Source organism: Gadus chalcogrammus, chromosome 11, assembly GCF_026213295.1.
Source record: "Gadus chalcogrammus isolate NIFS_2021 chromosome 11, NIFS_Gcha_1.0, whole genome shotgun sequence".
In the NCBI taxonomy this organism is placed as follows: domain Eukaryota; kingdom Metazoa; phylum Chordata; class Actinopteri; order Gadiformes; family Gadidae; genus Gadus; species Gadus chalcogrammus.
The window spans coordinates 7,364,419-7,489,633 of NC_079422.1; the positions used below are offsets into that span (position 1 = coordinate 7,364,419).

At 44.9% G+C, this 125,215-nt stretch overlaps 12 protein-coding genes across 20 annotated transcripts; 8 read left to right on the top strand and 4 right to left on the bottom strand.

Annotated features, from left to right (window-relative positions):
* Nucleotides 1-8,331: 8,331 nt before the first annotated feature.
* Nucleotides 8,332-11,437, top strand: LOC130391679 (carcinoembryonic antigen-related cell adhesion molecule 5-like). Its single transcript, XM_056601911.1, has 6 exons — nt 8,332-8,435; nt 8,857-9,186; nt 9,530-9,814; nt 10,340-10,594; nt 10,832-10,931; nt 11,365-11,437. The coding sequence occupies exons 1-6, from the start codon at nt 8,384-8,386 to the stop codon at nt 11,369-11,371; spliced, it is 1,029 nt and encodes a 342-aa protein (XP_056457886.1). The 5' UTR covers nt 8,332-8,383; the 3' UTR covers nt 11,372-11,437.
* An 8,813-nt stretch (nt 11,438-20,250) lies between these two features.
* Nucleotides 20,251-25,027, top strand: LOC130391672 (carcinoembryonic antigen-related cell adhesion molecule 5-like). Its single transcript, XM_056601901.1, has 4 exons — nt 20,251-20,596; nt 23,815-24,093; nt 24,469-24,732; nt 24,927-25,027. Exons 1-4 carry the CDS (start codon nt 20,251-20,253, stop codon nt 25,025-25,027), a joined length of 990 nt encoding a protein of 329 aa, XP_056457876.1.
* Nucleotides 25,028-26,701: 1,674 nt separating this feature from the next.
* Nucleotides 26,702-35,137, top strand: ceacam1 (CEA cell adhesion molecule 1). Of its 3 annotated transcripts, XM_056601904.1 has the most exons (15): nt 26,702-26,954; nt 27,187-27,489; nt 27,848-28,132; nt 28,239-28,502; nt 28,620-28,889; nt 29,128-29,379; nt 29,733-29,993; nt 30,545-30,796; nt 30,909-31,193; nt 31,514-31,765; nt 31,877-32,161; nt 32,482-32,733; nt 32,846-33,130; nt 33,477-33,731; nt 33,951-35,137. In XM_056601904.1, the coding sequence occupies exons 1-15, from the start codon at nt 26,900-26,902 to the stop codon at nt 34,037-34,039; spliced, it is 3,645 nt and encodes a 1,214-aa protein (XP_056457879.1). In that variant the 5' UTR covers nt 26,702-26,899; the 3' UTR covers nt 34,040-35,137. The 3 variants fall into 3 exon arrangements, with proteins under 3 accessions (XP_056457879.1, XP_056457881.1, XP_056457880.1); XM_056601906.1 differs by lacking the exons at nt 32,482-32,733; nt 32,846-33,130; XM_056601905.1 differs by lacking the exons at nt 30,545-30,796; nt 30,909-31,193.
* Nucleotides 35,138-35,145: 8 nt separating this feature from the next.
* pafah1b3 (platelet-activating factor acetylhydrolase, isoform Ib, gamma subunit) lies at nt 35,146-37,548 on the bottom strand. 2 transcript variants are annotated; one of them, XM_056601913.1, is made up of 6 exons: nt 37,415-37,483; nt 37,108-37,199; nt 36,799-36,888; nt 36,565-36,681; nt 36,302-36,424; nt 35,146-36,185 (listed from the first exon to the last, which is right to left on the bottom strand). In XM_056601913.1, exons 2-6 carry the CDS (start codon nt 37,186-37,188, stop codon nt 35,925-35,927), a joined length of 672 nt encoding a protein of 223 aa, XP_056457888.1. In that variant the 5' UTR covers nt 37,189-37,199; nt 37,415-37,483; the 3' UTR covers nt 35,146-35,924. The 2 variants fall into 2 exon arrangements, with proteins under 2 accessions (XP_056457888.1, XP_056457887.1); XM_056601912.1 differs by having other exon boundaries at nt 35,147-36,185; nt 37,481-37,548.
* A 52-nt stretch (nt 37,549-37,600) lies between these two features.
* si:dkey-250k15.4 (uncharacterized) lies at nt 37,601-41,748 on the top strand. Its single transcript, XM_056601907.1, has 4 exons — nt 37,601-37,983; nt 38,205-39,376; nt 39,634-39,764; nt 40,353-41,748. Exons 2-4 carry the CDS (start codon nt 38,206-38,208, stop codon nt 41,004-41,006), a joined length of 1,956 nt encoding a protein of 651 aa, XP_056457882.1. The 5' UTR covers nt 37,601-37,983; nt 38,205; the 3' UTR covers nt 41,007-41,748.
* tlr21 (toll-like receptor 21) lies at nt 41,535-46,561 on the bottom strand (the record flags this gene model as incomplete). The annotated part of the gene is made up of 2 exons (XM_056601902.1): nt 41,535-42,068; nt 46,551-46,561. Coding segments are annotated over 2 exons (450 nt in total), but the record flags the coding sequence as incomplete, so codon positions are not given.
* Nucleotides 46,413-54,257, top strand: cxcr3.2 (chemokine (C-X-C motif) receptor 3, tandem duplicate 2). Of its 2 annotated transcripts, XM_056601910.1 has the most exons (3): nt 46,413-46,429; nt 52,569-52,694; nt 53,064-54,257. In XM_056601910.1, the coding sequence occupies exons 2-3, from the start codon at nt 52,680-52,682 to the stop codon at nt 54,135-54,137; spliced, it is 1,089 nt and encodes a 362-aa protein (XP_056457885.1). In that variant the 5' UTR covers nt 46,413-46,429; nt 52,569-52,679; the 3' UTR covers nt 54,138-54,257. The 2 variants fall into 2 exon arrangements, with proteins under 2 accessions (XP_056457885.1, XP_056457883.1); XM_056601908.1 differs by lacking the exon at nt 46,413-46,429 and having other exon boundaries at nt 52,550-52,715.
* On the bottom strand, nt 47,397-49,592 carry cnfn (cornifelin). Its single transcript, XM_056601914.1, has 4 exons — nt 49,485-49,592; nt 49,252-49,377; nt 48,699-48,835; nt 47,397-48,145 (listed from the first exon to the last, which is right to left on the bottom strand). Exons 2-4 carry the CDS (start codon nt 49,373-49,375, stop codon nt 48,056-48,058), a joined length of 351 nt encoding a protein of 116 aa, XP_056457889.1. The 5' UTR covers nt 49,376-49,377; nt 49,485-49,592; the 3' UTR covers nt 47,397-48,055.
* Nucleotides 54,258-55,992: 1,735 nt separating the features above from the next.
* LOC130391882 (C-X-C chemokine receptor type 3-like) lies at nt 55,993-62,203 on the top strand. Of its 2 annotated transcripts, none has more exons than XM_056602207.1 (3): nt 55,993-56,324; nt 56,971-57,315; nt 58,068-62,200. In XM_056602207.1, exons 2-3 carry the CDS (start codon nt 56,977-56,979, stop codon nt 59,001-59,003), a joined length of 1,275 nt encoding a protein of 424 aa, XP_056458182.1. In that variant the 5' UTR covers nt 55,993-56,324; nt 56,971-56,976; the 3' UTR covers nt 59,004-62,200. The 2 variants fall into 2 exon arrangements, with proteins under 2 accessions (XP_056458182.1, XP_056458183.1); XM_056602208.1 differs by lacking the exon at nt 55,993-56,324 and adding an exon at nt 56,335-56,721 and having other exon boundaries at nt 58,068-62,203.
* Nucleotides 61,579-66,646, bottom strand: cxcr3.1 (chemokine (C-X-C motif) receptor 3, tandem duplicate 1). 2 transcript variants are annotated; one of them, XM_056602210.1, is made up of 3 exons: nt 66,593-66,646; nt 63,173-63,433; nt 61,579-63,015 (listed from the first exon to the last, which is right to left on the bottom strand). In XM_056602210.1, the coding sequence occupies exons 1-3, from the start codon at nt 66,638-66,640 to the stop codon at nt 62,275-62,277; spliced, it is 1,050 nt and encodes a 349-aa protein (XP_056458185.1). In that variant the 5' UTR covers nt 66,641-66,646; the 3' UTR covers nt 61,579-62,274. The 2 variants fall into 2 exon arrangements, with proteins under 2 accessions (XP_056458185.1, XP_056458184.1); XM_056602209.1 differs by lacking the exon at nt 66,593-66,646 and adding an exon at nt 64,224-64,302 and having other exon boundaries at nt 63,173-63,560.
* Nucleotides 66,647-80,924: 14,278 nt separating this feature from the next.
* megf8 (multiple EGF-like-domains 8) lies at nt 80,925-111,974 on the top strand. Of its 2 annotated transcripts, XM_056601364.1 has the most exons (45): nt 80,925-82,086; nt 82,184-82,276; nt 82,712-82,901; nt 83,053-83,216; nt 83,376-83,585; nt 83,750-83,930; nt 84,470-84,558; nt 84,753-84,966; nt 87,227-87,410; nt 87,681-87,826; nt 88,234-88,344; nt 88,448-88,602; nt 89,159-89,260; nt 91,085-91,232; nt 91,410-91,573; nt 92,093-92,296; nt 92,571-92,771; nt 93,139-93,378; nt 93,500-93,618; nt 95,961-96,092; nt 96,263-96,376; nt 96,632-96,715; nt 96,940-97,182; nt 100,706-100,890; nt 101,281-101,494; nt 101,632-101,872; nt 102,187-102,319; nt 102,456-102,709; nt 102,925-103,035; nt 103,152-103,270; nt 103,446-103,683; nt 103,782-103,953; nt 104,291-104,454; nt 104,763-104,898; nt 105,175-105,406; nt 105,527-105,653; nt 106,027-106,237; nt 106,484-106,698; nt 107,100-107,295; nt 107,817-107,982; nt 108,435-108,627; nt 108,868-109,038; nt 109,472-109,602; nt 110,022-110,154; nt 110,377-111,974. In XM_056601364.1, the coding sequence occupies exons 2-45, from the start codon at nt 82,250-82,252 to the stop codon at nt 111,961-111,963; spliced, it is 8,751 nt and encodes a 2,916-aa protein (XP_056457339.1). In that variant the 5' UTR covers nt 80,925-82,086; nt 82,184-82,249; the 3' UTR covers nt 111,964-111,974. The 2 variants fall into 2 exon arrangements, with proteins under 2 accessions (XP_056457339.1, XP_056457338.1); XM_056601363.1 differs by lacking the exon at nt 82,184-82,276.
* Nucleotides 111,975-114,236: 2,262 nt separating this feature from the next.
* LOC130391304 (zinc finger protein 436) lies at nt 114,237-118,781 on the top strand. 2 transcript variants are annotated; one of them, XM_056601366.1, is made up of 3 exons: nt 114,237-114,327; nt 114,592-115,075; nt 115,287-118,781. In XM_056601366.1, the coding sequence occupies exons 2-3, from the start codon at nt 114,622-114,624 to the stop codon at nt 116,666-116,668; spliced, it is 1,836 nt and encodes a 611-aa protein (XP_056457341.1). In that variant the 5' UTR covers nt 114,237-114,327; nt 114,592-114,621; the 3' UTR covers nt 116,669-118,781. The 2 variants fall into 2 exon arrangements, with proteins under 2 accessions (XP_056457341.1, XP_056457342.1); XM_056601367.1 differs by lacking the exon at nt 114,237-114,327 and adding an exon at nt 114,387-114,472.
* Nucleotides 118,782-125,215: the final 6,434 nt, after the last annotated feature.

Here is a 125,215-nt window from a genome sequence, read left to right on the forward strand (position 1 = left end):
GTGTGGTTTAGGCGTAACGTCCAACAAACCAATGAGAGTGCCAGCTCCCATCCCCTTTAAGAGCCATGAGCGCATTTGAATCGGACGAGTTGATATTTTGACAGCGCGTCTGCAGTCTCCGATGAGACAGATGCACATGAATTTCAAACTGCAAATGGCTCAGTTTATTGCCAAATAATATGGCCTAATTCACACATGGAATAAGGGGTTTTCTTCCACAACTTCAGAAATACTGAGTCCTCAAATAAATTTCTGCAAAGAAAACGTATATGATATAACATATGATATGCGGTAACTGTGGTTCTATTTAATGATATACGCAATACATTATAAACATTGTTTCTTATCAGTATTGTATGCTATCCTAATATGCATGTGTCCCCGCGGTAATAGACATTGCCATTGATTGTATTATGCGTTACGTGTTTAGTTTGCGTGTGTTTAAACAGAGCACACACACGCGCCCGCATTCATTCATTCTTTTTAACACTCACTCGCGGTAAAACAATGTTTTTCACAATCAAATACTCATCAATCCTAAAAGTTATGGGCATGTAGGCCTACACGATGTCTCTGTCAAGAAAATATGTGTTTGCTGTACGGTGTTTGCAGATGCATTGATTTAAAAGTACAACTTATTACCGCTGCATCAGCTGTTCTTTCCCAAATAATTTACCAAGAATGTGCGGCTAGGTAGATGGGAGAAGCAAAGTGTATGCGCGAGGTGCACAAGCAATCCGTATGCATCGCATGCGCATGTATGCGCCCTTAAAATAGCATCTGAACAACGCGCCACTGACTTTAAACCAGGTATTTCCTGGTCAGTAGCGCAATGGTATTCAGAAACGGCAAAATACCGTTTGCGCCAGAACACGCCTCCTCCTTCCGCCGAACCGCCCCTTGGGGCGCATGATCAATCCCTAATTTACCGGCGAGTGGCGGTGGTGGGAAAAGAACGCTCTGCGCCAGTTGTAAACTAGCAACGACACATGCGCCAGTGACTAAGTCACTTGCACCGGATGCAAGATAGGGCCCCTAGTGTCCCTGGGTTTCACAATAAACGTGCAAAAGAGTGTTTTGGTCCCTACTCAAAGCATAACGTTCATAGGCTTGTGCCTCGATTCAGTGACGTCTGGCACTTTTTCGCATTTTGAAGTTCAGAACGTGCCTCAGACTACTGGGTCTGATGGCGTCGGCGCTGGTGGTAGTCCCACTTGGCCGCCTCCATATGAGGCCGGTTCAGCGATGGGTTGCTTCACTCAGAACCCGACATGCCATGGCCATCGCGGGGTTTTGATCTCCATGGCGTGCGTCTCGGCGCTGCGCCCTTCGGGACGCGCGTCCTTTCTGACTACAGGCGTTACCATGGGAACTGTCCTGGCGAGGAAGGTCCTTTCAACGGATGCCTCGCGGGCGGGCTGGGGAGCCGTATACGCGGGCAGAACAGTAAATGGCACGTGGAGCTCACATATTCAGTTTGTTCACATAAACTGCCTGGAACTTCAGGCGGTGTCACTGGCGCTGAAACATTTTCTTCCCTTTCTGAGAGAGCAACATGTTCTAGTCAGGACGGACACGCCACGTAGGTGGCGTATATACACGTGGTTCATGTAAGCTTGTATAGAGTGGTGAAGTCATGCCCCTTCCGGTAGAGCTCATGGGACCTAGGAGATCGAAAAATATGAATGGGTTTCAATGGAGAGAAAGTAATTATTTTCTGGTCCCAGTCTTTATATGCCCCAGATTACACATATGTTGTTTCTGGATTTAAATTATAATTTTTGATGTCAAGAGTTTGACCGTTTATTGTTCAGTTAAAGACTGTAGAGAAAATGCAATGAGAAAGACATGTCTCGTATGTGACGTCACGCTCCCTGCGTCTGGCGTAGACAAGACCGACAATCACCCAATCGGCATAACTGAAACTCTCCACATGCCCCGACTTATAATGGTTTTCACCTCTTTCGATGCTTTGATCTTCCCCTTGGAAAAAAGCAGTGAAGTGGAGCAGAGAGATCGCCATGTCTGTACCGAAGTTCCAAGTGTGGGTGTTGACGTATTTCATTCGCGTCAAGAGCAGCGAAGAGTTGTAGTTCACAAAGCGGCCTCACACAAAAACATTATCAAATTTCTTTAGTAATTTCAAAAATTCTTTAGAATTTTTTTCGTTTTCTTTGCATGAAAAATTATCATTTAAATCCACAAACAGCATATGTGTAATCCAGGGCATATAAAGGCTGGGACCAGAAAATAATTACTTTCTATTGAAGCCCATTCATATTTTTCAATCTAATAGGTCCCATTGGCACTACCGGAAGGGGCGTGACTTTGCTGCTCTATGGCAGATCCAGAGCGGCACTGGGCAGATCCAAGTTCACTTCAACAGACACCAGCCTTCAAGTGAGCTAAAGTTTCTCTATAGACCTCTGAAGAATAAGTCCCGCCTCCGAGGCACTTGGTTCCATGTTTAAAGGGTTTCCATGTCTATGGAAAATAACCTGGGGGTTTTGAATGATCGTACGTGACAAACTCTGTAGGTGGCGAAGAAGTAAAAGCTGCTCAGGTTTTGAACTACACACTTTCCATCTAGATTCCACTTGGGTTTTGGATTGTCGGGCCGTTAAAGAAGTTAACTATTATTAATGCTAACCGGGGGCTAGTTCTGAACTAGTTTGCGAACTTTGCAGAGTTTACCTCCGGCCACTAGGGGATAGTGTTGTATTGCAGACCGCTGACTGGCTGAGTTGGCGGTCTACCTTGTTGTGTTCGCTAGCATTGCAGACGTTCCCGTTGCATAGCATGTTGAGCTGCTGGCATGATTCATGTGAGTCTTTCCTGATTAATACAATTGTTATTGTTAGATACTTGAGATGCTTATGTGTGTATGCATTTATGTGCATGTAGGGATTACTGTTGTTATTACGTTTGTAGCTTACATTGTTATTGTGTGTGATTGCTGCAGGACTTCTTCATCTTTGACATTAAATCCAAACTCTGACATCGAGGAGTGTATTTCTTCATGAAGAAGTCATGGTTGTCATTGAATGTACTGTTCCTGGCTGCGCTTTCGAGACCGGAGATGTGTCTGTAGCACTCGCCATTGCGCTGTTGACGAATCACGGACTTGTCCATCGGAACCCGCCGGCCCAGATCCCGACTACGCATGGTCCGAAACTTGATCGGCCTAAGGTTGATGTTGGCGTAACGATAGAAGAATGGAACGTTTTCATCCGTCGCTGGGACGTCTTTTACACCGGTTCAGGCGTCGGGGCTGCCCACGCCCCTTTCCAGTTATTTCAGTGTGCTGGGCCTGAACTTGGAGATAGCATGTTGAAGGCCAATCCCAACATCACCTCCGGACCCCTGGTGGATCTGATCGCCTCCATGCGTTCACTAGCCGTCATTCCGGTTGCCACATGTGTCCTGCGCACGAGCTGATTCAGTTGCACCAGGAGCGTGATGAAGCATTCCGTGCCTTCACCGCCAGGGTGCGAGGGAAGGCGGAGAAATGCGCTTACGTTGCGGTATGCGAGTGTGGCAAGGATGTGGACTATACCGACCACATCATCCGTGATGTTCTGCTCAACAGGATTTACGACTCAGACATACGCCGCGAGACACTGGGCATACCTGACATTCTGACAAAACCAGTGAACGATGTAATTGCAGTCGTTGAAAACAAGGAAATGGCCCGCAATGCTCTCCCGTCGTCCACTCTATCAGCCATGTCGTCATTCCAGCGCCTACGGAGAGATCAACAGACGGGCCCCGTCCCGACCCCAGCCCCAACAGACAGGGCTTGGCAAGCCTCGTGCCTGGGCTGTAAAAGCACCTTTAAGGTCTTCACGGAGGGACCTCGCGGTTGGAATACCAAGCCTCACCAGATTTGTGTCGGTTGCTATAAGGCCCGCCGACAGAAGAGGCGTCAACAGCCATCAAACGACGGTCAGCAGGCTGCCATGGAATCGGTGACGATCTCCCAGATTTCATCGGTTCAACTCAAGGCACGCCCTGGCCGACGCTGCGGGGGCCGTCGCCGCACTTGGATGACACACAGCACTATCGGTGGTCCCACACCCATCAGGCTCGGGCACCACATCTTCTCCAGGGGGGAATGGAGGCGGACCAAGCTAAGAGACCACCCCTGAGTCTTAATCACCATCTCGGTCGACAGGTCAGTCGGGCCGCGGGGCAGCATCAACCACCGAGGCTCGGACAATGAGGTGGCGCACAATCTGATCTGTGGTCTCTTGAGGAGTTCCTCGCCTGCGGATTCTCGCGTGATGACCTGCGTCCTGTCAATCTTAGCCTGTCAGCTGCCAACCGCTCCCCCATAGCCATTGAGGGAGCATTCTTCGCTAGGCTCTCAACAGCCCCCAGCGACAGTGGTGTTACGTCCTGCCGCTCGATGGTGTACGTGAGCAGCTCAGTTCGAGCGATGTACCTCTCCTACGAGTCACTGCTTAACCTCGGCCTCTTCCCTGCGGACTTCCCATCAGGTAACACTGTGGAGGACCCAGAGACGAGCATGGCTCCGGCGCACGTGACATACCAATCAAGCCCTTGTTTGAGAATGCTACGAGGTCTGCCGACAGTGGCTGCACAGACCAGGGTAATCCCCAGTACGCTCAGTTCTCATGCCCCAAGCGTACAGCCCCTCCACCACGGCCTCAGGCGTTACCGTTCCCCTGCTCACCGGAGAACAATGGTCGGATGAAAGATTGGCTACTAGAGAGATACGCCTCATCCACATTCAACACTTGCCCTCATCAGGCTTTGCCTTGCATGGAGGGGCCCCCTATCGAAATGCACGTGGACCCAGCAGCCACGGCGAAGGCATGCCACACCGCGGCTAATGTGCCTTTGCACTGGCAGAAGAAAGTCTATGACGACCTCCTTCGGGACGAAGCCCTTGGAGTCATTGAACGTGTGCCATACGGTGAGCCAGTGACATGGTGCCATCGTATGGTAGTCACAAGGAAGCACGACGGCTCCCCCCGCAGGACCTTGGACCTTTCACCTCTTAACAAGTCCTGCCAACGTGAAACCTTCGCCACTGAATCCCCATTCCACCTTGCACGTCGCATCCCGGGGGACACCTGGAAAACCGTCACGGATGCCTGGAACGGCTACCATAGTGTGCCCCTGCCTGTGTCAGACTGTCGTCTGACCACCTTTGTCACGCCCTTCGGCTGCTGGCGCTACATCAGGGCGCCGCAAGGTTTCCTGTCATCTGGGGACGGCTACAACCGTCGTTTTGATGCCATCCTCTCGGACTTCGAGCGCAAGGAACGTTGTGTGGATGACACTATCCACTATGACACTGACCTGGAGCATCACTGGTGGAGGACCATCGACTTCCTGACACGTGTCGGCCGGTCGGGCATTGTGTTGAACCCAGATAAGTTTCAATTTGCGGAGAGGTGCGTAGACTTTGCTGGGTTCAGGGTGTCAGAAGCCACCATAGAGCCGCTTCCGAAGTACTTGGACGCCATCTGGGACTTCCCCACCCCGGACTCCACGACGGATATCAGAAGCTGGTTTGGCCTGGTCAACCAGGTGGCGACATACGCCCAGTTGCGCGACACTATGGCACTATTCAAGCCGTTCCTCAGCCCACGCTGCAAATTCTCATGGTCCCCTGAATTGGAGGGAGCCTTCCAAACATCCAAACAGGCAATAATTAGGGCCATCCGTGAGGGTGTAGAGATCTACGACATGCGGCGACGCACCTGCCTCCGCCCTGACTGGTCCAGGCGTGGCATTGGCTACTTCCTGCTCCAACAACATTGTAGCTGCACTTCGGGCATACCTGACTGTTGCCCAGGAGGATGGAGGATCACCCTCGTCGGTTTGCGGTTCCTATCCTCGGCGGAGCAACGCTATGCGGCCATCGAAGGAAAGGCCCTGGCCGTGGCCTGGGGCCTGGAGCAGACGCGATACTTCACGCAAGGATGTGACAACCTCGTCGTGGTCACCGACCACAAGCCCCATGTGAAGATCTTCGGCGACCGCACACTAGATGAGATAACAAACTCACGCCTGTTCAGACTCAAGCAGCGTAACCTCCCATGGCGCTTTGACATTGTGTACCTACCTGGCAAGAGCAACCATGCTGCTGATGCGACTTCGAGGCATCCTTCCCTCTCGGGCTCTGCGAAAGGCCTCTCATTGGGATCGCCTAGCGTACCTGACACTTTAGAATCCGCACTTATGGCTTCCATCCGCGACGATGCACAAGAACTAGGAGCCATCTCACGGTCCCTTCTCGCACGAGAGACAGCAGCTGATGCGTGCCTCGGCCACCTTCTGTCCCTGATCGAGCATGAGGGTAGGGTTGATGTTAATGACCCTGCCCTAGCGAGTCTGTCACCAGTCTGTGGATCAATCTACGAGCCGGATGGCGTCCTCCTATATCACGACCGTGTAGTGGTTCCACCGTCCCTCCGTGAAGGAGTCCTTCGGCACCTCCATGCCGCCCACCAAGGAGCTTCTGCGATGGAGCAGCACGCCCGTGCCATAGTCTTCTGGCCCGGGATGCCGAGGGACATCCGAGCCACCAGGTATGGATGTACAGACTGTAACCGCAATGCTCCGTCACAGGCATCCACGCCCCCCCTACCATCCTCACCGCCATCCACCCCGTTTGAGGCGGTGTTTGCTGACTTTGTGCAACCGGCGATTCCTTCGCAGCTACACTCCAGCCACCCCCTACGCCCGGCAGCAGCCAGCTGCCCTGTTGACGCCGCCCGCGACCTTGGACCGCCAGCCCCTGCCTGTCCACCCTGGGCTACTGATGCCCCGGGGTGTCGTTCCTCAGGCAGCAGATGGACCCCTTGACGCGGCTTTGGACACCTCCCCGCCGGTGCCCCCTGGTGAGGCATCCTCTGGTCTCTGGGCCCGGAATGTCCCCGTTCCTACGGGCGTCGACCCAGATGCGTCGCTTCCGGCGTCGCAGTCGCCCCATCTTGGACAGCCGTGCCGCGTGAGGAGGCCACCCAGACGCTACGAGCCCGAGACGGGCCGTTGGATACAGGACTGAGTCCGTTAACCTATTCCCATTCATAGCTTTCCGGACTGGGGGGGATGCAGAGTTTACCTCCGGCCACTAGGGGATAGTGTTGTATTGCAGACCGCTGACCGGCTGAGTTGGCGGTCTACCTTGTTGTGTTCGCTAGCATTGCAGACGTTCCCGTTGCATAGCATGTTGAGCTGCTGGCATGATTCATGTGAGTCTTTCCTGATTAATACAATTGTTATTGTTAGATACTTGAGATGCTTATGTGTGTATGCATTTATGTGCATGTAGGGATTACTGTTGTTATTACGTTTGTAGCTTACATTGTTATTGTGTGTGATTGCTGCAGGACTTCTTCATCTTTGTCATTAAATCCAAACTCTGACATCGAGGAGTGTATTTCTTCAAACTTCATACGTCATACTTGTTAGGGAGGCGGGAGTTGCTCGCAACCATTCACAACCTGATTTTCATTTCACGCGTGAATGGACCAAGCCCCCAGGAACAGTGCATACTTCCGGAATCCACCAGTGCTCAACGGCCAAGCCTGGTATTGCACCTGTTTTAGCGGGCTGTGGACGGGTCCCTCGATTCATGGAGTCCCAGGAGTAGATATCCCCGTTCACTCCAATACAAGAGGGGAACAAGAATGAGTCTCCGTAAAAAAAATCTGTATATCAATCAAAGGCTCATAATTGTCATCATACCATGTACTAATAAAATGCACGTTTTTTTCTATTCAAAACGCCACCTCAAGCGTTTTATTTTATCTATGTATTTTTTCTAGGAGAAGGAGGAGTGGGCAGCTGAAAGGAGTCGTAGTGAAACAAATGTTGTTTCGGCCCGGTCGAAACAACATCAGGGACGCAGTGGTCTTTAGCTAGAAAATTCAACTCGCTTTTAGCTGATAGGTGTTAGACATGTATTTAAAGATGAGCCATGTTTGAATATAACTCATTGTTCACCTTTATTCAGTCTATACTGAATTATATATGAAGGATTGGCTTCTTGTTAATGGTTGTTTAGTACGCCTACTTTTCCAGGGACATTGGTGCGCAACAAACGCTCTCCATTCTCTCAATAATAACTGCAATGTGGCCTGACGGCCACTAGATATCGCAGGAGTTCCGTTATCAACTCCAGCGTGGTGTTTACAGTGGCAATGGTCAGTGGCCTCAAATGGTGATTTAAGCCTTTGGAGATACGCCCTACTGGGTGTATCTCTGCCTCAACACACTCATTGTGAGACTTAATTTGGTATGATAACAATTTTCAGACCACAGTCATTTGGAGACCAACCCGATTAGTCCATAACGGTAGCCTACTTACTAAAGTAGTGAACGTTCCTTGATTGGAATAAAAAATATGGATTTATCACATGGTTACTGCATGGTTGCTGTATGTTTGGCTTTAACAGGTAACAATGGACGTTGAAGAGCATTAGGTGTATGCATGTATATATATGTATGCGTGCATGTATGTATGTATGTATGTATGTATGTATGTATGTATGTATGTATGTATGTATGTATGTATGTATGTATGTATGTATGTATGTATGTATGTATGTATGTATGTATGTATGTATGTATGTATGTGTGTGTGTGTGTGTGTTTTATATACCATATTACTTTAACAAAAAGTGTTTGACTCAATTTGAATAGATTTTTTTTTTTAAAGATTGTGCAACTATTAAAAACATTGAGATATAGCTCAAGTCATATTTACTACGTAAAGCAAACTGCAACAGTGAATGAACAGATTTACTCAACCTGTCTTCGCTATAGGCCTTGACATTGAATACTTAACCTGTCCACATTGGTATCTCTCATTTGCAGGTCGGAGCGATGGAGTAGGTGTGCTGCCAGATCGTCTCAGTGGAGCTGTGGGAGAAAGTGTCATGTTGAAAGTAGATCAGAGCACTCCACTCGTAATGGCTTCAGTGGCATGGCAATTTCATTTAGCTAATGGTACTGTGATACCTATCCTAGTATCAGTCGTTGTAACCACTACTGCCCCAGAATATATTAATAGGACCAAATTTGACAATATAACCGGATCTTTGGAGCTCTCAAGCTTGACTATAAATGACACTGGATTATACAAGGTGATGTTCATTCCTCTATCGGGACATCCAATAAATGGAGCATGCAACCTGCAGGTGCATGGTGAGTAGAAGAGTAGGATGACAATAGTGCTCAGTTCATATAGCTTACCTTTCTATACACGAGTATGTTACAGTATAGCAACATGTCTTTCACGGTCGACCTCAACTCTAACCCATGCTGAAGAAATGCTGTTTTTCCGTAATCATATTTACAAGATAAAAGATCCTTCCTTATTCTCTAATGGTCTGGCTCTCATTTGTTTGTGAACATAACACAGTTTGGCAAACTGCCAGTAAAGGCCAATCAGGGTTAGGCTTATCTAAGATGTTACAGTTACTAAGCTGGTATCATTTGAAGGCCATTATTGTTATATAACAGTGTATTCCGTATATTTGTCCCACAGAGCGAGTCTCCGGTGTAACAGTCACCCCCAACACCACAGAGCTGCTGGAGTTCAGCAGCTCTGTGAGGATCTCCTGCCACGTCTCCACCGGCACCTCCCTGTCCTACCTGTGGATGAATGGCAGCTCTGAGATCACTGTACCAAGTGACAGGGTGCAGGTCGGCGACGGAGGCACCACCCTCACCATACTCAACGTGACACGCTACGACCGGGGGCCGTACACCTGTAATGTCTCCAATCTGATCAGTACTCAAAAAAGTGCCCCGTTAACACTGCACCCCATCTGTAAGTATCTCACCCTCCTGCCTGACCTTTTACATTCTTGGACACAAAGAATGCTCCAATGGCCAGAGCTTCATCTGCAAAGCATTAGTTTGAGCAAGACATTATTTTTAGCCATAACCGTTATAAATAAATAATTAATTATTATTATTTGTGTTATGCTCATCATTATATATCAGAACTTGCAGGCCAGGAAAGTGAAACTCCTCCCTGTTCATACCCTGTATTATCTCTCTTATTTCAGTTTGTTTGCTTACTATAACAACCACGAGGACTAGCTCTGGCTGCAGCTTAATCACGGCAGGACTGCTCTGCTTTCTGTAACTGGAAGTGATTGTCTCTGTGTCATAATGTGTCTCTGTTTATTACATAGTCGATCCATTCTAAAGATATGCATTATATGAAGCTAATGCTGGCCTATGATGTGGGAGTAATAATTCATTTTTTGTGTAAATAATTTTACAATATTAGTTGTTGTGGTTGATCACATGTTTAGATTCTGAATCTGTGGTAATATCTGGGTTTCAGATGGACCAGAGAGCATTCAGATTTATGCTCAAGTGGACCAAGTTGAGATCGGCCAGGTGCTGTATTTATCCTGCAGGGCTGAGTCCACCCCTCCTGCACTTTTCACCTGGATGAACGGGATGAATGAGGAAATCGGCTATGGCGCTGAGTTTCTCAAAACGGCAACGCTTTTGGACAGTGGAGAATACACATGTTTAGCAGTGAACAACATCACTAAGTTGGAGCTTCGTGCAGTGCAAAGTATATCAGTAACAGGTACATTATTACCATTCATCTTATATGGACAGACCTACACACACACACACACAAACACACACACACACACACACACACACACACACACACACACACACACACACACACACACACACACACACACACACACACACACACACACACACACACACACACACACACACACACACCAATCTGTTCCCCTCTCTGATTTTTTCTCATACAACCTATAAACCCTTCATCTTTTCTCTTTTCCAGACAACAGTTTGTCATCTGGTGCCATTGCTGGTATAGCCATTGCAGTGATACTAGCTGTAGTGCTAGTAGGTGCACTGATTTATCGTTTCCACACAAGCAGGTATGCAGTATGGAATGGAACCCCATGCGTCAATCATGAAAACAACAACCTCATGATGGTGCACTTAAGAAGTCTATTCACATAATAATCACCGCAATAAATAATACACTAAGAGTTAAAGATTTTGTTAGATCTGAGTTCTCCCATTCATTTGAGTTTACAAGTCAAGTTCGTAATTTAATTAGTAAACACAGTGAAGTTATACAAAACAAGTACACAAGCTAAATATAAAGGCAACAATCAGATGTGGAACTTGTATGCATCAATGAAAGTTTACTTTATATGATACCTAGACTTAAAATAAAATTGTTAGGATTAATGTTAGGATTAGCATTAGCACTCATAATTTTTTGTAGTATTTTGAAATGTTATGGAGTGTCCATTGATGGATGCGGAATTGAATCGTAACAGGTCATGTTTTTTTCCTTCACAGAACCTAACACTTCATCTCCATCTATATTCAATATCCCCCTCTTTCCTCTCTCGTTCTCCAAGAATATGAACTATGCCGACATACTCTGAGACCAAAATGCCTGCTACCTAGCATTCTCCTAGCGTGGTTTAGCTTCTCACTTGATGAGAAGCACCATGCTTGTTTGATTAGTAATGATTCGGTCATGACTTGATAACGTAATTGAAAAAGAATCACAATCCCTTCATTCCTTGTTCCTTCCGCTCTATGAAAATGTTATGCCCTTTCAGCAAAACTGTTGTTTCTCTTGATACCATATTCTTGCCCTAAATTGCTTAGGAGTATCTCGAAATAATGTTTTCATTGTGAATGTGAATGTATAAAATGTAATAAAAAGCAATAAAGGCATACAATAAAGAATTCAAAATGATAACTCATTACACTAGCACTACAAAGTCATAGGCATAAAGTCACGATAAGAGACTTCTGGTTGGCAATGTCTGAAATCCATCACATGAAACCCATATTAGTGCACAAGGTTACTGTGAAATTAATACGTTTTGTTAGGTTTGAAGACAATTAAGTATTACAGGCAATCTCATTAAATTTGTGAGTGAAGAGTCGGACAGTTGATGGAGAATATTGATGGCTATCTGTCTGGAGATGGTTCCACTGCTGCTAGCACTCAAAGGGCAGAAGTTATTTGAGTCTGATGAGTAAAGGATCAACATTTAGAGTGAACACTAGGAGTAACAAATTTGTATCCATGTTGTGTGCTCTGACATTGAGTTTTATTTGTAAGCAAGTGACACTGTTTTTTTTATACATGTAAACAAATCATATATTTAAGATTCAGAAAAATGCCATTGGCTCTTTAAATTGACCTTTGGCCTTTGTTTATAATGATTACCTTATATCCTTGATATGTACTTTATATCACCTTATGTGATTTATATTACATAAGGTGATAATGCGTGGGTACAATGACTGGTAAAACAAAGAACCCAATTTGCCTGAAGCATTTAGATTTATAAAGAGAAAGATTATCATGTTATAAATTGTCTGACCTCGGGTCATCAGATTCTATCCAGGGTTTTGGCAGCCAGTGAGGACCAAGTACTGCAATTGCTGCTGAGAAATATGTTCTTCATGTTATGTTGGGGTGTATAAGACCTGACGCACCATAGTAAATAATAAAGAAAAAGACCAGCGGGTCTCTGTATCCATATAACTACGGATTACATAATTTTATTTAGTTTTCTCAAGGAGCTCCCAATGGTCTCTTGCACACAGCCCCAGTGAGAGCCGGGTTTAAGACAGCGTACATCTGTTCCTCTTCCTGCATCCCACAGGGCTGCACTTTCTCCTGATCTGTGAAAGGCCTGGTTGGGAATTGGAGCTCGCTTTCTTGGATGCCAGGAGGACTGGATTGTACATTGGAGCTGACATGCATGTGAGTTCAACCAGTGAAAGGCCGCCATGCCCTCCCTGGCCATGGGTACTGCCCTCAGCCTGGGGTATCTGGTCAACTATGAGGAACTGTAGATAAGATGGGGGAACATAGGTCAGCTGATACCAATCGTTTTTATTATATACTGTTTATTGCTTCATTGGCTTACATGTTTTGCATGTCTTTTCTTAGTTAGTGTTGTTTATTTAAAATGTCCATGGTCATCAGGGCACACCTTTAAATGACAATGTCCGTTGTTAGTGTTGTTCCCCGTACACGGACAGATTAGACAGGACCATTTTCTATATGATTCTATATGATTTTCTATACAACCATTGATCATTTGCAGGGTTTTTGTTTCCCCGTTGGCCGGTGGCCCCCTGGAGCATGGCGTCAGCGGCCTGGACGTGGTGGTCCCGGGGGGCAGAGCACCTCCTCCTGCCTGGCCAGCAAAACTCTCAACGTAGAGTGGCCCCAGATGTGTAGCCTCAGATGGGAGTTCAGGGGCAATATAGGGACGCACTTCTCCACATACCAGAACGTCCTCAAGTGGACCCCCCCCCCCCCCTCCCCCCTCCCACCTGGGTCCTTCCAAGAGTTAATCTGCGTGGTTGAAAAGACAGCGCTCGGCCCAGACCAACAAGGGGGTGGAGGTCAAAGGTAACGATGAATGGTTATTGATCAAGTGCGCCGTCATGTGTTGTTAGTGGGAGAAAAACTCAAGGTGAACCCTCCTCCTGTATGTTCTTGTCTTTTGATTAGGAGAACCCCAGTGCGGCCGAGCAGACTGCTTTGGCTGATATGATCCTGGGACTGATGCTGATGCTGCAAGTTGAATTCCACTGCATTCTTAAATTATAGTATATAATAAATAATCAATTATCTCCTTTGTGTCCTTTGCATCTGCAGACTCTATTAGAACATAATGAACATGCAAACACTAAGAGGGGCAGGGAAAAGTCTGGATATCTTTTTATGATGCACACATTCTTTACTACATAATATTGCAATAAATAAAAACGAAAGCTGACCCAACACAGACGCTTTCTTTGTGACTCATTGACGCACCCCAGCGGTGGATTGTTTGCAACAACCGACTTCTTGACAACAAATTTGTTACCAATGGTTATGGAATTGTAACAAATTGATTAATATTAAATCATATATATATAATATAATTTTAGTAATATTAATATATGAATCTCTACTGTAGAAAGAGCCAATTAAGTAGTGCTACTCGTTTAAACACTATTGTGTTATCTTATCTTGCTTGTTCTAATGTTGACACCCAAGTGGCTGTGTTCCAGCTGTCTCTCAGGTCAGGGACTATAGCTACAGCAATAATTCTTAGGGCAGATTTATATTCGTCCTTTTATTTGAATTGTTATCCATTAACAGATCATCATTTATACGAAGAAGTTATCTTCCCTCTCTGCCTCTACATGCATGCACCAGCTGGCGATACACCTACAACACGTAGGCCTATCGAATTGGCACTAAATGAACCACACTCCAATGTGAAGGAAATACCAAGTAGCCTACCCCACGTTTGATCCAACAGTGAACCAATTGTTTCATATTGTGGCGAGTAGCACGGGAAGGCCGAGAAGGGACCCCAGGTTTAGCAGTTTGCAACTCTCGTGTCCCATACACCCCACGAGTCAAGACCCCGAGAGTTGCCTTATTCGCACACAAAACGACAAACACCTAACCTAACCCACTACGATGAGCGTCTCACTGACATTGTCACTCCAACTCCACCGTCACGCATAGTGTCAATGCCGCTAAGTAGTCTATTTTCTTGTACCCAGAAATGTTGAGTAACCTTTAGTTTAATGGCAGAAATGTCTTCTATAGGCCTAATGGATGGAATTTAACTTGGTTGCTAAAATTTGCACTTTGGGCAATTTGCATAATTAGCGTTAAGACGTTACGTTAAGATGAGAAAAAATGTATTGCATGTTTTGGTATTTCAATGTTTAAATATGCAAATTAGGCCATATCTCATAAAATCTGCGCTCATTTGCATACAAACAAAATCAGATCGTTTGATAAAGCCGGGCTCAAAAATAAATTCCAAGGGTACGTAGATTTGGGGGCTGAGTTGCTGAAAACCCTTAAGGAACCTGGTCAGGAGTCAATGTTGACCTATGGACGGGCGGATTGAGGAATTATGTGCCCCATGCAAAATAACTATACACAGAATGCACACAGACAACAAACCCACAAGAACTATATATATGAAATATATACAGCATGCAAAATAACTAAATACAGCATGCACACGTACACAAACGCACAATAACTACAAGATCTAAAACATGCAAAATAACTATATGCAGCATGCACACACAAACCAAAAATAATTATATTCAGCAAAAGACAGAACTTTATACAGGATGCACACAGACACAGACACAAAAACACACGATAACTATAGACAATACCTATATACAGCAAAAGAAAGAACTATTTACAGCAAAATAAAGAACTATATACAGCATGCACACAGACACACGCAAGCTGTAAAATAACTATATGTAGTATGCACACGCACGCACACACACAAACACACATATTTACAACAACAACCACACAATCACACTCAATAGCATTCACCATCTTCATCATTTGTTTCTTCATTTCTTCATTCCCTTCAGTCTCATCACCTTCTTGGTCTTTTGTACATGTATGGTGAATGGGTTACAGCAGCGGACCTCACCCCTTCACACATTGCAGTAGTCAGTTCAACTGATACTTGCAGCATGGCAGCTTCAGTTTCCTTTGCTGCATGCCTTCAATGTGCTGCAGCTACAGCTGGTGACATCAAGCAGATTTACTGGAGCCACTGCCTGGATGGCAAGAGCGGGCATGACAGCCCCTTCTTTAGCAACCTCCCACCCAAACTTACTGACGTCTCTGGCCTCTGCAAGAGACTCTCTCTGACCTGCAGCCTTCCACAACATGACCTGAAGATGAGCATGCAGTATGTGCAGCATCAGGTTGGCATCAGTTGGAGGAAGCTTTTTAAGTTTGGGAGGCTTTTTGCCTTGACTGTGGATCTGGTAGCGATTGTTACTCATCGTCTTGGTCTTCTTCTGCCCATACAGTGCGACATAAAGAACTCAGTCCCAGTATGGCAGGTCCCAGGAATGGTATTTCCTAGGAATACTTTCAGCGCAGATGTCTTGCCGTTCCCACAGGGATATGGGACAGTGTCACATCCCGACAGCGCATGCATCCCAAGGAGAACTTGACATCTGTCACCCAATTCTCTGACTGTGGCATTTATATCCAGAATGGTGCCATTCCACTTCTCCATCTGCACTGTTGATTGAACATTGGCCTTCCAGGCCCAGTACAGCAACAGAACAAATATGTCAGTGTCATCACTTAGGATACGTATTGTCGGAGCCCCTGCTCCAGCTGCTTGAAGCATGTAGTTAATGAGGGTGATGTCATCCTCCTCAGGCTTCACAATGCAGTCTGTGTGGTTCACAAATACGATTTTATTAGTGGTGAGGTCAAATGTGCACAGAAGGCGCGATAACTGGGTCTTAGTTGATATGCCCTTCATCACAGTTTCTCGACAAGGAAGGGGTGTGTTGACTTGACTGTCAGCTTATAATCAATTGTAACGATTCCTCCTCGCCTTCTCCTCTCATGACCCTTAGCAGTGGGTTCATCATTGTACCGCTGCAGTATAGGCATTGGAGAGGCGTGTATTGATGCTTGAGGCAATGTCCTTAATCGTACCTGCCACCGGCCAGACAATGTGATAGAGCAACTGACTTCCATCAACTAGAGCAATCTTGGAAAGTGGGGCATTTTCATCAGGTACTCCCAATTTTTTGACAAAGGTTCTCACCAAAATAATTTGGAGCCTGGCTTTAAATTATTTAACACACGATCGGATTTTGTGTATATGCAAATTAGAGCTTATTTAACGACATTGCATATGTAAACATTCAAATACAAAAAACATGCAATAATTTTTTTCTTTAACATAAGTAATCAACTGAAAAAGTTCCATGGTGATATCTATGTATTTATTTATTTACCCTATTCCCCTGTAGCGTCTCGCCTTAATTGCCTATTTATGCTAATTATGCAAATTGCCCAAAGTGCAACTTTTAGCAACAAAGTTGAATTCCATCCACTAGGTCTATAGATGACATTTCTGCAATCAAACTCTAGGGTACTCAACATTTCTAGGTTTAATATTGGGCCTATGGGGATTGCGACTAGACTAAGGCCCAATCCCATTTCTACCCCTTACCCCTTCCCCTTACCCCTTCCCCTTCAAAACAAGGGGAAGGGGTAACGGGAAGGGGTAAGGGGTAGAAATGGGATTGGGCCTAAAGGTCCCAGGAGGAACCGATTAGCAACAGGCCAAACCCTCTGGAAACTTTGAGGCACACAGACCACGGCGACCACGCCAACGGTCACCACGATACCACATCATATAGGCCTATATGAAACGTGAGTCATATTTAGTGCGGCATTACTGAGTTTGAGAATCAGAGGTAACTTGCGATGGCAGATTTAACTTGCTGATTGTGTATGGTAAACTCTGATTCTAATGCCGCGTTTCCACTGCAGGGTGCGGTACGGTTCGGTTCTCCTCAGTCCGGTAGGGAGGGGGCGGTATAGCCCAGCCCAATAATACCTCGAGGCTATTGTTTGTTTGTTTTTATCCCCACGTCGCCCGGAAGTGACGATTCTGTCGACCAAACAACGGAGGGGGTGTGTAGCTCGAATTTTCCGGCACCCTTTCAGGCGTCAGAGTACCCCAACGAAGGAGTACTGAAGACGAGGGCAAAACGAGTACGGCTCAGTCCGGGTCACGCCGACTTTTGGAGGTGGAAACGCAATCCGTACCGCACCTTTGCGAACCGAACCGTACCCCAACCTGCAGTGGAAACGCGGCATAAGCTATCATTTATAATCGTTGTGAATGTTGTGACGGACCGGAGCCGGGGCCTTCGGTATGGCAACGGGGCCTGTGTTGTGGCAGGGCTGATTGCTTTCTGTTTGATTATCTTGCTTTATGGTTTCGGTTGTTCCGGTGTTACAGAATTATGCGACCAATCGAAAAGTGTGATCCGGTTTTTCTTTTCTTGATACAATGGCTAATTCTAAACAGCATTTTACACAGTATAGCCAATATAGGAAATACTCAAGGTATAGCAACTAATTAAACACTTAGCTTTTCATGGGGAAAGGTGATGGACCGTACTAAACGCCCTATCCATTGTATGGTTCTGTTAAATGCTAATCAAATAAAATCTATTTATTAAGTACATTTAATAACAAGGGGGGTGGGGGGAGATCTTATGTTTTATTTATGTTTTTGTTATAATGCATGCCGTTTTTTTGACTTCATGCCTGTCTACTTCAAACTCGTGCTGTGTGCATTTTGCAGAAAACAACAGCGCTCCCTGGGGTCACCACTTTTCGATGGGTCGCAGAATTCGGCCTAATAGCGGATTGGGGTTTTGCATAGACCTATACTTGGTTTGGCTTGCGTTTACACTAAACAACATCCAACAGAACACATTCCACTCATCCATCCGCATCCGCTACACTCACCACTGATTATACAGATACAACATTATTATTATTATTATTATTATTATTATTATTATTATTATGATTATTATGATTATTATTATTATTATTATTATTATTATCATTATTATTATTATTATTATTATCTTATTTCACAATTCTATTAGTGACACATATAGTTGGCCGGAAGGAGCCAACGATTTATCAAAACACATTATCCATAGGCTGCTCAGCTCAGCCCCCGAGGCACTGCCACCGATCAGGGAGCTTCCTTACGAAGGCCACTAGGTGGTGCTATGCTTGTATTGTATTTTCATGACGAAGACACGATATTTAAAAAGTTTGGAGACTTTAAGCTCAACACAATCAGTAGATATTATTGTACTTTTCACAAGAAATTACTTGTAAGTTATGCTCCCTTCACAGTCCAGCTAGGCAAGATTCAGGCAGCATAAAAAAAAGTTCTCTTTGACCTCCATTTTATGTTTATAGCTACTCGAGTTTCAGAAAAGAAACAAGTAATGGTGTCCATTTGTCAACAGGTCCCCCGTGGCCAAATCCTGTTTATTATCCAGTTCCTCTTTTAATTCTAACCGAGGTACCGGGTGACGTATTGCAATATGTCTTGTTTCAAGGTCACTCATTGAAAAGGACAACCTGAAAGGCTTGAAACCAGGCAATATAATGCCATATAAATGTTTCTACATCCTCAATAACATGCTCAGGGTTTGACCATCCATTGAACCTTTTCTATATATATTGGCTTGGTTATTTGTCCATATAAAGCGTCAGTACTAGTCATAATTCCTCAATAATATATTGTATCTATGATATGTCCACACAGGAGAGATTTATGTGGCTCATGTCAATGGTTGCAGGGGCATCAAAGCATTTCCCCTTCAATATTTTTCCACAGTGAACTTCTGTTGTCTCCTATAGGGCCTACATTCTCCTTTACATTAGCTCGACCCTTGAGGTGATAACAGCCCTTACTCATTCTCTGTCCACAAATCACTAACCCTGGTCATTAATCTCTTTCTCCCAATGTGTCAGGGCCCTGGAGTGTGCTGCTACTAGATAACCACCCGGACAATGCTACGGGTGTTTACGTGAGGGGCCTGCCGAATGTGTATGTTTAACGAGGTGGTGGTATTGACTGACAGAAAAGGCTACACATTTCTCCATAACTGAGACTGCAGATAGGAGTTGAACATGAGCTTTGTTTACATGCCACACACGGCCAGTGGACATGCAGCTTCACATTGAGGGTGTATGTCAAGGAGTTGTGAAATGATTGCTGCTGAATGCAATTCAGTTTTCCATTGGAAACTATTATAAAATAAGGTTTTTTATACCAAGAACATTGTTTGGGTCCAAACAGCTACTTTTTATAATTGTATAGGCCTTAATCATGCCTATAATACAGTGAAATAAAGTGAAAAACTTTGTTATAAACACATATAATAAGGGGCTCTGCCACTCCTTAAACGTCGAGCATACCTTGTGTCACAATTTATCGACTTATTGACGGTTTGCTATTTGTATAGTATTTAAGGAAGGCTTAGAAGATTGAACCTCAAATAAGGGTTTAGGAGGTAACAAAATTGCTGCTGTTTTACCAGAATGAGTAGGGGGCTGGACATGGTCAACACAAGTATATTAGTGGGGGGATCTCAGGGACATTTCCAGACTGCCAATACAAAATGGAGACTACAGGTGGAAGAACGTCCATTTTCCTGCTGCTTCTGATGCAAGGTAGGCACCTCCACATTTAATCGATGTTCCCCTTTGGAACCTCAATCTCTGCTTGATGGAAAATAACCTGTAGATTTCAAATAGGAGTGTGTTTTATTTATTTATTTACTGCAGTACAACAAGCGGTACTAATGTTGTCTTCCCTCCCCTTCACCCCTCACCCCAAAGCGACCCTGTCCTCCGGGGCGGCGGAGGTTAAGCCGTCCTCCAACCCTGTCCTCGTGGGCCAGACGCTGGTGCTTGCGGTGTCCCCGGCCACCGTGGTCACCAGCGGGAGCTGGTCCCTGGGCACCGCGGTCATCCTCAACTGGCTGGGCTCTCAGGCCGCTGTGTTCCCCAGCTACACCGGCAGAGCCTCGGTGGACACGGCCACCAACACCCTGACACTCCGCTCCGTCACGCTGGCCGACGCGGGTGTCTACACCGTGAAGAGCACCGACTCGGCGCTGACCGCTAGCATCACCATCACTGTACTGGGTGAGACTGACACGGTTGTTTGTTGTCTGTGTTTGGTCAAGGCGAGTCTTATTGAAACATAGAACCACACAGAGGCAGACCGGGAACTGAGATTCTTAGGAACGGCAACTACATACTGAGGGCATAATATTCCAAAAAGATAAAAAGTGCTAGGCAAAAATACTAATCAAAATAAATGTTAAGATAAATATGGCCAGCCGAGGGGAATAGGCAAGTTACATGGACGACGTTCCCTCCCTACTCAGATTCCAACAAATGAAGCCATCCCAAAAGGGTTTGAACGGAGAAGACAAGTCATTTATTTAACATTTAACTAAACGAAACTTAGGGGTAGGAAACTCACATGATCACACTACACTTGTGTCTGAGCAGGAGAAGGCCACCAAGGTGTGGTCCACTATTGATTTGTAAACCTAACTGCCACCATCAGTAGGGATCACACCCTCATTCAACATGCGCACCAATTAACTCATCATCCCATCAACTCAAACAAACACAACAGTCTAGCATGCAAAGAAACATGAAAACAGGGAGGGACATTAACACATACGCATAACTTTCCTCCAGACTCAAAATCAAACACCCCAAGATGTTTTGTGGGCAAAAGTCTTTGAGTTGTCCTTTAATGCTGTTCTCTCAGCTCTCACCAGAAACGAGGAGTTGATCTCAAAGGGACCAGTAGGCTACACAGGCCTTGTATGGGTGAATGGGCCCCAAAGGCCCCACAGGGAAGGGTTAGGGCGAAACAAGTGTAGGCCTAATCAGGGCTTTGCCCCTCTGGCATTAGATATTAAGATATTTGCCGGCCTAGGGGAACCAGTCAGTAGCATGGATGCTGTCCAACCCCCCCCCCCCCCCCCCCCCCCCCCCTCCCCTACACAGATTCCCTAAAAAAAAAGCCATCTAAACAGGGTTTGAATGCAGAAGACAAGTCATTCATTTTTCATTTAACTTCACAAAACTTAAGAAGACAACGACTCACATGAACACACATGTGAGTCGGAGCAGGAACAGGAGTGGTCCACTATTGATTTGTAAACCTAGCTGCGACCTGGTAAGCTCATCTGTTGGGATCACACCCTCACATTAAACACAAAGGAACTAATCATACAATCAACTGAAACAAACATATCAACAGTCTAGCATGCAAGTAAGGTCACTTTAAGTCAACTTTATTTATATAGCACATTCCATAGACAAGGCAGACTTTTTTGCAAAATAATTATAAATTAAATTTAACAATTGTATTTAAAAGAAGAGACATCAAAACATGATTTAAAAGAATTCATGAGGTCAAGAGACAATTGAAAAAAACGATAAGTTATAATCATAATAAGTTATAATTTCATTATAAACATAAAAGTTTTAAGCCTTGCCTTAAATGTAGACAGGGTTGGAGCTTATCTCAGATCTTCAGATAGTTTATTCCAGCTATCTGTGGTCATTTCCCAGTAGTAGTTGAAACCTGCTCTTCCAAGTTTTGTTATGACTGGGAACAATAAGCTGACTGGTACCCGTTGATCTTTAAGGTCTAGAGGGTTCATATAGCAAAAGCATTTCAGTGATATTCTTTGGCCGTTTATTGATTCATAGGTGGGCAGCAGTATTTTGAATTAAATTCTCTGATTTACCGGGAGCCAATGCAAGGATTGGAGGATTGGTGTATTGTGATCAAATTTTTGGTTTTTGTTATAAGTCGTTATAAGCAGTTGCATTCTGAACAAGCTATAGCTGCCTGAGAGCTTTTTGGAAGGCCTGCAAATATACCATTACAATAATCAGACCTATTAGTAAGCAATGCATGGACGCTCTTCAATGTCTTGTGTTGACATGATTCCCCTGTCTTGTTATGTTTTTCAGGTGATAGTAGGCCGACCCTGTCACTGACTTGACGTGGCTCTTGAATTTAGATCTGAATCCATAATAACACCAAGATGTCTGGCTTGGTTTTTGTTTTCAAGGAGAGGGCGTCAAGGTGTAGGCTAACATTCAGTCTTTAATCTTTGCAAACAAAAACAATTATCTCAGTTTTGTCCTTATTTAGTTGGAGAAAATGTTGGCACATCCAGTCCTTGAACTGCTCAATGCACTGGCACAGCAGATCTACTGGACGATACTCAGTTGGTGATCCGGTCATAAGAACAAGAAAGCAATCAGTATATGGTATACAGGGTAAATGGTTACAGGGTAAAAAAATAAGAAAATAAATCCAATGATAAAAATTCCAAAATCCAATTGCATGCAAATCTTTTTATGTCACAAGTCAAAGTTATATTAAATTATGAGGTAGAATATAAAGTCAGGAAGGGACATGTGCATTTAAGAAATCACAGACTGTTAAGACGCCTGATGGAAACTCTGGGATACAAACAGATCTTCAGTCTGCAGGTGGTACCAGTACCGGTACCAGTTTGGCCTGCAAGAAGGCAGCAGACTGAAAAGTTGATGTGCTGGGTGGTAGGAGTCCTTAATAATCCTGCAAGTTTTTATGAGGAAGCGTGTGTGGTAGATGTCCTTTTGGGCTGGGCTCTCTGCCGTTGGAAGAGCCGTTGCCGAGCTGGTTTGACCATCTTACCTGTGTGGCCAGACCATGTAGGGTCATCGTCGATGTGCAAACAGAGCACCTAAAGCAGCTACCACAGCTCCATTGATGGGGTCCTGCTAGTGGCTTAGGTTAAATGTATTCTGACTAAACATAAATTTAATGTCATCCTCAGGGCATGTTTTTTGTGTAAATGTGCACTCATGTGAGACAGATAGGTTGGTCAATAGATTGATCAATGGATAGATAGTCATCACAATGACTTATTATGAATGGTGATGAAATCTATTCAGACCGTTTCTTCTACTCTTTCTGAGTCATTCACAAACCCCCTCTTAACCTTTCTACTCCCTCTCTTTCGCTCTCCCACTCCTTCTTTATCTCCTTCTCTCTCCTCTGCCCTTATGAATGAAGGGTAAGGGGTGGCTCAAAGCAATCTCTGTACCTTATCAGTACTACGGCACCCAATTATGCTGTGTCAATATCACCCATACGTCCAAACACCTTCATTAACCCTATAACGTTCACTCCCTCTCTCCGTCTCTCTGTCTCTCTGTCTCTCTGTCTCTCTCTCTCTCTGTCTCTCTCTCTCTCTCTCTCTCTCTCTCTCTCTCTCTCTCTCTCTCTCTCTCTCTCTCTCTCTCTCTCTCTCTCTCTCTCTCTCCCCCCCCCACAGAGGCCATCTCCAATGTTGAACTGAAGACCAATGATACTGTTTTCGTGGAGTTCCGAGACTCTGCAGTTTTCACCTGCTCGGCCAAGGGCTCCTCCCCCTCCTTCCTCTGGATGAACGGCAGCTCGGTGGTCACCGTGGGCAACTGGGTACAGATCGGCGCCGGAGGCTCCACCCTGACCATCCTCAACATGACCCGCTACGATCAGGGGCCGCTCATGTGCAATGTGTCCAACGCCGTCAGCAGTGAAATCAGCCAATCGCTGAACCTCACTATCTACTGTGAGTAGATAGCTAACTTCACCCTCTCCTGTTTCATTTGAAATAGCAATATAATAATAAACAAAAAATTATTAAATTATGAATATAAGGTAAAGAGATAGATGGATAGGTTGATTGTGTGGATGAATGAAAAAATAAATAGTTGGATGGATGAATGGGTGAATTAATACAGAAATTGTCGGATAAATAGGTGGATGGATAGATGGATTCATAAATAGATGGATGGGTGGATGGTTAGATACAAATATTGATGGATAGAAAGTTAGATAGATCGTATAGATAGATAGATGGATAGATGGATAGATTCATAGATTTCATTCTCCCCAGTCCAGCCTACTTCCCTAATCCTCTGTACCCTTCTCCTCCTTGCCTCAGATGGTCCGGACCACATGGAGCTCAGATGCAATGGGCAGAACATCAGCGACTTTCTCTTGGGAAGTGACCTGAACGTGTCCTGCTCAGCACAGTCTAACCCCCGCGCCCAGCTCCAGTGGGCCTTCCAGGGAGACCGCCTTACTACCACCGGCCCAGACTTGAAGCTCTACAGCGTCAGTGAGAAGGACAGCGGGCTGTACTCCTGTCTGGCCTACAACAACGTCACCCAATTGTACAGCAACATCACCAAGTCCATCAACATAGGTAGGAATCTCTGCAATCTATGCATATGCATTGCTATTTAGTTGTCATAGTTTCCTCAAATATCTATCCATCTAACACATCCATCTATCCACTGTCCTTAGATATATTCAGCCATTCATTCATTCATCTATATAGCACCCAGCTATAAATTCATCCATCTTCAGTTGTGTTCGTTGCTTTTCTTCTCTCCTTAGCATCAGGATCAGAGCAGCGTGGAGTGACTGTGTGGCTCCTGCCCTTCCTGTCTATGTCTGCCTTCCTATCAACGTTTTCAGGCAAGTCCTATGCAAACTAACCGGCATTACTGGCACTACAGTATAGAGTCGGGATCTGTTATAACAGGTTATTACTTTCCTGTATTATGATTCAGCTCACTAATGTGTCAATGGAACATGAAAGCTGTTTTGAAGCCGAACTTGAAGGCCTTTCATCGTGAGGAAGGTTTGAATAATAAGGGTCATGCTGTTGGCATGGTGGGCAACTTGTGTTGTAAACACTCAATTGTGAAGCCCTAGTTAAACATTAACAGTGCGTTAATGCGTAAACTGGAAAAATATGTTTGAGCCCTATTGTAGTTGATTAAACATACTAGACACACACTGCGTTATCACCAGTACGGCTTTACATGACTACTAACTTTATTTTCATCTCTTTGTTTCACAGATAACCTTTAGATAATCCCTTACCCTGCTGTTATGTTATAAAACTGTTGGTACTATCCAAAGCTAAATGGTAAAAAATATATATTCTGTTTAATCTTTAACTTTATTCGGCCTACACACAGCTTTTTTGTTTGAATTTGGTTTTTCAGATATTTAAATTGACTTCACTTGTATAGATGAAAAGATATAGACAGGAATGTATTATTATTAATTTTCATAAAAACATTAGTTATTATAATCAGGTAGCATTAGGCCAACCATTATTTTGGGTGCATTAAAAACAAGTAAAATAACTTGGGGATAAAACAATTTGTATTAATATTACTTAATTACTTAGATTCCACTATGTGTGTATTATTTTGTAAATAAATGTAATAAAAAATTCTGAATCATCAAATAGTTGTATTCCTGGATAGTTTTATATATTATTCCTGATCATTGCATTTACAATGTGCTTCTAAATAATATTTCAGCAAATAAAGCTAAAGTATGTTGTTTTCCTATTTTGAAAAATGGACAGATATTTATGTTCAAATAGGATCATTTGTACACTTCATACGTAGCACATAGGTAAAACTTCATCAGTATTATGAATTTAAATTATCTTACTTATTTTGTAAGGCACAATTAACTTTTGCATTTCCTCTACATTTCATCTACTATGAGAATGGGTAAAAACATGTGCAAATATGGAAAGGCATAAACACTATTAGAAATAATATATATTTTTGTCGTACGTGTGTGTGTATATGTGAAGATTAGAGAGAGAAATAGCAAGAAAAAAAGTAAAGGAGAGAGAAAGGAGAGAAAAGAGAGGGAGAGGGAAAGACAAATGTGTCAAGGGGGAAGGACTTCTTTCCAATATCATTCTTTGGAAAAGCAAATAGACTCAGGGTTTGATAAATGGTCATTACATTTGTCATCAGCAGACACTCCCATGAATATGAATGTAATCACTCATATATATGAAACAGTTTTGCTAAAATACATTCCTCAAATATTAATTTTGAATAAGCAACTTCATTTATTTTATTTAATACCTGTCTAAACAGGTATTATTGACATTCATGTTAAGTTAATATTTCTCAAAATTACAAGGCAAAGTTTTCGATGGGCCCCTTATTTACTTTTGTATTGTTCTGGAACAATCACCAAGGTGTGTGCGCCACATGACAAGTATGATAAAAAAATGTATCCTCACGCACCTGTCCCTATTAAATGACCAACGGTTTACAGTAAATGTCCATGGACCCGCCTTGTTGCATCTACTAATAACATTATGTCACCTCCGACCATGGCAAAACAAGGCATTGGCTTTATGTGGGTGTGAGCAGTTAGAGACCATGAGACCACAAAACTGGGATGTTGAGCAAATATTTGATCATAAGGTTACTGCAGAGACACAATAGCTAACTATAGGGCCAAATCAAGTCGGACTTAGAGTCATTTTGCTGGAAGAGAAGGAGATCTTATGTCAGAAGCGTTACAACTTTAGCAGGACTAACATGGAGTATCCAATGGCAACGTTCCTGACTATCATACTGCTCACAATTGCAGCAGGTGAGGTTACATAGGATTTGAGATATGAATAGTGCAATAAGAGGAAATGTTTAATTTGGCACTAATCTCTAATGGATGATGTATGATGTATAAGACTGGATAAACGGTAAAAAAAGAACTTGTGTTGGAATATTTCCGAATTGTTAACCGCTTTCAATCATTGTTCCTGATCTCTGGGATTTTGAGACAAAACAAGATACAACAGAATATGAATACTGTTCTCCTTCCCTAGATCCAGCCTGTGGCAAGTCGATCATTGCTTCTCGGAACCCTTTACCTGTTGGTAGCGATGTGACATTGAGCCTATCCAACCAAACCACAATCATTGTTGGGACCTGGCTATTTGAATCAATTCCCATTTTGATCATGTATGATGGTGGAAGTTTCATATTTCCTCCTTGGCAAGAAAGGATAACATTCAACCGGACCTCAGCAGAGCTGTCCATCAAGTCTCTACAAATGTCCGACTCGGGAATATATAAACTAACAGGAGGGGAGCCATCTTTTGAAGTAGAGATCGCATTGTCTGTCCAAGGTAGGTCACTTCACGTACATGTACATATACAGGTATTTAATCTACACTATCCATGCGTATACATATAAATGTACATGTACACATCGATATAATTATCAATATAATACGGTGCAACAATAACCTTCTGACAACATTGAAGTTGATTCTGAGCAAATAGTAGTTTGCTCAGTTGTGAAAATAATTTTAGTCGTTGTGAAAATAATTTCCCAAAGGGAAGAAAGAAAAGGGGCTTGCCTCCAAATACAGCAGTCAAAGTCTGTCAAGTCAAAACACTATCCCTCTATCCAGCTCCTGCAACATATGATGACAAAGTCAAATTAAAGTTGATTTCTCACGCTTTCCTTCTCTGCTTCCACAGAGCTCATTTCAAACGTTACCCTGAGCGCCAACGCAGCCCATTTGGTCGAGTTCAATGACTCGGCAGTCTTCAACTGCTCCGTCTCCAACGGCTCCTCCCTGTCTTATGTCTGGACCAACAACGGCTCTGTGGTCCCGCAGGATGCTGACGGGGTTCTGTTTAGTGGCGGAGGCGCTGTTCTCACCATCGCCAATGTGACCCGATACGACCGGGGACCCTTCATGTGCACGGTGTTCAATGGCGTGAGCCGTGAATCGAGTGCCCTCATCCTGTTGCACATCAGCTGTACGTTCCAATGTTGAGCAACAAAAAGTCCTGGATCAAATAAAAGATGTTGTGTATTGTTGATGACAACTGTATCAAAGTAACAGTGCTTTGTGTTCCTGGCCAGACGGTCCGAGTAACCCAAAGATGGTCCCCAGGCCAATGATGGTCGCTTACAAGACGGGCTCCAACCTCACGCTGTCCTGTCACGCTGAGTCCAGCCCCCCGGCGACTGTCCACTGGTTCTTTAATGACATGGACCTTAGCTTGTCTGGCCCAGAGATTCACCTTATTCACACCAAGGAAAACCAAACAGGATATTACATGTGTCTTCTTTACAACCCTGTGACATGCAGGTACAACAGCGTCAAGACAATGGTCCGAATTTTGGGTAAGAGCTGAATGCATTTTTAAACAATGCTGTATTTCGATGCTCGAATCACGTACTTAGCATCACCATGAAGGCATACAGTGTTCATTCACAGAAGTTGTACCTTTCCCTCCCTAGACCCTATTTACCATGTTTCCGTTAGTCGTACGGGGGGGCCCGTGATCCTGGGCCAGTCGGTCACTTTGAGCTGTGACGTGAACGGGAGTGTAGATTCCATATCATGGTGGAAGAACGGCACCGCCATGATGACGCATAACATGACATCGCTGAGAAACCGAAGTCTGACCCTTGACTCAGTCACTAAACAAGATGCTGTGGACTATAATTGTCAGGCATTCAATTTCGTGAGCAACATGACAAGTAGTCCTTACAGGCTCATTGTTAACTGTAAGTACAAATCTATCAGGTCTTTCTACGGGTGTGTGTGTGTTTGTGCGTGTGTTAGTGTCGGATGGACGGATGCATGCAATGTATTTCTACTCACCTCATGCTGTATACGGGTACATAACAATCCTTATGAGCCGTGGACGTATGAATGGGAGCAGACTCACTTGAGGAATTCAATGAATGAATTGTTGGACATGATTGGACACTTCCTGTCCAACCATGGTCTTTGCCCTCGCAGATGGCCCTGAGGCGGTTGCTATCCGGGGGCCGTCCGTAGGTCTGGCAGGAGATCAGGTGACCTTCGACTGCTCATCGTCTTCCGAGCCCCCGAGCCAATACAGCTGGTACTTCAATGGCTCTCTGGTGGCCAACGCCTCCCAGTACATCACCAAGAATCTGACCACAGCAATGAGCGGGAAATACATCTGCATGGCCTTCAACAATATCACCGGCTGCAACTCAACGGCCTATACCATGCTCACCGTTTACGGTAACTATTCATGCTCGTTGTTTTTACTCTAAGCGACTACTGTAATTACAAACTTTATTGATCCCAGATGGGAATCTGGTTCTATTTATTTTCTCCACTATTAAGCCATTTCCCAGACACTGCAATGTGACATTGATGAGCAGATCAGGGAAAGGCGTCCTGCTCATGGACATCGGTGTTCAGACCCAAAGCCTATAGGCTGGGGTCGAACATCCGAACCACTAGACACCACTTTTTTTGGTTATTTTTTGTTATTCATTGACGTACAATGAATAACAACTTGATCATGAGGTCTTTGTAGACATGGAAAAACGCTTGACGTTGCTCCCTATCTTGGTTTGCTTGTCTTGCAGATCCTATAACAGACGTCAAAATCAAGGGAAACTCAACCTCCGCTATGGAAGGGCTCGCGTTCACGCTGACGTGTGACGCCACGGGGGTGGTGGAAGATGTTCACTGGATGAAGGACGGAGAGGCCTTGAACACCACCACCATGTACAATCACATGCTCAACTTCAAACCCGTCCAAAAACGGGACAACGGGAACTACCAATGTTCAGCAATCAACGCTGTGAGCAACATGACCAGCCCCGAATACAGACTCCATGTCATTTGTGAGTAGCACACTAAGAAGAAAAAGAGGCAAAGTTTAGCGCTTATCAGCTTAATATTTTAGACGGCCCATTGCAAGCTGTAGTGAACTAGTTTAGTACCATAGCCTACCTTGGAGGTAGGGCTGTATTGTAGTGAAAATATGGTTAAGATAGATGTCTTGTTGAGGGAACACAGCTTCACTAGTCACCAAGGTAATCTGACAGTCTCGTGGTTAGGACTCCAAGCGGGTTAGGTTATATCTTATGTCTTTGTGGTTACTCTCCACACCCATCTTGGTACGCAAGGACCACAATGTGAGTATTTGCATACCTGAGTTGGCCCACAAGTTTCGCCACACCCGGGGTCCTTGCATAAAAGTTTGGACTGCTGACTGTTGCGATACAGATTACATAAGAAAGCATTGACAACTTCAATGGTATGCCATCATTGTATACAAAACATGACCTTAGAAATATGTTAAAGTTTAATTTGGTGTATCAATAAACCAATTGTGTGTGTTTGTAGCCCCCAACTGTCATGTTTACTTGCCCATGATGTTCTGCCTTTCCAGTTGGACCAAATACTCCCATCATTACGGGGCCTGGTGTAGCTGAGACAGGAGATAATGTGGTCTTCAAGTGCATGGCCTCCTCCTACCCTCCAAGCTACTACCACTGGTACTACAGAGGAGACCTTGTAGGGAATGATTCCATTCTTGAAACTGGTCCTCTAAGTTTAAACATGAGTGGAGCATACACCTGCCTGGCCCTGAACAATGTCACTGGGAAAAACAGCACAAGTTTCACGAAGCTTAGGGTCCTCGGTAAGAGACCCCTAGCGACCCTCAATGTCATGTTTGTCCCATATCTGTTGGAGTTGTTCGACATCAATGTACAATGATCCCACTCTAAGGGGGATGCGCTTTGTTTCCTCAGAGCGTATTGAGCATGTGGCGATCAAGGAGGACTCGCTTCCCGTTCAGTCACACAACTTCACTCTGAGCTGCGCAGTGGCCGGGTTCTATGATTCCATATCTTGGACCAAGGATGGAGTTCCACTCGACGGCACTAACTCATCGAACAGAAAATCGCACATGTCGATGATGAACAACTCCCTCCATTTCAGTCCCGTGACGACCTATGACAACGGTTTCTACCGGTGTGTCGCCGAAAACGTTGTTCGCAAACATAGCAGCCCTGAACACCAGCTGCTGGTGAACTGTGAGTATAGCCGCCACAGTGATGTGTCCATGATTTGTACTATGTATGTTAGCAAAGATTCTCTGGTTCGACTTACATTTGGACATTTGGAAATTTGTTTGAAATTATTTGAAATTGCATAAAAGTTTGGACTGCTGACTGTTGCGATACAGATTACATAAGAAAGTATTGACAACTTCAATGGTATGCCATCATTGTATACAAAACATGACCTTAGAAATATGTTAAAGTTGAATTTGGTGTATCAATAAACCAATTGTGTGTGTGTTTGTAGCCCCCAACTGTCATGTTTACTTGCCCATGATGTTCTGCCTTTCCAGTTGGACCATATAATCCCAACATTACGGGGCCTGGTGTAGCTGAGACAGGAGATAATGTGGTCTTCAAGTGCATGGCCTCCTCCTACCCTCCAAGCTACTACCACTGGTACTACAGAGGAGACCTTGTAGGGAATGATTCCATTCTTGAAACTGGTCCTCTAAGTTTAAACATGAGTGGAGCATACACCTGCCTGGCCCTGAACAATGTCACTGGGAAAAACAGCACAAGTTTCACAAAGCTTAGGGTCATCGGTAAGAGACCCCTAGCGACCCTCAATGTCATGTTTGTCCCATATCTGTTGGAGTTGTTCGACATCAATGTACAATGATCCCACTCTAAGGGGGATGCGCTTGTTTCCTCAGAGCGTATTGAGCATGTGGCGATCAAGGAGGACTCGCTTCCCGTTCAGTCACACAACTTCACTCTGAGCTGCGCAGTGGCCGGGTTCTATGATTCCATATCTTGGACCAAGGATGGAGTTCCACTCGACGGCACTAACTCATCGAACAGAAAATCGCACATGTCGATGATGAACAACTCCCTCCATTTCAGTCCCGTGACGACCTATGACAACGGTTTCTACCGGTGTGTCGCCGAAAACGTTGTTCGCAAACATAGCAGCCCTGAACACCAGCTGCTGGTGAACTGTGAGTATAGCCGCCACAGTGATGTGTCCATGATTTGTACTATGTATGTTAGCAAAGATTCTCTGGTTCGACTTACATTTGGACATTTGGAAATTTGTTTGAAATTATTTGAAATTGCATAAAAGTTTGGACTGCTGACTGTTGCGATACAGATTACATAAGAAAGTATTGACAACTTCAATGGTATGCCATCATTGTATACAAAACATGACCTTAGAAATATGTTAAAGTTGAATTTGGTGTATCAATAAACCAATTGTGTGTGTGTTTGTAGCCCCCAACTGTCATGTTTACTTGCCCATGATGTTCTGCCTTTCCAGTTGGACCATATAATCCCAACATTACGGGGCCTGGTGTAGCTGAGACAGGAGATAATGTGGTCTTCAAGTGCATGGCCTCCTCCTACCCTCCAAGCTACTACCACTGGTACTACAGAGGAGACCTTGTAGGGAATGATTCCATTCTTGAAACTGGTCCTCTAAGTTTAAACATGAGTGGAGCATACACCTGCCTGGCCCTGAACAATGTCACTGGGAAAAACAGCACAAGTTTCACGAAGCTTTGGGTCCTCGGTAAGAGACCCCTGGCGACCCTCAATGTCATGTTTGTCCCATATCTGTTGGAGTTGTTCAACATCAATGTACAATGATCCCACTCTAAGGGGGATGCGCTTTGTTTCCTCAGAGCGTATTGAGCATGTGGCGATCAAGGAGGACTCGCTTCCCGTTCAGTCACACAACTTCACTCTGAGCTGCGCAGTGGCCGGGTTCTATGATTCCATATCTTGGACCAAGGATGGAGTTCCACTCGACGGCACTAACTCATCGAACAGAAAATCGCACATGTCGATGATGAACAACTCCCTCCATTTCAGTCCCGTGACGACCTATGACAACGGTTTCTACCGGTGTGTCGCCGAAAACGTTTTTCGCAAACATAGCAGCCCTGAACACCAGCTGCTGGTGAACTGTGAGTATAGCCGCCACAGTGATGTGTCCATGATTTGTACTATGTATGTTAGCAAAGATTCTCTGGTTCGACTTACATTTGGACATTTGGAAATTTGTTTGAAATTATTATCATTATTTGAGATTTGTTGGTGGATTAAAAATGCTATAAAAAATATATTAAAATACACTATACAAAGCGCTGAACTGCCGGCAAATAGCCCTATATTATGTAATGCTGAAACAATTGGATCCTATCAAACCTCAACAAACTGAGCCTTCAAGATTATTCAGTTAATGTGTCCAAAATGTTTGCACAGGGTTTTTAATGTTTGCCTCAAAACTATGTGCCTGAATGTGTTCCTCAGATGGACCGTGGAACGTGAGCATCAGTGGCCCGGATGTCATGAACCTAGGCTCCGATATAAAGGTTTTAACATGCTCTGCGGACTCCAGACCAACTAGTCAATACCAGTGGTTCATCGACTCTGTTCCAGCGGCCGAAGGGAGTGGCCCAGTACTTCCTGTATCGGTCATAACACCAAAAGTTATCAACTACAAGTGCAAAGCTTATAACAATGTGACTGAGATCTCCATGTTCCAGAATAAAACACTTACCATCAGTGAGTAGCAGGCTGGGAATTCTATGTGTTATGTTTCTAGTTACAATTCTCATTTTGATATGGCTTAAAACAACGTTTTACCTTTTTCTCTTCACAATGACACAATAATGTTTGTAATTATAAGAGAGCTCATTAGAGGGTCTCTGTGAACAGTAGCTGAAACTACGATATTAGAGACCTGGACATAAAACAAAACTTTGGCTTTCTCTCCCATCTTAGATGACGCTCCTGGCCATTCATTGGCCTCTCCTGGCGTGTTGCTGTTTATGATCCTTGCAGCACTGTCTGTTCCCGTGCTTGGCAACTGAGGGGCCTTCACCATGAGCAGGTATACGAGTCCTCTTGCTCCCTCTACTGCCATCCCAAATGTACAAAAGAATGGCTTGGGTTGGAAAACAGTAATTTCTCTCTTTCTTTCCCCTCTACTTACTGTTCCTAAGAGAGTAGGTGTTAATAGTAAAACAAGTCAGTTATTGCAGTTTAGAAATCAAATGATGCGTTCGTTGTTTCTCAGGGACTGTAATCTTTGCCAATAATTGAAGGTGATCATGAGCTCTATTTTTTCAATATAAAGTCCTATAAAAAATATCTGTGAAATTAAAAGTTGCTACATTCTTGGGTTATAAGATATGTCATTATTTAAATTATTTTCAATATGTTTGATTATTTTTTAATAATTTGATTAAGGGCAGAACATCTATTCTGCCATATATTGACATAGTATTTGTATCTTATTTGTAAAAGTATTAATCGGAAATATATTACGGGTATTGTGTGATCTATGTATTGAGTGTTTATTATAGTTTAATTAATCCAATTAAACAAACGTGTCTCAACTTTGATCTCCCTTTGTTGTATATCGGGTATCGGGGTGATTTGTTTTTCTTGTTATGTTGGTGCAACATTGTATTCCAATCTCCAATAAATTGTTATAAATATTGCTAGTGAGGCATTACCCTTAATTTATGGTTTTCAATTTGTGTTAAGGTTATTGGAATTATGGTTACTAAGATCATATATTATCACTTATTTTTGTAATTATTCATAGAATAGAACTGCGCCGGCAAAACCATAGCTCATACTATTGAATAATTTCTGGCAGGCATGGGAGATGCCTGCCAGGGGAACCCACATGATACTGACCTACAAGCATTGCTGTGGAATCACAACAAAGGCCTTCAATGTGCCAGGGTTTTGGTCCTTTTGTAGGTGTCAGCACACAAGTTTTGCATGAATGCAAACCTTTAGTGGTTATGATTTTCCTTGCACACAAAAGTTGTAGTTTAACGCAATATGCCGCATAGTGAGATTTAAAAGATATGTTGTTTGCATTATTCTGTTCAGGCTCAAAAATCACATCCAGAAATGCCCATGAAAATGTGTGTTTGAATGGTAAAAACAGAAAGATATAAAAATATCATGTAAATAATATTTCTTAACAAGCAATATTTTTTTCCCACTTTTAATGCACTGTGACATTACAGAAACAGCAGTCCCCTGAAACATTTGCAGAGTTCAGTAAAGCAATCCTTATCCGAGTTTGAAAGCAATTTACACAGTAATGTGAAGCCTTTTACAGAGCACACTTGGTTTTAAGGGAGTCGAAGGAACTTGTAGCACAATCAACAACTAATACACACATCCAACATCCTAGTCAAACACACATTTTGTCTTGGCAGCAAACAATCCTCATTCAAATCAAAACTGTAAATCCAATTTTTCATAAACATAAAATAACAAAATGTAAAACAATGAAAAAAGGGTGAGATTAATGGTGCAAGTATAGTCATGTGAAAACAGATTATTTGGTCAACTTAAAGCAAACAATAACACATCAGAGAAAATAAAATAAAAAACAGGCAAAAGTTATTGGGAACGGGGAGGTAAGTAGGGATGGATACTATGTTCTATTCTTCTATACAGACACATTCTGGGATTAAGTGCAGCACATTTAACTCCAAGTTGTAGCATGTTGTAACACCAAAAGGTTTATGGTCCCATTATAACCAGCAGTGGCCACCAAACCTGACCATGGAGAGAGGGCTATGTGAATATCAGCCATTATTCAAGGCCCTTAACAGCAACATCATTGTGAGACGCTCTCCACAATCAGGACCAGGAACCACTGCAGTAAGTAGTGTTAGTTTGCGAGCGGGGGGGGGGCGGGCATTCTATGGCTGGGGCGATTGTCCCTCAGATCTCAGCTGGCTTGTCCAGCATGGATTTGAGATGGGCGTGTAAGGGCTGGCAAACAGCCTGGTATGCCTGAGGGGTGAGGTGGAGGTAATCGTACATGTCCTGGTGGGAGATGCTACCGTTGCAGTGGACGAAGCCTGGGTCCACGCTGAAGAATGAGGCATGGGGAAGGGATGATACAGCCTCCGCGACAAGATGGTTCACCTGGGTGTTGCGTTCACGGAGAGGGTTGGGCAGCTTTCCTCTGGGGAGGATCCCCTAGATAAACAGATAAATGCAATCCCCTTATAATACACTTATGTATACATATGCACACACAAACATTAAAACGCACACCCACACACACACACACTTTCTTAAACAGTTAAACCTACGAGCACGAGTATGCGGGCGTTGGGCAGCTTGTTCTTGATGACTTGCACAATGGCCAGGAGGCCTCCGCATATCTGTTCGGCGGAGTGGCCATGATTATTGGTACCTACCCATAGTACCACAACCTGGAAACAGTAGAGGAATAAAAACAAATCAAAAATATTATTTATATTTCCATAAAATGATCTGAAATGGATATCATGAAATCCCCATTGTGGTGACGATACATTAAGCATATTATTATATTTATTTAACATAGGTTTACCTTTGGGCTGATGTTGTCCAATTCCCCATTGCTCAGTCTCCACAAAACGTGCTGTGTGGCATCACCTCCGATCCCAAAGTTAAGAGCATGGAGAGGAGAGAAGAGTTCTCGCCATACCTACACATATATATAAGGTCCAATAAGTGTGGTCATACACGGTTGCTGAATACGCTTGAAGTTGAGCTGGAAATAAATCACCTGCCATGAAACATAAAGCATCTTTAGTATTCTTACCCCAAACTGGTGCATGAGCTGAACAAGAGAGTCCCCCACAAAGAGCACATCAGGCTCTTTGTCTTTACTGTCGGATACAAAACGGTTGTGCTGCAGAAAAACAGATACAACAAACAACTTATGGCAATGATTTCCATAAACAAAAAAACAATTTCATATGTGAATGATCCATGATAAATGTCGATCTTGATAGCTTGTTGCTTCTGAAGATGACACCAACGTCTTAGACTTGACACTATAACAGTAGTAGCCAATACATTTATTGATTATTTCGATCATATAAATGCCGAGATAATAATTGACACACACCAAAGACATCCATCGTCCATCTCCCTGAATGTCCTCACAAGGAGTGGGTGTGGCGGCCGGATTTGAGTCTCCTGCACTCATCACCTTGATATCTGTGTTGGCAAAAACAGGCAGGTTTTGTTGGCGTATCTCCTTTCGTTCAAATGGAATCACGCAAATTCCAATAAGCTTTTAATTGTGATCAAATAAGGACGGAGAGAAATGGCTGCTGAATCACTAGATCACAACAGCGAGAGAGCTGTCACGAATAACTACAAAATATCACGTAATCTGCTCATAAACAATATTTGTCTGCGTACAACATTACCAAAGCATAATATTGCATTTGAATTGATTGACGAATACTGTTAAATATGCCCAAACAAAAAAATACCTTGTGCAGCCTTTTAATTCAGTTCCTGGAAGTAAAATTTCGCTACAGCCGGAATCTACCATCAATTACTGTGGATGAATCAAATATAGGTTTTAATTCTTATAATGAAATTAATTTATATTTTATTAAACGCAAAACCAGGTAAAATTACTTAGAGTACAAAAAAACGGTAAATTAATTATAAATACAGAAGATATTTTGTAAATTCAAAACCTAAAATCCCTCCTCAACAAGCAAAGTGGACTCACCCTATCAGTCGTGTTCGCGAGGGTGCATACTGCGCAAAAAGACACATAGGACTGCGTGTTGCCCAGCAACTAAATTATTAAATATCTATAGCCAGAAACAACTGTTTTGTATTTCAGTAAATAGCTTTGTAATGTTAAAGGTTGAATGATACCAATACGTTTCCACTGATGAACATTTTGTAGCACACGTTTCTGCTTCGAACAACACTAGAGATTAAATAGCATTTGTTCTTTCATCACGTGTGCTGAATTGAGGTAAGAATTTACTTTTTTATTTTAAATTGTAGCGTGGCTTGGACGTACTTAAGGTTAAAAATACAAACGATAATACAAATTATGTAGCTAGCCTACATAACAGTAGCCAAAGCTAGATATGCACAAATACCATATTGAAATTAGAGCTAGATTAGAGCTACTTCATTTATTCAGATGACGGCACGATGCTAATTAGCTAATATGAATTATGTTTGATCCAGAATGAGTCATCCATCTAAAAGAGGCAGACAAAGTGTCACGTCTGCTTCCAGTAAAAAAATTGCAGACAAAAACTGTATCGCAGTGAACTCCTGTAACTGCTCACGTTCAGTCCCTGATGTTATCGATTGGGATGAGAGTCATAAGTACAAGATGAAACGACTAAGGACTCGCAAAGAAAGAAACCAAGTCAGGGGCAGCGGGGCAGAAGCGTCAAATAGAAAATCACACCATCATCACCAGCACCACCGAAATCACATATCCAGCAAAGATAAGCAACAATCCAATAGCTGCGGCAAGACTATCGCTCATTGTCCTCAGAGAAAAGAGGCAAGATTTGTACGCCTCTTTCCTTCTGCACAAGAGCCCAGTGTTATCACGACCAACCGACTTATAGGCCATCAGGGCCTGTTCAACCATGAGGTGAAGTCTATTGACATCGAGCGCTTGTTGAGTGAGCAAAGGAAGCAGGGAAGGCAAAGGCAGCCAGGGCTACAAGAAAATAACCTGGATGCTATTTGTCCGGTGCCAAATTCCCCCCCATCATCTCCTTGCTCTAGCAGTGAAGCTCAATTGGCCAACTCGAGTGAAGGTGTGTTAATTGCAAGGGATTCAGTTGTGGCTCTTCATCAGGAGAAAACCAGTGTGGACTGTCATTCCAATACATATGGGTCAGATATCACACCAGGACAGAGATCACAAATACCTGGTATTTCAGCTGAAAAAGAAAACCAACCACCCACAAGCAGCCAAAGTTATTCATTAAAACATAAAAGTAAGACGAACAAAGCTGTCATGTCCATTATGGAGAGGGAGACTTCCCCTACACGGGTCAAAGGAAATGTGAGGCCTGAACTTGAGAAGGTAAACACACAAGTGAAGGCCCCCACTGCAAAGAACCAAACGCTAGCGTGGAAACGTAGTCCCGACTCCCCACACCAGCTCTGGCACAACGCCATCAGTGTGGTAGCTGGCCGTTTGTGTCATTCACTAAAGCTACAACTGCCAAGAAGAAGAGACGTGCTAGCAGAAAGCAGAGAAGTGCTGTTGCTCGCCATTCAGGAGAGGCATGGCCCCCTGTTCCAAGAGCATCTGCTTGGGGTGCAGCGAAGGCTCAGTTTTGGTAACCATACTGTCCAGGGTCCGGAGGCGATACCACCCACCACAAAATCAGGTAGGATTTGTCATGCACCTAATGCCAAACATGCAAATATTGTGTAGACTCATTCCAATAACAAAATGATATGTTATGTTATGAATGAGTACCTATGGTGTTGATTGTCCTGTTTACCCAGTCAATTCATGAGATGTGGCAATGTAGTGCAATATCTTAATTATATATTATTTTTACTAAATAGCCATACATTTGGGCCATTCTGCATATTTATGTAGTAACTTTTAACTCTACAACAGACAACCTTTTTCTTTCAGATGAATCCTTTACTGCCATCCAAGGAAAGACATTTGATCAGTCATGTTTTGAGACCCATAAAAAGGCCTTTGGCAAAAGCAGCAGTAAGCAGAACCATTCCAACTGGAAATCACCACCACAGACACACCAGGTAAGGCTCGGTTCCTTACTGGATCCAATCACCACAGTGTTAGTCTACTGTTGTGATTCCAGTTAAATAATACCGCAGGTGTCATTTTTTGTGTCTATTATTGCTGCCATCCCGATTGAAATTAGTGCGATGTTTTGTAAAACTGCAGGTCAGATGCTTGCATTATCTTCAGTGCCATGGTTTTTCATGAATGTCCCACGTTAAAAACAGTGAAAGATAATTCCTACCTGCAGCTCCTGTACTCTTGAACCTATTATATGCTGTAAGTGACTTTACCGAAGGATTGTGAGGATTGGCCTAGTACACCCTAGGGGTTGGTTTGAGGTGAGCTGGTTGCAGCAACATGAGGGCCCTGGGACTTGTTTTTTGTTTGTTTTGCTTGTTTAAAGCACCTGTTATCATGAGAAATAATAATAATTTTAAATGATTGAATTTGTTGCTTTATCAAGCAATTAGCAAAAATATACAGAATTGCTCGACCTTTAACCATTTTTTTCTGATTTTCCCACATGGATTCCCATGCCTAAGAAAAATCAACGATATATTTGCTGATTTGATTTTTTTTTTTTTCTTGTGTTGCATGTGAAGGATGTGGAATGGATGAGCAGTCCTAGCGTGGATAGAGTGGAAGTCAGAAATGATTTGGATGAGTTTCTGAAACCTGGTACCTGCTCTTGGTCTGGCTTGGGTTTGGGACCTTCTGCATCATCACCAACCCGCCACTACTTGTCTTTTTCTCCCGTGTCACAATGGGCGAGGGTGGACCCATCCATGCCTCAGGCCTGGGACAAGATATTGAATAGGGCAAGAATGAGAGACTCCTCTGTTATGGGCCGTGATGAAGGCTACTCGATGAACCGGGCTACAGCGGTGCGTCATGAAAGCAGTGGACCTCCAGAGGCCAACAGAGATCCTGGCAGGCACCCCTTCCTTCGTTACCTGCCAGGGCAGCCGTGTGGACATTCTGCCGACCCCTGGCTCCACCCTGGGGAGAGAGCCGCAGCCGAAATTGGCCTGAGCTCTCTTGCCACTTCAACGTCTGCACAGTATTCCCGGAAGGAGGATTATGGGCACCCTTTCTACCATTTAAATCATCGTCCGACCAACCCTTTTCCCAAGCCCTACCATGCTGACATGGTGCATTACCTCCCATCTGCACTGCTGGACAGAGGACCGTCCCCCCCCCCGGCTTCTTTCAACAGCCCTGAGCGATGGTGCTTCCCCCCAATGAGGTTGTATTGATAATATTAGAATTGAAGACTGTTGAAGATTGTTTTGCACACTTAAAGGAGTATGTGAGTTATATTTGAGCAATAAGCATTGGAATGTGATCACTGCCACATATGTGCTGTTACTTTGTGTACATGAAAAGTATTAAATGTGGCGGTTGAATGTTTATTTAAAAACTACTGTTGAACCTCTTCTGTAACATTCCCAAAGGAAAAAGAAAAACAGGATTATGTATAATTTTCATTATTATTCATTATAAAACACATCTGGATACAATGTGGATAACTAATTTTAGAATAGTAAATGTTAACGCCTTGAAGAACACACAGGATTGTTGTTCACATTCCTATAATGGCCTGTACAGATGATTAACCGTTTAACAACATTGCTTTCGAAAGATTCAATCAAACAAGTAATAGGTAAGACAGTGGAGTATATTTCTGTTAATTTCTTGCCAAGCCTGTTTTTCTGTTATTACCTTTTTCACTTATCTCTTTCATTTCTAACATTATTTAAGCAAAAGAAAAACGATAACGTGACTCAAATTTGTTTACAAACCCTATTGGAAATAAATGCAAATAAAAATGTAACAATGTAATCTGAAATATAATTGATCAATTGCAGATAATTAAAAATTATGGCAAGTTATAGATTTCAGCGGTATAATTGACAGAAGAGGCTGTTCGATCGCCTTCTTCCGTCTCAGAGCTTTGGTTTTCACCTGCTTCCTCCTCATCCTCCATTCTACTTCCTGTCCTCAGCGCTCTCCTGAGCTGGGTCCAGAAAAGTAGTTGGGCCTGGGCCGGGTCGGTACAATCTGAGCGGGGCCATTGCAAAAATGTTTTGGTCAACGTGACCTTCCTCATGCGGTGGTATGAGGACAGCTTGCTCTCGGGGATATGCTCCAGGAACACCAGCAGCAGAATGTCTCGGTGCTCGTCTAAGAGTCGGTAGCTGGCCAGCTGGATCTCCATTGAACACCATTCGCTCTGCAGGAAGTTCCGGCTCACGACGCAAACAGTCTTGCGGCTGCCATACACAGCGTCCACGATGTTGTGTCCCGGTTCAAAGTCCCTGTGATGAAGGCAGAGTTTGAACGAAGAGCCTTTTCCCTCCCAAGTTTGGGAGGAACTGCTCAAGGACCCAGTGTTTGTCATAAAAGTTATTGGAGATGAATGCTTCGTATTCACAGTTTTCCTCATCTTCCCTCAGTTTGCGCCTCTGTTCGCTGAACCAAGCACGGAACACATAATAGCCATACTTTATTTTCCAATATACCTTCACATAAAGTATAGGGACTACACTAAACACAAACAACACAGCAGCAGTCGTGAGAAATAGGTACTTTTCAATGTCAATGTAACAAACTTTTGTATCAAAATGTATGAACAGGTCATTTTGTCTATCCTGGCATGGCTGACTCTGCAAGTATATCATTTGAACGTTGTCCTGATTCAGTGTCCAATTTTGCAGTCGCTTGTTTTGGCATGAACAGCTGAGGGGAATATATGTTATGTCAAGGTATAGGAGCCTAGGGAGGGTGTCTAAAACATCAACATCAATGCTCTGCATCACATTCTTATTGATTTGTAGGATTTGTAGCTGGGTAAGATTTCCAAAAACATCCTTTGACAGATTTGGAATCCCCATGTTTACCACACTCTTGTCTCGTTGTCAAATTCCTCAAAATTTTAAAGAGCCCTGGCCTAAGTTTTACCACGCCATTGCCCGAGTTATCTAGTGTGAGGAAATATAGGGCTGTCAAATCGCCAAGACATCAGAAGCGAGGTGAGCTATGCGGTTGTTGGAAAGGTACAGAAGTCTCAGAGAGTGTTTAGACCATGGAAAAGGCCACAAGGCAGCAAGCTAATTCCGTAGGGCCGCTGTCCATCTAAATTTAGAGAAGTCAGGGTGCTGAGATTCACAAAAGGAGAATTGGTGGTTTCAGGTTGGAAACTAATCTTGTTTTTCTGTAGATCCAACACCTGCAAAGTTTTTTGGAATACAGTGATCTGGCCAATCTCTATTTTCTTAAGGTTGTTTCCATTCAAGTAGAAATGTGTTAAACTTTTCAATCCATCAAGGCCCCCTTCTTCAAAATTAGTAATTTTTTCCAACGTAGGTCCAACGTAGTCAGCTCAACGAGTTGAGGAAAGTTCTCTTAAAAATCACTGCGATACGGTTGTTGCGTAAATTTAGGATTCTCAGGCTAGATAGATCCTGAAAAGTCCCCTTATACAAATCAGTTAAGATGTTGTTGTCCAGACGGAGGGTCTGAAGTTGGGTAAGCCCTCTGAGAGCATCATGCTCTAAAACAGCAATGATGTTTATGTTAAGGTTTAGAGTGGTGACATTCGGTGTGTGAGCGAAGGCGTACTTTTCGACCTTAAGCATGTGATTGTTACGAAAATTAAGCTTTGTTATGGGAAGATTATTTGTATTGTTGCAGGACAAGAGCGGTTGTGCTCTACGTTTAACGTTTTTATGTATTTCTGTCCTTTAAGAAAGTCGAGGCATTGTACCGTTCTCTACCTTTGTATGTTTACTACCCTTTCACTTAAGAACTTGCATAGGTTGTCGATCAGACTTGTGTTGGTTAAGCCCAAGCCAGAGAAGTCCACATACTTAGCATTAACATTGTTCTTATTCAAAAACTCTACATCCGTAAATAGCGTATCTGTGTTAGGTTTACTCCTTTGAAAGCATTAGTCGAGAGTTCAAAGTTGTGTGATAAATCTATGCGCTTGATGTGTATGAGAAATGAACCAGTACAAGCTAAGACTGACAACTTATTTCCACATACATACAATGAAGTGAGGCTTTCAGGCAATACAATGTTTAAATTACTGAGTGATATCAATTTGTTAACGCAAAGATCTAGGTTTGTCAGATTGTTTAGGGCTGAAATGGATTGCGCAATGACAGAGAAATTGTTCAGATGGTTTTCTCTTAGGTTCAAGGTATTCAGGCGAGGGGTGCTGAGGAAGAGACTCTCTGGGAGATCAGTCAACGAGTTACTTTCCAGTGACAGAGAAGTGAGGTTGTCAAGGTCATGGAAAACTGAGCTGTTGAGTTTTGATATGAGACAAATTGAGGGACTTAAGGTGATGCAGGTTCCGGAAAACCAGCCCGTCAATCAACTTTAATTGGTTGTGGCCCAAGTTAAGATTTTCCAGTTTTAAAAAAATGTTGAAAGCTCCCTGTGGGAATTTAGGAGACTTGATTAAAGGGGATGGTGATGTTGAAGGCAGACGCTGGCAGGTCACCCACAATTCTAGATATGTTCATGTTGTGGCGATTGTAGCAAACAAATGTTTGATTATTTGAGTTTTTAGCTCCATTGCAATTTTGAAAGCTGTACTGATAAGAGAAGTTTACTAAATGTCCCAATGTTAATATCAACAGTTTGCTTGTTGAAATAGCCATTTTGATCAATAATGATTTCAGGAGAAGCTGCTAGGCTATTTCCTGGGTATGATTTTCAATCTGGATAGCTTTTGGTTCAACGGCATACACTTCTCATTGTTGCATTGGATGAGATCAATTTTGGTCCAGGAACCTAATAAAGAAAAAAATATATATATATTTATATGTGTAGAATGATGATTCGGTATTCATATTGTAATGCTTTGCACAATGGGTCTACGTGTAAGAATAAAAAAAATCAATTTCTGCCCCCTTTGGCCGGTAAATTAACTGCAGCCTGCTCCAGTGCACACGTTACAGCTCGTAGTGCACTGCAAACCCATGGGTTGAGACAACAATAACAACCAAAAGCATAATGTTAGCTATAGTCATGAATAAAAGTTTGTTATAAACAGAAAACAAAAGGGTAACACTTTATAATAAGGTGCCATAATAAATAGCAAACTAGTCATTACCTAATCCTTTGTTAATATTTGTTAATTGTTAATAAAATATCTATTTGGCACAAGTTAATAAAAAAAAATCACTGACCACAGAGTGTTGCTGGTTAGGGTTAGGGTCGAGTGTAAGGGTTAGGGCCGTGTGTTAGGGTTGGAGTTAGGGTTAGGGTCATGTGTTAGGGTTGGGTTAGGGTTATGCAAACAACTAATATTTAATTAATGATGAAAAACTATTAACTTGTGCCAAATAGATATTTTAGTAACAAGTAACAAATATTAACAAGGGGTTAGGTAATGACTAGTTTGATATTTATTATGGCAACTTATTATAAAGTGTTACCAACAAAAGTCCTGAAAGAAGAGAGATCATGCCTTCATGTTACTTACTACGAGAACCGGCCCAGTTCCAATATAATACAAATCAGCCCACAGGCAGTTTCTTTAAGTCAAACTACAACATGGTATTGGCCATTAAAAGTCAAAATACAAGTAGTTCATTTCAGGATATTTTTGCTCCAACAACTGTTTTATACTATGCTCAAACATATCAACATTGATTTTAAGCAATGCAATTGTGCATCAGAGTAATTAGAGTTTTTCTCAACCTCTAGTTGTATTTTTAAACCCATAGTAATAATGTGGAAACCCCAGTTGATAATGTAACAAATTTCTGAGCGCATAATATCATAACATTTTGCCTATAATGTTACAACGTATAACATACGTTCACCACAAATGACTCTTAAAAGCAGTGCCAACCATTAAATATTTTTAAACCATTCGGCGAACAAAAGGCAACAGGCTGATTATCATTTAGGGGGCCACTCAATGACATGCAGAAGCGTCATCAACACGCCCACTGAAGTGGTGTGAGAAATACAAACTTTCTACTCCTCATTCACATATAAGGTACATTTCCTACGGAGAAAATACTACCTCACATACGGCTCATCAGGAAAACATCAGGACTTACACCTGTGTCTGAAAGCAGCTAGTGTGTGAGCATTTTATTACAATATAAAATTAGTCAATTTATGGTAACAGGGGTAATTGTTCAATGGAAAGTGTAGTATACTATGCATGCAAATCAATTATGAAATAGCTTTTACTGTTATTCAGGGATGAAAAGTGAATTGACATTTTAAATTTCAAGGCAAATACGATTGATTAGTTGAAAATAATAATCATCATTGTGATTAAACATCTAATCCAATGTCCTGGCCAAGACAGGCAGCAGTAGCCTACAGTCACACATAGCATACACACTAAACATAAGAAAAATAGAACAACAAAAACAGTCCGCAGGGGGGAGGGGGGATATCAATATCGCAAGACATTTGGGGAGACTCAAGGAGGAGGGTAATATTAAGTTTCAGCAACAAAGTGTAGTCTTGTGGTGGACTCTATAGACATAATTCACCATACTGTGTTATTGACATGTTTTCTTTGTTATAGGGACACTGTTTCTTTAAGATCACGTGACTTATGTGTTGATATGCCGGTCGGTGTGATGTTTGAATTGAACGGTTTTTGTATGACAAAATGAACGACCCGCCGTTGCTTGTCGAGGTGAGAAATTGTCTCTTCCCTTCTTTTATCGCAATTTCTACAGTCTATATTCAGAACGTGTTACCTGGGAAAGTTTGTCGACGGCAGAGCCGTTATGTTTAAAAAAAACATAAAGTCTTACCTGAGCGGGTGTGTGCGTGTGTGTTCATACCTGGGCGAGTGTGTCGCAGCCTTTGTCTTGACGTACAGTGTGTGCGCTTCCGTGTATGTGTCGCTGCCTTTGTCTTGACGTGCAGTGTGTGCGCGTGCGTGTGTGTTTGTGTGTGTGTGTGTTTGCGTGCGTTTCCATGTGTGTTTGTGCGCATGTAAGTGTGTGTGCGTTGTGTGTATGCGGTGTGTATGTGCATGCTTGCGGCGTATGTATGCGTTCACACGTGCTGTGTGTGTGTCTGTGTATGTGTGAGCTGCACCATGCTTGGCATATTTGCACATGAGTAACTTGAGTAACTGGTGCGACAGTCCTGCTATTATAGTAGTAAGATATATGATAACTATAACTCTTGCATGTGGATGTCTTCAATAGACATGTGAGTGTTCCACAAAGTGTTTTCCCCCTGGCCTCATTAGTCATTCACTTCCTTGCTGGGTTAACCTCACTCCAACTGTCTGAGATAGCGCCCTGCCACTCCTCAAGTCAGTCAGAAACCCCTGGGTAGGACTGTGTATGAAGGCATATCGGAGATAGAAGCACAGGGACTTTTTTCACATGCTATCTTGCTCATCATGAGACAAGGCTGTATTGCAAGGCATGAACATGTGAAATAGGAATTTAATAATGTGGAATGTAACAAACCATCAGGATTCTCTGATCAATCATGTCATGTGCGAAGCTGGACGATTTTCGTAATCAAGGTTCTATTATTTACCAATCATTTATTTTTGAATGAAGAATGTGAGAATGTGCTTAATGCACTAGAAGCATTAAAACACATAGTGTTAACTGAATTTATGTTCCCACAATGCCCTAAACATTCATCTGCATAACAATTTTCAATACGTTCAAATAAAAGGCACGTAAAAGGATAATCTCTACAATACAAGGGCCTTATATCACAAGTAATGTTGAATCAATAAAATACATGAGCACAGTAACAAGGTTAGCATGGTCCTCTTACCTGCGCAAGTTCTCCAATATGGTGTGCACCTTGCATTGCTGGACTCTCACTGGGGTGCAGAGCATTAGGAGAGGAGTGACGAGTCTTCCTGCATGCCGTATTAGACCAGCAGTAATGGCACAATATGACACGCTTATCACACAGCTCCTTTATTCACAGAATACGATGTGTAGTTTCCATTTTTCTGTTCTGCAAACAAAGCTTTTCATCTGAAGAAATTATCCAAAGGTCCAAAATAAATAAACATTTTTTTTTTTATATCAAATGACATTAAAGATATTATAACATAATTATCATTCTCTATAGATGTTTTATTTATTTACTCAAAAAGAATGAATCACAAAAAAAACTCATTAATTAATAACATTACATGAATCGATTTGTTTAATTAAAGACTGAGTCTTTAGAGAAAACAGAAAGGCTGTCGGGACCAAGAGAACATGCCTTATGAACTCTTTCTGCTCTGTTACTAACAAGAATAGCACAGTGACTTTTAATCCCTTGAGTTGAATCATCCTCTCATCTTCTGCTCCCGTGCCATCTGGCACAGTCCACAGAGGGGCAGGCAGGCCATCACCACCCAGTCATCACACACTGAGCCCTGCGGAGAGACAGAGGGCAAAGAACGTCCGTCACTCTCAGACACTATTGAGAGAGCAAAGGGGCTCCCAAAAAAGGGTAATCCGGAGGAAAAGCGCTAATAAAGTGTTTTGGTGTGGGCTGCTCCCAGCCAAAAGGTACCAAGGTTAATCGCCAATGTCTGCAGCCTACCTGTAGACCTCCTTTAGCCAGGGGCCTAACCCTGGCCCTTAGTGACATGTATCTGAATTCACTGGAGGTATCAAAAAGCATCTCATCCCAGATGGGAAATGAGAGTGTCACAGGCAAAAGTACAGGACCATAATAACAATTACATATAGATATAAAAAAAATGTATATCACCATGGATGACCACATACACAAACTAAAGCCAAACCACCAAGGTGTTTCCACTATGCTCTTGGGATCACCAGAGCTTGTCGTGTGCGCGTGTGTGTGTGTGTGTGTGTGTGTGTGTGTGTGTGTGTGTGTGTGTGTGTGTGTGTGTGTGTGTGTGTGTGTGTGTGTGTGTGTGTGTGTGTGTGTGTGTGTGTGTGTTGGGCCCGGGTGCTTACGCTAATGCGGTAGCGGCCACGCATGCTGGTCCTCAGGGCGATCATGGCCCCGGGGAGGAAGGGCACGCAGCAGCTGTCCCCGTTGTCCTGCGCCACTTGAATGGCCAGGATACAAGGTATGAAGGTGGCACAAAGACCTGGTGGGGGAGAGAGGGGCCTCACACACACACACACACACACACACACACACACACACACACACACACACACACACACACACACACACACACACACACACACACACACACACACACACACACACACACACACACACACACACACACAGACACACACACACACAGCCAGGACTTCAGTGGGATATGTTTCAAATGCTTAAATTCACAGACAAACATGGCATACACTCAAAATAACACATTCTATATGGGTTATTATTAATGTCTGTGATTTCTTCCCAGAAGTCCGAGATTTTAGCTTCAACATGCACACACACTCACACGTATCATTAGCTGTGATCAGCGAGGATCTCCTTCCACAGGACTTTGGGTTCCCACACGCATACGGACACACACAGGTTGTAGTTTTTTAAACATACATATTCCACAGTCTTCAAAGCAGTCACAGGAATTGGAGCTCCAGTCGGTGGAGCCTGAAGTCACAGAGTAGCTGGTGACGGAGACCTGGGGCTGGGAGCTGATCACATTGGACTGGAAGGCCATAGCTGGGGACAGCAGAGGACCCGACAACGGAGACCATCAGACACACAAACAACCACGCGTTGGTCAACGTTGGTAAACTGGAAAGCAAAGCTTGACTTTTTTGCCTTACCTGCTGGCTTGGAATGTATCCTGGAGCGGAAAACGACACGATGCGTACCTCTTCGAACTTAAAGTGTGACATCACAGCTTCACGTGAACCCGGGGTTTTATAGGGAGTTTGCACCGGGAAAAATCTCCCTGCCCATTATAGGTCTGTGTGTCCTAAAATGGCGTTGTTGGCTTTGTTGAGAGGAAAAAAAGAAAACAAAGAATGTTTGGCTTTGGGGCGTAGAGAACTTCAGGGCTTCTAAAATGGTATACACCTATCTATGACATAGTCTGTTATCAGTGGAATTGCTTGACTGAGTGGCTTGTCCATTGTGTGTTCCTGCTGGTTATAATGTAGCACACACCTGCTTTACAGGCAGGTGTGCGTGTGTATCTGTGTGCCTGTCTGTGTGTGTGTGTAGGTGTGTGTGTTTGTGTTTGTGTGTGTGTGTGTGTGTATTTGTGTGTGCGTGTGTGTACACACTTAGAATGGATTGAATAATAATAATGAGAGATGCACAGGCACTTTCAGTCACAGCTGTGTTGTGTGCAGCTCCATGTATGTGTACTTTATATTCGTATCGTGTACTCAGGCCTGTCTTTGTCGGCTCATTCAAACCGTAATGTGGTTTGCGGGAACGGGGCTTGGTCAGTTTTACTAGAATAGGAAACATGGGTATCGAGATTTCTGTGTTTTACCATCCTAAAAGGCTAATGTGCATGGCTTTTATGGAAATGAAATGATCATAAAGCCACTTCTCACCACCGTAACAAATGATTTTAACCAGCAGTTTCACATCAGTGAAATTAGTCAGAAAAAAGAATAGGTCAATCCTTCTCAACAAAAGACAGTGCCTGCTTTTTATTTTTACTGGTAGTATGTACTTTATACCCTTAAAAAGTACATAATGTTTCACAAAGTATGCCTACAGTCGGCACAGTGTATACACTGATTAGATTAGGATCATATTAGATATGTTTCTTGCCTACTCAATAGTATGGTAGTATGGGTATTAGAACGCAGGGCTAGAAAAGCAGAAACGTGCCCCTGTGTGCAGTTGGGAAATTGTGTGACGGTAGAAAAGGGGTGGTGCTTGTCATCGGATAAGTAATGGTTTGTGCTATTCATTTCTCATTGGTTCAAGCCGTATATTGGAATTGCAAAAAACCTCACTCTGAGGCTGGGTGAGAATGCACACCTCTTGTGCATCAAGTATCAGTATCAGTGTCAACAGGTTTGACCAGCCATCACCACACCCTCTCAGGGGAGATCTCCTGAGAGGTGGAGCACCCTTGTGCTCATGGTCATTTGCGGCAACTTTGACCATAAACCGGATTTCTAATACCAACCTGCGTCCTTGTCTGGAGGAGCCAGGCAAGGACTTACAAAGGTCACCTAGGACCTTGTTATAACATGATAAATGGTATATATATATGTCACATTATTATTTCTGAGGTTAGAAATTATAATTCTGATTTTATTAGGATTAGCAAATGGGCTATAGATAAGGGATGTTGAAAATGCGAAAAACTTTATTCCATATTATATGAATTGTAAACTTTTTATTGATATACTGTATAAGGACTTATGGAAATTGATTGTTTTATTAGCCAAAATATATAATAGCATACAATTGCATATTTCCATTATGGACTGCTTCTGTTATATCCAAATCGAAGGCTCTTGCAAAGCATGCATTTATCATCCTGCAAGTGAAAACAAACTGTGACTATTCAACATTGTTGACAGTTTAAAAAATGTGTTGGAATGGAAACGGGGGGGGGGGGGGGGGGCGTCCGACCCACTACTCACTTACTTACTTAATTTAAAGTGCCCATATTGTACCAACAGGTTTATAGGCTTACCAGAATAATAATGGCTTAGTCATTACAAGCCTTTTCCTATCTACCCTCTACCCTGGACTGGGACAAAGATTCCTCACATTTTAGAATAGACCGGCCGCCCGAATCTTTCACACGCATGCTCATGTGTTTTGCGTACTCACAAAGCGCGCCCTGCTTAGAGGATCTACACCACAGGCACCAGAGGGGTCCTGTAAAGTTCTCCAGCCCCCTTGGCCCACTTCGCTGAAGGTCCTGCATATATCTGGCAGTTTGGCAATTCTGGCAGCATATGTCTGAAGGGCGTGTCTTTTTTGGCCAACAGTTATCTTTGTTGGATCTTATCCAGGGCTGCCTGAAATCCTTTGAGTGCGATTAGAGAGAAGTTGGGGCGCACGCGGCACATACTTTGGGGCAGTTTGGGGTTGTCAACACACGCTGACCCCCCCCCCCCCACCCCACAAAAAGAAAGAAAAAAAAGACATGGCTTTTCATGGTGTTAAGGGCTATCAGACAACAAACAGATACTTGTGTTGTCGGCCCAAAAGCACGTCGGCCTACCAGGAAAGTTCCTGGTATGCCTGAGGGCCAGTCCAGGCCTGAACGTGGCAGTGTCCAGCCAGATGTATGATGGTTAGATCAGCCATGCAGTTGGTACACTCCATTGCATAGAATGCTAGCTTGATCTATCCATCATACATTTGGGTGGGCACTCGCACTCCCATGTGTGACATCACTAGAGGGTAGATTGTGAAATGGCTTGTACTGGCCTATCACCCAAGGTGGTAAAATAGGGGAACATTAAGCCATCGTATTTGTGATTTTGTGACATATCTTAAGTACCAAGTAAGTATTTCAAGTCCCCTAATCGGGTCATTCTCACAAAAACAGAGCAGTCATTAAAAACCCTTAATGCTCTGTAATTTCACATTTCATGAAGAACTGGAATATTCTTCTTCTACTCTAACATCATTTTTCCAATTAGCACCTCTGTGCATCGATTATGGCTGGAAGAACCTTTGGGTTATGTGTAAAGGCTGGTGAGCCTGCATACACAATCAACGTAAAATGTTTTTTTAAGTGGACATATGCTAGGTGTAAGATATTCCATATCACTGTCTGCAGACAGTTTCTATGTCACTACTTCTTTCCGTCAGTCACCATCGCTGCCTATCTATAAAAAACAATACATATCTGTTTGGAAAACAAGCAGTTTCATTTCCTGAAATTTAACTTCTGTTTTCTGATCCACCCATCTGCTAAGGGTTGGAAAAGAGAGAGAACCGAGAGCAGGGAGTCCACTGGGAGTAAGGTGCTGAATCCTGCTGCTTGTTTGGTGTTTTAAGGTGTTCTGCACCACATTGATTACGTCAGCATGAACGACTCACAGGTAATCACAGACAATTATTGGGTGAGTACGTTTTTTTCATTTACTGTCCGACATCAGTTATTTTTTTTTAGCACAGAAAAATGTATGTGCATGTACATTTTTACTTGGACATCTTCAGAAGACCTTTCTTATATTGAATGGACAAAGGAAGGACAAACTTGCTAGCCCAAATAATAAAATACGATTTTAACAAACATCACCAGTCCTTGCTAAGGGCAAATACTCAAAGCCAGGTTTCCTTTACAAGTAAAGATCACATTAATGTTTTGAAAAAGCATTTTTGCACACAGACTTTGCACTCTTATCAGTTGCTGTGCGTCAAACCCATCAAAGACAATTGAACGGTTTCCTATCCTCCCCCTCTCTTAGGACTACGATTACTACAACACCCATTATCCGGACGAACCACAAGCTCCCCCTTGCAAGCAGAATGATGTTTACAGCTTCGGACGAAGCTATTACCCCGCGGTGTACAGCCTGGTGTTCTTCCTGGCAATAGTGGGCAACGTTCTGGTGCTGTGCGTGGTCGCCCGCTATCGGAGCTCTGTGAGGGGCGGAGGCTGCGCCCTCTCCATCACCGACATCTTCCTCCTCCACCTGGCCGTGGCTGACCTTCTGCTGGCGCTCACGCTGCCGCTGTCCGCCGTCCAGTGGGCCGACAAGTGGGTCTTCGGGCTAGTGGTCTGCAAGATCTCGGCGGGCCTGTTCTCCCTGAACCGCTACAGCAGCATCCTGTTCCTGGCCTGCATCAGCTTCGACCGCTACCTGGCCATCGTGCACGCCGTTCGTAGCGGTTGGAAGCGCACGTCCTGGCACGCTCATGTGGTGTGCTCGCTCATCTGGGGGATCTGCCTGGGCCTAAGCGGGGTGGACGTGACCTTCAAGCAGCTGTCAAAAGTGGAGGGCCAGCTCATGTGTCGTACCTGGTACGTCGACAACACCAAACAGTGGCAGGTGGGGCTGCAGTTGATCAGCATGGTGCTGGGCTTCGGCCTGCCGCTGCTCGTCATGCTCTACTGCTACGTGCGCATCTTCCGCTCGCTGTGCAACGCCCCGCGCCGGCAGAAGCGCAAGTCCCTGCGGCTCATCGTGTCCCTGGTGGCGGTGTTCATGCTGTGCTGGGCCCCCTACAACTTCTTCCAGCTGGCGGACAGCCTGGAGAAGCTGGGCGCGATCAGGGGCGGCTGCCAGTTTGGCTGGGCGGTGGACCTGGGCATCATGGTCACGGAGAGCGTGGGGCTCTCTCACTGTGCCCTCAACCCCTTGCTTTACGGCTTTGTGGGGGTGAAGTTCAGACGGGAGCTGGCCAAGATGGTGAAGGAGCTGCTGGGCCCCAGAGGCTGGAGGGGCAGGCAGGAGTGGGGCGTGAGGAAGACCAGAAGGACCACCGGGTCCTTCAGTTCTGCTGAGAGCGAGAACACCTCGCACTCTGTCATGGTGTGAACTCTCTCCGGTACGCCAGGAGCTGGTGGGTGTGTGTGTGTGTGTGTGTGTGTGTGTGTGTGTGTGTGTGTGTGTGTGTGTGTGTGTGTGTGTGTGTGTGTGTGTGTGTGTGTGTGTGTGTGTGTGTGTGTGTGTGTGTGTGTGTGTGTGTGTGTGTGTGTGTGTGTGTGTGTGTGTGTGTGTGTGTGTGTGCATACTGTGTATTCACATTCAAATGTGATAACTTACTAGCCTCTTTTTTACAAAATATTGCCTACATTTGTGCAAAATAAAATATATTTGGTTGTAATATTCCTGTGTTTGACAATCGGTTCATTTAAATTAATTTCTACACTTCCCACTTCACTTGGTCGGTAGTAGAATTTCCTCATCTCAGTAGTTGTTTTTCCCATCTAACATTGCAACACACCTTGTGAAACAGCTTGCTCAGTGATTCAAGGTGAAACTGTGATTGGAGAAGTCTGAACCATGGTTTCCTCAACTTCCCCTATGGACCCCCAGAGTGTAACTCTACTAGAGCCAATCCTTCCACAAAATAACATGTCCCTAACAAACGACACTGCCTTTGTTAATGCAAACAATTCTGTTATTATATCCAAAACTAAATGGCATAAAGTTAATAGGTAAACACAAACTTTTCTCTTATATTATTAATTAGGTAATACAATTCCTATCCTTTGTCAATACCAAGTTGCAACCAACCCCCTGTGCCCATTTGATAGAACCATAACAAATAAATATCCTTATGATTGAGAAACCGGTGTAGGGTTCCCGTTTCAAACAGTCTGTGCACACTACTCATTTTAAACAGACAGATTGAAGTTTTGCAGACTTCAGCAAAAGTTTTCTTCTATTCCACAGACGAAAAAGGATTTGTTGTTTGTTGTTTTTATTAGTCTGCGACTTTTCTCAATTTCATTATTGTTATTATTACTTACACATACATATGTGGCATATGGCTGTGTAAGGTCAACCACAGTAATAACACTGTTGTATGAATTTGCTATATACCTTTAAAACAACACATTACAAATAAAAGTAGTTGATAATAATAATAATAATAATTTTAATTAGCATTATTATTGTTATTAGTAGTATTACTGTTATTCTTGAACGTGTGTGTGTGTGTGTGTGTGTGTGTGTGTGTGTGTGTGTGTGTGTGTGTGTGTGTGTGTGTGTGTGTGTGTGTGTGTGTGTGTGTGGTGTGTGTGTGTGTGTGTGTGTGTGTGTGTGTGTGTGTGTGTGTGTGTGTGTGTGTGTGTGTGTGTGTCTGTGTATGTGTCTGTGTGCGTGCAACTTTTTTTTGATCTTTTAAGATCAAAATCTTAAATAAAATATATTTTATATTATAACATATATTTCCATGAATCCATTGGCTAGTTATAGTAGCAATAGTAGTAGGCTTTAAGGAGTGGTAGTTGGCTAGTAACAGTAGCTGTAGTAGTAGTATTAGTAGCAGGCAACTACTAGTAGTAGTAGTAGCTTTAGTAGTAGTACCTGTGGCAAGGTAGTAGTATTTTAGGCTAGTAATAATAGCTGTAGTAGTAGGAGGAGGCTAGTAATAGTAGCTGTAGTAGTAGTAGTAGTAGGCTAGTAGTAGTAGCAGCTGTAGTAGTAGTAGTAGGCTAGTAACAGTAGCAGTAGGCTAGTAGCAGTAGCAGCTGTAGTAGTAGTAGTAATAGTAGGATAGTATTAGTAGCTGTGTAGAGTACGCCTGGTATTATTTCAAACATTGTTTTTTTTCCACAGTTATAGAGCTTTATATGGATATATAGATATAGATATGATCATGTGTGTACAAGAAGGACGGATAATCAGACACATTATTTACCCATAATCTGATGTGGAAAGTGCCACAGTGCCCTCTAGTGGCCACGGCGGATGGGTGTCCGCGACAGGCTTCTGGCTTTGTTGTTCTGAGGTTGACCGACGTTCTAGTTCGTGTCATAAACGGGTTTTCGTGTGAGTGTGAGGTGATCCGATAGGTCATGGTTTGCTATCGTGTTGTTTAATCATGAATCGGCTAATGTTGTGCATACCAAGGCGTTTGGTTTGCGTGTAGTATTTATGCGCTCGACAGTCGTTTGTCTCGTACAAGTAGTTGGTCTGTAACCCCTCGAATGTAACATGCTTTGTAGACCTCCCGCGGAATTCTCGGTTCAATCTGTCTGATCCCGGCGCCACCAGGTAGGTTTGTACCTGGGATCTTTCAGTTTCTCTTTTTGATCTGTAATGCCCTCAACCCTAAGATCTGTATTCTGTGTGGGAAATGGGCCATTTATTAACAAGTTAGTGTTTCTGATGTAGGCTACACCCAGACCGTCACTACTGCTGTTTGAAAACTAACACTAGTTATTTCTTTATTTAGATCGGCGAGGTCCTGTCATAAATATCCGCCCCTAAAGATACAACGTATGTCCTTGTAGTCAGACGTACATCCGCGTAGTTAGTTGTGTATTTCTTTGTAGAACCCTCTTTTACATCAGGCCTACCTCATGAGAGAATCATGGCGTTTAGCCTATGTTACATTCCTCCTATTCATAGTCATCTACATATCGTGTTCATGTCTGTTTAGGGCAGGCAGGTATGGTTGTTCCTTGTTACGATACGTGTTACCACACTACCACACACTGTGCTTCCAAGCAGCGTTTGACAATACCCACATGATGATGACATCAAGGCCATGTGAGGGTTTATAGTGAGTGGGATTCTGACTCGCAGTTCTGCCTCAGCGCAGGCGACACTTCACGTGAAGAAGCGAATGGTTGTGGATCTGTTGCTCGATCGTCTTATCAACATCAGGGTACACTGAACTTTTCTGTTTCATTTACAGACCAACATGGAGGTGGATCTCGACGGATTATTTTTAAGTAACACGTCACTCGATTATGGAGACTACACGCACAAAGAGGAAGGCGACCCAGACTCCGCAACCGTTTTCCTGCCGTTCCTGTGCTCCCTAGCCCTGATAATCGGTCTCCCGGGGCTTGCTCTACTTCTGACTCTTCTTGTCCGCAAGAGACGTCATTGGAGTGTTATGGATATCTTTGCCCTCCACCTGGCTGTGGCGGATGGTCTGATGTTGGGGACCCTGCCCTTCTGGGCTGCGCAGGCTGTTCGCCCCAGCGGATGGACCTTCGGTACCCCCTTCTGCAAGATTAGCGGAGCTGTCTTTCATGTAGGTATACCTGGAATTGAAATTGTATTCTTTGCTTTATTGCTGTTCTTTGTTTCCTGTAAATATAGCCTACACTGTGTGTATTTCAAACATAGTTTTAAACAAAGCAGTTGCATCTATGGGATCTGGACATCATCTTTGTGTTTTGTTACTTTGTGCAATTTTGTGCATTAAGACTTAAACAATCAATTTAACTTGATCAACTTAATAATCTTTAATCATATTGGAATGTATGTACTGATTAATATAATGGTTTGGGGAGGGCTGCAGTGTATCTTGAAACTGAAAAGTCAGATCTGTGCGACCAGTAACCAATATCACTTTAACTGTAATGTGGGAGAGATTTTAGGAATTTGGCCATTGGCCAATATATCCTTGGAGATACAAACAGAACGAGGTCACTGGACTCTATTCTGTTGATCAACCCAAGTCACCCTGAGTGAAGTACTTTTGCTTTCCCAGTAGAGAACGAGATGGATTGTTATGAGAATAGAAAGGGTCTGCATCCTGTTTTCCTCTAAGGGAATTTGTTTTACTGTGTTGAACAGTATGTTATTCAGTTTTATAACTCTGTTTCCCTTCTTCTTCCCTTTCCCTTTCTGTTTCAATCTACCCTCCTCTCCTCCTCGCTCTCTTTTGCTCGCTCCCTCCCTCTAACTGTCTCTTTCTCTTTCTCTTTCTCTATCTCTGTCTTTTTCTCTCTTGGTTTCTGTTCCTCTGTAATTCCCCCTCTCTACCTTTTATGCTCACAGATCAACTTCTTCTGTGGGATCTTCCTGTTGGTCTGCATGAGCCTTGACCGCTACCTCTCCATCTTCCGCTCCACTCACTTCTTCTCCCGCAGGAAGCCCTGGATGGTGCAGGCCAGCTGCCTGTCAGTATGGCTCCTCTCCCTGCTCCTCTCCATCCCTGACTGGGTCTTCTTGGAGGTGGGACGCAGACCAGAGTGTGTTCACCTCTACCCCCCGCCTGCTCCTCGGTCCGGTGTCGACTGGCGCCTGGCCTCTCGCCTGCTCCACCACATCGTGGGCTTCATCCTGCCCTCTGCCGTCTTGATCTTCTGCTGCTCCTGCTTCCTTCTGCGGCTTGGGCGAGGACCCCGCCTGGACCTCCAGAATCAGAGAGCCCTTAGGCTCCTCCTGGGCTTGGTGGGGTTGTTCCTTCTCTGCTGGACGCCCTACAACCTGTCCCTGTTGGCGCACACCGTCCGTGGCACTGAGCAGCGTCCGGAGCCGGAGGGCGGCGACAGTGGCGGTGCTTATGGGTCACCCACCAGCGCCCTGGGGAAAGGCCTGCTCCTCATGTTTGCTCTTGGCTGTTTCCACGCCTGCCTCCAGCCCCTGCTCTACTTTGGCCTGTGCAACAACGTCAGGAGAGCGGTGCTGGAGACGCTTTATTGCGTACCGCCAGTGGAGAAGGCCGACTCCAGCCGCACTCTGTGGGAGCTTGGTCTCGAAGAGGAACCGCTGCCGCAGCAGAACCGAGAGGAGGTGGTACCGCTGAACAAGAACCGGGAGGAGGAGGCAGCTCAGGCCGAGACCAGGGCCACAGAGCAGCAGATCTCTGCGGAGGAGGTCGCGCTAAACCAAAACCAAGAGGAGGAGTCAGCCCTGACCCAGGCCAGGGTCGCAGAGCAGCAGGATCACCAAGCCAATGCTGACCATGATGAAGTGGATGGGAGAGCATGACTTTTTCGCCCACACAGGAAATATTTATTTGTTTCCCTTTCATGAACAGGAAGGTACTTTAAGGGTCAAAGGGTTCACGGGCGGGGGACAGTCCTACATGTTGAAATCAATCATGAATAAATGCACTTTAAGCTGCATGTGGTCATGGAACTTTTACATGGGGTAAGAACTGTAAGGCTACACATGTGGCTGTAATAATGCATTATCAGGGAATATTGTTTTATGATATCGTAAAGGGTTTATATATATATCTATATTAGGAAGTGAGTGGCCAGAGTTGTTTTTCTTGGACAATCAACTTAAAATCCACTTTTAAGAGGTGAAAACATATTCAGTGTCACATTTTATTGAGCAAAATTTGCGGTACAAATTTCAGACCATGTATCAGTATTGCCGATCCATATTCTAACGAATCGCGATTAGGCTCAAAACATCTGAATTGAGATTAAGACCGGCAGTCAAAATACGACTCTGCTGTTAAATGGTACAGCTTTAATGGGATCCTTTTTGGCCAGTGTAGCGCAAAATCGATGGGATGTTTTTTATTGCTTTTGATATTTTGTTTTCTTATTTATTTTGCTATGAATGTTTGTGTTTATAGTAATTACGATAATTGATATGGTGTTATATTGTCATTATATGGTAATCATTGATTGAAAAGACTGGAGTATTTTTCAGAATGGACAATTAACTTTGTTTTTACTTTCCATTTGAGTTATTAGTTTAAATCCCTGTGTAAATGGGGTCAGCTCTGGGCCGGTTCGTTTAACCCCTTCTTTCTTCCCTTCGGCTTTAAGGGGTTTTCTTTGTTGCAACATGCGTCGGCAGACAAGACAACACAAGCAGGCGGCTGATGTCATCAGTCAGGTGACGGGACGGAGGGAAGGGTGAGGGAGACAGAGGGAGGCAATGAGAAGAGCATTGTGTGTCGCTACCGTGTTGTCGCCATCAACATGATAGCCATCACTCGTGTTTGTTTGGTGGTGTGAGCTCCGAGACGGGTGTGGCTTGCTCTGTTCCCTAAAAAAACAACAACATATAGGGAGAGTATAGGAGGACGGATCTGCGTAGAAAAAATTAAATTAATTGTTTTTGAAAAAATATTAACAGTCTACAACAGGGGTCAGCAACCTTTTCAACATGCAATGCCAGTTTGACATTTACTCGTTAATGAGTGTGCCTTAAGCAACAATATATAAAAAATGACGCTGAATTATGACAAAGTGACCAAAAACATTTCCAGAAGACCTGATATTGTACTATTTCCATATAGTCCGCAATCATGCATCAACATTTTAAATGATTTTTTGGTTTGGTAATTGCATTTCAGAAACATTCAGAAACTCATTCAAAACATATTTGCACTGTGAGAAATGTAAAAAACAAGAATATATGAGAATGCTGGAACCATTCACATTAATATCTTTAAGACATGTACAGCTTTGCAAAACCATGTGAAGGCAATGCATACAGGCCACTTGCAACAATATTTTAAATATTTTCTTCTCTATTACTCACAAAATAGGTTTAAAAACTATTAATTGATCCCTTGGAGAACACTGCTTTCTGTAACTAATTTAAACATATTTGCACTGGAAGGAAATGCCCAAAACAGAATAAAGTTGTTGTTTTTTAAGTTTGCCAATGATTATGCTGCCCCGTGCCAGTGGTGGCACGCGTGCCTATTGCCAACCCCTGGTCTACAATAATACTTTTTTGTCATCCCTTTCTGCATAAAATGTCGTACGTTAGGCAGACCTGCTTCCATAGAGTGTTTATTGAAAAGAAGTATATATGAAACGGGTATCAACCAGAAACACGAAGGGAAGTTGAATGAAAGGTGTAGAATCTTTCTTTTGAACTTATCGTAGCACAATCAGTCGAGGAGGAGTAGAAGACATGCATCTTTTTGTTGAGCCACGTCAGTGCGGGGGCCCACCCAACCACAGGCAGTGGCGTGTTTCCTTCTCTTTTCTCTTGAAACTGTACTCGACCCCTTGAGAAACAGCCCTCAGGGAGAGCTTCGAGCTGTGCCGAAGTAGGAAGTATGCCTGTGACCGCTGCTTGGTGATACATCCATCTCCCTCATTTGTGGTCTTGTGTTTCATCGGTCTATGTCCTCACCACTTGGTCTTTGTCGTGTTAAGTATCACTTCTGGATGAATGGTCACATCCGTTTTCAAGAGATATGCAGAGTTTAGAAATACAGCTGCCATTCACTATTTAGACAATTAACAGACGCTTTCAGCCCAAGGAATGAAGCACTGCAGCAACTAAGCATTGTTAAACAATGTCATCATGGTATGAGTGAGGACTAGGTTCCTCTGTCTATACCAGAGGAACTACAGTATGGCCAATCAAATGAGAGACTGGTATCGAAAGGAACAATCAATCATATCCGATGGCTGCTAAAACTGAGGCTTCCGTGCTTGTAATTTACTGTCTCATAAAAGCCTCAGTTAGAATCACATGTTTAGGTGGATTGTTTTGCGGTTTCACATTCACTTGCAGATGGTGGGGCTTTACTAGACCTTGACTTTTAAAGTAGAGGTTTACCCATGTGTTACATTGGCAGAAGATATTTGGTATATGACTGAACATTGTTCTGCCAGCTTTGAACTTTATTTCAATGTACCTTAGGTACTCAAGAATACATTTAACACATTTGTTTATTAAAATACACATGACTGCTTCTTGAAGGCTTGTTTTATTATTTTACTGTATCCATTACATTTTTACACTAGACAAATATGTGATGGTTAAACTGCCTTTATATGTTGACAGTGCATGTGTGCCAACTTTTCAGTTCATTATGCATAACAAATAGTTGTATGTTATTTCAGCACATATTATTAACATTTACCAAATTGACTATATTGATACAAAATGTGACAATGATTTCTGACGATAAAAATCATTGACCACCTCATTGAAAACACAGACCAACAGAAACTGAAAATAAAGTTTAAAACCTTGGACCTCCATTCCACAACCCGTAATTATTATCTTCTGCTCATTTGATGTTGGATCCTCCTGGGTCTGAAATAAAGAATTATATATACACGTTTGTCGAACAGTCTGTACCTATAAAAATAAGGCATGGCATTTTATTACTCAATAATAGGATAGCAAAAATATGAGCAAAGAAAGCAAGACACTTTGGAGCTTTATGCTTGGTTAAAATAATACTGTTGTTCTCCACTCTGAATTACCGCTTCCGGTCCCCAAACTGTTACCAGCGCTCTCTGCTGAACCTTAGTCTCAGACTCGCTCAGATAGCCATGGAGTTGGAGGTGTGGCCGGACTCGGACCAGCTGGAACTCCTTCTGGAGCTGGCAGCGGACTGTAACCAGGCCCTGGTCTTCACCCTGCAGCCCAGAGACCTGAGCATCTTTAGGAGCTGGTGGCGGAACTTGACGCCCATGAAGGCATACAGCACAGGGTTCAGGCTGCAGTGGAAGTAGGCCAGGCAGGCCGTGACGATGATGGCCTTGTTCAAGGAATTTCTGCTAGTGCAGGAGTGTTCCATGGTGTGGTTCATGTGCAGCGTGTCAATCATCAAGGTGACATTGTAGGGCGTCCAGCAGACAAAGAAGACCACCACCAGCGCCAGGATGACTAAGACAGCCCTCTGCTTCTGGAAGCCGTGGGGGCCCTGTCGAAGCCGCAGAAGGATGCAGGAGTAGCAGAAGATCAAGATGGCGGAGGGCAGGACGAAGCCCAAGATGTGGTAGAACAGACGAGACACCAGGCGCCAGTCGATGTCCGACTGAGAGCGGAGAGGATAGTCATGAATGCACTCTACTTTGCTCCCAATGCGCTTGTCGTTTATGGCCTTCAGGAAGACCCAGTCAGGGATGGAGAGGAGCAGGGAGAGGAGCCATACTGACAGGCAGCTGGCCTGCACCATCCAGGGCTTCCTGCGGGAGTACATGTGTGTAGCGTGGACGATGGACAGGTAGCGGTCCAGGCTGATGCAGGCCAACAGGAAGATCCCGCAGTAGAAGTTGATCTGGGAGAACAAGCACAGAGGTGTGAATGCATTTAGCACTTAGAGGAACTGCTCTGCTATTATGTTCGAAAAACTTCTCAAGGTGTCTAAATAGATCATCTAAGCTTGTTGAAAGTGAAAACAAGCCTTTATGTGTTCTGTTTAAACCAAAGCCTACCGTGAACAGAGCTCCAGCGACCTTGCAGAAAGGGGTCCCAAACACCCACCCTACAGGGGTGGCCTGCGTGGCCCAGAAGGGCAGGGTCACCAGCAGCAGGCTGTCGGCTACTCCCAGGTGCACGATGAAGTTGTCGGTCACACTCCAGGTGTTGCTCCTCCGACCCAGAACCCAGAGAAGCAGGCTGTTCCCCAGGAGCCCGACCAGGAGCGCCAGAGAGTAGACGACTGGGATGAACACTGCCTCGAAGTTAATGTCTTCCTGAAAGTCACATACCATACCCGCGCAACAGTCTTCATTGTCGAAATACTCGTCGTCCGAATAGTTGTTATTTGACAGATATAAATGGTCTTCCTCGTTCAGCTCCATTTGTTCAATCTTTTAAACACTGGAAGGATTGAAAATAGAAAAAAGTTATGTAACAGAAATAATATATCTAAATTATGTACTATTATCTTTTAACCACACGGTGGCAGCATGTTCAAGTGCCTTACAAGATATCCGATGATACGTGTTCTCAAAAAAAACATTTAAATTTCCCCTCTGGGATTAATACAGTACCATCTTATGTTATGTCATATGATTGTATAGGCCTATTATAGCAATTCATTATGATATCAATCGGGGAAAGATCAACGGGCACCAAGTATACAATAAAATAAGAAATTACTTAATTCAAGAAATACTGAACGAGATATAGGCCTATTAGTTCTTGAGTTAATAGTAGATTGTAAAAGTTCAATATAATTGCAGATAGAATAATATTTTTATGTTATAAGATAATAAACTATTGTACAGTACTAGTAGTAGATAGGGTAACTATTATTAATATTATCATTATCAACAATTAGTAGACTGCTTCACATCTTAGCCCATGTATATGTATACATATATATAGATATTTTTTTTAGACACAGTCATTCATAAGAGCATATATAAGAGTAATTCAACATTCAATTTAGAAGATAAACATTATACAGATTAATTTGCTCATTCCACTAATAAATAGCAGACGTCTCAGAGTAGTAGTAGTAGTAAAGTAAAGCCTCACCAAATGTGACAACTGGCGTTCACTCGATGCACTTATGCTTGAGGCTGCAAACCACACAATAGCTCGAGCATACGACAGTGAGCAGTTATAGATGAAGGCAGTCGCAAATAGGAAGTAGTGACTATAGACATATGTAGATCGTTTTTTGACAAATCCTAGAACACACTTCTTACATTTCAGAGAGGAGAATCCATTAACATGAAAAAAATAAAGCGTATAATTGTTTATACATTACACATACACATAAAAATACAAATAGAATGAAATATTTATGATGAAAGTAATTAAATAACATGTTCCAGTCGCCAGAAGAAAACATTGCTATTTGTATGTTTCTGCAAACCACAAATGCATTGCACCTCAATGTTTATAAACACAAAAATATATCTTCATAAAATATATATATATATTATAAATACATTTTACATCAACGTTACTCGATAAGTGTATGTATACAACTTAGTGTGTTTTAACTGTTTTGCATTTTCTATGCACTTTTGGTGTCCTGAGGGTATGGGGTAGGCTATTTTCTGGTTATGAGCCACCAACATTTTTACATTTTATTAGGCCTACTCAACACAGCAATCCTCCAGCCCCCCAGGCCTGGTATGCATGCACATGCACTGGTTGTTGCATCAACATCTTTGTTGGTGGTCACCAGAGACTGTTCTTTTTAAGACATCTTAAAAAATGTAAAGTGTCCAAGGCTGGGATGCTTCAATTCTATAGGGTTGTGATAGAGAATATCCTAACTTTCTCTATATCACTGTGTGTGTGTGAAAGTCTTCAACGGATGATAAGTCTGGTCTGGAGACGGTAGGTCAGCATCCAGAATCATTGGGCTAGACCTTCCCAACATCAGTGACATCTACAACACCTGATATTCTTTGATTCATCACACCCTGCTAATTCCCTTTTCCTCTACCATCAGGCAAAATACTAAGAAGCATCAGGTCCAGATCCATCCGCTTGTCCAATAGCACCTATCTGAAGGCTGTGCAGGCTTAATTCCAACAAACACTCCTTATCTGCTCTGCTTACAAAGCTATGTCCTCCTCCTAAGGGTACTTAAATGCATTAGCACTTTGTCTTAGCTACCTTTATTTATTGTATTTTCACTCTGGTAACAATGCATGTATCTAGTTTTAATGTGATGTATTTTGTGTATGTCCAGTCAGACTTGTTGTCTCCCTTGTTCTGTGTGGTATTGTACTGTCCTGTGTGAGCCAAATCACCAAAATGAATTCCACACGACTGCGTTGCTTGGCAATAATAAAGACTTGACTTTAGACTTGACTTGACTGAAAGGTTGGGTATGGGATTTGCGAAACGCCAGCAGATTTTGAAAATACACAACTCAAATGGTCCTACCCCCTCTCCTTCAACGCTGACTCTGACTCCACCCATTACAAGTACCTGGACGCGCAATCATGCACGAGCGCGAACACAGATGCGCGAGATCGAGCCAGGCTAGCGTAGGTTTTCGTTAAACAACATGGCAACATTAAAAAAAAAACATGGGGAAGGTGGCGTCTTGTCTGCCATGGAAATTGTCTTCTACTGCTAGGTCCAAATGTGGATTAACTAGTTCCAGTAGCTACCGCAGGATAACGACAAGCAGGAGCTTGCTCTGGGTCACGAGTACTGCACAAAGGGGTCGCGCGCGGGGGAGGGGGAGTGCAGTACGACCGTTTGATTGACGTACTTACTGTCCAATGCAACTCGGTGGCTATGGAAATCATTGGCTGGAGTTTTTCGAGCCCTGCCCGTTCCATAGATGATTGACTTGTTTAATTTTCATGTCAGTACTTTTAGCTCAGTGGCTGTAAGTGGGTTATGATAAGGATTTCAAGTAATTCTGCAAAAAAGGCCAAAAAAGCGAATTCCATAGCCAACCTTTAACATGATTGTATTATTAGAACACAATACAACCCCAGAAATGATTGTTTATTGGTCCCTGTGATTGGAACGGGACTCAGTGATAAGATACATTAATGTTTCATCTGTAAGCACAGTTCACGTTGCTTACGAGTTCATCAGTTCTAAGTAAAGTGTAATTTACACAAGCCATCATTTGGTATCATCAGCCTTCTTGGTGGACTTTAATCATTAATCTGCAAATTGGTAAATTACCGAAGAGCACGATTAAGATGATGAATCTTCATCTGGGTTTGTGTAAATGACAGAATACGTAGAACTCATAAACTCGTAAACAACGTGAACAGTACTTACATTCTAAACATTAATGTACCTTATCACAGCGTCCTGTTCCAATCACAGGAAACATGCAAGAACCAATCAATTCAGGCGGTTGTTTAGAATATTGTTTTCATATAACAGGTTCATGTACAGGGCAAGTTTTCAAATACCTTTTTTAGGGCCGTTCGGGGTTGCCAGGCACCACATGCTGAAGACATTATTGATTCATTGTGATTGTTGAAGTAAAGAAACACGACTATTTATAGCCATTCCCAAGCCATAACCCAAACGCCCACCAGGTCTCACAACGGGCACACGGGTTTAGAGAAGTACAAAAGAACAACACGGAAGGCTCTCTACTAGCCAAACAGGAATTCTTATGTTTCTCTGATGTAATGAGGAACTGTTGGGGACAGTTTGATATTGTTTTGCCTCATGCTGTTTCCCCCCTGCCTGTCAGAGCCCTGACTCTGCCCCCCCGCCATGTCCCGTCATGGGCTATAGGAGCCATCTTTCTGAAAATGGTCACACCCAGGTCATACAATTTTACGACAGAGAATGGTGATGTATTTTGCAGAAACAGCAAGCATGGATTAAAACCCACAGAGTCATTGCAACCATAGGTAAACAGAGAGGATGCCCCGATAATGGAGTGCACACCGAGTGTTATGGATACATCTAAGGTGGTTCAGAATCACAGGTCAAAGTAGACTAGGGAGCATGCTGCTCATCACTACCTGTAGTCATGGATTGAAAAGACTAAACAGTACATAGCTTACCAGCCAATGTTTTGAAAGGTGTAGTTGACTGTACTTGTTTTTCAATTTCCATTTCATACAGCACTGGGAATGCCCTTGCCAGTAAACACAAATAAGTTTTAAAATTTAAATTCCGAATCAAGGTTCCTGCACCTGATTTTCTTTTTGTATTGCCGAAAGGAACGGTCCATTCGGCAGATAGTCATATTCCAGAATTCCAGAATGTAATCCCGTAGGACTGTTTCTGATTGAATCATGACATGGCAGAAGATATGGAGAAATATCTGAAACAGTTTCACTCACTGGCCATAGATGAGACAGCCGTCATAACTTACACAAGCCATCTGGCAGACACAGACGATTTTGAGACACGAGAGGAACTGCTTTGCTTGATCGGCATGCTTGACTATTAGAGGGGATGCCATTTTTAAGGAAGTTTGTACAGCAATGCAGGACTATGGTTTATTGCTCGAAAAACTGGGTTGCATGACAACTGTGGTGCACCAGTGATGGTTGTATTGCAAAGGGGTTTGGTGGCACAAGTTGAAAGGGAAATTATGCATTTCCACCTTGATTTAATGATTAAATTACTTGTGAGTGGATAATCTAACAGGCTAATGTGTGTGCACAGTTGCTGCAGTTGAATCTGAAAGCTGACCACGGAGACCTGGTTTACTACTAGGAAGTGCGCTGGTTGAGCAAAATGCAAATTTATGAACTTATGGAGACAAAGGGGAAATCAGTGTCCCTTCTGAGTGTCAATGTGTTTTGGCGTTCGTGGTTGACATTTGAAACTGCATAGGTCCACCAGCTTATGCATTCACTTCTATTGCGATAATTTAAAACTAATGTTACCTGTAGCATTCTCTGTAGCAGAGTATGAGCAGTCTGTGCATTGTTCCTGGATATATTAAACAAGCACTTTCAAGATGTCAAAACAAAAGAGCAGGATTTGCACATATTTGCCCACTGGGTGTCTGACTGTTAATGACGTGCACGATTATCAACTTGGAGGTTCAATCCCTACAGGAAGTGATGCAATCCTTCACTGAGAGGTTGTCAGAAGATACAAAAACACACAATTAGATGTATCTAGAATTACTTTTGAGTAGGATAGAGACATCTGGTCTCTTTTATATGAAAGGGGGCTTAAGGACCTTCTCATCAAGTGATGAAAATGATCGTTGGGAAGATCCTGTGTCTCTTTTATACAAAAGAGGGCCTCAGGTAGATAAAGTATAGGATAATTAAATTGGGGGCTCTATCCCTACAGGAAGTGACTAAAAAAGCATCATCAAATGCTTAATTGAAATGCATTGGAAATGAAAGGCTATAAATCTATCTAAGTTCATAGGAAAAAGGTAGGAACTTGGCCATTAAACCTAACAACCAGGGGACACCTTGGGACCGCTCTGTGGAAATCTCAGGTGTCATGGTGAAATAAGGTCTGGGTGCAGCACTGTAATAACGCTGCTCATTGAGATCAAAATAAAAGGAGGCTTTGGTGGTGAAATGCACCCCCTGGGTTCGAAATGGCAAAAGTTTGGTATGTGATTCCCAGTCAGGCCCTGGAACAAGGTTGTCAGGGTGGTAGGGCCGTCCTTTCTACAAAAAACATCTCCTATCTTACACCACCTTCTGGTCGACTAGTTCTCATGGCCCATGATTCCGAGAGGGTCGCCAAAATAACGGCCCGTTTGAGCTATCCTTTTTCAGCAAGAGCTAAAAGTCAAAATCTCGGTTATTAAACTCATTCCCCTTATACGTGTGACCGCCAGCCATTTCGTTTGAGGTCAAGAGAGACGCAGCGCCAGTGCAGAACCTATCTCTTTGTAGGTGTAAAGTCATCTGTTAAATAGCAGTTGCCAGGTTGTCATGCCGCATAGTTTGGAGAGGCGGGATAAATTGGAGGAGGATGAGGAGAGGATAATTATACCAGCTGTTTTGTGTCGTCAAAGCATTCTCTGTGACAGATTAGAGAATGCTCATGCTGAGGGGAAATACCCAAGAAACTTGTGTATTTAGGCTTGTATCGTTTTTCCGGTTTGGGATCAAAACTGTCTGCTGCCACATCCCTTACTAGCTTTTTACAGTACAATTTGATCATTATTGCTGGTGAAGGTCTGGGAAGAATATCGGCTCCCATGATGGATTTTATTATTGATTTTATTACCATATTTCCAACAAAAATGTATTAACATGCTTGGCTCTTCGAAAAGTTAATGGTTTAGAAATTTATGTCGTTTTGTACTTGAAATTTATTAGCTAATAATTTCTGAGACAAAATTATTAACATTTATTATTGGTTACACTAATACCTCACTCTCGAGTCCTTTGTTAAGACCTAAATAGGAGTTTACATAGAACTATAAGTGTGTGTGCCTAATAGGGAACTATTGTTACAGATGTAAAAAAAAATAAGAAAAAAAGAAAAGCATTCCAATAAACACCTTGATCCATGTTATGGTCTTATAATTGCATTGTCACTTCATATTTATTATGATGAATATGCACATGAAATATAACATAACATGTTACATATCTATGGAGGTAGATTTGTGTCTTTATTATGCAATCATAAATAATAGGTTTGAGAGCAAAACTTTCCACACTGCAATCAAAAAATAGGTTTAAGAGCAAAACTTTCCACACTGCAATCAAAAAATAGATTTGAGGGCAAAACTATCGACACTGCAATCAAAACATGTTTTATTGCAAGATAAATGAATGTGATAAAAAAAATATTAATGGGAATCCAAAAGCTTTGTTTGCAAACCCAAAAGTTTTGTTTGCAAATCCAAAAGTTTTGTTTGCGAATCCAAAAGTTTTGTTTGCGAATCAAAAAGCTTTGTTTGCGAATCCGAAAGTTTTGCTTGCGAATCCAAAAGCTTTGCTTGCTGTTGAGCTGTCAGCCGACAAGGAGACCATGGCAGAGGAGAGCAGGGCGATGTTGTTGACCGCCGCCGCGGATTGAGAGGCACAAACAAACACCCTGTCCGTCAGGCCGACAATCTGCTTCTGGAGGCGGTCGGGGGGCAGCGGCTTTTCGGATGTTGCCAAGCTGTCACTGCGATCGAGACTGGCCAATAGAGACGTGTCTTACATCTTTCGGCGTAGGTCCCGCCCACGAGATTCAGCTCAACAGCAAGCAAAGCTTTTGGATTCGCAAGCAAAACTTTCGGATTCGCAAACAAAGCTTTTTGATTCGCAAACAAAACTTTTGGATTCGCAAACAAAACTTTTGGATTTGCAAACAAAACTTTTGGGTTTGCAAACAAAACTTTTGGATTCCCATTAATATTTTTTTTATCACATTAATTTATCTTGCAATAAAACATTTTTTGATTGCAGTGTCGATAGTTTTGCTCTCAAATCAATTTTTTGATTGCAGTGTGGAAAGTTTTGCTCTTAAACCTATTTTTTGATTGCAGTGTGGAAAGTTTTGCTCTCAAACCTATTATTTTTGATTGCATAATAAAGACACAAATCTACCTCCATACATATCAATGTTCCATGTTCCTCCATATCAATTATATCAAAGCAAGTGGGAGAATAAGTATACTATGTAATTACTTCTGTTGAAATTATATTGCACTAATTACATGTATAAATACTCTAGCAAGGCCACTGTAATGTAAAGTGTTACCAAACAGGTTTTAAATTTTAACATATTAGAGGGTGTTTGTTTTATGTATTAGTCCTGATTTGACAATTAATCAGTTTAACAATGTGACCGTGACGTAAGAGTTGGACCCCTTGAAAGACAGCAAAACCTATTGTCTTTGCAAGATGAGACACTACAAATTGTAGCACACAATGTAACCATAATCCATTCGTAGTTAACACTTTCATTATGCATGACCATTTCCCTATTCCTGTTGTACACCACAGTACCACTTTAGGCTATTTGTTCAGGCCACCCCTCTTGTATTAACCGGAGCAAATATTGGAGCTTCTCGTTGCCGCTGCCTCTGCTCGGAGGCTGTAAATCCTCTTTGATGCTGACAGCATGCTGCTCATCACAGCTGCGACAAAACACTCAATTTCCATGTGATTGTCTTGGCTGTGTTTGGTGTCTCTCTGTGGTCTTCTGGACTGTGGGTATTCCATGGCTGTGGTCTTTTCCCAATGTGTACCTGCAGGGCCGTTGCTACAATTCCTGGGCCCCTAGACAAGATTTACTGATGGGCCCCCCTGCGCTGAATTGTTGACGGGGGGGGGGGGGGGGGGGAAGGAGCAATTGTTGACCGGGGAGAACAATTGTTGACGGGGGGGGGGGGGGGGGGGGGTACTATGGTAGTACTATGGGCTGTGATATAATAATAATTTAGAATAATTTTTTTTTTATTTTTTTTTATTTTTTGTGGGCCCCCCCTGGGCTGTGGGCCCCCTGAATCGTCATCACCTTTCACCCCTTATCGACGGCCCTGTGTACCTGACTACATCCTGGTTGAACCTTGTCAAACACACGAGAAGTCTCTGGAAGCGGATCAACACATTGTCGAGATCTTTGGAGATCATCAGTGGCATGAGGGTTTTGTGATCTTGGTCAGTTTGAAGGCAGGTAGGCCGTACTCCTCCAACCTCTACGACGCCCCAACTCTTCTTTTGTTTTACCTCTCTGAGCACACCTCGCGTTGGAATGGAGCTCCAACAGGTCACCGCTTATCCCGTGTTCAGGATTCTTTGAATAGTTTGAAGGCTGCCTACTGTGCTGGAGCTCCTCTACAGAACAGGCTCTCTCTGCTTCCTAGGTCCTAAACCTGCTGCTCCTCCAGCACGTCATATCAATAGTGAAGTTCAGGATTAGCTCGATTTGGGCGTAGCCTCTGTGGTATGTCCTTGTCAAGAATTCCCAACATGAGTTGGTCCCTGATTTCCTCCAGAATCCAATTATGATATATAATGATAATTATCTCATAAATCCGATACATTATACTTTTTTTGTTGCAGTAGTCATGCACTTCCACATCATCCACAACATCCTTGACATCCCTGACAGCACTACCGCTTTTCTTCCGATATCTTCTGCACAACGATACAGCTGGCCTTGACAACAACTATACAACTGATTTGAAGAAGTGGAAGAAGAAGTGGTTATTCATAACAGAAAAGTGCGGTAGTATCTGTAACTTACACATAATTATCTAAGCTTATTCATTGATATACACACCCACTTGGATTTCTGTTCGCATTATTAAGCTGCGATAAGTAGCTAATATAAATTCTCTTTTGCAAAGACCACAATCGATACAAAGATCACACCAAACAGTTTCCCATGTATTAAGATATGTTGTATATGTTAAAACTAAATAGTTTGATACTACAGCTGTGTTGATGTTTTGTTTCACCATGGGGATCTTAACTTCGCTGTGTATAGTCAACACTTACTGAAACATTGTCACAGAAAAGTTGGATTTCCCTTCCTGTGGTCAATCAGTGAAAAGCCCTATTTCAGTATTGTCTCTCTTGTCCATGGATGTATAATCAGCTTGTGTCTTTAAACATTTTAAGCAACAGCGAAGAGGTTAAAGGTGCTTGGTGTTCCGCTGTATCTCAACTCATGGAAAACGAAAGCGAGAGTGCAAGTCAAAAACATCATACATTACCAATGGCTATAATCTGTCACAGAAAATGCTTTGACGACACAAAACAGCTGGTATAATTATCCTCTCCTCATCCTCCTCCAATTTATCCCGCCTCTCCAAACTATGTGGCATGACAACCTGGCAACTGCTATTTAACAGATGACTTTACACCTACCAAGAGATAGGTTCTGCACTGGCGCTGCGTCTCTCTTGACCTCAAACGAAACGGGTGGCGGTCACATGTATAATGTATTTTACTGTGGGTTTTTGCCCATTAGTCAGGCTATTAGTAAGTATAGCCTTCCGACAGTATGTGGTTAGTACAGAGACCTAAATCTGCAAAGAAAACTAGGGTGTTATATTTTACTGATTCATCAAGGTGTTAAAATTGGGGTTTTATGCAACACATTTACACATACTTACTCAAAAACACCCCTGCATCTTTTTGTGTAGAAAGGTGCAAACATTTATTGTCATTACATGTTGACATGTAATGTAAATGTTATGGAAAACCTGATCATCATTGTTTTCATTTTAAATCGTGCCATTTCATGATTGGCGACCACTTTAAGACGTGCTCCTAATGTCAGATACATCATTTATATAGAAATCTCTATTCCTCTCTTATTATGTCTGACAGACACTTCCTCCTCTCTCTTCCTTCAAAACACAGACGCACACGCATACAAACATGCAAACATGTACAGAACACATACACACACACACACACGCAATGTTATTTTCACAAATTCACACCTGTGAAACCGTTTTTTTTTTCTAAGGCTCTTTTTTCGGTCACATTGTGAATCCTCCCCATCTTGTTGCTTTCTTTTATTTCACACCTTTTTTCATGTTCCTGTTGCATGCTGTGCACCTGCTGTATTTGTGGTAAAGAGCACCTTATGTGCAGCACTTGGACATTAAGCTCTGCTTGACTAAGCACAGACTCATCACAGCACCTAAACCGTGGATGTAACCTTCAAACCTGTGTTGTTTTCTCTCTTTATTGTACTGTTTCTCAGAATGAATGGCCTCATACATGTAGAACCGTATATGCACACACAAACACATACACACACTGTCTACCAGCGACTACTAAATAATAATTTAAGGACCTATACTCTTTCTCTCTCCGTCTCTCCTGTATTTATTGTATTAAATATGATTTTTGTATTATTATGATTAATTATTGTACTTATTGAAAATGTGTTGAACATGAGCACGTCTTGTTATTTATCTATTCTGAAATAACAAAATGAAGGCGGGGGGGGATGCATAATTGATAAATGGGAAGACCCCTATCTCCCACTTCTAATTGTCACCAATGGCTGTCCATGTTTTCATTGCTAGGCTGCTGTCTTTGAGAACGTTTATGAGAGCCAAGTGGGATGTAGAAACATGCTGTTACCTGATTTCATTCGCTATTATGCATAGCCGGGTACTTACCGGTGCGACTCATATTTATTTTTCAGTCCAAAGGTTAACAGATGGCTTCGGCTTTGGTGGAAACATTAAGGTACAACAATTGGTCACCTTTACGAAATGTTTTGGATGCTTCTGAGCCTGACCTGGACACATAGTGAACCCAGGTATTTTATTAACTAATAAGTAATGGTTCATTCATAACTATCTTGGCCTACACAGCATTGCATTCTATATGTTTTTGACACCACCCAATTATTAACTTTGCCAATAAAGTCTGCCATATGTAATCGGGGACGCTGACTCTGCTGAATAATTCAAATGCTAACTTTAAACCTACACCTTTGCTCTCTCATTTGGCTCCTATAGGAGTGTCCCTCAGCTCTCGTTACAGATAAACAACCTGTTAGCCAGCAGTAGCAAACCCCTGCTGCCGCTGGGTGTTGGATTGGTGCCCTACATGTTCCTTGCCCACCCTGCCACTGCTCTTACCATGTCTTTAGTGTGTTGCCTGTATCGTGAGTGGACACCTGGCCCCCAATCCCTACAAGCTTGTCCACCAGCCAGTGCCCCATCAACATGGAAATTACTAATAAAAAATAAATGAATCGTACTTTAAATGATTGCTTCTAAAATGTATGTAAATTATGGCACCTATTGCCCTCCTAACCATGCCATGAAGGAGGGACCCCCACACTGTGTTCCTTCTCAAAGTTTCTTCCCGATAATGAATGTACTTTTGTCTTACCCTTTGGGGGCTAGAGTTAGGGGATGTCATAAACATATGTCCTGAGATTAAGCGTAATTTTGCTGCCTCCAGTATTGTGGTTTGAGGGCTAGATAAGACTCGAGAAGTGGTAAAGGTTCAACAGGATAGTGTTTGCAGAAACACAAGGTGAAACACGCGCACTCTGGATGTGGTTCATGAAGCAACTATCGGATGGGGGGGAGGGGGGATGGTATAGAAAGCCCTTCGGGTTGCTGGCTGGCATATGCAAAGGTTTCAGATCCTAAAGACAGAGAAGGATAACTTTACAAATCTCGTCTTTGGTTATTGTTGAGCTTCCTTCCGTTTTTCTACCTGCAGACCCCCACTGTTTTAATTTGGTTATATAGCTTAGATATCCAACATACAATTCTTTCTAAATCCTTCTCCTATCTTGGTTAACTCAGTCTTCAATTGCATAAAAAACATGTCATTAGATATTCAATCTTACAACCTCTCCCACACTTTTATTGAGCAACTGTCTCCCCGCCTATTTTGCTTGTCTGTCTGGTTTGCTTTCTTTATGACCATCTTTCGGTCCGTTTTTCTCTCTGCATGTCTGTAGAAATCGCCATGTCAAAAGGAAACCTTTTTGCATGTTTATGGTACATGACTGACTAAATAACCAAGTAGGTAACAAACCAACTATATTTAGTTTGAGTTTCTTGTTAGCAAGTAGCAGTTTTATGATCAATATATAAGATATTATAACATAAGATAAGTTCAACATTTTATGATACCATACAATACCATGCATACATCTATATGATAGGTTAAATGTGGGAAAATGACTAATATAATGACTTTAGTGTGTTCCCCACCACCTCCGATAACCCTGGTCAGCCACAGATTGACAAGAAAAAAATATTTTTTTGCTGTTGCTTTGGAGGATGTTATTATGAAGCCATTTGATCTCAAGTGATCTTCCTGTGTTTGCCAATCCTATATGATGTGGTGATCAGCTGTCATGCATTTCTTATCAATGGATAAAACTCATGTCTTTCATCTTCTTTCTCAGATTAAATGTGTTAAATTTGCATTTTTTAGGTGGTTTTTACTATTTATTTCATTGTGTTTTGCTGCAGGCATATGCTGCTGTGATATTTTGGTCAAGTCTCAATCATAAAAGGGACTGTAAAAGGTTCCAGACATAAAAATATGTATGCAGACATGCGGATAATTTTTTGGTGAAGAGGACTCTCCCTCTTGGTCGGAGATTGTATTACATCTCGAACGACCTCGCTCTCGTTTGTGTCTGCACGGACATTTACTGTCAATCTTTAGTCTATGTTATATACATGATAAGATGTGTTCCCAAGAATTTAATCCAATACCAATTTAAGATTAATTTACGATTCCTATAAAGTTGTACAATCCTGTGCAAATGTGTACTCATACGGAGGTGCAATGCATTCACTTGAGAAAAAAATAAATAATTAACTAGGTCATTATCTAAGAACTCAGATATTTTAACCATGGACCTATTAAAGGATTTTAACCCTAAACGTTTTCATTGTTTGCTGTTTTGGGCTGGGAGTTTTAGGAAGGAGGGGGCGTGTTATCCACATGGTGTCATGGACGTCAGACTACTACCTCTTCCGATGAACATAACGCCTGCGTTCAGCAGTGCTGAACGTGCATATGGGGAGACACAAGACTTTTAGGCTGATTAGCAGCAGCAACCGTACTCCAAGCAGGTGGAGCATCTCTTGGGATTTGAGGTATCTCGTAGATTCAGAGAAACTGAGCAGAATATATTTTTGCCATGAAAACTTATCGCAGAATTCTGACACATTCGCATGTGGAATACAAAACAAAATATGACTAGGGGAGTAGCCTTTTTGTGGTAGAGGAACGAGAATCTCGCGAGAGATAATATTGCTACACAGCGTGGTTTTGCTTTGGCAACGCGAGATCAAGCTGAGCGTGTAGGCTACTGCTACAACAGATACTACTGGCGTAGTTCTAGAGTAAACTCAACTATCACTCTGGTAAATAACTTATTTTCTCACTCATACGAATTACCACTATTTTGTCAAACAAATAAGACCCGTCATACAGTAGGCCTACTGTACGTTGAATATATCGCTGAAACAAGCAAACTTACAACCGAATAATTATCGTTCCTTGCATTTTAAAGTGAAAGTAAACCCGTATAAGGCCTTGGATCGATGGAAGAACCTATGGACCAAGATACGTCTAAAGGGCGCTCGCCTCTGGAACAGGACTTGACTTGTTCCGTCTGCCTCGACCTCTATCGGGACCCTGTGCTTTTAACTTGCAGTCATAGCTTCTGCAGCGAGTGTCTGAAGAATGCCTGGAAGTCCAATCTGAAGAAGTGTCCCTTATGCAAGGCTGCATTCGAGGGAGAGCAGCCGACCCCCAACCGTGCGCTCAATGACACCTGCGAGTCTTTCCGTAGGGAGAAAAAATGGCAGAATAGACACAATCCTGCTCAGCAGAGTATTTGCCGCATGCACGGAGATGTATTTCAGATCTACTGTATGAAAGACCAAGAACTGCTGTGTCCTAAATGTGTGACACAGCACCCGTATCACGAGATTGTCCCCCTACAAGACGGATTGACCTACTGCAAGGTAAATATGCGTTACTATGTAATGCAAGAATTATCATATCGACTTATGTATTTATTTATCCAACGTCTATGTGACTATCTGATTACAGGAACAACTTGACTTCAAAATAAAGATTTTGGAGAAAAAATGGAGATTGTACAAGAACAACACAAAAAGTTTCACCAATACAAAGGAGTTTATCGAGGTAAAACCCCTCGCACACCATCTTAAATTCTCCTTACTATTATTTAGCTTCCAATTCATGCCAAACATTGCAAGGTTCAACAGCCATATAAACACCCATTCATCCATCTGGGTAGAGTGGACACTCAAGACATTCAAAATATGGAAATGGCTGATCAACATCACACATGCTGGTCAACTAGTGTCCCTGTAAGAGCCATTAGTCATCCGAAATGATGTACCTATAGACATCCTGTGTGCATCCTTCCCCCAGCACCAGGCCGGGCAGGCTGCAGAGAGCATCAAGGCTGAGTTTCAGAGGCTCCACAAAGCACTGGATGCAGAGCAGGAGGCCCGCCTGCAGGCCCTTGCAGCTGAGGAGCGGGAGAAGACCGGCACCATGGTGGCCATGGTGGCGCAGGCCAATGAGGGCATCGCCTCTCTGACCCCAATCATACAGAATCTGAAGAGGGAGATGGGGGACGAAGACGTCACCTTCATGCAGGTGACTCGGTTGTTGTCGATGATGAGGATTGGTTTTGTGGAATTGTGGCATTCTTCAGACATGCTGTTGGTTTTTGGAAAAGTAAGTTTACTAACTGTGTTTTATATATTTCAGAAATTTCCACTCTTGAAGGACAGGTAAACAGGTTATCCTGACGCGTGCACACACACACACACACACACACACACACACACACACACACACACACACACACACACACACACACACACACACACACACACACACACACACACACACACACACACACACACACACACACACACACACACACACACACACACCGTTGTACAAGAAGAGGTCAATCTGACCAACCAATACAGGCCTGCTGCGTCACACTTTTTTTTACATCATATTCAGACAGATACATTATGTTATGCATTCATATTTATTCTTTTATTCTAATTCTTGTTTTGAAAAACTTGATTAATGCTTGACCCCAACCCGTTGGCCAGTTGACTAGACCTACCTGTTAACCAATATAGATTTGATATAACATAGATATGTTAATATCTATGTTTTTGATCCCAAGGGGGTTGATATATGTTAAATAGAAGTTGTACATTGTGTTGTGTGTTGTGTTTCTTAGTGCCCAGTGGCCTCATGAAGACCTCCAGCATCCTCCAGGAGCTCTGCTGGACATGGGAAAGCATGTGGGCTCCCTAGGCTTCAACATCTGGAAAAATATGCAGGCCCATGTCCAATACAGTGAGTGCATGACATTCTTTTAGCAGGGCTTTGGATGATCTAACAGTGCTACCATACTAAGGCCCTGTCCACACGGAGCCGAAATGGGCGAAAACGATCCGGTTTCGATTTATTTGGTTCGGGAATATCTCTGTAAAGACGGATTCATTGCGAAACCACATCGAGCTATAGAAACGCTGTAGTAAATATTCAAGGCGCTGGGACTCAACAGAAAAAAGTGGAGCGCATCAAGCCTGCGCGCATACAGCCTGCACGCTGTATACAAACACTCAGTGGTGAGGAGATTATTTTTTATTGTACAGTTAGTAATTACATTTATCAAGGGGCTGTATTTAAAGCTATAAAAAGAATACAAATAAAGAAATCGAATCAAAATATAATTCAACGCAACTCTGACGTCGCCCAGCTGGTGGGGGGGCAATGACGTAATCGTTTCATTTCAGGCGTCTACACGAATCCTAACATGAAACCGCCTAAGTCCGGATATATTTATAGGTCGGCCGAAACGCACAAGACTTATGCGGTTTCACCAAAAAATCGGCTCTGTGTGGACCGGGCCTAAGTAGCTTACAAGACCTTTTTTCAGAAAGACTTTTTGAAGTCAGTTTTATTTTACACAGCACAAGCCTTTGGGGCAAATTCTCAATTGAATGTTCATTGAACTTATATGAGTCATTTTGTGAACTTGCATTATTCTAATAGTTTTAAACAATGTTCCAACCCAGAGGAATCTGAAGTTTTATTCAACGGCAAAGTTCAGTTACATTTGGTCACATGTCAATGGCATCATGTATATGGTGGAACAATAAAAAGTAAAACAGTATCCGGTAGAGACCTAATTACTTGATATGATATTTAAATGTCGACCTAGCTTACTACAATGTGCTAGTAGTGGCTCATGTCAGCCACCAAGCTAATGCAGTTACTTGCAGTTACTTGGGAAAAATGTATCCATGAAAAAATGTATCCAACAACAAAATGACAACAGACCGTGTGTACTCTCTGTATCAAATCATGGTCATTCAATTGAGGAAGGATTATTGTTGGGTGATAATCTGGAGCTCAAGAATATTGATATTATAGATGCCAGAAATACCAAAAATCGTCTAGAATTCAAATCCCAACGAGGACCAATGACCGTGCTTTGTATTAAGAGTTTTTTTTCAATGCCATGTGTAAATTTGTTTCAATGTACACATGGCAAGTCAGTTTAATCTGTATGATATCCAGTCTTTGTGCGTTACACCCACACTAACGTTATATCTGTTGAAGGTCAAATGTCTTTAAACTAAATAAAAACACTTTCAACCCCCATGTTGTAATTTCAGCAGAATGAAATGACATAACCTGAATTAACGTGACTAAACGTAGCGGTTCTACCAAATGCAATTCATGCCTTTTTCATTAAACACCCACCCTTGGTCTCTCTCTCTAGACCCCGTGGTGCTGGACCCGAACACAGCCTCACCCTGGCTGGACCTGGCTCCCGACCTGACCAGCATGAAAGAAAGCCAGCAGCGTCAGGAGGTCCCGGACAACCCGGAGCGCTTCGATCCCTGCGTGTTCCTCATGGGAGCCGAGGGCTTCTCCAAAGGCAAGCACCGGTGGGACGTCGTCGTCGGGGACAACCCAAAGTGGATGGTGGGCGTTTGCGCCGAGTCGCTGGCCCGCAAGAAGAGGTTCACTGTGTCCCCCAAGCGCGGCGTGTGGAGCATCGCCCTCAGCAAGGGGGTGCTGACCGCACTCACAGTCGAGCCCACAAAGATCGAGGTGCTGACTCGCTTGGAGAAGGTGCGTGTCAAACTGGACATGGATAAAGGAGAGGTGTCGTTTTGGGATGGCGGAACGCTGACTCACCTCTGCACCTTTAATCACAAGTTCAACGAGAAGATGTTCCCACTCTTCGGCCCGGGACTACAAAGTACACCAATGGCCCTGGCTCCTGGAAAGATGGTTCTGCACACCTCTTGACATTCCCAATGAGGCCACCCATGCTAAAAATGTATGCACTCTCTATTCCAGTGTTTGTTTTTATTATTGTATATTGTTTTATTATTTTTTTCTTAATTTTATTTGTGTGGGAATGTTTTCAAATTCAAATAAATACCTAGTATTTATAGTTTACCCATCACATGTAATCATCACTCTACATATTCTGTGTACTTATTGAGACCTTATATAAGTGCTAATTGAAGTGTGGTAACTTTCTTTAGAATGTACCTAAACACACAACTGATTAAATATGATAAATACATACATTTAATTTGCTGGTTTGTAGCATCTTAAATTCAGGTTGTCATTTGTATCAGCCATATTAATTTGATGTCAAAAGTTATGTTAACGTAGAATTTTTTTACAATAAAGAGAACTTATATGGAGAAGCGTGAAGCCTCTGCTGTTATAGGGAGGCTTTGTGAACTGTCAAGATTTTGTCTAAAGTGTCAAGGATTCTTGTTTACTACTTAATGTTTGATGCATTGTTCTCGAAACAGAGGCTGGTCGAGGCTTGTTCAACTGCTATACAGTTAAAACCTGTATGCAAACCAAGCCATATTTTAAGATATAGGCCTACTACCATTGATAGAAACTGCCCTAACCGGTTTTGGTTGTTAGATTTTGTGCAGATGTTGAAAACCTACTTATTATGACCACCAGAGGGCAGTGGAAGCACGTAATATGTTCAACGGTGGCTTTTGTGTTGGTAACGACTGGATTGTAGCCAGCTAAAACACCAAAACAAGATACATCTACCCCGACCCAAATGGAAAAATCTGATACTGGTTTAACTTTAGCGACCTTAGTTATATTACCTGAATTCTTGGTTCATTTTAAGACTATCCCAATCGCAGACATATTTGGATTTCGCTGAATCGGTGCAATTCAGAGGGACGATGCCTGGTTTTTGCTTCTGAGTGACAATTGCGCATCTGGATGTGGTCAAGCTAGCTACTGCTAGCTGGAGCAGTAGCTATCCTCTGCTAGCCCCTTCGTAGACTGCACAGATTCACAGTCGAACCAGTGTTTATGGACCAGTGGTTGCTACATTATATAGCACTGATTAACTGCCATGCTAGCCATCTAGTTTTAGATGTGTCTGAAAATGTAACTAAATGAAAATCGGACCAACGAGAGGGGAATTGGTGAGTACGAGGACGTTTAATTACTATCCGAGCCAATGGTCCTTTACATTGATGTCAATGGTAACCGCTAACGCTAACGCTAGCCTTCTTTTTATAGCCTGCAGCTATGTCTTGGACTCTCAGGACAAACAAATCAATATTTGTAATGCAGTAATGTACAGCCATGTTACCATATACTGATATGTGTAAGGTACGTGTGTGTTGTTAAATTATTATATACAGCTGTAACACGTAAAGATATCATCACAGTTACATGTTATGGCAATGGAGGAGAAGCTAACGGTACCAACAGATCTGCTGCGCATCAAACACAACACTAGGCTCAACTAAATTAATTGACAAATTCTGTGGAGAATATATTACATATTACTAATCAGAAATGTAGTAAAAAAAATAACCAACACGGTGTCATTCCACCTACTTTAGATCATAATCATAAGATGTCTAAACAGCACTATCTGAGTGTAATGTTATGCTACAAAAATAATATCGTTGTTCTTATGACAGGGCTGATCCTTTCAGCAATGAGATCCTGGGTCTTTTGACACTGTTTGATTATTATATGTAATACAGTTTCAATAAACATTGGTGAAGTCATTGATCATCCTTTTGCCCCTTGCTTTAGGTGGTGGTAAGGATGGCCCCTGTCCTCCCGGTCTCCCTGGTTCTGGTGATTTTAATTTTGACACAGGCCCCAGGATGTTGGGCGGGAGACTGTAAGGGCCACAGGCAGGTCCTCAGGGGACCCCCAGGATATGTCACTGATGGTCCAGGGAACTACTCTGTCAATGGGAACTGTGAATGGCTCATCAAAGGTATGATAATCAATAAAGAATAATATTTATATTGCATAAAATAAAACCAGATACTATTTAATCTCAAATGAATATGCTATACTTCTAGATTAAAATCCATGTCATAAATCAAATAGCACCTGCGTGAATAGTATCTTGTTATTCCTGCTAGCTCCCAGCAACAATCATCGGATTGTGTTGAACTTCACCTTCATGGATACCGAGTGCACCTACGACTATCTGTTTGTGTACGACGGGGATTCCTACCAGAGTCCCCTCCTGGCTAGTCTGACTGGAAACACTCTCCCACAACCGATGGAGGCCAAGTCTGGCAAGGTAATAAGAAAGCCAGGGTACTGGAGGCCGATTGAGGCCTAACCCCTACCTGCTCCTTAATGACATGAGTCTCAAATATGTATGATTTATATTGTATTTTATTGTAGTTGCCTATTCCTTACATTTTTTCGGTGGTACTCTCAACTCTCCGCCCCCTAGATGTTGCTCCACCTCTTCAGTGATGCCAACTACAACCTCCTGGGTTTCAACGCCTCCTACACCTTTTCCCTGTGCCCCGGGGCCTGCGGGGGCCGTGGCCGCTGCGACTTGGCCACATCCCAGTGCCAGTGCCAGCTAGGCTGGGGGGGCGCCGACTGCACCACCCCTCTGTGCTCCCAGGCTTGCTCTGCACACGGCGAATGTGACCTGGTAAGGGATGCCACAGGACCAAGTATACTTCTAACCCAACTTTAGTATACTTCTAATCCAAGTGTACTTATAACTCAAATTTTTAATTGGAACAACTAATCAAACTGTTGATGTGATGAATCAACTGATCCGATGGGTCTCTGGTTTTGGGTGGTCTCTTGCAGAACAAGGAGAGCTGTTTGTGTAGTTCGGGCTTCGTTGGTCGGAACTGCCAGCTGGGTCTCCGTGATGAAAACGAGGCAGGCCAGTGGTGGAGGGTGACAGAGGGGAGCCCCAACATGCTCCCCAGGACAGGCTCAGCCGGGGTCTACCTCTCTCCCACCAGGGCCTTGTACCTGTTTGGAGGTAAGGATACAATGTTGCTTTCATCGATGTTGATACATGAACATGATTTTAACTTATAACTTGTATCCAATTCATAACTGTTATTTGCAGGGCTTTTTTAAAAATTGTGTGTTTTATTATTTAGTTATAAAAACTATTATTTAGTTATTATAAAAACACAAGTGTTACATATCTATTCATACTGTTGTCGTCCTTAGATTGTTTACCATCTGCTGGTTTAATGTTCACGTCTGTACTACCGCCCGGGCCAATTTACCTCATAATAAAGCTATTAACATTTTATGATGAATATTTCTCAAGTATTCTTATGGAATGACTTGAGGAATGATTTGGATATGTGTAATACATACTAGTTGTATAGTAAATGCATAGTTCCCCTGTTGGGTTAGAATACATTGTTTTTGGGAGAGATTTAAAAAAAATACTTTTCATAACCCTCAAAGTATTTTATTTTGCCGGCTCTGTAATGCGATAATGTTTGAGATTCTGAACTTAATAATAATGATAATACTATGTGTATGGATATCGCTCTTTTTCAGGCTTTGACCTAAACAGAGCCCTCGGGGACCTGGTTAAATACAACTTCTCCTCCAACAAGTGGGACAACAGGACCTATGGCCACTGCCCAGTAAGTCACTTGGCTCACAAATAACACCAAACAAACTAAATTGATTATCCTTGAAACAGGAAAATACCATCTCGTCATGTGAAATTATTCTATCTTGACTTAATTTCTGTTTTCATCCTGAATCTAGATATTCCTTTTTCATCATTCAATTGTTTTTATACTTTTATCATTATCTCTTGCTCTCTCCTTAACAGACAGCTCGTCATTCCCACACCGCCGTGGAATGGAAGGGAAACATGGTCATCTTTGGTGGAGACTTGGCCAATGGCTCTCTGGCTAGTGATGTCTGGTGGTACCGCCCGGTGCAGGATGATTGGCAGCAGCTTGGCTTATCCCATTCCCTGGGAGCTCCGAAACTGGCCAATCATGCAGCCGCTGTGGTGGATCATTACGTTTATGTTTTCGGAGGTAGGTCAAGCAGTAAATTCTGTCCAAAAGTCTTGTAGTTATTTGCCTCTATGTTAACCACTTGTTTTTTTTATCTAGAGTTTATTGGAATAAATTAATTATTTACTTTGTTTATAAAAAAATATTGTTATTGTCTATAGAGTGACAGACACGGGTATGAAATAGCTGTTGTTTTTCATTGCGCTAGCACATGATTAGCATTGCCACTTTAATATTGAAAACCCAGGGAGGCAAGTTGTCTTATACCCTAGGTCAGTGTTTTTCAACCTTTTTTGTGCCACGGCACACTTCAGACAAGGAAAAAATCCCACGGCACAACAACATGTTATCAAAAGTGACATTTATTTAAAAAAAAGTGAATAAAAATACAGTAGCCTTTAAATGTATTGTTCAAATACTTAAAACTCACTCAGTCTGTATAGATGCACACAAACGTGGTATCTTGGCAGAAATTGATGAGAGGCACACGCGTAGTTCCTCATCAATTGATCGCAGACGTTCTCTGTTTTTAGTCTTTATTGCAGTTAGACTTGAAAAGCCAAGCTCGCAGAGGTATGTTGTGGAGAAAGTTGTTCTTGCTCCTGGAAATTCAAATTCGTGTCTTTATCAACCAAAGACCTATATGGGTCCCTGACCCAGTCAAATGAGTTGGTGTTGGCTGAGGGAAAATAAAAGGATATTTTCTCTTCAAGTGTTTTCAGGTGTTTTTGGATCAATTGAGTTGACCTGTTGACCAGTGTTGACCCGTTCTTGCCATTTTTGGGCGAGGGGGAACATTTCGAGAGTGTCACCCCTTTCCAAATGCTGTCGCCAGAGGGAGATCCTTGATCGGAATCCGTTTATTTTGTCCTTGCTTGAAAGAAAGTTTTCATCTCGACCTTGCATTCGCGCATTGAGTTCATTCAGATATGCAATCGTATCTGCCATGTATGCAAGCCGTGCACACCATTCATCACTTGCAAGCAGCTTTGCGTCATCAAACCTCTTCTCTTCCGTCAAAAATATTTTTAATTCCTCCCTCAATTCGTATACGCGGGCCAAAACTTTTCCCCGGGACAACCACCGGACCTGTCGGCTTTTCAGGGGTCTAGTTTTAGTGCCTCGCTATGTAAATAGCAATGCGTGAGTCTACAACATTAGGGTTCTTCTCTCGAACTCTGCTCACAAAGCCTTTGATGCGCCCGACCATGGCTGCAGCTCCGTCAGTGCACACAGTCTCTCCATCCACAAAGCGCACGTTGGCCATTAGTTGCGCATGGCCAATTGGCCACTGATATCTGTGGAATCATCCAGTTGCAAAGCATATTTCTCACTACAACGTATCTTCTCCAAAACCACACTCTCTATGTCCGCAGACATATCATCAATTCGTCTCGCTATGGTGTTATCTGAGAGGGGGACTTTAGCCAATTCTTTCTCTGCATCTGGGCCTAGAATGGCATTGACAATGGCTTTGCAGGCTGGTAATATTCCCCAACAGTGTGTGGCTTTTTTGATTTAGCCACAAGTTCAGCTGCTAAATAGCTAGCATGGAGGGCTTTCTCGCACACCTTTGTGGCTTTCCTCAACAATGTTTCCCAGTGCTGTCACACAAACGAACAAAATAGTCCGAAGGCTTATTTTGGAGGGATGGGTGTTTGGTTTGCAGGTGTCGCTTTAGCTTGCTAGGGACCATGGCACAGTTTGATAGCTTCTCCCCACATACTACGCACAACGGACACGGTGCAACAGGATCCCCAGTAAAGGAAAAACCAAATGACAGATACGTGTCACTGTACAGCCTTGAGTTCACAGTTTTTGCTTTCTTTTGAACCCCACTTGTTGTGCGCTCATCGACTGGATTGGTTATGGGGGCACTTTGATCAGCAGTGGGTTCTTTTCTTTTCAAATATTTATCCATGTTTGCGTTGCGTTACTCGCGTGTACATCAACCACTTCATCTGTCATTTATTGTTTGCATATCTGTCAATTAATTGCGCGGCCTACCGCCACCAACAGGCATATGGGAGTATATACGTTGTATACCACCAACAGCGCGACCACGCACACTCGGCAAAGACTTACACGGAGTAGTCCAATACATATATTTTTTAACCAATGAAGTGAATTTGCATCATTTTTCACGGCACACCTGTCCATCTCTCACGGCACAGCAGTGTGCTGCGGCACAGTGGTTAAAAAAAAAATTGCCCTAGGCCAAGGGAATATGAGAAATATGAGAATATGAGGAGCCTCATGAAACCTGTTCCCCTGATGCTAGGTCGTACGGAGGAGGATATGTTCTCTTCCACGCTGTACCGGTTCGACCTGCAGGGCTCTGGGCTCTGGGAGACGGTCCAGGCCACTGGAGGGAAGCCTCCCGCCACAGCCGGCCACTCCATGGTTTTCCACAGCCCCTCCAGAACCCTGCTAGTCTATGGGGGCCATCGGCCTACCACCGCAAGGCACGCGCACATGCACACACACCCAAACAAACACCTACACACTGGTGGTTATGGATGTTGTCACTGATGAACTTCCCTCCTTATTTTCCTAATGCGTGTATATACTGAATGCTAGTTTTTCATGGTTATGTGTTTAACACTTTACAATAGCAGTGTTTAAATTAGCCACTGCCTTTTTTGCAACCAAGAGTCCAAAATATCAGAGACTTGGAATAGTTATTACCAGACTTCAGTGAAGCACACAGTGAAGTAACCAGAACCCCCTTCCAGGTTCAGTGTCCGGGTTAACAACACGGACGCGTTCCATGTAGACCGACGCTTCTGGACGGCCTTCCGCTCTCGTTCCCCCGCCACGGGGCCCAGGGAGAGGGCCTTCCACTCGGCCACCGTCATCGGAAACTACATGGTAGTGTACGGTGAGTTGTAGAGCAAAGGCGACGGAGAAGCTGTAACCATCTCTCCATTGCTTTCACTTCCCTTTTCTTTTCCTTTTTTTTTAACCTTAACTTCACTGAATACTGATCCAGGGTTTTTCCTGGACAGAAGAAGGCTTGGTTGGTAGCTTTGGGTAACGCAGACTCAAGTTACTTGATGACGTTTGTAATGATGCAGTATTACATCCCTAACTAGCCACGCTTGTCCTCGCGGAGCTCGAAAGGTCAGCAATGCGCAACAAATCATTGTATGATCCGTGCAGGAGAGCCGTGATTACGTCGTTTCGTGTTCCCACCAGCTCGCACAGTTCACGTCGCACGGCCACTACAAACTAGGCATGTGGGGACGATGCAAATACAATTGTTCTCATTGTTTGTTTTTCAATCAGGCGGGAACGTCCACATCCACTACCAGGAGGAGAAGTGCTACGACGAGGAGCTGTTCTTCTACCACCTGGGCTGTCACCAGTGGGTCTCCGCCGGGGAGGGACTGTCACTGCGTGAGTGGCAGCAGAGACAGAGAGAGGCTGGGACGATCTCAGATCGTGCGCCCTGAAGGGACGACGCGAGGCGTGGTTAACATTGAGCTCTTGTTGTTTTTAGGGGGAGGGGAGTCAGTGAGGGGCCGGTACTCTCATGTTGCCACCGTGATGGAGGGCAGGGTGCTGCTGGTCGCCGGGGGTTACAGCGGGGTGGCCCGCGGGGACCTGGTGGCCTACAAGGTTCCGCTGTTTGTCAGCAGTGACTTCGGAGACCGGGTGAGTCCAGAGAAATCTTTGACCTCATAGAAAGTGATGTGATTATTGGTAAAGCACGGTCTGCAAATCAAGAGCGCAGACTGGGGCTTTGAATTTTGCTAAAAAATCATATTCGAAGTTCATTATTTTTATTAATATTAATATTCGAATATTTATGAATAATATTTTGACCATTAAATGCCTTCAGTAAGACCTGGATTGGACTTTGCGAGGTTTGTTTACCGCATTGCTATGGTTACCGCCAGTCCTGCGTGTTCCAACGGTTTATTAGGTTTCTAATAAATCGCTGTCTAATCAATACTTCATTCGCTGCCTCTTCCGTGGTCATTACAATATTATGAATAGACTGCGTCGGGTTCTCCGACGTCTCTCCCTCTTGGCCTGCCCATAACAGGTTCGAATATTAAGGGCTGCCTAATATTTGTTCGAATTATGATTTATTTTTTGATATTCGAATTATGTTTGAATAACGAAGTTCGGAGTCAAAGCCCTAGCGCAGACTAGGTATTGAGGAAAATGTCCATGAAACAATAAACGGTGTGTGTGTTTGTCCCAGGATGCAGTTTGTGAGGAAGCACCGGATGAGAGCATGTGTCTGAAGAACCCAGAGTGCAGCTGGTGTGAAGGCCGCTGTCGAGAATACCAGCCCCTTAATCCGGTAAAGTATTTTTTTTATATAAATTCTGCTCCTTTATGAGACTCCTATAACCATACCCCATCTAAGTGTTTGGTGTTTGTCAGTGATTTACAAATGGTCAAACAAACACCTGATCTGATCCTTCAAACAAAATACTTTTAATACTTTTAATATTTTTTCCTATTTCAACCCCTAGAGAATATCTTTGATGTATCTGTATAAGGCCGTTGTCACCCTCAAGGGCTAAAACGGTCATCAGACCGTAATGATATGTTACGGAGCTCTGTCTGTGCAGCGGTTGACTGTGGTGTCCGCGTGAAAGATGCACTTTGCGGACACATTGTAATGCCAAAGTCTTTGTGGATAGTGAAGCTCCGTCTGAGGAGCGGTGTATTTAATGTCCACGTCCAAGTGAGGGTGAGGCTTCCTGGACACCTTCAGTATAACGCTACAGTGTGTGGCGGATTACATATGCAACATCGCTCATTATGATGCTCATAACAGTTATACAACAATGGTACTAAAGAGTATCATAAAGTTGGCGTGGGTTGTAACCATGGGGATAAGACTCGCCCTCTTTCCTAAAACTCGGTGGTACGCTCAAATGTTTTGAGGGAAATCCCAGTGTTCAAATTCCATCTGAAACAGTGACTGGCTATTTAAGCACTTATTGTTTTTAGTTGTATTTTATGGCCTTTTGTCAACTTTGAATGATTAAATTCAGTTAGTTTAGTAGCCATTGATCTCCTTGTCATCGCGACGATGAATTCAGTTTGACATTCGAGTTTCGCCTTTTTTTTTTGCAAGCAGTTATTGACCAACTAAGATCCCCTTAGTGCACTGCTGTGTGCGTCTCGTGCCACCGTACACTGTGTGGGCGTACCCTCCAAGCATCGATCGCACGGTTGGGAAGAAAGCTTCGTTCTACACCTATCCCTAACGTGCGATGGGGGTTCATCCATCTAGGGCTCCCCAGGAACCATCCCCCACCATTGTCGTGTTGCTATTAGGGCTGTAACGATATATCAACTCACGATTCGGTTTGTATCACAATTTTTGGCCCACGGTTTGATACATCCCACGATTTTTTTCCATTTAAAACGCATTTTATTTTAACTACAGTTATCTAACAATTAACTTAATGTACCATTTAATAACAAATAATTTGTAACACTGAACAGATTTGAACAGTAAGAATACTTTTAAAGTATAGCAAAATGAATAAATAAATAACCAAAGATTGCAGGATGCTTGCAGGTAGGCAAAAACCTTAAACTAGTTTTGTGGTTTAGGCTTACGTATTTGGAAATATTAATGTCAAATAAATAACAGTAATTTGAATAGATTGGTAGCACTAACCCGCGTTCTCGCTAGAAAAAACAGTGCCGGTCAAAGTGACCTGCATAGGTTTTGTTTTCCGTCAAATCTCCTATTATCGCTATGTAGCTTAAATAATGACATAATCAGGCCGTATAGAATGCAACATGTCTGATTCGCAATAACGAGGCATAGTGTTACGAGTAGCGTATGTGTGTGCGTGAGAATGGCAGTGTGCGTGTGTGTGTGTGTGAGTGGCGTCATCGATTGAGTGGACGAGCGAGGAGAGCGAGCGGTAGCATGTGTGTGTGTCTAGTGAAGAAACAAACGGTGTCCGGTATATTAAAGTACCCATCCTGTCAACAATCGGTGGCCGCTTCATTCCGACCTATAAGCAGACCAACTGCCGGTCAAAGCACACAAAACACTAGAGACAGGGATCACACAGGTTCGTGGCTTTGAGTGTCGTGATTTCGGTTTCGATACGCGTATCGTTACAACCCTCGTTGCGGTCCTTCTCTCCTGCAGTGCGGCAGCACAGGGTGCCTGGGCCTGGCCCGCTTCCTGTCGGACTGCCAGTCCTGCCTGGTGTTCAGCGGCACGTCGGCCTCACTGGCCCGCGCCCCGGGAGACTTCGGCTGGTGTGTGCAGAACGAGTCCTGCCTCACCGTCTCAGGTGAGCCCAGGGGGGGACGGAGGGAGGACACGGTGTGAGGGTGGTCGTACTGTGAATTATTACACTGGAAGGGAGGGAAGAGAACGGTATTCTGCCCAAAGGGGAACGTGACGTGCACATGCACAGGGGCGCCGACAAGGGCAATGTGACCCGTTGCGTGTGCTTTCGTCCGGGCAGAGCGCAGTGCTTGCCGCGTAGACCAGATCTCGGGGCCGTACGGCTGGTGGGGGGAGCGTACCCGCTTCCTCACCGCCCTCAACTCCTGTCGCACGGACAACGACGTCCCGGGACTGCACCTGCTCACCTTCCAGCACCCCCGCAACGACTCCCAGCCGGACAAGGTATGGACAACCCCCCCGCCCCCCTCTACTGTCGCAACCTACTCTCACGCTCTCTCTACCCAACCCCCCATCCCCCTTCCTGACGGGCCACCATGCTGCTCGTCCTGTAATGCAGTGCTCTCACCTTCTGTGTCCACATACAAAGGCTTCAGGGTCCTACCATTTGTTATCTAGAAAGCTTGTATCGTCTTTCCCAATCTTTCCATATTATCATTAGATAACATTATTATTATTCATATTGTGTTAATCCCTATCCCCATTTATAGTGAACGTTGCATTGACTTCTGTCTTTTCATCTTAAAAGCGTATATGTTTGCCTGCTTTCCCGCTGCGTACGTTTAGAGCCCCAACCCCCCCTCTCCCCCCAGCCATTTGTTTTTCTTTAGATGGTCCCTTATCTCATTAATAATAATGGATTAATTAATGTACCTACTAGCTCTGTAGTGGATAGTGCTTCTGTTGATGTGTTTCCACCCATCCCTCCCCCATCCCTCCCCCCATCCACCCGCCCTCCCCCAGGTGGCCATCCTCCGCAGCACCACCATCAGCCTCAGTCCCACCACAGAGATGGACGTGGCCCTGCAGTTCCGGGGCTTCATCCACCCGCTGTGGGGCGCGCCGCCGCCGGCCCACCCGCCCACCGACACCGTCTCCATGTGGGCTCGCATCCAGAGGCTCCACTTTGAGGCCCGCATGGCGCCGGGGCCCACCTCCAGCCAGCTGGTGAGAGCACACACAGAGAGATAGACAACAAGGACGGTCAAAAGGTGGACATCACCAGAACGCCTAGAATGTAAAGCAGTACATTTTATATTTGTAACACAGTTAATGTATATATAAGTTGAATTAATTAGTCAGATATTTGTGAGATACTTTGCTTTTCAACTGAATTACTGGGTAATCATATCATATCTTATCTACAGTAGTCATTTGATGGTCCGGGTCAGTTTTCCAGGCCAGGCGTCCTCTGTTGTTGACTGTGTGTTGATGTGTGCAGGAGGTGGTGGGGCGCTGGGCCGCCCAGCAGGAGAAGGAGCTGAAGCTGCTGGGGCGTCCCGACGGGGGCCGTCTCTTCCCCAACCTGACCCGGGGGAACCACTACCTGGTCCAGGCCGAGGGCTACCTCAACAACTCTGGCTCCGGGCAGACCAGCGAGATGGCACTGATCTGGAACCGGACCGGTCTGCCCGGCGGGAGTGTGAGTACGGCCCCCCCCCTGAGACATGGAGGATAACACCGGCTCTGTTCCCCTGAGGACAGATCAGCCTTTAGATTGTTGCTAAAGTACACACGATTTTTATGGACGTTTTTGGAGCTGCACTTACGGGTGGTTTTTGTGATGTTCTGATTACAAATCTGATCTGGTATTTCATTGAGATTTGCTTCCTATCGCCTCTCGTTAGTTATAATATTTTAGTCTTTGTGTTGCACTTACACCAGTGGTCAGTCATACAGGTGGTGGTTGCTCACTTTTAATGCAATACCAACTAGGAGAGATTTACATTTCCTGCGTGTAGCTCTGCTTAACTATTTAATCCTTGCCCTCCTTCCTCGTCGGCGCGCAGGAGATCTCCTTCCTGTTCCTGGAGCCCTACCGCTCGGGCTCCTGCTGGGCCTACACGTCCTGCCTGGCCTGCCTGTCGGACCAGTCCTGTGGCTGGTGCCCCTCCCTGGCCCGCTGCCTGCTGCGCTCCGGCCCCCAGCCCTGCCTGGAGGAGCAGGGGGGGGGGGAGCGCCACCTGCTGCTGGCCCCCCAGCACTGCACCCTGTGTGAGGAGTACCGGGACTGCTCTGCCTGCACTCAGGTGTGTGTCTGTGTGTGTGTGTGTGTGTGTGTGTCTGAGAAATGATGGTATATTTTCCAAGGTATCAGTTTGCTCTAAATGTCCTATTGGTCATTGAGGTCATGTGTCCCTGTCCCTGCAGGACCCCTACTGTGAGTGGCAGATCAACTCCAACAAGAAGGGGGACTACCAGTGCAGTCGGAGGGGCAGGTTGGATGGATCCATTCGTGACCCAATGGTGTGTCCTAAAGTCTGTAACCAGTAAGTGGTAGACATATATTTTGTCTTTTACTCACACAGGTTCAAAGGTTTTCTTCACGCAGATGTATGATAACATTTGTAGGGATGCACCGAATTTTCGGCCACCAAATTGTTTGGCCGAAAATGGCCCAAATGCGCATTTTCGGTTTTCGGCCGATATACTTTTATCACCGAAACAACACGGCCGAAACTGAAGTTTGTGATGACGCAAACAAAATCTATGGCCAGCACACGCTTGTCTGGATAAGCGCCAATATGTTTGCGATGTGGATGTTTTTCAATGTTTCTGAGAAAGACCCACGTATAGCGATTTGCAAAAATTGCAATGCCTTGATTTTAATGAAGTTAGTACACAGTCATAGCCATAAATGCAATGGTACTAGGGTTGCCGCGGTGTGGACATTTTCACACCGAGTAATACACTCGTGTCAATACCGGTATTACCGAGTAAATAAACGGTATAAACTTTGAAACTAGGTCAACCGCCATCTTCTCCGTAAACTCTCCTCTCACACTCGGTGACAGCGTCTGGCAGCGCGCCAATTCTCGGTGACAGCGTCTTATAACGTTCTATGGATCAGAGGTCGCGTTAACCGACAAATGTCCGTCATTGACGGATATTTTTTAACTATGACGGAAAAATCTGAAGGCAGTCCGTCATTTTGACGGATTTTACAATGACCATTACCAATAATAAACATAAGAATAAAAATCACAATTGAAGTAACAGGCAAGTTGTGACAGTTTTCTTACTCTACATAAGCTTCATTGCCGACACCAACTTTCAAACTGAGCCGAAGTTACGGCCGTGCTCAACGCGCCTCGCGCTATCCTACAGCTGACAGCGCGTTGAAGACCCACGGACTAGAGGCATTGGAGCGCGTCTGTGCCCACTACGGGTCACCGCGGGGTGCAGCTGCACCACTGGTTGAGAATGACCGCATGCAGAGGGATTTTCTCCCGATGAAGAGAGTGCTGGCAGGGTCGGGAAATCCCTCGTTCAGGGGCTCCTGTCGGCTGCTCATCACTTCGCTAGGGGAAATGTTTCCCTCGATTTTAGAGCGCTGGCTGAAGTGGCGCTGGTTATCCCAGTGTCAAGTGTTGCAGCTGAGCGCGGATTCAGCCTTCAAAATAACATAAAAACTGCCACGAGAAGTCGTCTGTCGGAGGCAAAGACGCAGCATCTAATGACAATCGCCTCGGCAGCAGTATCCATCGATACGTTTGATTTCAAGCAAGCAAGCACACTTTTCAAATCCATGCAGGCAAGAAGGAAAGTTTGAGCTGCCTACAGAAGATTACCAAGAATTATAAGTGGACTGTTCATTTTCACTATAATTGTCTTCGTTCAGCTAAAAATACCCCATTACAGCCCATACATCGTTCTATGTTAAGGCACAACAGCCGCAATGTTTTAAAAGCGGAAAAATCGAGTTCTCACCGTCAGAAAGAAATGCATAAATAAATTATTAATTATTATTGAAACTAATAATTAATTATTATTTTTTTTAATGAAAATAAGTCAATAAAAACAAGTGAGGCTATTGAATATAAGCATTATAGCTTAGGCCTAGGCCTATATTACCATTTAAAAGTTAAAATAAAATGACAGATAATAATGGACAATGACAGATTTTTTACGACCCTGTCCGTCAAAATGACGGACAATGAAAAAGTCTAGCGCAACCTCTGCTATGCATAATAGTATAATATAATTGTATATATAATATCACTGCCAAAAGCTCTGTGCGCCTCCGGATGGCCGTAGCGCGGGGAGCTCTCGTAGGGATTGGGCTTCGCAGGATTTGTTTACCGGCGTTGCTATGATTACCGGTCTTGTGTGTTCCAACGCTTATTAGGTAGCCTATCTATTAGGTTTGTATTTATTTATTTTTTATGAAAAACACATCAAAAATAAAACAGTGCAAAGACAACCTGCCAAACTTTTTTTTTTTTTATCAAATAAGCCCAAACATGACTGCAATTTCTTTTTTTTATTACTGGAAAAAAATAATAATAAAGAACTCGCTGTTGGCCTCAACACCGGTAACACCGGTAATACCGTATACCGTGGCACCCCTAAATGGTACTAATAATTGGCATAATAATTTCTTTCGGTGTTTCGGTTTTCGGTTTTCGGCCTTGGTTTCCTCATTTTCGGTTTTCGGTTTCGGCCAAGAATTGTCATTTCGGTGCATCCCTATTTGTCATAAACGTTCAAAACGGCAGAATTTTTCAGCATTCCTACTGTTGCAATGCATACTGCGTTTACCTTGTTAATGCCCAAAAGAGGCACAACACTAACCGGGTCCCTCCCCTCCCCTCCCGCCTGCTGTGTGCAGGAGAAGGTCGTGTGCCGAGTGTCTGTCCAACTCCAGCCAGTGTGCGTGGTGTGAGTCAGCCCAGGCCTGCTTCTACTTTGCTGCTTACCTCACCAAGTACCCCTACGGAGAGTGCAGGCACTGGTATGACAGGTAAACAACCACCCCGCTTGGGCGGACTCTCGTCTTTACTCCAACTCTGTAGCCGGTCTACTTTGGGACTGTGTTTGTACGGTGTTGGGATCCTAACCCTCCACAGATCAGCCAGCCATCGGAAGTCGTCCTCATTAACCCTTGTCTTCCCCCGTCTCCCCCTTTGTCAGCGTGCACTCGGTGCCCCAGTGTAAGCAGTGTGCGTCCATGAGCACCTGCACCGACTGCCTGCGCACATTCCAGTGTGGCTGGTGTGGAGACCACAACAACCCCACCATCGGAAAGTAAGACCATACGCACAGTGTAGATAAAGGTGTCTCATGATGATTATGATGCTGATGTGGAAATAGACACCCAGCCTGATCCTGTGTATGTTCCGTTGTAATATTTCAACGGTACATATCTATGTATACAGTATGCGGCATTCGGAATTTCCTTACATTTCACCAGGAAGGAAACTCTTTTTAATGTGGCATTGTTTATCCTGTGTACTGTCAGATCCTCACTGGCTTTGTGTTTCCTCTGTCCTCTCTCTCCAGGTGTCTGAGAGGGGACTGGGCCGGCATCGACCACTCCTCTGCCTACAACTGCAGCACAGCAGTGGCCGAAGCACGCGCTGCAAAGTAATACACTTTGTTATTACCACATGGTTACAATACGTTCACTGTTACGACACACACACACACACACTCTCTGTACCACATTCGGCCAATTGTTTTCATCTAGACATCAGAAAAACCAAGTGATTAACTAAAAGCATCTGCTACATCACAGCTACATCACATCACTAGTGTAGCTAGGCCCTCCCAGGTGTCTGACCCCCGGTGCGTTCCCTCCGCTCCCCCAGCCCCGAGCCCCAGACCTCGGCCCCGCCGCGGCCCATGGAGATGGAGATGGAGCTGGAGCACCTGGGCGGGGAGGACCAGGAGGACGGCGTGTGGTCCTACCCCACCTGCCCCGACGTGGAGGAGTGCCGCCTGGGCCTCCACAACTGCCACGCCTTCGCCACCTGCGTCAACACGCCCACGGCCTACGAGTGCCACTGCGAGCGCGGCTACACGGGCGACGGCACCATGCACTGCAACCAGACGTAAGGGGCCCGCCCGGACCACTCTGTGTGTCGGCTCTGACTCTGAGCCAGGGCTGGGCTGTAAATCAATAATAACCTTAACGTCTTGGAATGGTATCGGGTCGTCATGTAACAAGGTTATCGACTTATCGTGCTACCTATAGTATATATCAGCCGTTCTCAATCTGTGGTACGCGTACCACTGGTGGTACGCGAGCGCCCTGTAGTGGTACGCGGAGTATGAACGATTTTTTCAAGCAATTTTTTGAAGATGAAGCAACCGTTAAAAAATGTTTTTGCATGTACCCATCATATGCAATGATCTTAAACCTGCATTGACTAACTGCTGTGACGATGAGTAGGGGAAGCAAAAAATGTACCAAATCGTCCTGTGACGAGACGTTGAAGTCTGCCTTCAGAGGCCAGACATTTCTGGACTTTTGGATGCAGCGACGCAGCGAATATCCTGCGCTTTCAGACAAGGCTGTGCGCTTTCTCATTCCATTTGCGACCAGGCTTCTCTTGGTCGCAAATGGTCGCAAATAAGAGCGATGACTACTGTCATGTCATCGCTCTTATTTTATCCCCAAAAACGCAGCTGATCGGACGCATCACACGATTCGGAGGCATGCTTCACATTTAAGGATTTTAGAAACGGATTCTTATTCTTTTTTTTCAAAAATGCATTCGGAAGAGAAGGGAGACTAGCGTTGCTCACGGGTTGGAATGAAAGGGAGAAAAGGGGACAGAGTTGCCTGCGGAAGCGATGTCTGAGATGCAGAGACTGCTTCACGCTACCAGTGTCTGTTTCGTACGGTGTGGAATGAGAGCTCGTGGAGGCACTATTGCGCAAGTACGCCTGCGTGCTTGCGCAATAGCATGCTGCCCGAGAATGAAGTATCGCTGTCAAATCTGTCCCTGGGAAAAGTAACGTTGCTTGCGCCGAATTGAAAAAGGAAACCGCTATAATGAAATAGCGGTAATATTTCCACATGAATTGATAAAATAACAGGGGATGGGAAGGGGGAGATGGCTGTTTCAGAAGGGGGATGATTTTGATCATTTTTAATTCCAAAGGGGGATGCCATCCCCCCTCAACTTGTGTGCTGGAAGCAGGTTGGATACTGAACCAAGTCTGAGGCTAAATCTAACCTCAATCGACCCAGACATCACTCCCCTCCCACGAAGCATGATAGGCCTAATTTTCAATGTGTGCCTGAGTACATTCTCCTTCAAATCTAAACATAGTTTATATTCTGACCTTATGGCACTTACTGCAGTATTTTTTAATACTGAATACATTGTTTTTCTATGATACACTTGTTCTTACTCATGATAGTTTGATTACAGTGTTTTCGCAGTACACATGATTTCTCTCTTTGCTGTGCATGATTGCTTATAACAGGATTGTTTGACTCCAGTATTTAAATATTCATATTCAATTCTTTGAATGTTTTGATGCAGTAAAATTTACCTCACATGATTGGTTGACTGCAGTTGTTAAAATTAATATTCAGTGCTGTAAATGCTTTAATGCAGTATACTTGTTAATAACCTCACTAGATTGACTGGTATGTTATATGCCAGATGATATCCCCATTTGCTGGGTAGCCCTATTGAAGCAGTTGTTCAATTGTTAGTATTATCCCGTTGCAAGTGTTTAAATACAATACATGAGTTATAGACAGTTGGTTGCTTCAGTCAGGTAAAGTTATGTGAATAATAAATCGTATTATTAATATTAATGCCTTCTGTGTAAACTCTATGTAGTTATAGGCCTACGCCCTTTATTTTAATTCCGGTGGTACTTGGAGAGCCAAATCATTTCTAAGGTGGTACTCATGGTAAAAAGTTTGAGAACCACTGGTATATATGAATCACGATTTGAGGGTACGCCCTTCAAATGATCAACTATGAGGTTTGAAACATCAAAGAGCTGGTGCTAGGTCTACCCACAGGTAGAACATTTATAATGGTATTTTAAATTCATAGGCATATATTAGGGCTGTAACGATACGCGTATCGAAACCGAAATCGCGACACTCAAAGCCACAAACCTGTCTCGCGGTGTGAGATGGCAGAAGCGCGACCCACCCTTTCTAACTCCCATTATCCTTCCAGTCCAGGTCCAGCCACGTGATATGAGCTGTTAGTGCCAGGGTTTCCGTTGTCCAGTAACAGAAAAATGCGCGAGAGCAAGCCATTAGCTAGTTAGCTAGCTCCAGTAGCTACCGCAGGATAACAACAAACAGAAGCTTGCTCTGGGTCACGAGCTTTGAGTACATGCACGAAGGGGTTGCGCGGGGTGCGGGGGAGGGGGAGGGGGAGTGCGGTACGACCGTTGGATTGACGTACTTACTGTCCAATGCCACTCGGTGGGTCTGGAAATCATTGGCTGGAGTTTTTCGAGCCCTGGCCATTCCACAGATGATTGACTTGTTTAATTTTCATGTCAGTACTTCTAACTCAGTGGCTGTAAGTGGGTTATGATAAGGATTTCAAGTAATTTTGCAAAAATGGCCAAAAAAGAGAATTCCATACCCAACCTTTAAGTTAATTGTTGTGTTGTTTAAATAAACTGCTTTTTAAATTGAAAAAAATCGTGGGATGTATTGAACCGTGGGTCAAAAATCGTGATACAAACCAACACGTGATTTGGTGTATCGTTACACCCCTAGCATATATTCAGGGGTGCACATAACTGGTACGCAAGTACGCATTGCGCGGCCATAACCGGGGATGCGTAACGTCACAAAATACATTGAGCAGTCACTTGTGCGTTCGCCACCTGCAAAGAAAAGGCAAATGGAGCCGGAGCAGAAGAAAATGTTTTTTTTTCGAAAAAAGTGGCACCACGGTGTGCCGTGGCTCGAAACGAATGATAAGCTCAATGAAATGTGCGCTCATGTGCGCTGTGCACCATGCACACACTGGAGAACTGCGCAAAATCAGCCGATCGTAACGTTCCTTTTGTCAGATAATCACACGCTCCGTGGTCGAGCTGCTGCAGTTTGATTTAAAAAAAGGTGACGCAAAAAACCTCTGTGAAACTGGGTACTTTTCATAAGATGTTACGTGTGGAGCTATGCACCCCTGCTCGTGGTAGACCGCCGAGTGGCCGTAAAGACCTGTGGAGAGACAGAAGTATATCAGACAAAAGGCAGAGGCTTGAGTCATGGGTTTGGGCTTTTATAAAAAAAACTCTGCTTTAGTTCATTACATATATTGATAATTATAAAATGATATCATGTAAAATTACACCTTATTGCCATGATAATACATTCTTCCATATCCTCCAGCTCTACTATTTACTGTCATTATTTATGCTGTGGAGTTTGAAACTTGACCCTTTCAGCTGGGAGTCAAACATCCTGACCACTAGAGCACTATGGCTTCCTCTCATCAACATCCTGCGTCCAAGAGAAATCGACCGTCACACAAAGACCTTTTCATGTGGCTGTGTGTCCTCCATCTTTGTTGTATTCCTGCTCCCTACCTGCATACCCATGGCTCTCTTCGTATCCATGCGCCATCCCTCCCACAGCTGCTACAACGAGTGCCGCGAGGGCCGGTGCAGCGGCAGCCCGCGCTTCGAGTGCGAGTGTTCCCTGGGCTGGACGTCGGACCCCGCCACGCTAGTGCTGAGCGGCGTGGAGTGCGACGTGGACTGCGGCTGCAACTTCCACTCCACCTGCATCACGGCCCCCGGGATCTGTGACCAGTGTCAGGGTGAGTCCTCCTCCACACGGCCTCCTGTAGACGCTCGCGGACGGTCCGGAGCATGCCTCTGTGTGGTGCAGGGAGGAGTGGGATGCAGCATACTGTGTGTCGCGTGGCGCATGCGTCGTATCGCAAAGAATCGGAACAAGTTGAATGGCACAGGCACGGCAAGATGTAGACGAGAAAACGTTGAGATTGGGTTGTTGCTGTCTAGATAATTCACTCTAGAGATCGTGTCTTTTCGTTCTGACAGTGCTGTCGACGTCTCTAAGCAGTGTCTCTCTTTACACTCTTTGCACAGACTTCAGAGTAGCGGTTACTAAAAATAAGTCACTTCTGCAAGCATGTCTAGTTCTCGTTTTGTGGCTAAACAACCGCACCCCGTCTCCCCGCTGTCAGACTGGACCACGGGCCCCCACTGCGAGCACTGCCGTCCGGGCAGTTTCAGCTCGGCCCTGGCCGGCAGCGGCGGCTGCGTGCCCTGCCAGTGTAACGGCCATGGGGACCTGCTGCAGGGCTTCTGTCACAACCAGACGGGCCAGTGCTACTGCACGCACAACACCCAGGGGGCGCACTGCGAGACCTGCCTACCCGGTTACTATGGAGACCCCAGGTACACGCTCACCCCTAGCTTTATACACTACCGTGTCATTTATAATGGAAAAACCGTGTATGGTTGCTTATCTCAATCTCTTTCTCTCTCTCTCTCTCTCCATCTCTGTCGGTCCAACTCTCTCGCCCCCCCTCCAGTAACAACGGGACGTGCTACCGCCAGTGCCAGGGCCGCTCTGTGCTGCTCTCCTCCTCCTCCTCCTCCCCGCTGCCCCTGTCCTCCTCCCTGGGCTGGCGGGGGGAGGCCGGGGGGGGTGGAGGCCTCTCCCACTGCCTGTGGGTCCTGTCGACGACGGAGAACCTGGCGCCCTGCACTGCGGGCCAGTTCTGCCCCCCCGTGGCCCTCACGCTGCACCCTGACTCCCACACCCAGTGCGCCGTGAGTGAGGGAGACCCCCGCCCATCCATAGCTCTCATAACCTCCCAGTTGTTCAACCTCCCAACCATTTGGGTCCCTTCACCCAAAATGACTCTGTTTGAGTATAGGTGTTCTTTGTGGGACCCTTCATTTTCTTTTTAGTCAGAAAAGGTAGGGTCCCGACCCCAAGGTTAGGATTCACCGTACCAGCCCCATTGTGTTGGATTATTGCCCTTGTGTTTAAACAGGCCTCGTTTTGTTTTATCGCGGTGTATCAGCTGTTGAGAGTGCACTTTGTATTAAGAGTCTTTCGTGTTTCTTTGTGTTTGCGTCAGAGCTCCTATGTCTACGTGTTTGACGGCCTTCCTCGTTTCCTGGGCAATGGCGTCGTTCATCCTGACAGCAACCTAATCGGAGCGTTTTGCGGCACCACAAGGACCCAGCCCGTCACCGTGGAGGCCACCTCGGGTAACCGCTCGTCCGGGAACCCGAAAGCACCACTTGGACCCATGATGCACCCAATGTGTAATCCCCAAATAGCTTTGCTTGATGGCTCAGCAATGGCTTGATGGCTCAATCTCTTCCCACCCCCCTCCCCCCTCAGGCATCATCTCGGTCTACTTTGAGACCAACGTGTCGGACGCCACGCCCCAGGGCTTCAACGCCTCCTTCTGGGTGCGCCGCTGCCCCCGGGGCTCAGAGAGGGGCATGGAGGACGGGGCCCCCGTGTGCCAGGCCAGGGCCCAGTGCCAAGGAGGCCTGTGCCAGTGTCCCCAGGGCTACGGGGGAGCCCTCTGCGACCGGCCCCTGTGCCCTCAAGACTGCGGGGAGACGGAGGGAAGAGGGTCTTGTAACCTAGTAAGAGAGGGAGTTATGGATTCTGATCTAATGTTATAATAATGTTTTTTTTTTTCTACGAGTCAATCAATGTGACATCCGTCTCTGAAAGTTATATTTGCCAAATGTCAACATCGCTATTTTAATGTACATGGTAAGGTTTGAGTGTTTGTAGCCAGGGATGAAAGAACTCACTAAATCTGTGATTTGATGGTTCTTCGTCTCTGTCCTCTCAGCCTTCAGGGGTGTGTGTGTGCTCAGAGAACTGGGCGGGGTCAGACTGCTCGGAGCCCCTGGACCCCAGCAGCCTGGTGTGGGAGACCCTCCTGGACACGCAGCTCAAAGCGGTAAGACCACCGCTCGGGCCCCTCACAGCCCCCCCTCACCAGTGTTTGTATCGTGTATGCTTCGCAGTCGTTGTGGTAGCGCTAACCTTAATGCGATGCTGTGTTTTGTACCCCAGAACCAGGCTCACAGGTTCCTCCACAGAATGGGCCACTCTCTTGTTTCTGGGCCCCTGGGAAACCTTTGGATGTACGGGGGCCTCTCGCTCTCAGAGGGGATTCTGGGAAATGTGTACAGGTAAATTAAAGCTACTAGAAGGCTGGCTTACCTAATCAGACCTCAGGAGGAGTGCTGTAATGACCAGGCATAACTATGTATATGAGGAATGCATGTAAGTCATGTCAAATGTTTCAAAGAATGTTGTTCTTTAGTTGATCGTGGCCCCTGACCCCAGCTCCCGGGTGTGTTTCAGATATGCCGTGTCGGAGCAGAAGTGGACCCAGATGTTGACGAGCTCTCTGGACGGCGGCTCCCTCCCCGTGCCCCGCTACCAGCACGCCGCCGCCCTGCTGACCAACATGGACCCTCACTCTGGCGGCCAGGGCTCCAGCCACAACTTCATGTTGGTCGTGGGCGGGGTGACCCAGAAGGGCGTCGCCATGGATACCTGGAGTCTCAACCTCAGTAGTTTGGTCTGGAGAGAGTACAAGGTTAGAGTGGACTCTTGTAACAGCCATACCACTCCGGGATTAAATGAAGCAGGATGGACATATAACATTTGGTTTGATTGGCGTGTCCTCCTCTTCAGAGCTCGATACTGCCCCAGGTGGCGGGACACACCCTGACGGTGCGGCGGGAAGCCACGGTGCTCCTGATCGGAGGCTACTCTCCAGAGAACGGGTTCAACCACCAGCTGCTGGAGTTCGGTGTGCAGTCTGGGAACTGGACCGTCACGCCACACATCGGCACGCCCCCTACAGGTTTGGAGGATGAATTACAACGACTTCTAAAATCAAAACCAAAATAGATAGCTTTAATCCCAAGCGCCGTGCGATACCGTGACTGAATACCTCCTTTGCATCAGGGTGACCCCAGCGGGAATGAAACCCCTAGTCCTGACAAAACGAATGCCAAGTTGAGCGCAAACAGCTGAGCTGGACAGGATTAACACAATTTATGTAGAGGAATAGATGGGATTGATATGGATACCTTTTAGGTGGAAATAATGAAATGAAGCAGAGTTTTTTTTTTTATAAAAGCCCAAACCCATGACTCAAGCCTCTGCCTTTTGTCTGATATACTTCTGTCTCTCCACAGGTCTTTACGGCCACTCGGCGGTCTACCACGAGCAGACGGACGCCGTGTATGTGTTTGGAGGATACCGCTTTCACGTGGAGACGGTGGAGCCCTCGGGGGAGCTGTACAGCCTGTACTACCCCAACCTCACCTGGTCGCTGCTGGTCCCCTCCCAGGGCAACAAGGCAGGTCCCTCCAGCCCTGGGCCCCTTCTGGGGGTTCAAGAGTCAAATACACACTGCAGCCAAGACCACTGGGGTGGCATCCATGTTTATGACATTAAATCGATTTTTTTGGATTGCTTCAAATCCGTGTTGGGTGATTTAATCCGGCGGTATTTTTGCAGTGGAAGTCCTTTTCATTAAATGCTTTTTCCGCTAGAGACACTTCTTTTCCCCCTTACGTTTGGTGTGAATGGTCTGGGCTATCTGTGTAGGGCAAGAGCTAGCAGAAGGAAGCTGACCATGTGACCTCTACTGTCTCCTCTCTACAGCCTCAGTTCCGCTTCTTCCACGCGGCGGCGCTCATCAAGGACACCATGGTGATAGTGGGCGGGAGGAGCGCGGAGGAGGACTACAGTAACACGGTGTCTCTCTACCAGATCAACTGCAACACCTGGATCAATGCAGGTACACATCTGGATTCCTCAGGATGTTACCGTACTTTGTATTCATCAGTCTAAAGAACATTGTTGCATTGATCTGACTGCAGGACAGTGCTGTGGTCAGGGTGTTTGACTCCTACACCAAAAGGTCGGGGGTTGGAAAACTCCCATATTCTGCAGTCTCCCCGCTGGCGTCCCTGAGCAAGAGGCCCAAGTTGCTCATCAATGACATGCATCTGAAAGAACTAAGGTGTTAAAAAATATGTATTTATTTTCCCAACAACTCCTTACCGGCCCCCAGTCCCCAGCGTGGGCGAGCCGGTCAACCAGTCGGTGTCTCTGGCCATGGCCGGCCTGGGCGGACGGCTGTTCCTGTCGGGGGGCTTCAACGGGGTGACGCTGGGACGCCTCCTGACCCTGACGGTGCCCGCCGACCCCTGCAGCCTCCTGTCCACGCCAGAGTCCTGCAACGTCACCACGGGCAGCTGCGTGTGGTGCAGCGGCGCGTGCACCTCCTCCGACGCTGCCGAGAGGTACCTGGTCTGAGTGAAGCCTGCTGCGTGAGACGCTGCCTCCTAGTGTCAGTGGAGAGAATTGCATCCTACGTAACCCCCCCCCCCCCTCCCTCATTAATGTATGTTGACCTCCTCCAGGATGGGGTGCTCCTCCAGCCTGGCCCCCTGCTCCCCCAGCCCCAAGCAGCCTGACCAGTGTCGCAGGCTGAAGACCTGCAGCGAGTGTCTCGCCAGACACCCCAGGGCCTTCTCTAGCCCCACGCAGGTCAGCAGCAGCGCTAGCGTACAAAGGGGTCCTGTACAGGTCAACGGGGGGCCGGACACAACGCTTTGGGTACCACTGGGCTAGACTTACCAATAGGCTCACGAAGTGTCCCTACATCACTGATTCTGCGGCAGTCTCTTTCGTTTTTCTTGCCACATTATAGTAATGTGATTCACACCATAACACATCGACATCAAACTTTATTTATAGAGCGCTGTTCGTGCAAAACAGAAAGTGAAAACAGAAACAGAAACACAAAGTGGTTAACAAGAGGAACAAGGCAACAAGAACAACAAATTTGTTTTAAATAAAAGTAAAAAGTGAATCACGACAATGCATGGAAGCAAACCCCCGAGCGTGCTTCCCTCCCCAGCCGGCCTTGCAGTGCAAGTGGTGCACCAACTGTCCAGAGGGCGCCTGCATCAGCAGCTCCGTGAGCTGCACGTCGGAGCACGACTGTCGAATCAACCAGAGGGAGATCTTCCTCTCCAGCAACTGCACCGAGACCAGCTGTGAGGCGTCCGACTGTCCCAAGTGCACCGCCTCGGGGAAGTGCATGTGGACCCGCCAGTTCAAACGCACAGGTACAGGGTCGAGGGCGCTCCCACCGATTCCGCCCCAGGCGCCAAACCAAAAGATTATTGTGTGATGTCTGATTCATATCATTTTGTGTGTCTGTAATAAGGAACTTGTTTTTTGTATTTAAGCTATGTTTAAGTCCATCCGCCATAAGACTGGCTGCTGTATTCCAGTGTAGCCCTGCACATCCTTAGGAGCTGGTTTTCTATCCAAACCAATCCCCCCCTGACCCCCCCTGGTGCCCCCTGCAGGCGAGACCCGTCGCATCCTCAGCGTCAACCCCACCTACGACTGGACGTGCTTCAGCTACGCCCTGCTCAACGTCTCCCCCATGCAGGTGGAGTCGTCCCCCCCGCTGCCCTGCCCCTCGCCCTGCCACAGCCTCCACAGCTGCGGCCTGTGCCTGGGCTCGCGGGGCTCCGACGGGGGCTGGCAGCACTGCGTGTGGAGCATGGCTCTGGAGCAGGTAGGGCCTGGTCCTAGGGCTCAGGGTCCTTTACAAAGGTTCCCTGTATCTCTGCAGGCTTTATCAGAGGGTTTAAACCCTGACGGTTATTGCATGGAAAATAAGATTGTTTGTTGGGTGATGGGGTCACGGTGAATATTAATAATCATAATAATGCATGTTATGTGTGGGTGACTTTCAAGACACTCAATATCACCTTGTAGCACAGTTTATAACAAATAAATATACAGGACATGACGATACAAAGATGGTTAACAACCAGAGGAAACAACACGACGAGGGAGTCAGGCGGACTGACACTGACCTGCCGACCTCGCCCCCTCCCCAGTGGGTGTGAGCCAGACTGTTAACCACCCGGTCCTGTCCCCCCCCCCCCCCCCCCCCCCCCCCCCCCCCTGCAGTGCATGAGTCCGTCCTTCGTGCCGCTGCGCTGCGAGGCGGGCCAGTGCGGCCGCCTGCTCTCCGGGGGAGACTCCTGCTCCCCCCAGTGCTCCCAGATCACCCAGTGCTCCCGGTGCATCGCCAGGCCCCAGTGCGGCTGGTGCGCTGCCCGCGGGGGCAACGGAGCCGGCCGCTGCCAGCAGGGAGGCCTGGATGGTGAGGACCCCCACTCAGACACGGCACTGGATCACCTGGTGGTTTAATTATATATACCGGCTAGACACCGGACTGGAGGCTAGGCTAATCCAGTTGTCTAACAGGACTCAACCAGTGTATAATGGCTCAACACCGGACTGGAGGCTAGGCTAGTCCAGGGGTTTAACAGTACTGAACCAGTGTATAATGGCTAAACCCAGTACTGTATGCTAGGCTAATCCAGTGATCTAACTTTACTGAACCAGTGTTATATTCTGGCTAAACCCAGTATTTAAGGCCTGGCTCATTGAATGGTTTAACGCAGGATGAAACCAGTCTGATCTAGTGACTCAAGTGTTCCTTACTGCGAGTGCCAGACCAACAGCCGGACGAACCATGTTTTTTTGAGCATGCATCGCTTAAGACTTTCAGTCAGTGTGTGACAAACAACGCTTGCTGTTGAAGCACCAAACTCCAGGCGGTGTCCATGATTAAGGCTGAAGATCTTGTGGTTTTGATCTTGTTTTGGCTGATGGGTCCAGGCGGTGAGACGGTGTGTCCAATGAGGAACGGCAGCTGGTCCTTCCTCTACTGCCCTGAGGAGGACGAGTGTGCCAACGCCCACCACCACTGCAACGCCACCCAGGACTGCCACGACCTGGCCGAGGGCTTCCACTGCACCTGCAAGCACGGCTACCTCCTCAGCAGGTGAGCACTGGTCCACGACCTGGAGGAGGAGAGGGGGAGGAAGAGTGTGGGAGACGATGAGGCAGAGGGAGTGTGTATGAGACTGGGTGAGAGAAAGTGCGTGAGAGTGAGCGCTTGGCAAGACCGGATGTACTAGTCGCCGTGCGTGATCTGCACGAGCCAGAGTGAATGAGGTTATCACGGCCCTCAAGCAGTGCTACAGCAAACTGTCGACTATAAAGGCATGGCACACCTCCCGCTTGAGTGTGCGAGAGAGAAGGTGTTTGAGAAACAATGTCAAGCAGTGACTGAGATAATGTATTCGTTTACTGGAAAATATGCTGATAATGTTTGTTGCCCGTCTTAGCTCAGACCAAAGTGAAAGTAATGTATTTCACAGTGTGCCACAGCTGTTCAACCCCCTCCTCATGTACTCACTTATCCCCCCCCCCCCTCCAACCGGCGTCCTGCAGTGTGTCCGGGCAGTGCGAGCCGCAGTGCGTGCAGGGCTGTCTGAACGGGACGTGTGTGTCTCCGGGGGTGTGCCAGTGTCACTTTGGCTTTGTGGGGGAGAACTGCTCGTCCCAGTGCAGCTGCAACAAGCACAGCAACTGCGCCGGCGTGAGCCGGCGCGACGAATGTCTGGAGTGCCACAACAACACCATCGTGAGTGGACGAGCCACACGCGCACCTCACATGCACGCACACGCACACATAGGCACACACACACGTGGACAAGCCATGGGGCTGTGCTGGCGTCTCATCGACGTGAGAGTCAATCTCCTCGTCTAAGGTGTAGATTTGTGGTTGAGTTTATACCGTTCACTGTTGATTTCAACGTACTTGGTTCGATAACCATCGCTAACAGACCCATGCATGCCTCACTTTGGCGTCTCTCTCCTCCAGGGCAAGCACTGTGAGAAGTGCAAGCCTCTGTTCGTGGGCTCGGCCAAGGGCGGCGGGGCGTGCCGGCCGTGCCGGGAGTTCTGTCGGGGGAACAGCGCCCTGTGTCTGTCCCGCGACGAGCACAAGAAGGCCCTGGACAACGGTAACGCCTTCCCCCTGGACTCCGTCAGCGTGAGTACCTGCTGGTGTGGCTCTCTCTGCGCCTTATCGTCTGTATCTGTACTCACTACAGGTCAGTCTGGGTAACACCCTTTAAGGATAGCTATTTATTATTCGTACTATAACTGCAAAGTAGTACTGCATTTAGGAGAGGCTTCTATACAGAAACACTCAGTGAACCTGTAGGCATCTTGCTCGAGGATGCAGTATAGAGTGGAAATTGGGGTTCGAACCAAGAACTAATTGGGTGTTGAGTTGTCCCTGAGCAAGACGGCCAACCCAAACTGCTCGTGACGCGCTGGCTGGCATGGTTGACTCGGTCGGTGTGGGAGTGTGTAAAAGCATCTGCATAATGCTCTAAATGTAGGCGTAAACACACTAACTAGACCATGCTGGTAGTAAGTAGACCTTGTTTATCAGTCCCTTTGTCTGCTGCCCTAACCAGATCCAGACCTGGGTGACGGAGGGCCCCAGCGAGGAGAGCGCCGTGTGCGTGAGCTGCCGGAACAACAGCGTGGGGGACAAGTGCGAGAGCTGCCTCAGCGGCTTCTTCCTGCTGCAGGGGAAGTGTGAGAAGTGAGTAGCGCCCCCTGCTGTTCTGTTTCATGTTTGAGTCGATCTTAAAGGTTTTCACGATTAATCTTAATACTTTGTTGACGTTGTTTGCACAGAAATGCGGCCCAGCCCTCTGTCAACTGCTATTAAGAGGGACAGACTATACACTAAAGAGGTTTAAGTAGAAAAAGGTGGAACTTAGTGGATATGTTATACCATGTATTTTCATAAGAATTGAATACAATATATATTCTTTAATATATAAATATAGACACATTTATACAATGAATATTCATGTGTTTTCATTTGATATTAAATCAAATACAGACATTATTCCATCATAACAAGTAACAACAACAAGTTCAGGTTCGATGCTCCTGTAGCTCAGATGAATACACATTAGTCATTGCTGCCTCTGCGTCCATCGCTCTGCCCACCAGGTGCCAGTGTAACGGCCACGCAGACACCTGCATCGAGCACGACGGCACGGGCTGCCCCTGCCAGAACAACACGGAGACGGTGCAGTGTCCCAGCACCTCGTCCAGCGACCGCAAGGACTGCTACAGACAGCAGGTACGCTGCCGCCAAGGGCCAGGCAGTAACAGGCATGGGGGGGAGAACGTTTCTTTATTTACATATCGATAATTGTTATTTTACAATGCAGATATATTTGGTGGAGATGGGCCTTTGGCTCATCAGGTGGTTTCCCCAGAAAACACCACCTCCACATCATAATAACAGATTAGAGTATGACGCAATAAAACCCTTAACCGGTTCTTCTCACACGGCCCGCAGTGCGCCAAGTGCAAGGACTCGTTCAACGGCACGCCGGTGAACGGGCGGCAGTGCTACCGGCAGTTCAACGTGGACAGCGAGTGCTGCTTCGACCCCACCTCGCAGACCAACTGCTTCCACGACCCGTCCATCCGCAACCTGCCGCGCGGCCGCACCGTCTTCTTCAGCGCCCAGCCCAAGTTCACCAACGTGGACATCCGCGTCACCATCGACGTCACCTTCGGCGAGGTGGAGGTGTACGTGTCCAACTCCCACGACACCTTCACCGTGGACGTCCACCGCCTCACGGGCGTGCACGCCATCCGCATCGAGGACGACGTGCCCGCGCCGCGCGCCGGGCCGGCGGCGGCGGCGGCGGCCGGCGAGAAGGAGACACCGCCGTCCCCCATGAAGGTGTTTGCCAACGCCTCGTCTGGCCCGCCATCGGGGGGCCCGGCGCCGTCCAGCAACGCGCTGCAGCAGCAGCAGCAGCAGCAGCAGCAGCAGCAGCAGCAGCAGCAGGCCAAGCCCCCCGCTGGGCCGGAGAGGGAGGTGCGGGAGGAGCGGGCGGAGGGGCTCATCTCCTACATCACGGTGTGGAAGCCCCAGACGGTGCTGGTGGTGCGCGGCGTGCGGGACCGCGTGGTCATCACCTTCCCCCACGAGGTGCACTCGCTCAAGTCCAGCCGCTTCTACATCGCGCTGCGCGGCGTGGGCACGGAGCAGCGGCAGGGCGAGTCCCAGGGCCTGCTGTTCCTGCGGCAGGACCAGGCGCACATCGACCTCTTCGTCTTCTTCTCCGTCTTCTTCTCCTGCTTCTTCCTCTTCCTGTCGGTGTGCGTGCTGCTCTGGAAGGTCAAGCAGTTCCTGGACTTCCGGCGGGAGCAGCAGCGCCACATCCAGGAGATGACCAAGATGGCGTCACGGCCCTTCGCCAAGCTCACGGTGTACCTGGAGCCCGAGGAGCCGCAGCTCATCTACCTGCCGTCGGTGGGCGGGGGCGGCGGGGGCAGCACCGTGTCCCTGGCCCACGCCCGCAGCGGCAAGCTGGGCGCGGTGGTGGTGAGCCAGCGCGGCCGGGCCGGCGCCGTCTCCTACAAGCACGAGGCGGGCTCGGGGCCCACGGCGCACCACCACCACCACCACCACCACCACCACCTCAACCTGGGCAGCGGGGGGAACGGCGGGCAGCACCTGCCCCTGCACTACCTCAACACCCACCACTACACCGGCACGGCCACCACCGGCGGCGCCCCCGGCACCCACCACCACCACCACCACCCGTCCACGCACAGCGGCTACCAGCACTTCTGCCGCTCGGACCCCTTCCTCTCCCAGCTCATGGGCTTCTCCTACTCGTCCTTCAAGGTGGGGCCCATCACCCTGGAGCCCACGGACGACGGCATGGCCGGGGTGGCCACCGTCCTCATCCAGCTGCCCGGGGGCATCCTGGCGCCCAACCGCGCCTGCCTGGGCTCTGCGCTGGTCACCCTGCGGCAGAACCTGCAGGAGTACTGCGGGCACGGCAACGCCGGGACACACCCGGGGGGAGGGGGCGGGCGCAAGGGGCTGCTGGGGCACCAGCACCTCACCACTATGGCCATGTAGAGGGGCTGGGGACCGCCTCGCCACGATGTAAAGGACATGGAGGGACTGGTGAGTGAACCGGCCTCACCACTATGGCCCTGTTGAGGGACTGGTGAACGGAAGCACTAAATGGTTGCGTAGAAAGCATAATTACTACTCAACAGATGGATTGAAATCCATTCTCGACGGTAACGTTGGTCGTGTCTATGGTAACACGATGTAGCATGTTTGGACGACATCCCCTGAGGTGAAAAATGGCAAAGCGTTTCATAGTGTTTCGGTTAAGAGGCACCGCAAGGAAACGACAAAATATTAAAAAGCTGCAAGTCAAAGAAAACACGGCCAAAATAATGAGGTATTTAATGTCAGTAGAAGTCAGCATTATGAACTTATTTGTACATACACTGTGTTATTATGAACTGATTGTCCTTTATTGCGTTATGAGTCGCTATGTTTCAATGCTACACATGACCAAGCCTGCTGTCTGCAGAATGCACCGCGCCTGCTCACCACCTGCTCAGCTACCGTTGCGTTCTGTGTTTGTGAGGTGTGAGTGCGCTTAGCAGCCGGCCTTGTACGGTCCACGGACAGGACTGCAGCGGGACAGCCTCCTCTTCTCCGTCACATTGGCCCATGCAGGGTCGAGATGTTTTGGAACCAATACGTGCTTTAAACCTGTAAGAGTGACAATCATCAGTTGCAATGGCGAAAAACTGAACCTAAGATCACTGCAACCTGATGTGCAACACTTGGTTGCGACAGATGGGAGGGGGGGAGGAAAAGAGAATGATTGGTCCTACCCAATGGATTTATGTCCTGTGTGAATGCAATTATTTAATATATAGCAGGCTACTTCATCTTGTAAAACTGACTGTAAACTTTAGAGTAGTTTTGCATATTCATTCATGTGAGCTGTTACTCTTCAACCACGTGAGCATGGTTGATGTTCTTGGATTTGTGTTTTTTGTTTGTCTTTTGGTTCATTTACTCAATTTGCTCATTTGCCTTCACGTCCGCTTGCCTTGTGCCTCCGTGGTCAATAGGTGCACTCTTAACTATGTTAGTTCAACAACGTGTCATTCCTTTATAGCACGCCAAGGTTCGGGAGGTTCGGATTGGAAAATAAAAGTCCTGCCCACTGCTTAGAGTCACAGACTTTACTGTCTGAATCTGATCATCCACCTCTGGGCTCACTTTATCAAGTATAACATTAAAAGTGGTTTTGTTTTTGTTTCAGAGCAGTTTAAGGATTGCTTCTTTATTTTTATCAAGTTAAACAAATGAAGGAATGAATATTATTTTCAATTTTAAATGTCAAAGAATGTTTGGCTTTTGCTGTAATAGTTTGGAGGCCAAATACCTTTCATTGGGATGACTCAATAGGTCAATTCAAATATGGTTTGTTAATTTAAACAAGTGAGATGCATATACAGCATGGGAATTGTTCTTCATATATTGTAATGTTGTGGGAAGAGTACAGTGAATGAAGTGGGAAGTGGCCTTCTCCTGGTGAGAAATGTGAAGAAAAAATACATGCTTACTTCTGAACTTCTGACCCCCCGCCATATCAAGGAGTGTGTGGCGCTTCTTGTTACATTGTACCGATAGTAAGAGTTGGTCTTAATTTAATTGTTTATGCACTCGATGGAGGCATCGTGTTACTTTATTTATGTGAAAGCGAAAGGGTGAGGTTCCTCCTCATCGATATTCATACACCTACACGATAAAATGCTGTTTATAGAGGCTGAATGCAGTTGTGGTTGATCGTGTGTGAATGGTGCTATTGTATCTTATAAAAGCAAATACATTGTATCAAACTAAAATCTCACTAAAACGAATTTCGTTTGAATGATAATATGTATTACAACCCTCATTAACAAGATTAAGCATCACAACTTTTTTACCAGTTTATTTTTTTTCCTACTTTTGTTCACATGCTGTCTTATCTTTGTATAGGATTATTTTCTGTGTTGTATTTTCAAAGAAGGGAACCGTGTTGTACAGAAGACTGTAAAGACTGCAGATTATGTCCAGGCGATGAGTTGGCGGCAATAAAGTCAAAGTGGAAGAAAACTTGTTTAACCTCAATATTAATATTAACGTACCTCTGTCCGTCACTTAATGGCTATGTCATTTATAATATCAGTAATAATGTCACTATGTCAGACATAAGTGAGAATAAAGAAACCATAACATTGGCGTTATTTAGATAGGGGGAATGGTTGGTCAGAACAACCGGAAGTGGTTGGCTTTTCCGCCATATTTCCGGTATATTGTCAAAGCTGCTGCTGTGCTGACTGACCACGGTTTTCCGTCTGCAGGACGCTATCCAGCTAACTACGACTTCTAAGGTTCAACCACAGCTTTATCACTCAGAATAAGCAGGTATTCACATTTGCACACAATATCGTTAATGGAAGGGCAAACCAGCGGATAAAGGAATCTGGCAGCAGTACGGACAGTAGTGGAGTTTGAGCGTTGCTAGACATAATGAAAAGGGAAGAATCGAACGCACTTTGAATCATTTTAGGTGCGTTATACATGTAACGTTGTTACACTATTTGAATGCGCGATATCTATATAATTGCACACGCATCTGAATGCCGTGCGTTTATTTGTGTGAACACCGCTAATGTTTTTGATCTACAGGCTGCAAGTAGAGATGATAATAAGGACAAAATGAAGATCAAGTATGCAAGAAGGAAGCCTTTACCTAGAAAGACTAAGACAGTTAAATGTGCCGAGCTAGTCATAACCAAAACGGAATCCACATTGAAGTTGGATGTTGATAAAGAGGACACTGGGCAGCGCCACGCAAATGCCCTTGAATTGAACATTGCCATAAAAGAGGAGCAAGAGGTCCTTGCCATCAGCGAGCAACAACATTTCAGCACCACGTCGAGTTGTAACGACTCTGACACTGTAACATCCAAAGCAGCTCAATCTGCAGAACAAAATAGCAAAAACATTAAGCAGGAGTCTTCTTCGGAACTGCAAATAGATATAACTTCTGCATTGGTAAAGGAAGAACCAGAGTCCAATGCTGAAAAGGAGAGTGGTAGCCAGCAGCTACAAGAAGACGCCCAAGATGCAGAGAACAACCAAAATACTGATAGAGCAGAGGACGGTGAAGGTAGGAACTTATTCAGCCAATAATACTGAAAACAAATTTGCAATACATTCACATTTCGATTTGTTCATTAATCAGTGTATCTATTAAACTGTTCTGTGTTACAAATCTCCCAAGCATCAATTGTTACTGTAGTGTTAAAAATAGAAAAAGCATTTCGCACATAATATGGCTCTAAATTGACATTTGCTTCTTCCGTCACTCGTTTCCTCAGGAGGTACGCCGTTCTTCCCCTGTCAGCACTGCAGTGTCTCCTTCACCAGCTGGGATTTCCTGGAGAACCACGTCAAATGGGTCCACCAGAAAGAATACCTCGACGACTTGAAAAAATGCCTTTCCAGCCAAAAACTAAGCCCCGCCCCCAAGCACAGTTGTCCGGACTGTAGCCGCACTTTCACCTCCAAGGTGGCCCTGCGAGCGCACGGCCGGGAGGCCCACCCCGCACCTCCTCCGCGGCGGCTGCACCCGTGCCCCATGTGCGCCCGCAGCTTCCAGTACCTCAAGAACCTCAGGAACCACTGCCAGCGCTGGCACGACATGTCTGTGGTCACCCAGGGCGGGCACCTCAGCTGCAGCAGCTGCGGGAAGAGTTTTGAGAAGACCTGGGGTCAGGGTCCTCACGTGTGCCACGAACCTGAGAACCCCCAGCCCCAGGACAGCCCTGTCTGCTTTGACACCGGAGTGGACTGCCCCGAGTGCGGCAAGCAGATGGCCACGCCGCAGAGCCTGGGAGACCACATGCGCACCCACACGGGGGACCGGCCCTTCGTCTGTAAGGACTGCGGCAAGAGGTTCTCGGAGCGCAGCGGCTGGCGGCACCACATGAAGATCCACACGGGCGAGAAGCCCTACAAGTGCGAGGTCTGCAGCAAGGCCTTCCGGCGCTCCTACCACCTCAAGTGCCACCTGACCACCCACTCGGGCAAGAAGGACTACGCCTGCCCCGAGTGTGGGAAACAGTTTGGCTTCAAGGCCAGTCTGGACATACACCTCCTGTCTCACTCCAGCGACAAACCCTTCCACTGCGCCACCTGCGGGAAGGACTTCAACTCTCGGAAGAACCTGCGCATTCACAGCAAGCTCCACACCCACGAGAAGGCCCACCAGTGCGGGGACTGCGGCCTGAAGATCGGAGACCTTGGAGCTTTAAAGATCCACCTGAGGACCCACACCGGGGAGAGGCCCTACCACTGCACCGTCTGCGGCAACCGATTCATCCGCATCTCCCACTTGCGCAACCACCAGCGCACGCACACCGGGGAGCGGCCGTACAAGTGCGGCGAATGCAGCAAGAGCTTCGCCCAGTCGGGGGATCTGGTGAAGCACAAGAGGACGCACTCTGGGGAGAAGCCCTTCGAGTGCTCCGACTGCCACCGCCGCTACACGTCTTCAGGAGACCTGGGCAAGCACATGAGGATCCACACCAACCTGCGACCCTACACCTGCCAGGAGTGCGGGAAGGGTTTCCGGCTGTCGGGGCATCTGAAGACCCACATGTTGACCCACACGGGGGAGAAGCCTCACTCCTGCCCCAAATGCCATCGCAGGTTCGCCCGTTCTCACCACCTCAGCGGACACGTGGCCAAATGTCGCTGAGTCACTTTGAGGTGCTTGTAATGACTCGTTCCAAAAAACTCTGAGCTATGTGAACCGTCTTTTGATGCGAGAGTAGTGCTGGAGAAAAAACACTTTAGTATCAAAGTTAAAGACACAACATGACGATTGGCTCATCTGTTTTCTGCTTTACATTTTCATACCCAAACCCTCTTTACCATCTAACCGCGTGTTCGAATTGCAGAATTGAAGAAATTCAAACAGCAATATTAGAACGGCAAGGAACCAGAGCCAGGCAACGAATCAGTTTTTTGGGTCACGGGTACCGTTCAAAGAGATTGGTGTAGAATTCAATAGTGCAGTGCCCGGTCAAAGAGGCTGATTTCTTAAATTCCTGGATTGGTGCCTGCAGCTCCTTTTACTCATTCAAACCATCTCACGATAGACACTGCACTTCCTTGGGTCCTCAGCAATACACAGGGTTCTAGAAATAACTGGCACACACGCACACACTCACAGATCCCTGGCTTTATAGGTAGATTAGTAAGTGTTGGTATAACTGTGTCTGTCTGTCTCCTGATCTCTGCAGTTGATTTTTTTTGGAGGAACATAGTTCTGTAAACATATTGTTTTACTGCATGTGACAACTATGTCACGCATTATGATCAATTCAATTCATAAATTGGATTGGAAATTGTGTGTATACTTTTCTAGTTCCAACACTGGCTACAGCACTGCATTATTAAAAAAAACACTACAGCAGTTGGTATTATTTATCAAGCCATTGATTGTATCTCATTGTATTTTATTTATTTAATGAATGTGGGAAATGTAAATTCTGTCCAGATAATGACATGACTATGTAACTGTCCGGATTTAGATTAGTTAGTTTGCATTTGCGTAGTAAAATATGTAAATAAAATGTTTATATGGGTTGCTTTTGTATAGCAGACCATTGCGGGTATGATCATGATGTCGGTCTGAGCCTTGATTATTAGACTGTTCCACATACATTAACGCATTAATTATTTTTTACATTAAAACATTAATTTGTGCATTGGCACAGTACACACAGAGCAAATAATGCAATACTAAAGATACATTTATAAACAGGTTTGATTTGAAATGATCTCCTGAGATCAACTATGTTTTTTGATATGATGGCCACGTCAGTATTATTTTACATCATACAGATGTGGCTTCGGTGAAGATGGAAGTTGTTGCTTGTCCGGGCCGTAGGCTCTGGGCCCTTGGTCTTGGCGCCTGGCACCGGGCCGGAGACTCTTACGGCCAAGCAAAACGGTACTCCTAGTTCTTATTATTGTGAGTGGAACAGAAGCTTTCATGTGGTTGTTTGGGTAGGTAAGTTATGCTGAAATGCACATTTCCACACAACTCCATCCTCAGTTAATCAATATATGTTGTCTTTGTTTCACCTATGCACACAAATGTGTATTGGTGTCGCACTGCACAGACGTACTGCCTGTCTGGTAAATAAAAGATAAATGCTGTCTTGAGCAGTAAAATAAAAAATTGGTCTGAAGCAAGCTCGTGCAAATGGTTTATACACTCGCTGCCTTTAAAAATGTAAACTTCTCCACTGCTTGGTTGGATACATGACGTTACCGTTTGTTCTATTGCTTTTGTATTTGTTTTGTTGAAGGGAAGAAAAATAACAAAAAGATGACACATTTACCCAAGAGAAGTCATCTAAAAAAAAAACTGCGCCGCTGTTGAAGGGGAATTCAAGGGCCGGACACTTCAGGTAAATATGTAACCTTTCAGGTGGAAAACTCGTTATATAGGCCATCACATCTGTCAAAATGGGTTTTGGAGAAAGAAGAAGAGGAGCCTCTACGAAAGTTATACAACCAACAAGTGTATTTAGATATAAGGCCGTAGAGGAAAATCTGACGACACTAGAATCTGCAATAGCGTGAAGACCAAGTCCAAGAACGCACCCTGTTCTAATGGGTTCGTGGAGGATCCCCATCAAACTCCTCCTGTGGAAAATGCTTAAGGTAAGCAGCTCCATTTGTATTCTTTGCCAGAGGAGACATGGTCAGAAAGGTTTCAAATGATTTTAGGCTTGATTATGTATCTTTAAGCTACTTGCTGGGGTTCTTGTGTGTGCAAATACTACGATAACACAACATGCAACGTTCTTTCAGGTGTTCAAACTGTATTCATTGAAGGATGGCTAAAACAATGCATGTGTATATCGTAGCACACCAACTCTGCCTTTAAATCACTTAAAAAATACTGAAAAAATGTCTTATAAATTAAAAGAAAAAGATAAATAAGACGTTTATAAATGTGTGATTTATTAGTTTGATCCCTCGTTTCCGAAGTGTCAACCCTGCAGTCCCATCTGAGTTGCACCCCTTTCCACAATGACCCATCCAGCCCTATACAACGTAAACTTCCTGAAGTGACACGTCAATGATAGCACTCAGAGGAATATACCAACGCAGTCCAGAGACACCCACATCCGCTCCATGTCTTCTGTGTGTACCCGTGTCCCCACTGCAGCTGCACCTTCTAGTCTCCTGGGCAGATGAGGCCCCATAGGAAACAGGCCCACCCTGTTGTTCCATCCCAGAAGCTCACGTTCCCCGTCTGCCCCCCGCAGCTCAGACTCTTTCCGGAACACCAGGATTCACTGCCGCCACTGCTCATGCACAGGAGGGCCGTGCACATGAACAACGGACCCCTCAGGTGCCCTTGCTGTAGGTGGAGCATCAGGAAGTCCTGCCGCCAGGGGCCACCCCAGTGAGTAGATAGGAAACCAAACAGTCCCTGATGATAAACTTTAGAGGCTTCACAGGAAGCTCCTCAACCGACCCCTGGGAAATGCCAGGAATCGCATTATGTTCACAGTTAATATTGAAAAAGTTTTTGGGAGGGGAATGGAAAAAAAAAAAAAAAAATTTTTATACCTATGATTTTTTTATTCTTATCACACAAAAATATAAATTAGTTTGATGGGAAAATTCTTTTGATTTCTTTGCTGCTGCAGCATTTTCTTAATCTGTTTCTTCCTACCCGATTACACTTAGCACTTTAGTAGCATGTTATTAAAATGTTGGATTCATGATACAATTCTGTGCAATCAATGTCTGAACCATTTATCTCAGTTCTAATGTGTAAAATATAGATTGTGAATATGTGTTTAAAGTAATACATATTTACAAGCTGCAATCATCCTTTAACATGGGAAAGAATCATGTTACTTTGTTTGAGTCTGAAAAGCCAGATACCAATTATATCATCAAAAACAAACATATATATATATATAAATGTATATATATATATATATATATATATATAAAAGAAAACTGCATTGCAATGTGTTAGGATGGATTCTAAAATCCTAGGATGACAACACTATTTATTTAGGTCCCCCACATTTAGCCAACAGCTGTGAAATGTTTATGTTTTATTGCAATGCCTCTTGGTTAAACATTTAATATGACACACAAACTAACTGACACAATGAATGGTGTGTGCCTGCATGAGCATCCTTCATGTGTGAAGAGCCGGAACTTTGGTCTGTTCTTTGGCTTTGGTTTAAAACCTGGATACTAAAGGAATAGGATGGATAAATAGTGTGCATGTGAAATAAACAAAAACAAAGGGTCTTCATTTATATTCCGGTTTTCTATTTGAGAAACAGGAAAAAACTCTCACTGAAATCAATACATAAAACATCTCTAAGGAAGAAAAGCAATTACCAATCAAATGTAGAGGAAATGTTGTTGGATAATTATTTTTGTACAGCACCCTCACTACTATTTTTCTATTTTTTTTCTTCTTCCTTTTTGCTTCTAGGTGTCAGTTGGAGGCCGTAGGGGCGGTACGGACCCTGATAGGGCAGAGCTCATCAGAAGCGGTTCTTTTTTTCCACACCTTTATTTAGCCCAGGCCATGCATCACAACGACACGCACCCCAAACAAGCCTGTCTCGCGCAATTGAAAGAGAATTGGACTATTATTTGTATGTCCGCGATTACCAGGACAAAGCCAGCTACTACGACTACAGCACAGATAACAAAGATGTATTTAGGGGTAAATAATATTGAGTGTACCTTTGTTTAAAGCTGGAATCAATACTTCTTAAAGCGTGTCCATTTTTCATTTAGCTGCGTCATGTCGGTACGGGGGAGGGGTACAGAGATGAATGGGTGCATCTTCTAATCCCCTCCGTCGCAGTTATCATAATTGTTGAACAACCACGGCTTTTAAAGATCGGGCCTGAGGAGCAGCAGGCCACACAAAGAAAGTTAATAGATTTGGAAAATTGAGATAGATTGCACAGCAGATGTTTCTGGAATGTTCCATTGGCGTGGCAGGTAGATGGACAAATATGATCTAGAGCCGTGGTGTGTGTGTGTGTGTGTGTGTGTGTGTGTGTGTGTGTGTGTGTGTGTGTGTGTGTGTGTGTGTGTGTGTGTGTGTGTGTGTGTGTGTGTGTGTGTGTGTGCGCGCGTGTGTTTCGAAGAGGTGGAGGGGGCAGGTACAAGGAACGTAAGCATGGCAACGGATGATGGATGCTAACAGATCAAGGTGCTTTTTGCTTTGGCTTTGTGTTCAGCGTGTCTCCTCTCTTTGGTGTCACTGTGCCCTGTACCGCTGGAGAGCGGAGCGTGTGGTAGCCCTGTGTCTGGCCAGATGCAGATTGGGCTCCGCTGGCTCTGGGGAGCGGTGTGCTGTGTGTGGAGGCGGCAGCAGTTCCTCCCAGCTGACATTAGGGGGAAACAGATAGCCGCAGAACGGATGCTGTGGGAGAAGGCTGTGTCAGAAGATCTGTCTCCCCAGCCGCGCTCAGTAAAGTTCAGGCTGTGGAGATGAGGCATGGCTCTGGCCCCTGTTTGATGTGCTCTTTAATAGAGGAACGTAGTACTTAACGAGGGATTATATTGTCTTGGATATTGTCTTGGAAAGATTGGTCATTTTCTCCATCTGAAGGCCTCAATACTATATAAGACAATATATTATTGTGCGACGGACGATATAAACGATATCATCAATCAGTCAATCATTTTCTCTCTTGTGTATCTAGATATCTGTATAATAGTGGTAACCAGATAGGGCTATATCTGTTCATTTCTTCCTCTGTTTTGAGACATTGTCTTCCTAGATGGTGCATTCAGGGCTGTGCAACCAAAAAAAAAATCTTTTCCCATGTCCAATTTTCCCCTTTCCCATGTCCAATTTTCCCTAATATTTAGATGATTATGGCTGATGCTTTCCTTCCATGCTCTCAGTATAACACTCTTTTCCTGCTCCTATTTTCTCCTGATTCAGAATGGCAGTGTACAGTTTTTAGCCACTCGCTGTATATATATCTACAAAGACTATATCTCCGGTTTATTGTTACCACATATATAAACCCTGATAGGACTGAAAAACGCCAGCAACTGGAAACCCAAAACTCAACATTTATTTAGCCTTTCCCGGTTGAACAGCCGAACGGTAAAGGCATTTTCAATTTGACCTCCTTGACAGATGCTGGGTTGTCTTTGGTGTTGTGGTCTAAAAAAATATAAAATTAAATTACCCCTTATTGGATCTTATAAAAGTCCAATTGGAGCGGGCGGCTGGAGGAGGACTGGGGGTTCTCGTGGATTTTCTTTTTGTAAGGTAATTTGAGCTATCCAATTTTCCTTGTATTTACTGTCTATATTTTTTGTCAATTTGGCAGGGGAACACAATGTGCGCCGAGCGGCGGGGTGTCAGCGCGGTGGTCATGCTACGGCGGGTTTGGTGTTAGCCGGCCTCAGAGGTCAGTGTGTGGGAAGAGACTGTGGCTCTGCAGGGCTTTGGGAGGGGGGGGGGGGGGGTGTCTCTCGGCCCCATCCCTTTGGGGTCTCGCCGGCCCACGTCCCACCCCCTCTCGTTCAGGCAGGGGTCAGCACACAGGTCACAGCACCCATTTGACTCCTCGTCGCACGGCGGCGTGTGGGCGTAGGTAGCGGGGCCGGGGTCCACCGAGCAGCTGGCCACCAAGCCAACTGTTACCGTGGTTACCGCGGTGCTGGTGGCGGGTCTGTCTCCAGCCTCGGACCGTGGCCGTCTTTCTCCTCTCCTCTAGTCCCGCTGGTAACCTTTGGCTCTCTCTGGGTCTGTTTAGCAGAGGGATAGAGCTGTGGAGGGCCGGGCAGACTGACAGTCGGCGCTCCCCTGCTCAGTAAATATGAACTGCAGCCAGCCGACACACTCATTCATCACAGAGGAGGAGAGAGGGAACGCCGAGTGAGAGATAGGCATGGAGGGAGACCAGGCAGAGCGAGAGAGGGAGAGGGACTATGGGGAGGAAGGGGCCTTAGTCGACTGCACGGTGCGTAGGAAGAAGAGGAAGAAAAAGGGGAGGTGGGGAGAAAAAAAGAAAGAAGAAAGTAAAGGGGGTGAGAGGGATGGAGGGAAGTCGGCAGAGCGAGGGAGAGAGGGAGAGCGTGACAGGTAGAGCGAGTGGGGAGGGCGTAAGAATAAGAAGGAAAGAGGTGGGAAGAAAAAACGGAAGTAGATGGAGAAGGGGTGAAAGAGAGGAAAGTGTTCTTGACGGAACTAGTTGGCGCCAACCTGCTGCGAGGAGGAGGAGAAAGATGGCGTTGATTGCAGAATGAATAAAAGATGGTGTGTGCGTCTGGGTGAATGCTGGATGAAATATGAGAAGACATTTTGAGTCTTATATCACAGAAAACCGCCCTTTGTTATCTCTCATTAGCGGTACAGCACTATGATGGCTGCCTTATGGCATATAGTAGTAGTCGTAGGGAATATTCCCCAAACTGCAGTAACTCAGGTCTCACTCAGACTTGTTGCACCTCTTTATTCCATTTCACTCCCTCCACAACATTAGGGAGAAGGTCATCGCACTAAGGCTTGGGATCCATGATGTTTACCAGGGTCTGATTCATCTCGTGCTCCCTCCATGGCCCAAGGCGGCGGTGATGGTCGAATTGGCCCTGGCCTATGCTTTACATTCTGAACCACTCGATCTACTGACTACCAATAGTCTGGGTTTCTCATCAACATTCTCCTATCTACCTGTGATCACAACACACACTGGTTCAGGAGTCTTCAAGTGTAGAGCAAGTGTAGAACTGAATTATCTGTTAAATTAAATGACTCATAAGTATATGCTTCATTCATGTCATTTCATTGGCCTTTTACCCGCAATAGTAAACACTTTCTCCTCCAGTTGATTTCTGGTGAGGTTCATGAGCAATGAGGAGTTTCCTACTGTGCTGTGTTCAGAGAGCAGGCAAAAAACTCACCGCAACTCTCTTTTGGCTGAGGGTCTAAAACACTCACCGTTACGCAATCCTGCCCCAGTATACTATAACACATATTGGCAATCAAGCCTTTCCATATAGTCTGAGCTCTATGTCTATGAACAGCGCTATGGGACCTGCCTAAAAGCACAGAGATGTACACTCCATGGGCGGCGGGGTTCAGGTCCCCTATGGAGCCCCTGGGGTATCAGCCCTACGTACTGTTGTAATGGTTTGCAAGGCTGTTCTTAATAAACCAGTTCACTTACAAGATGGGACATTTTGGTTGAGGGTCTGAGAGCCCTTAACACTTTCCACGGTCAAACGAATCTCCAACCACTTCCTCCCTTTCTCAGCCAGAACCTCCTCCTCCTCCTCCTCCGTCCACCCTCTCTCTTCGTTCTCACCCCGTCCTTTCTCCATCCTCTCTCCATTCCTCTCATCTCTCCATCTCTCTCCACTCTCCACAGAAAGACAGGAGCAAGGAAAGATGATGTGTGACAGAAGCCATCTTTCGACTTTCTGTCCGAAAGATTAATATTGACACGGCGTGTTTCTTACCAGAGGCTTGTTGAACGTGTGTGTGTGTGTGTGTGTGTGTTGGACTTTGATTTCATTACCTACACACCCCCCCCTCGCCTCTTCTTCTTTCTTAAGAATCAGACAATAACAGATGTGGTGACTGAAATAGAGACCCCCGTGTTAGACGTGCTGGGTGAACAAGTCATATTGCTGGGTGGGGCTGGTCATCAGTCCTGTTTGAGGTGGAAGTATATGTCCCCAAGGGTGCTGAGGACGTGGGGACCTATCAATTGTCCCCCACCCGCTCCGCTCGACCGTAGCCTGGGCAGCCGGGCTGCTGGGATATCCTATGATGCAGCTGTGGCGCCGAGGGCTTTGTCTTTGAAGTGTAAGTACAAGGGTATGTCTGCAGGATTCCTACTAATGACTTAGCCTACATAACCATGCACACTTATGTAGAGATCTACGTCTTAGCATTTTTAGCAACAGACATTTCGGTCTCTTCTTCATTTTATGTCCCAGTAGATGGGTTTTCTTGCATAAGACCATCAGTGATATTCTCATATTTGACATTATATAGTAAATAAACCTGTGTTTCATAGGTTTCATTAGTCTCATCATCAGTCTAGTTGTGATTCATTATGGTGATCACGAGTTCAACTGCCTTCAACTGGACCTAAAACTGATCTCTTGGGAAAAAGTGGTGGCCACAGACACATCTGGATTAGATTTGATAGCTTCCCGTATTTTGTAATATCAAAGCATAGGCTTGCTGTAAGTGAAATAATAA

Coding starts and splice junctions, on each gene's coding strand:
- LOC130391304 (XM_056601366.1), top strand. CDS start 114,622: ATGAAGATCAAGTATGCAAGAAGGAAGCCTTTACCTAGAAAGACTAAG. Junction 115,076..115,286: donor TAGAGCAGAGGACGGTGAAG/GTAGGAACTTAT, acceptor TCGTTTCCTCAG/GAGGTACGCCGTTCTTCCCC.
- LOC130391882 (XM_056602207.1), top strand. CDS start 56,977: ATGGAGGTGGATCTCGACGGATTATTTTTAAGTAACACGTCACTCGAT. Junction 57,316..58,067: donor TTAGCGGAGCTGTCTTTCAT/GTAGGTATACCT, acceptor TTATGCTCACAG/ATCAACTTCTTCTGTGGGAT.
- si:dkey-250k15.4 (XM_056601907.1), top strand. CDS start 38,206: ATGAGTCATCCATCTAAAAGAGGCAGACAAAGTGTCACGTCTGCTTCC. Junction 39,377..39,633: donor ACCACCCACCACAAAATCAG/GTAGGATTTGTC, acceptor TTTTTCTTTCAG/ATGAATCCTTTACTGCCATC. Junction 39,765..40,352: donor CACCACCACAGACACACCAG/GTAAGGCTCGGT, acceptor TTGCATGTGAAG/GATGTGGAATGGATGAGCAG.
- LOC130391672 (XM_056601901.1), top strand. CDS start 20,251: ATGTTGTCTTCCCTCCCCTTCACCCCTCACCCCAAAGCGACCCTGTCC. Junction 20,597..23,814: donor CATCACCATCACTGTACTGG/GTGAGACTGACA, acceptor CCCCCCCCACAG/AGGCCATCTCCAATGTTGAA. Junction 24,733..24,926: donor CACCAAGTCCATCAACATAG/GTAGGAATCTCT, acceptor TTCTCTCCTTAG/CATCAGGATCAGAGCAGCGT.
- pafah1b3 (XM_056601913.1), bottom strand. CDS start 37,188: ATGAGTGCAGGAGACTCAAATCCGGCCGCCACACCCACTCCTTGTGAG. Junction 36,889..37,107: donor ATGGACGATGGATGTCTTTG/GTGTGTGTCAAT, acceptor GTTTTTCTGCAG/CACAACCGTTTTGTATCCGA. Junction 36,682..36,798: donor AGCTCATGCACCAGTTTGGG/GTAAGAATACTA, acceptor ATATATGTGTAG/GTATGGCGAGAACTCTTCTC.
- cnfn (XM_056601914.1), bottom strand. CDS start 49,375: ATGGCCTTCCAGTCCAATGTGATCAGCTCCCAGCCCCAGGTCTCCGTC. Junction 48,836..49,251: donor CTTTGAAGACTGTGGAATAT/GTATGTTTAAAA, acceptor CTCCCCCACCAG/GTCTTTGTGCCACCTTCATA. Junction 48,146..48,698: donor GTGGCCGCTACCGCATTAGC/GTAAGCACCCGG, acceptor GTCTCTCCGCAG/GGCTCAGTGTGTGATGACTG.
- cxcr3.2 (XM_056601908.1), top strand. CDS start 52,680: ATGAACGACTCACAGGTAATCACAGACAATTATTGG. Junction 52,716..53,063: donor TAATCACAGACAATTATTGG/GTGAGTACGTTT, acceptor CCCCTCTCTTAG/GACTACGATTACTACAACAC.
- ceacam1 (XM_056601904.1), top strand. CDS start 26,900: ATGGAGTATCCAATGGCAACGTTCCTGACTATCATACTGCTCACAATT. Junction 26,955..27,186: donor ACTGCTCACAATTGCAGCAG/GTGAGGTTACAT, acceptor CTCCTTCCCTAG/ATCCAGCCTGTGGCAAGTCG. Junction 32,162..32,481: donor ACACCAGCTGCTGGTGAACT/GTGAGTATAGCC, acceptor CTGCCTTTCCAG/TTGGACCATATAATCCCAAC.
- cxcr3.1 (XM_056602209.1), bottom strand. CDS start 63,541: ATGGAGCTGAACGAGGAAGACCATTTATATCTGTCAAATAACAACTAT. Junction 63,016..63,172: donor TCGCTGGAGCTCTGTTCACG/GTAGGCTTTGGT, acceptor TTGTTCTCCCAG/ATCAACTTCTACTGCGGGAT.
- megf8 (XM_056601363.1), top strand. CDS start 82,057: ATGAAAATCGGACCAACGAGAGGGGAATTG. Junction 87,827..88,233: donor AAACTACATGGTAGTGTACG/GTGAGTTGTAGA, acceptor TTTTTCAATCAG/GCGGGAACGTCCACATCCAC. Junction 89,261..91,084: donor AATACCAGCCCCTTAATCCG/GTAAAGTATTTT, acceptor TCTCTCCTGCAG/TGCGGCAGCACAGGGTGCCT.
- LOC130391679 (XM_056601911.1), top strand. CDS start 8,384: ATGGATTTATCACATGGTTACTGCATGGTTGCTGTATGTTTGGCTTTA. Junction 8,436..8,856: donor TGTATGTTTGGCTTTAACAG/GTAACAATGGAC, acceptor TCTCATTTGCAG/GTCGGAGCGATGGAGTAGGT. Junction 9,187..9,529: donor ATGCAACCTGCAGGTGCATG/GTGAGTAGAAGA, acceptor TTTGTCCCACAG/AGCGAGTCTCCGGTGTAACA.